Genomic DNA, 137,860 nt, shown 5'->3' on the forward strand with positions numbered 1-137,860 from the left:
ACAGACTTTCTCGGTTGCGACTCTCTCTCTCAGTACAGACTATGGGAAACTGGAGACTAAAAACCTAGAGACTAAAAACGAAACACACTAGAAGAGATTGGCTGGTTGGGGCAGACACATATCTTATTTATAGGCTCTATTACATATTTCCAACAAGCTCTCAGATATTTTGGCTCAACCACTTAACCCAGGGGCAAAATAGTCCATCTTATGATCAGTGATATTGGATCGATACTTGAACCTTCGTTTGGAGCGGCTTGTGCTATCCAACTGCTAGCCTCTTTGTGCATGGAAATGCCTAACAGTACAGAGGCTCACCGAGCTCACATTGGATGAAGGTCCACATATGGGAATGATTAGTGATATTCTTAGAAACTGTATATAGCTAAGGGATTTCAGAATCACATCTTCTCGTGCTTGCCAAGTTGCTCTACATTTCTTCGTGACGACGTCGAAGATGAAGAGTCTACAAGTGGATAGGTGCTACTCCGGAAAAATATATCTGATGTCTCTGCCTTGTCTTGAAACTTTCATTTGACATGGTCACCCAACCAAGTTAACCTATGTTGAGGTGCCTCGCCTTAGGCATGTGAGCTTGGACTACTTACAAACCGAAGATAACGACATAGGCGATGAATCTAGTACCAGCATGACATATCCACCAAGCAAATTCTTCAAAAGGATCACACCACTAGATCCCCTTGTTCTGCAGTTCAAAGGGCCCTAGGTGAGTAATCATCTCTTGTCTCTTATACATATACTTAACTAATTGTGTATTGACATTGTCATGTCATGTAAAAACTGTTGTGTATTTATGTATACATATGTGGGTCAAATCTTTTGTTGTTCCTGGTGGTCAGCTCAAAAGGTTGTTCATCGCAAATGTACCAGTGAACTGGGACGTACTATGGATTCTCCTACTGCCTGGTGTAGCACCAGCCTTGGAATCGTTCTATGTCCATGTGCGTTTTTTCTTGACCAAACTTACTGAAATTGTGTGCGCATGGATGTTGGAAATACTAACTGTAAACCCAATTGTTCTGAAATCTAAACGTAGGTTGACAACAACTCTGAGCAATTAAGCTCAGGTGATCTCTGTGACAGTCTGGACAACGATGCTGAGCTGTAAATACTCCTTTCTGAACAACCAGAACCAAACACATGTCCAAAAATGTTTGGGAGTAAATGTTTAGGACTTTAGGCACTTAGCGTGGAGAAATTGTCATGACTTTCTAAGCATCGTCGTTTGTCACAAATTTTCTTGCATTGGTACGTGTATGAAGTTTAGTTTTTAGGTGTTGCTACGCGTATAAAGTTTGAACTTTTCTTTTTACTTATGATTTATGAAGTTTGAACAGAGTGTATTATGAAGCATCAAAAACTCCTGCCGGACATTTATAGAAAAAAAAAGAAGCATTGAAAACTTGTCTCTCATGCAAGCAAGCACAAGGATTTCCACGGGTTTAAACACTTTCCAACTGTAGAGAAAAATCCGGATCCGGAATTCCAAATGCAGCTTGAGCTGTCAATTTCGGCTGCATCCGGCACCACATGGTAGCTAAACTGTAACGACGTATCCTTTTATTTATCTTCTTGAAAAATCAAAGCAAGCAACCGCTATTTTTTTCCTCGATCCGTTCTAATTATAAGACATTTTCGTCATGTTCGCTTGGCTTATAAGCGGTACTTTTTCAGCCAACGAACAATATTTTTCTCTCACAATAAATTAGCCAATAATACATTCAGCCATGGCTTATCAGGCAAACGAATAGGACTTTTGACTTTTTAGGCACACTAAGTTTATATATATCTAGATATAGTCTATATTTAAGTATTTGTTTGTTTTGAATTATAAGGCGTTTTAGTTTTTCTAGATAAAATGGTTTTACTATGTATCTAGACATAAGTATATATTTAAGTATATAACAAATATTATGAATCTAAAAAGTCAAAATATCTTATATAATTTGAAATAGGAAGAGTTTATCGTAAAAAAAATATACCTAAAATAAGATAAAACACATTTTATCTTATAATTTAGAATAGTGAAAGTACTTAGATGTAACACACCAGCTCATTAGTAGCTTGTAGTAGTTGTGAAGTTAGCCCATGTGACCCAAGTGGCTCATGTGTGATTGTGGTTGGTGGGTTTAGTATCATTTTGTTAGTTTAGGAGGGTGAAGACTAGCTTATAAGCCCTGTGTTCCAAACATAGCACATCCGGATTGAACCTTTTATATGAAGTGAGGATGAAAATATAAACGAGGTGCTACACTTATGCAGGCCCTAGAGTGGGGTGTTACATTAGAGCATCTCCCAAGATGTCCTAAAAATCTTTCCGTAAAATCCGATTAAAATCCGATTTAGATTTAGCTATTTACCGGTCAAAAACCTCCGTTGGCGGAAGAGATGGTGCCCCGTAGTGACTTGCTTCACGTGTGCATGGCCAGCGTCGTGCTCAAACCATTGGCTGCTGATCGAACAATCGAACAAACAAGAATGAGCTTGAACCGGAAAGCATGAAAATATTCGGTTATTTGGTGCTGAAGTGGAGACTTTTAAAATAGAAAGCCAAATTTAAAGACTCTGCCTTGAAAGGTATCTATTCTGAGTGCCTATAAATAGATTTAGAGAGCCATTTCAGAGATCCAAATTTACACAGGAGATTCTCCATATCCTTACTAAATGCTAAGAGTAGAGATTTTGGTGAAAAAATATCCTCTAACAGCTTCTCTATATGACCTTCTAAATATAGCCACATTCTATTTTGGATTTTTCGCTAGGAAAAATTAGAAAATGAGAATGACTCTCTAGAGTGCGCATGAGATATAGAAAAGCTGTTGGAGAGTAAAAAGATATAAAAAGCAAATTATATACAAATGGCTCTCCAAATGATAATTTATAGAGTGAGATTTGGAAAAGTTCTTGGAGATGGCTCTTGGAGTTGCTCTTAGTTGAGAAGTCAAAACTACGTAAAGACGTGCGTGGTGTGCCAAACAAGGTCGGAGTAAAAAATCAACTTGCCCAGGGCTCGTGGATACCATTCACACCTCAAACCCACGTATTAAGGGCATATTTGATACCACTAATCGTTAGATAGCTAATTTTAGCTTAAATTTGCTCTAGTGTACCAAATAAGAGAGTTAATAGTTAGGCTAATTTCTTTAACGAAGTCTCCAACTAGTTGTGAGGCAACTAGCCAGCCAACCATATCTGCTTTAGGCTGTTTTTTAAAAACTAATTTGGGCTAATTTTTAGTCTAATTAGCAACTAACCATGTGTATTTAAATATGCCCCAAACTTTCTCGATATATGTGATATGTTGTTTACACCGGTCCAAGAAGATATGGACAGTGGAAAAACAGACATAGAATGTATTTCTAAATACTCTGCCTATTTTAAATTATAAATTGTTTGGATTTTTCTAAACACGTAATTTTTATGGCATGTCAGAAAGTCAAGACGATTTATAATAGGAAAGAATAGGGTATGTTTTAGAACAGGAAACCATAAATTTTAGATTGTGTGTCGCACCATTTGCAATGATTTTTTTATACTCATTTGCACTGACTTGAAGTAATGAGAAGTGAAAAAATGGTCCATGTCAACACTTCCCGGAACATTAATTTTGTATTTCTCAAAAAAAAATCATCAACCGTAGATCTTGAGTCGTCAAGCCGACGCAACGGTCGGACACCTGCGCGCCGTATCTCACCGGTCCACCGTTCCCTTCGCCGGACAAGTTGAGCCCAACCCTAAGCAGCACCCCCGCGCTAAACCCATCACCTCCACCATGCGAAGAAGCATCGGCGCCGCCGCCGCCAGACGGCACACTCTACTCCCGTACTCCTGCTCCCCCGCCTTCTCCTCCTCCTCTGGAAGCGGCGGCGGTGATGGCGGTTTCGGGCACGGGCGCGGACGCGGCCTGCCGACCTCCGGGCAGCCGCGCGCTCCCGGGAGGCCCATTTCCGACGACGATGGCGCGGATCCCTTCTCCGCCACAGCATCGGTCGGCCGCGGCCGCGGGGAGCCTGCGGTTCCCTCATCCCCCAGCATCCCATCCTTCGCCGTGTTCTCTGACGTCGGTCGCGGCCGCGGATCCCCACTGCCCCCGCCGCCACCACCCGAGGACGCCTCCAAGCAGCCGACCTTCACCAAGCGCTTCGACAACGCTCCTCAGCGCCCCGATCCGGAGCCGCCGAGTCTCGATGCCTCCTCCTCCGCGCCGCCGCTGCCCCGCACGCTCCCGTTCTCTGGCGCCGGCCGCGGGGTCCCCCGGACGCAGCAACGTGCGCCGGATAAGCCTCCGGAAGAGAACCGGTTCATCCGGCGCCGCGAGGCGGCGAAACAGGCTGCCGCCGAGCCGGCGAAACAGGCTCCCGCCGCGCAGCAACCGAAGTTGTCGCAACAGGAAGCTGTGGATCGGGCGGTTGAACTCCTGGGCGGCGGGGACCGCAGCGGCGAAGATGGCGGAGGGCGTGGTGGCAGGGGTCGCGGCTCCCGTGGCCGTGGCACTGGCCGCGGCCGATTCAGGGGGCGCGGGCGCGATTATGGCAGGTCCGTTGACGTGGAAGACGACCGGCAAGCGATCTACTTGGGAGACAACGCTGATGGCGATAGGCTAGAGAAGCGGCTCGGCGAGGACAAGATGAAGATTCTGGAGCAGGCGTTCATGGAGGCAGCAGATAATGTGCTGCCAGATCCAATCGAGGATGGTTACCTCGAGGCTTTTCACACAAATAGCATGGTGCGTACGGAGCCAGTGGATTTTGTAGTATTTTCCAATCTGGATGTGCCTGTGACTTTCCTGAAAGTTTTTGTTGCTGTGGGTTTGTGCATGCAGATCGAGTTTGAGCCAGAGTACCATGTGAATTTTGGTAATCCTGATATTGATGAGAAACCACCAATGTCCTTGGAGGAGATGCTTCAGAAGGTGAAGCCCTTCATAGTTGCATTTGAGGGCATCCAGAACCAGGAAGAATGGGAGGTAATTTCTTCAATTGGTTGCACAGTTTTATGTTTACCCTCGAAAACGTTTCTGCTCGTATCATATGTATACTGTTTCGTCTGTTCGGCTGGGCTTATACGATCGTGGATTATAAGCTGGAACAGTATTTTTCTCTCACACCAAACCAGCCAGCAGTAAATAATCCACGATCGTTTACGACGAAACGAACAGGCTGCTGTTGTCACTTGAATTAGGTATGTATGAGAAAATCCCAAGCCTTCATACCAGTGGCAAAAATCCATTTATGTACAGCTACAATTACAATACAAAATGGGTCGATGGTTGGGTAATATTAGATGATCATTACCTGCTCTAGACAGGCTTGAGAACAGATAAAACATGTGAACAACATAAGCTGCAATCATGATATTACTCTTGTCTACAAATGTCTACATTCTACAATTTTGGTGCCCATCTAGTCCTGCTGTCATAACTCTGCTGACTACTATACATAAATTTATCCAGATTGGCCTCTTATCTTTAGGTATATTAGTAGTTTTCTATTCAGATATACTGACATAACTTTTCACAGCATAAGCTGTGGATCAATTTTGTTAGATGCCTTGTTCTATATTTCAGCTTTTACTCCACTTATGGAAGTCCTTACAACATCACATTACATTTTGTGTCAGATCATTAAATTAATATAGTAACTAGTGCATGCGTACATTAATGGTCGTATTCTAATACGATATATTTTGTGGCGGAGTATTTTAACTGACTCAATGTATTCTACTGTGTCACTACCAGGAATCTGTGAAAGATGTAATGGCTAGAGCCCCCCATATGAAAGAGCTCATAGATATGTACAGTGGACCTGATGTTGTGACTGCAAAACAACAAGAGGAGGAGCTGCAAAGAGTTGCAAACACTCTTCCAGAAAGCATCCCTTCTTCAGTAAAGCGGTTTACTGACAAAACTCTACTCTCTCTTAAGGTTTGCCTTCTTGTGACAACTTGTGTTCTGAACATTCCTTAGTTCCATTGGATCTATTTGATATGCTTGCATTTTCAATCATTCAACTTCTGAATCTCCCTTTGGTGATGAGTAACATGATTTGTGGTTAACTTGACATTATGATACGGCAACCAGTACCAAGGTTTATTTAAAAAAAAAAATCGAGACGCCTTCTGTTGGCATATTTATTGAACTTATTAAAGTTCAACTGCAATAAAAAATTAATCCCTCCGGGGCTCCGTTCCAAATTGTAAGTCGTTTTGACTTTTCTAGGAACATAGCTTTTGCTACATAGTAAAAATTTTGAATCTAAAAATGCCAAAACGACTTACAATTTGGAACGGAGGGAGTATTTACTTGATGTTTTGTGTTTCATATAACATCTCAAATGTTTTGCCTGTAATGAGTATCATTAATGTTCATTAGTCTGGTGTGGCGGTCTTGTATACCCTTTTCTGGGGCATATCTTGTGTGGATAGATATATTCAATTGATAACACAAGAGATGTTCTGTTGTATCTCCAAGTGCTGCCTTTTAGTTTCTTCCTACCTTTTCTTCCTTTGACAATAGGGTTGCTGATGTCATAACATTATGATTGTTTTTAAAAATTCTTTCTCTATTTCTGTTCATTGCAGAACAATCCTGGGTGGGGTTTTGACAAGAAATGCCAGTTCATGGACAAGTTTACTCGCATAGTTTCAGAGCAATACAAGTAGAAAGGCCTCTTATACTCTGTTGTAGTAACCATCTTATTTATCCTCCAAGGAGATTTGAGGGGTGTTCTTTGTTTTGAGAGAAGATGTGATGCCCATATCTAATCCATGCAATGTTTTTTTTTTTCTCATTCACTGGGATGCTAGTTTGATAAATAAAATTGCTGATAAACATGTTTTTTTTTGGCGAGATTTCACTCCTTGACAATTTGGTTCTGTGAAGCGGGAACGTTGCCGCTATTCTGTTCCATCATATGAAACTCCCGTTCCTTACTCGGGCTTACTGAAGTGCTTATCGAAATATGTTGTTTTGGGAACAAAACATTGTTAAGAGCTAATCAAGTTATGTTTTCTTGTCCTATGGGCTTATGGTTTGGATCGATCATGTTTAATGTGTTTTCTTGTGCTACTATGGGCCACATTCCCATTTCTGGACCAGTTATTTTCTGCAGTCACTTTGCAAGTCTGAGTGGACCCTGGAGTGCTCTGTTATGGCCTTCTGGGAGTGCAAGTAAGAATACCGGAATCATAAGTTGCACTCACGTACCGGTATGGCGGTATGGCACTATCGAATTCCCGTGCGGTTTCTCCACTGTACAATGTACATGTATAGCAGCCTGTGTATGCCTTCTCTAAGCTCTGTGTGTACTTTACACGGCTCTTGATCCAAAAGAGAGCCGAAATGCCTACCTATCTAAACTCTAGAGCTCAACTCTCTGCTCCTGCTCGGTATAAACCGTCATCTTTTTTCTACGCTATACAAAAGCGGAGTGAATATCGCCCTGTTCGTTTGGGCTAGTTTGGCTTATAAACTATGGCTGAAAATATTGTTGACTGGTTTGGTGTGAGAGAAAAATATTGTTCGTTGACTGATAAGCCAGATACGAGCAAGCTGTATATCGTTAAAATCGCAGATTATCGCTGACAGGCATCGAGCTGCACACGTGATTACAGCCATACAAAGCCAAGAGCCCTTCTAGTGCCTAAAATGCATCTCGGTTATTAGAATTCAGGCTCAGGCGGTCAGGCCTCCCGCCTCCGTATCGGAATTCAGGCTCAGGCGAGAGCCCTTTTAGTGCCTGAAATGCATCTCCGTGTCAGAATCCAGGGCCATTCGTTCGTCCTGAACTTGGCTGCTGCCGGGTGAAGTTACCTCTCAGCTTCCGAGTCGTGCTGCCTGCCGCAGAGGCTGCTTCTCGTTGTTCTGGCTGCCCAGCGGCATGTATGATCTCCGAATCCGTGTACGACTACAAACAACGGCTAAGAGTTTTCAGTTGAGCTGCCACCGGCACAAACCTTTCTGCATCCAAAGAGCTCACCCTGTTCGCTTGATCGCTGTGGCTTATAAGCCGGTTGATGATGTTTTGTTGTGAGAAAAAAATACTATATCATAGCTGAGCGAACAGGGTTCAGTCCGTTCACTGCTGAACCATGTATCCTTTTCAGATGGACATGGACATACTACTATGAGCCTGCACTGGTGTCATCGTGATGAACCAGCCGAGCCTCGACATGCATGTTGTTATCTTATCTGCGTGACAGGTCCAGAAAATGGTCGTCATCGTCACCGTCACCGTCAGATGTGCATTGGCAGTCGGGCATGTGCACGCGGCAGGCCAGCTTCTCCCTGCACTGCACTCGTCCAGCGGCCTGTTCACTGGTTGGTTTCTGGGCTGATTTAGGCTGGCTGATGCTGATTTGTTGTGAGAGAAAAATACTGTTGGTTGACTGGTTTGGGCTGGTTGAAACCAACAAGCGAACAGACTGCAGGTCTTGAGTCTGGACTCTCTGGAGGACATCATGGACCGGAGCATTTGTTTTGTCATCAGAACACAATAAAAAAGGATAAAAAGACGCCCAGCCGCGCGCCCCCCGTAAATTTTTGAAACAAAAACCAGAATTCCGCAACCGGCAGTTGTAGGCCCCACGGGCCGGTGGCACAAGGACACCCAGCCCCGCGCCCACCCAGGTTCGTGTGCAAGTGGAACCACCTCCGCTTGCATGGGTTGAGTTGCTGCGGCTTGCGACGCGCACACACACAAGCGCTGCTCTGCTCCCACCACGCCACGCGACACAGAGCGAGCGGGCGCTCCGCTCCGCAGTTTCTGCCCCCGGTCGTGACGCCCCGCTGCACGGCTCCCGAGGCTCCGCACCCGCACCACCGTCGCCGTCGCCATCGCCGCGCTGCTAAGACGCTGCCGGCTGATGTACTAATGTAAGTCTCTCTTCGGTGCTGCTGCTGCTGCTCCAACGCCGCGCGCTTTCCATTCCGCGCCACCACTGTTTCTCCGGCTGTTTTCTTTTTTCTTTTTTATCCGCGCGCGTGGCGGCGGCGGTGGCGGTGGCTCCCGGGTTCCGTACGATCGGATCGTTCGTCGTGCGTCCGCTGGTACGTCGGCGCGATCTGATGGGGTTTTGCCGGCTGGCCTGATTCGGCCTCACGCGGCGGATTCGGGCCCGGATATGCTTCGGCGCTGATGATAAGATGCCTGTCGCGCGGTGCGTCAGTACGGATTTCGGAGAAGTGCGCGGTTTGGGTGGGGTTGGCGCCTTGAGACGGCTTCCTTTGACTATCTGGAGGTGATCTAGCTCGCGATTGGTGGTAATCTATCTGGCTGTAAAAGGTGGGATTTTCGTCAGTGGACACCCCCCCGGGAGGCATCGGGTGATGGAGATGTCATCGCCTCATCGCTGGCTTTAGTGACGACGGTGGCATTCGATTCCGCTTTAAAGGACCTTGGTGATTGGGAAGCAGGGCGTGTCTTTAAGGGGGTTCGCGATGGCGATGAAGGCCCCAGTTTTATTCCTCCGTCCTCCCCACTTTTGTACACCTGAACTGGTCGTTCTTTTCTTGTCTCAACGGATGAAGGGAGGGACACTTCTTGAGCAGTTGAGCTGAAATTCCGATGCTTGCTCATTTGGTTTCTCTCATGGTTTTCCTTTGATCGGTGAATTTATTCTTCTCTGCTGGGTATTCTTGCATGTGGAGATTAATTGGAAGGAGTGCCCAAGGATGTAACGCCAGCCTGAGTTGCATGGAGAGATAATGCCAGAGTTCCGAAGTGGTGCTCGGAGAGCTTGTCTGAGGTCTAAGAAGGTCGACAAGGCTGCAGACCCAGTTGGGAGCCCAGCAGTGCCGCCTCCTCAGGGCAGGGCTAGAAGGCGTGGAGGTGCTGTGGCTGGTAGTGGTAGAGGTAACAAAGCAGCTGCTAAGGGTAGAGGGAGGTCAGCTTCTAAACACAGAGGAAAGGGGCTGGAGACTATTGATTTGCAGACTGATCTGCCTTGCAACAACCTCCCTGAACCTGTTGTTGCTGGCGAGGCAGTTATTGGCACAGCCCACAAGGACCTTTGTTTGAGCAAGGCAGCTGACCGTGCTGCCAGCTTAAGAATGGTGGGTGATACGGACAAATTTGCAGTGCCAGAGGATGATGCCACAACCTCCCCAGTGCCTGAGAGGGTATGGCTTCTCTTTTCCTGATGTGTTCCTTTACATGGTGTGCAATTTTGTAGAGCGATCGATCAAGTGTTGTCCTTTGACCTGTTACAAAGCCTTTCTTGTGCTGTTTTCTCTTGTTTTGCTTTGTTTGGTAGTTCCATCATGTAGCTTGTGTTATTCAGTGAATTTCATATGTGCCATATTATGCTTGTGTTAGATACAAATTTTTTCCACTGGGAACATGCTTCTCCTGTGCTGTATCTATTTACTTTTCCGTAGAATATAGCATGCAGTCTTAGGTATCCATGCTATATTTTTTTTTTCTCGAACGTACCTCAGGCACGGATTTCATTAAGCAGAAGCAGAGTTTTTTGGTTACAAAGGACTGGCCGGTAATCCTAGAATTACCAGCACAATCCCACAAGCACAAACGATACAGCAAGAAAGACCAAACCAAATTTAGAACCTACCAGGCTACCACGGCGATGATCAATCTGAATGGTGAAGAGGAACAAAATTGTTGGCTTTGGTGTGCTTGATAGATTGCATCTTTATTTGCATGAGAGAAATCAAGTTCTGAATTATTGGATTGTACGGTGTACCATCACAAGACTTTGGTTTTTAGAAAGAAGTAATGATAGTAAAGAACTAGCACAATGAACTCAAAGAAATGTAAATAATAAACAACATCTTCCTGGATTAGTTTTTTTTTTGCCTATTTTATTTCAGTGATTATTAAAACAATTCCTTACACCCCCCTTCAACCATTCTTGCCTTTGCAGTCTCTTAGGGAATACAGTAGGTGTTAATTTTTTTTATCAAACACGCAGGAGAGCGCCGTATCTTTATATTAAGAACGAGAAAGGGCAAAAGAACCCATGCAAGAAACCACACACTCACACGAACTCGCGGACTCAAGTTTAAGATCTTTAGAGAACAGAGATAGCAGAGAGATTGTATTCCCCATTTGGGACAGACATTGTGAAGAATTTGCTGGCACATTCAGTGCACTGCAGTTACATTTTTAGGAATGGGCACTAAAGACACATTCACTTGGCAAGATAAAGTCTTTATTGTTTAATAGGTTTCTATTTTTTATTATAATCTTAGTTCGCCATTTCTTGCTGATTAACTTGCCTATATGTATAGTTCTGTAGCCATGAATTATAAGCACCTATACGTTATCCAATTGTTGCAGGTTCAAGTAGGTAATTCCCCAGAATATTTAACTGGTAGAAAGTTAGGCAAAGGTGGCTTTGGCCAGGTTTATGTTGGAAGAAGAGTATCTGGTGGATCTTCTCGTATGGGTCCTGATGCATATGAGGTTTCTTCTTTTATCTCTTTCAATCGAATGCTAAAGTTCTATTTGGTACACCATTCAAATATCTGGGTGAATGTCCTGTAGGTTGCACTAAAATTTGAGCACCGAAGCAGTAAGGGATGCAACTATGCCCCCCCATGCGAGTGGCACGTTTATCAGTACGAACCTTCATAATCCTCCTCCTGTATTTCAGTTATTCTCTGTGGATAATGATCCATTATCTTGTCTGACCAGGACTCTCAATGGTTGTTATGGCATTCCATCAGTCCACTACAAGGGTCGCCAGGGAGAGTACTACATTCTTGTGAGTTTAAAGTTAGTTATTAACTGCCAAAAAAATGTATCCGCACTTAACTCGATATTTTATTAAACCTGGATTCCAAATTTCAGGTAATGGATATGCTTGGTTCCAGCCTCTGGGATGTTTGGAATTCTGTAGGACAGGCGTAAGTATCTTGCCAAACTGTTTACCTTATCCATATGTTTTCTTACTCCCTACTGATATCAATGCCTCCAATAGGATGGCTCCTCATATGGCTGCTTGCATTGCTGTTGAGGCCATATCAATTCTTGAGAAACTTCACTCAAAAGGGTAAACCGAAAAGTACCCGATTATAGTAAGATGCATGAATTTTAGTATACTTTTGATGCTAACAGTCACATGGTTTCCTATCATTGCCAGCTTTGTACATGGCGATGTGAAACCAGAGAACTTTTTGCTTGGTCAGCCTGGTTCACCTGATGAGAAGAAGCTTTTCCTGATTGATCTTGGTTTAGGTACCTTGTTCAAAATAACTTAATCTATGTGTGAAGATATCTTGATCAAAATAACTTAATCTATATGTGAAGATAGTAAGATACTATGTCTCACATTGTTGAGACACTATGGCCTTCCCTAGTTGGCGTTGGTTTCTTAGGATATGTTTTATGCCCCCACTGACCTTTTCTACACTGTTCTGTGAATTTTAAAATTATGCAGCATCCAGGTGGAAAGAAGCAGCATCTGATAAGCATGTTGAATATGATCAGAGGCCAGATATCTTTAGGTTAGTTAGATCTTGTGGTGCATGTTACTGTACTAGCTTCTTTCTGTATAAAATTGTGTCACCTCCTAACATTAACTATCTCCTCTTTACATTTTGCAGGGGAACAATTAGATATGCTAGTGTCCATGCTCATTTAGGTCGTACTGGTAGTAGGAGGGATGATCTGGAGTCACTGGCATACACCCTTATTTTTTTAATAAGAGGAAGATTGCCTTGGCAAGGCTATCAGGTAGCCTTAGACATGCTCAGCTGTGTCTGTGTTAACATGTTCTGTTTTGTCTTGGACCTGTTTTTGCTTATAATGATTTAATAATGCAGGGAGATAACAAGAGTTTTCTTGTTTGTAAGAAGAAAATGGCCACTTCTCCAGAGATGCTTTGTTGCTTCTGTCCAGCTCCATTCAAATATTTTCTTGAGATGGTCACCAATTTGAAATTTGATGAAGAGCCAAATTACCCTAAACTTATTTCTGTTTTTGATGGTTTGATTGAAGAGCCTGCTCCAAGACCCATCAGAATTGATGGAGCTCTAAAGGTCTGATCTGCCATGCGCACAACATATTACCATTTCCAATGTTCCAACTATTTTATTCATTTGGAAAAATCCAATCGTTAGTTTATTCTGCTTCTTTTAGCTTAGGTCATGAATCTGTTGCACATACTATAGGTTGGACAGAAACGTGGAAGAGCACACGTAAACCTTGAGGTCGAAGAACAACCGAAGAAGAAAGTTAGATTGGGGAGCCCAGCAACTCAATGGATTTCAGTGTATAATGCTAGGTGGCCCATGAAGCAGAGGTAATTGCATTCAAATATGCCAGTCGTATAAATTGCTCTTTTATATTTGTGTATGTAAATACAGTATCTTCTATTGGCTATGATGTCGTATTTCCCTTGCTCTTTAAAATGGTATGTTCTAGAGTCTAGACTAAGTGCTTCCTTTGCTCACAGCACACAGTATCACTAGGATTCTGAATGATGATTTGTTTGTTTGTTTATCTTTATGTGATTTCTTTGAATAGACACTTGGCATCTCATGGGGCTCCTTATCGTTTCACCAGTATTGAAATTTAGCCACTAAAAAATCTTGTTACGACCATGGTTCTTTTTCTCTGAGAAAGCCTTTTTTGTGTCCCTGTGCCCTTTTCACTTTGTAAAATTGTAATCAACATGCTTTCTAGACATAACATAATCACGTGATAAAACAAGAGCTGGCATTTTAATTCCTGATACGAAGAACTTCTTTAGATGGTATCAAGGATATGATGGGATTCATGGAACAACATTCTTAAGCACTGGATAAATGTAGCTGAATTAAGAAGGATATTTTTTTGGTCATGTTTGGGATAGCGCTAGTGTGAACTCCCCCTCTAACAGCCATACATCTTGCATGACCCTAGTTTTGCATAATGCCTTGGCAAAAGTAGCAGTCAACATTGTTGTACTAGTCAAAAATAAAGTGTTACATGCTATTTCTAGTACTGTGCAATTTAAGCTTGTGTAGCTCCTATTTCTCTGCATGTGCATGCGTGCTTTCTTTTTAGTTTGAAATATATGAAGTCCCACTGGTTACTCAGCTATTTATTCATATTTTTGCTGCCTCCCCCTATTTATTTTAAGTATGATTTAAAAATTTTCACTGTAAAAGACACTGCTTCTTTTGTCTTTAGATATCATTATAATGTAGCTGATTCAAGGCTGCACCAGCATATAGAAAAAGGTAATCGAGATGGTTTGTATGTAAGTTCTGTGGCTTCTTCAGCAAATTTTTGGGCTCTCATCATGGATGCTGGGACTGGGTTTTGTTCTCAAGTTTATGAGCTCTCACAAGTGTTTCTGCACAAGGTACACTATGATCTCTTTCTTTCCCTCTGTCACTCCCTCCATCACTCCATCTCCTGATTCTAGGTTGTGTATATTTGTAGGAGTGGATTACAGAGCAGTGGGAGAAGAATTATTACATAACAGCAATTGCTGGAGCAACCAATGGAAATTCCTTGATTGTAATGTCTAAAGGTCTGTAGATTGTTTTTCTCTACTAAACAGTTTTCAAATTAGGCCCAGTATGCAGATTGGAATGCAAATAATCAGATATTTGTTCATGTTTTTCCATGATGTTTAGGCCTAGACTTCCAAGTATGCAGGTTCGGGTACACTAAAATCGCTGCATGGATCCATATTTCCATATGCCATATATGGTATCATCAGCCAATTATTGTGTCAGCCAAAGCATGACAGGAAACATATTATGCCCCCATATTATCTACCTATTCTTGCTAATATCATTAGTGTGCCATTGGCCATAGTTCTGATAAATGACTTGCTAATGTTAGTTTTACTATTGGTTATAGTTCTGATATACTAGTGATAAGTTGATGGTGTGAGCAGTTTTGTGTTGCTGAGCATTGACAGGACGTCTATGTAATGTGTGCTCCTTGTGAACTGTTAACGTCTTTTCTTCCATATGAGTATTGTTCTGACTTGGTATGCCTCATCACTACAGGAACTCCGTACACACAGCAGTCATACAAAGTCAGTGAATCATTTCCTTATAAATGGATTAATAAAAAATGGAAAGAAGGTTTTCATGTGACATCTATGGCTACAGCAGGGAATCGTTGGGGAGTGATCATGTCAAGGAATGCAGGCTATTCTACTCAGGTTACATATCTACTTGTATCTATCAGTTTTTATTTAGAATACAAGCTGTATTTACCGTTTCTTTCTTCCTTTTTTTTGCAATACATCATATGGAACGGTGATCGTGTTTTCCATGAATTATGTGGTTTCTCATGTGTCAGGTAGATTAATTTGTGCTGTATTTTCCATCTTTATTTATATTTGGAGTTGACTGAGCATCAATTCCTCTTGTCTGATCTTTTTTTTCCTCTGGAAATTATTAATTTGATGAGTCTTTTTGTATTCTTGTTATTTCTTTTGGTCCCAATGTCAACCTTGTCTGTGAGTCCTTTGAGGCACCTCATGAAACTACATAATCTGAAGTACTTACCTCTGGGTTGTAAGAATAACTTGAACTAAAACCCTGACATTTGTAGGACTAATTCTTCTTTAAAATTTCTTTCTTGTTTCGATTATTATTTTTTAAGCTGCCTGCAATTCATCAGTTGTGGCCCTACACGCCCAAGGCTCCCAAAGTCAGTCTCTGAATTTTGATAGAAATGTATCCTGCATGGAGAGCTCCCCTTGCTCATCACTCTAAGAGTTACTTATCCATCAGAAAGAGTTATTTGTAAAAAAAAAAAAAAAAGATATATATCTATGCTACATTACGCATATGTATATGCATTTTAACTCTATAATTCGGTTGACAGCAAGCTTCTCTTCCAGTCTCATCGCTGCATGCAGAACACCCAATCTATAAACATATGGTCGCAACGGAGCTGATTCTGCCTTGAAACATACAGGTTGTGGAGCTGGACTTCCTGTATCCTAGTGAAGGTATCCATCTGCGATGGGAGACTGGTTATAGGATAACTTCGATTGCAGCTACACCTGACCAAGCTGCTTTTATCTTGAGCATCCCAAAGAGGAAGCCCATGGACGAGACGCAAGAAACTCTTCGTACTTCCGCCTTCCCCAGCACCCATGTAAAGGTGGGAATATGATATTGCATCCATTATTCATGCAGTTTATTTAGCAACAGATTTTCTAGTGCCTTGTTTCTGTCTATCTACCAATCTGAAAATCTGACACGGGACAAAAAAATTCAGGAAAAATGGGTGAAGAACCTGTATATTTCATCGGTCTGCTACGGGCGAACTGTGTGCTGACGTGTATGTTGAAGCTCCAAGGTGCACAGATAGGCTTTAGCAACGTGCCAATATCCTACTCTGATTGTAAAGGATGACCTTGTCCATAAGTTGGGGTCATATTTGTTAGTATATATGTGTTTTATAGAAGTGCTAAACGCTCATTTGATGAGCTCGGCGGACGCCTCCACCGCTGGCGCCACACGGCGATGCTGCAGATTCACCTTTGTGCCCCCGTACGTAGCTTTTGACGACGTTGCTGTAACGGGCTATGCTATGCTCTTGCCATTGCTACCTCAAAAGCAAACACATTCGTTCATATATGCCGAAGATTTTACACAAAGCACGACACAAGTTCAGGGCTTCATGCATCTGCATCCCATGGAGACGAGCATTAGGCAGACGCGCATCAATACGCCCAACAAGGCGAATCGCACACGGGGCTGTGGTAGCGCACGGACGCCCGGCTGACCATTTGCAGCTCCCCGGTGGCCGAGGCGGCGGCGCGCGTGGCCTCCACCGCCGTCTCATGATGAAGCGCCCGTCGTTGCCCGTCTCCCTGAAGAACCTGCCGCTGCCCAGGTACGAGAGGTAGGAGAGCTGCGTGGGCGTCGACGTTGGCCCAGACGTGCCGGCACGCCGGTCTGCCGGCGGCGTTCAGGTCGGCCGCTCCGTCGTCGGTGAAGCCGAACCACAGGCCGTAGTCGGCGACGTACTGCGCGCGTCCACGGAAGGGCAGCGCCCAGTCGCCTTCCTCGCGCCACGGCGCGCGCGCCGCGTCGAACGCGTACGTGCCGTAATTCCTCGTCGAGATCCTGATCGTCGAGGCGGCGCCGGCATCGGCATCGGCGAACGAGTCTATGTGCACATGCCTGTACGACTCGATCGGCGGCGAGGGGAGGAGGTTCCAGAACCAATCCTCACGGTGGCGGTCGTAGATCAGGGCCTCGAAGTCGAGGCATTCCTGCTCCTCGTACCCGGGGCCGCGGCCGAGGTGGTAGAGCCTGCTGCCGGCCTCGGCCCACGTGCACCCGTGGTAGTGCCACTTGACGTGGCGCGCGTCGGGCCCGGCGCGCACGGCCTCCGTGCGCGTGTCGAAGATGACGGTGTGCCGGTGCCTGTCCACGCTGACGATCTTCTCCACGCCGCGGCCCAACGGGAGGAACTGCCGGCCGGTGGCGCAATCGAAGCGCGCCAACGGGCGCGGTAGGGTAGCGGCGGGCTGTGTCGCCTCCGGCGCCCCGTCTTGTGGCTGCAGCGAACAGAGGGCTCGTGTCGATGCGGTGCAGCGTGTGGACGTCATTGTCGCCGTCCATGATGAGGTAGATGGACCTTCGGATCGGCGCAGTACGCGTCGACGGCAGCGCTGCCATGGGTCGATCTCTGAATCTGATCTTGCCTCGCGCAAATGAGCGGTGGATTGGCCGGGGTTGCATAATGAGCGATAGACGACAGATGGACTCTTCTCGTACGGCGGTGCACCTGGGCGGGCTCCCTACCTGCCACGTGGATGACCTGCTCTACGCCACGTCAGAAGAAACCCGATCCATCGGAACAGCCAACGCACGTCGAACCACATCATGAACCCTAATCTCTAGCCCCAAGCTGGTGGATGGTCCTCGAACAACTGCTGTCCTGTCCCGCGATCCTTCACTTCGAGGGATCGGGATGTCTCCTCTGCTCCGTCCGTTAGCGCGCCGGCTGGTCGCGACCTGGGTGATGATCCTGGTATCGGATCGGAGCACCGCAGTCTGCAGGGCGAGAAAATCAAGGCCGCGACGTCCGTGTTCCCATCGACGACGAGGTGCCACTCCGGCAGTCCGCCAAAGTGTTCCTGCATGCGTCCACCTCTCCATCGATGACGAGATGTTTGTGAATCCCTGCCCTCGCTAAATTAAGGGAGTTAAGTGTCTAGATTTTCATGCAGCAATCTTAAACAACCAAAAAGTATAATTAAAATGACAACTCACACGAGATCATTTACAAACTTTCTATAGTCAAACAATAAATAAAATACACCTGAACCATAAGAGAAGTGTTTGCCAAAAAATGGGCTTTAAACTTCACGCAATTTACTTGAGACATGATGAGTCTTTGCCAAAAATGTGAAAATGACCAAGACTTTACCTTGGAATTTGTGATTTTGGATTAAAAAACTAACTATATAAAAGGCAATCTTCCAAGATCTATGAAAGTGAAACTCGTGATGCTCGTGTAGAGCATGGATCAAGACATCCTTTGCACCCACAATTCACCATTAAAATCACTCCAATCCGGGATCAAGCAAGCAATTTATGATCTACTGCCTTCTGTTCGAAATTGTAAGTCATTTTGTCTTCTCTAGCTATGTACCTTTTGCTATGCTTTTAGACATATATGTCTAGATACATAGTAAAGTAATAGATCTAGAAAAACCAAAGCGTCCTATAATTTAAAACGGAGAGAATACATAATAAAAGCTGTGTACCTGAAAAAGACAGAACTAACTTACAATTTGAAACTGATGGAGTAGATGAGCTCTCGCATGTCCTAAGACCAAAGAAATTTGGTCCAATGTATGCAAGCTCAGCTGGTTGGGTTCCTTGTGGTGGAATCTACCCACCCGGTTTCAAGTCCCCGATTTAACATGGGTGCTCGTATTTTTCTAGATTTATTCCAGGATTTAACGACGTTATTCTTTCAGTGGTAGGCGACGTGCCCGTCGACAACGAGGCGTCTGTGGTGACTTCGTCAATCTCGAGATTTGCCGGTGCAACTCAGTTGTTCGGAGGTGCTCATAGGGGTAGGGTGTGTGTTAATAGGGGTGAGTGTGCACTCAGGTATGTTAGCGTCTGCGTCTGTAACTGGATCTAAAAAAACTAGGACAAACGAAAATTCTTAAGAAGAAAGGTTAAAAATTATAAAAATGCAAAAGCATATCACTACAAGGAAGGGATCCAAATCACGCAAGGTTCATCCAAAATAAGTCATGGGCTAAGTCTCAAATCATAGCTACAAGGTTTTGACTAGATTATTACCCACCCTCGTTCCCTCTAATAAGAAGTGCTCGGCAAAAATTAATGGACTGAGACCAAGATCGTCATATACCTTTGAGTTAGCAAAAAAAAAAGGGTCAGGCCACATTAAGAGGTTGTGTGGTTGATCGTCTCCATAAGCCACGCCACACATATGACCGCCACAATAATTTTTGTCTCCTGCTTAGCTGGTGAATAAGATGAGGTGACCACAGGTATGCAAGAGTTAAAAGCTTCAGGAATCTCGCCACAGTCTGTGGCGTCGAATTTGGCCGCCACAATCTGTGGCCGCCACACTTGCACTATGGCAAATGAAGGTTGGCATCTAAACAGCCCCTAGGACCCATCGCTTATAAATTACGTAGAAAGACTCATCATCTATGAGCTTAATACAAGTGATGGTTACTTATGAGCCTGATATAAACGAGAATTTCTTTATGAACCGTTTTTGCAATGACGGGTTATCATGTTACAATCTATCACTAGAATTGTTGTTAGGTGGCGGGCCATTGTTAGGTCCCACCCAAAAGACGGGATTCTTTATGAACAATAGTTATATATGAATTAGTCATCTTTGTGTGTTTCCATGTAGTGAGAGAAGGAGAACGATACATTTGATCTCACTAAGGCTTCGTTCGGTTCACCTGAATTAAGGCTATAGGAACAATTCCGGTTGAGTGAAGCTTATTCAAATTACATAACGAATCTAGCCTGGAATATTTCCTAGGAGTCGTTTCCCTTCAACCGAACGTGACCTCACATATTTCATTCAAGTGGTGGATCCAACATGGGGGTTAGAGGCCCCTACTCAGCGCGAAAAATGGAGCCCCTCCCCACCACACATGCACATATACCACCACCGCGTTTTCTATGCATGCATGGATGAAGAAGGAGAAACAAAACAGGGGAGGACGAAGAGAAGGAGAAAGAGAAGTAACTGGCCACTCTAATCGGACATTATCTCTGCCACTGAAATCTATGATCATGATCAAATGACTTCTCATATGCTGGGGCATTCCGGACGTGCTCAAGCACTTTCGCATGTCTGAACAAATTTTTTATGATCTGCTATGTATATTCATCTCTTTCTGCATAACAATTTTTTTTATTTCGAGATGCATGATAAGACGAAGAACAAATTAACCATTCTAGTGGTTAGTTCTGATTATTATCTGCCACCTAACACAGATCCAGTATTCAGGCTTTCAGTAACATGCTATATATACGACACTTGGCAGTCAGAGAAGAGTGACTTGCCGACTTGCCGGGGGATGTCTGTCACGAGAAATAATCCAGGCCAGGTGGGTGAACCTTCCTGTGCCTTTCTCCTCAGATCAGTGATCAGACGTGCCTGAGCATGCATGGGGTAGGGGTGGGGCGGTCGTGCTCGATCGGGCCGGGCCGGTGCACGGTCCGCGAGGCTGGCTGGCCGGCCACCGGCCAGTGGGCACTGGCGCTGTCAAGAGAAAGCTAGCGAATCAAGGACCCCCGGCCTGTGCTGCCTTTCCCAAAAGCCGTGATGATGATTGGGACGTGCCACTGCTCACTGCTTCGTTAGCAGGCTAATCACCCAGCATCAGCTTCCAGCTCCAGCTTTTTTTCTGAGCAGATCATGTGGAAGTGCTCTGCCTGCTAAAGTGCTAAGAGACTATTAGAACATTATTAATTCCCCTTCAGCAACATTTTGGCAAGAGAATACTAGAACTATATATATACACTGCAAGTATACAGTACGTAGATACTAGTAGTACAAATCACATCTCGATTCATGGTGTTCTATGTTGGTATTATTATAAATCTTATCACTGGGAAAGAAAACAGAAGTGTAGCACACTATTCTTCAGAGTTCAGAGAGAGCTAGCTTGGTCTTCTAAGTTCTAACTGGCCGGCTCTCTTGCACGCCTGCCGATGCCACATGGACCAATGGGCGTCGTCGCTAGCTAGCTCCCCCCATGAAGAAAAAAAAAACAGAAGCAAGCTTGAGTTTTGGGTCAGTTGAGTAGTTGACGAGAACCATCGGTCGCCTCGCCTCGCCCCATGGCATGGCACATTATCTTACTGCTCCGATGCTAGCTCCAAAGCGCCTCAAAGCAAGATCCCAGAGAGCTGCTATACGACTGCTAGTGGATGATCATCGTTAGGCTAGCTTAGCTTAGCTAGGCGAGTGTGCAGTGCAAAGCATGGGTTAGAGTAGCTAAACAACTACCGCTAGTCGCTTTGAGAAGCAAGCAGATGGGGTTAACAAAGAAGAGAACTAACCCCGGCCCACACAAGATTATATTAATATCCGCCGGCCGGCCGGCCGGCCGGAGCCCACGGGGGGAGCGAGGCAGCGGCCAGGGCGTGCGTGGCCGAGGCAGTAGGGTCTCGACGACCGTGGCTGTGTCGCGGGGACATCCCTCCGGCCACCGTCTAGTAGGATGCCTCCGAGCACCCATGTGTCCGTGCATGCACGCGCCGCAGCGCGTGTTATTCATCTAGTCATATCTATTTATTTTACGGGTAATTCCTCCTAATATATACGGAGTAGGAGTATATATACAGTCATTGGATTACACGTACTCTATGTATATAATACATTTTAGTTTGCAGATATATTAGCCGGCTTATACTATTACCTCTCTATATGTATAGCTAGTTGTTGCGGGTAATTATTAACAAACACAGTGTCCCCGATCTCGATGAGTACGTGCCCTTCTCCTTCTTTGAAGGAATGTGTGTCCAAGTTGTTGCACGCGAAATGAAATATGAAAATGAAAAAAAAAATCCTAGATCGGAGAAGAAGAGACATCGATCTATAGCACTGCACTTGCGCGCAGATGAGCTTGTAGCTCAGCAGAGGAGCCACCCACCCACCCAGGGATCAAATCCTGGGTGTTGCACAATAAAAATCCCCTCACTGGCGACCGCGGCAGGAAGTTGTGGCTTTCCTCTTAATAAAAAACGGATGGGGTTGCCCCCCACCCCCACCCCCCACCCTGCCCCAGTCGTGTTTTTTTTTTAGCACTGCACGCGCGCGGCTAGCCGGAGCACGAATCTCCGAGCATATTTTTTATTGAAATGAGAGGAATAAGTTGAGATGTCTACTTTCTCTGTCAATATGGTGGAATTCCCATAGTGTTTTTAACTAGTAATAAAACGCTACCACTAGTCATAGCACATGTGAATCTCATTAGGAGACATTTAGGAGGGAAAATTTGTACTGAATTTTGAATGCCAAAACACTAGGAGAACTTTAATATTCTGGTTGTGTTTATGGATGGATCGATATACTATAGCTTGTTGTTAGAATTCTCAAACAAATATATAGTTTGTTAGTGCAGATCCGTTGAAGTCCAAATTTACATAGATTGTTAATTGTACTATAGTTACTACAAATAATTAACTCTTTGTTTGGGTAGAAAGCCTTTTTTGAAGTATGAGACAAATACCATTGTTTTATAAAATACTTTATTTTGATCAAAATTGTTCGGTGTTAATTAGATGCAAATGTTTTTTTTTAAAAAACATGATATTGTCAAAACCTAGTATTTTCAGAGTTTCAGAAAGCTCCATCATTCAAGATATATTTTTCTCTAAACCATGTTTTGCACAACTTTGGTTTATAAATTAAACCACATGTTTTTTTTGTGAAGCATTGGACACATACCATTCATGGCATTACAAAATACTTTATTTTTCAAAAGGTGCATGGTGTTTGATAAAACTTTATTTCAGTTTGTCTCAAAAACCATGGTGCTGTCAAAACCTTATTCCTGGGTTCCTAGTTCAATCCTTTGAAACCATCTTCTCACGTAGATTTGGCTCTCGTAAAACCACTTTTTTCCAGAAAAAAGTTAATAGTTTCTTAATGACATATTTTTGAAATAAAACTGCGACATCTAAAGTACATATCCTAAATGGTAAGCACCCTAATAAAGAGCACAATTTTAAAATTATTAAGATCAAAGTATGGACGGCTGTGATCGCGAAGTAGACGGTGCCACAGCCGTGCGCGGAAGCTACAGTGCCACTGCAAGCGCCAGCGCGGAGAAGACAAAGCTGACACTAGCTCCGATCCAACCCGTCCCCGAAAAAAAAAAAAGTCCACTAGAAAACAAAAAACAATATTGTGATTAATCCACGCCATGGCTGATCTTTCTCCCATGCATGCCTAGCAGGCTAGCAGCACTAGCTACCTAGCTAGTAGGCAGCACCGGATGCATGTGGACCCCATGGCCAGGAGAGGGAGAGGTTGTGTACATTGTGCAACTGCTTAGTTGCACACACATCAACATGTAGGGGGGTAGGAGTACACGCACGCACGCACACGCATCGTCGCACGGGCGCATGCATGCGTGGCTGCTGGCTCGCCCCGTACGTGCGTGAAGACAAGCGTAAAAAAGACGTAGCGGCCCTCTCTCGATCCACGGGAGAAGATAAAGCAAAGGACGGACGGAGCCGTGCATCGGGTGCATGCATGCATGGCATCGATCTCACGCACACCCACAGCCCTGGCCCCTGGCGAGCTGTCGCATTCGCGTCGCATGCATGCGTGCAAAGCAGCGACGAGCCAACGACGACGACGCCCGTTGCCCGACGGAGAATCGGATGAGGCGCCGTCGTGTGGCCGCCGGTCCGTCCCTTGCCTCGTTCGTCTCGGACGAACCTCTCGGTCTCGGCCGGGCGAGTGTTTGCACGGGAATGGGACTCTGTGCTGAGCACAGAAAGTGCGTGCTGGTCGCGCGCGCTGCTGCATCTTTCTAAGTTTTCGTGTAACCGTGCAGCAATGTCGTCACGTCGACCGGTCGACGAGACGACGACGATGCGTCGGACTCGAATCTATCTCCCAGGACCAGGATCGCCGAGCATCCAAGGCGATCGATTTCATTCTCGTCACGTTTGGCCTGGGACTCTTAAAACCAGTTATTGCCTCCCTAGCGAGTAGCGAACTATGGGTAGGTAAATCAGATCCAGCGTGTACGTACATGGCTATACTGTGGCAAAAAGAAAAGAGCATTACGTACTGTACAAAACCATGTAGAGAGGCATCTCTATGGCCCCGTTCGGCTTACCAGAAGCCGTATTGTTCGGCTTGTTTTTTCAGCGGGAACAGTGTTTTTCTCTCACAACAATTCAGCCAGAACAATATTTTTCAGTCAGTTTCAGCAAAAATTCAGCAAGCCAAACGAGGCTTATGGATCTACGCCGCTACTCATATGTTTAGGTCCTCTTTTTCCAGGGTTTAAACCAGTTGAGTTTCGCCTACACTTATACAATTTTTGGTACTGTTCACATGATTTTCTCTCTCTCTTTTTTCCACCTCAAACGAACTAGAAGTTAGCCTTTTTAGCTTCACTGGCTTCGACTTTTTTTTTTACTCTTTAGCAATAAAGAGAGTGCTCGCCTGCACTTCTTGCAAAGCTTCAACTGCAACTTTGCTACAGCTGTAGCTGCGCTGCAAGTAGTGCAACCGAAAATGCTGAAACTAAAGCCGTTCAAAGCTTCGTCAAAGATGACCTTAGCTAGTTTGTTTCTGATTTTTAACTTGTTACCGATTCAATACACTTATTCCTACGTAAGGTAAAAAATTCGGAAAAGAACAAAACTCATGACCTCGTCCTTCAATTGCTTCAGCTACCGCACACCCTACGACAAGAGTGAAGACTGAAGAGTGACGTCCGGCGTAAAGCTGACCGATGACACGTAGGTCCATCCAACCTCGGGCCCCACTGGCAGTGGCGTGACACTGCGAGGGCTGCCCTGGCTCTGCAAGTAGGGCCGGGGTTAAAACGGATCGAAGAAGCGCAGGCTCGACTCGAGCCCACCGCAAGCAGGAGAGGAAACGCGGCAAACTGACAGTTGGCTGGAAGCGGGCCCAGGGAGGAAAGGCCCAACAACCTGTCTCACCTGCACGTGGGGCCCGCTCCCCAGGGAGCTTGTTCCTTCCGCTGGAGCCATCCTCCCAGTCCCAGCCATGGACGGCCAGTTTCTACAGTTACTGTTCTCCGGTTCCGTTTCGCTTCCATAGCCAACTGTTTCTTACTAGGCTCCATTTATTATTGTTTCCATCAGTTTAGCTTTCCAGATTTCTGGACTGCGTATATGCAAGGTATTTCTGATGCCCGCTATGGTATTTGGAGGTGGCACTATATTTGATACTCCGTATTCCGTAATAGGATCAAGGGAGACAGAGAATTTAAAAGGATATGATCATACTCATACCATATACAAAAGCTGCAATTCGAGTTCGAAAAGGAATCCATCCCCTACAAATGTGGCATGTAATTGACACTTGCCTTTTTCATTCTCGGCGTTGCCATTTTCGCTCGCTGCTGCTTCACGATTCACGCACCTTTCCTTCCTCCCAAGACCCTCCCCACAGCTCGTGCCAGCTTACATTACTGCCCATGTACTCATTATCATTATTAAGCTAAGCAGCGGCTTGGATTTGAGCGAGCAGGCCGAGAGCGGGGGGTGATTAGATTAGAAAACCCAAAGCACGGAGACAGAGAGATGGGCACGCAGGGTGGGGGATAAAAGAGGCAGGGGAACGGGGAGCCAGAGAGAGAGAGAGACAGGGCAGGGCAGCAGATCATGGGTGGGCGCATTGCATCTCGCTTTCGCATTGCACTTGCACGCACCACCATACGCCGCACTGCTGAGCTCTACTACGCCTACTCCTAGTCCTGTACAAACCTATTCCGGCGTCTGGCTGTACTACCGCTAGCCTTAACCCCTAGAGCGAGAGGGAGCCTACGGAGGAGGAAGGAGAACGAGAGGGCGTTCAGGATTTCAGGAGCAAAGTGCAGACTGCACAGCGGTGCTGCCTTGCCATACTGCTACGGTGCTAGGCTGTGCTGCTGCAGAGGCGCCGAGGCGGGGCATTCGTTCCTCCCCGTTACGAGGAGAGGCCGAGAGGAGGAAGATTTGGTGGGGGGTTTTTTTTCACCGCAAGGAAAGAGGGATTCTTGATCCCCGGCGCGGCTGGTTTGTTGCGGCAAGCTGAAGCATTTTGCTCGGCAGTCGATTCGGTCCAGGATTCGCGGCTCCCGGGTCAGAATCTTGCTCTGAGAGGCGAAATTTCTGCGGGATTTGAGGTTTCCTTCCTCCAGCGATGCGTCCTGCCTTGTTAGGCCGAGGACGGAGGGAGGAGCGTCAGTTCTTCCATTGCTTGGTGCGTGGTTTCGGGGAGTTATGAGACAATGAGGGAAGAGAGCAACAAGAAGAGCAAGGTATTTGCTTGGTTTCAGTTCAGTCTGCGATGCGTCTTGTTGTTCCGTTTGCTGTGTTTTTTATTGATCGAGCTGTGTGGGATTTTTGCTTGTTCATTCATGCGCAGCTCTCCTGGTCGAAATCCCTTGTGAGGAAGTGGTTCAACATCAAGACTAAGGCGCAGGATTTCCATGCGGATTGCGACGCCACCCAAGGTAAACGCTACTTTAGGAATGTTTGCTGAATGGAATTTTCGTCATCCTGCGCTTGACGTTTCTCGCGTTACCAGATTTTCCGGTCTAGTTCCTAGGTTTCATTCAGAGATAGATACATTACCAGCAAACATATCTCGATCCTACACGTTCCTAGTATTGGTCCTTAGAATGTCCCAACCAGACACCTTTTCCCCAAGTGATGCAGATGTTTGTCCGTTGCTGCTTGGAGTTTTTGTATCTTTCTCGTCTCATGGCGTGTTTACCTGTCTTAAGTTTTCACTTTCATTTCCGAGGCAGCAGCTCTGCTCAAACGGACTCAAACAAATGGCTTTTCCTTTGCATCTGCTGCATTTTGTTTGTTTGGGCTAAATTTGCTTAGTGATTCAGGGAGGGACGGGCATGGCGGTGAATGGAGGACCAGCTGCTCAGAGAGGGAGGCAGGCGCAGCCAAGAAAAGCAGAACTGGTCAGTTAAAGCATTTGGACCACGCTTCTCTCCCTTTCTCTGTCTTCAGGCATCAAAGATTGTAGCTACCTCCCTTTTATTTTGCCAGGGCTCCTCTTTTTGCTAAACTGATTTCATTGGTCGTTCAAATAGTCTTTGTCTATGTGTTTTTTACCGGTTCATCTGATTATTCTCTGTTTCTGTTGTTCCTTAATGACTTGTAGACCGGTCGTCGAAGCGGAGTAGTATGGACCGAATCCGAGGAGGAAAAAACGAAGTTGTCGATGCGGCACGCCTCACCGAAGTTCAGAATTACAGGTAGAGTTTCTTTTCTGTCCACTCGATGTGCTTCTTTGCCTTGTGAGATTAGAAACCAAATGGAAAGCGCGGACCAACTGATCTGTTGTGTGCTAGTAGTAGTATAGTAGTGTGCATCTCAGATTTTCAGTGTTAAAAATCAGTCAGTTGTCTGTTTGTGCTTGTAGTTGTAGGTAGTTCTTGTAGTTTGACTTTACTGCTTAATCTGATGAAGATCTCTTTTGTTTCCCTGCTTTTGTAGAATCTTTGCCTCCACGTGGAATGTCGGAGGTAAATCCCCACCAAGGGGATTGAATCTTGATGACTGGCTCCATTCTTCACCTCCAGCTGATATCTATGTGTTAGGGTGTGTAGCGCCATGGGCTTCCTAAATTTTAAACAAAATTTGACTTCATGTTATGCTCTTGAGTGCTGGAAATTGTTAACTTCTTTTTCTTGTTGTCAGATTTCAAGAAATTGTTCCTTTGAATGCTGGAAATGTTCTTGGCACTGAAGATAATCTCCCAGCCAAAAAATGGGTATCCCTTGTGAGGAGGACATTGAATAAAAATCCTGGTTCATGCTGCTATGGTGGCTATTGCACACCATCTCCTGTCCCTGATCCGGTTGTTGAACAAGATGCTGATTTTGAAGGATCATCGAGAAGGCAGGATAGTTTATCCTATTTGCACCGTCGGTCATTCAACCTTAGCCGGAGTTTAAGAGTTGAAGGGAACCATATGCTGCCACACCCAAGGTTGGATCGTAGGTTCAGTGTCTGTGACCCAGTTAGCTTGGGAGGCAGGCCAAGTGATTTTGATGGGAACTTCCCATTCATGGGATCACCAGATGATCATTGTATCGAGGAGGATACAAGCAATGGAGCATATTTTTCACCCTTGCCATATGGCTATGGTGCCTCCGCACCTATGGAAGAAAATTATTATCAGTCAAATACATCTAGGTATTTTTTTTTCTCAAAATGTTCCATAAAAGTTTGCACATACGTGTTTGGTATATATTTTTATTTTTTTTATCATTTTAGCTTAGTAACGTCTATGGTACTTTGTTTCTATGTTCCTGAAAATAACTCCAGAAATGTTGTATTTATACCAGGTACTGTTTGGTTGCCAGCAAGCAGATGGTCGGTATATTTCTCACCATTTGGGTACGCAGCGAAATAAGAAATGATGTGAGAAACCTGAAAGTTTCTTGCGTGGGTAGAGGACTAATGGGTTATCTTGGAAATAAGGTAAATAATGTACATTCTGCATGGTTTTCATTTTTGTCCTGCTACGTATTTTATTTAGGATTTTTTTAACTAGATTACTAAAAAACGGTCCATTGTTCTTCGATTTTATCACCTTGGATGTGGATGGTTATCTGTTGTTACCACAATATAGACTACTGAGCATGCTTTCATTTTGCTGCAGGGGTCTATATCCATAAGCATGTCTTTGCACCACACAACCTTTTGTTTTGTCTGTTGTCATTTGACCTCCGGTGAAAAGGAAGGAGATGAACTTCGGAGGAATTCTGATGTTATGGAAATTCTAAGGAAGACTAGATTTCCACAGGTCCGTGGTGCTTCTGATGTCAAGTCACCAGAAACAATTCTTGAGCATGAGTACGTATTGATGCTCTTTTATCACCTTGGATGTATAATGATGTAGTAGCATCAGAGTACTGGCACTAATTGGATATTCCTTACTTTTCTAATTACAGTCGTATCATTTGGCTTGGGGATTTGAATTATCGGATTGCTCTTTCATACTGCTCAGCTAAAGCTCTTGTTGAAATGCATAATTGGAAACAACTATTGGAGAAAGATCAGGTAATTTGCTACTGCCCTGTTACACTGCATCTTTTTCTAGTCAGTGTGACTGAGGATCATGTTTGACATTACTTGTTTGAAAACAGCTACGGATAGAACGAAGATGTGGGCGTGTTTTCCAGGGATGGAAAGAAGGCAGGATTTATTTTCCTCCAACATATAAATACTCATTCAACTCAGATCGTTATTCTGGAGTGCGTCCCAAAGAAAAACGGAGGACGCCTGCTTGGTAATTTCTTCTGCCCTGTTATCCACAAGAATTGCATCCTCCGTTGAGTTACTCCGAAGGAATTCCCTGATGTATCTTTTATTTTAATCTTATTGAAGGTGTGATCGTATTTTGTGGTATGGTAATGGCCTCATGCAATTGTCCTATGTTCGTGGAGAGTCTCGCTTCTCTGACCACAGGCCAGTGTACAGTATTTTCATGGCTGAGGTTGAAAGCATCCTCCACAGAAGAAGAAACATGGGCTATTTCAGCTCTAGAATTGAGGTGGAAGAGCTTTTGCCATATCCATACAGCTCTGGAGAAATGAAGTTCTACTAATTTGGCTGAAACTTGTTTTCTACTTCAACAACTTAGGTAGGCTTGGTCGATTCTCGATAAAACTGCTTGCTTTTTACATTTATGCCTTGTATTTACACAGCTGTGTTGATGACACAGGTTGCCGGGTTCTTGATGAACAATAACTGGGGATGTAGATTGGCTTGATGATCAGGTGTAAACCTGGCTAATTTTTTTTTCGTCTGGCTTTCATAGCGCTTCCAGTCAGATGGTTGAGAAGAACATTACACAAAAACTAACATAAAGGTAACCACTTTGTTGACTGGTGATTTGTTGCAAAAATCTAGAACTCAATGGTCCTAATAAGTAATAACGTGTTCTCTGCTGGTTGACCTGTTTTTGCAGGATAGTTGGGCAATTTTGCAACTAACCGTTTGCCTGTGGACAGCCATGTTGAAACAAGGATCGGCTTGCATCTGTACATCATTAACCACACAGCTCAGAAAAACCCTTGCCCCCCATTTGGTTCTCTTTTTTTAGGGATGTTAATAAACATACATTTTTTTTCTTCTCCCTTTGCCTTTGGGAAATCTGTTAGAATGAGGTTTTGGGGTGTATCAGGATGAGCATGAGGTGTAAAATCATTGCAAATCGGCAAAAGGTGAAATGATGCTTGAATTGAACTGATCCTTGATCATGATCTCCAGTGCTGAGGGAACAGTGATAGATTGATGTGACTTCAGAGGTTTGCAAAGGTGTAATCATGTGCATAACCTTTTTTTTTTTATCTTTGTCCCTGTGGTGTAGTACCTAAGAAGCAAAATGATGCCTGCGTTTGCTGTGCTCATTGCTGTGGCAGGGCAAAAATATATATATACTAGTTCTGTTAAACCTTTTCTAATTCTACAGGTCAGAGCCTTGTTTCCTGGCTGGAATGCATGATGTAGTTTATCAGATTGCTTGTCCTCTACATCAGACAAGCTGTCTGCTTCGAGAGCATTCATTCATGTAGCCAAGTGTTTGGTTAGTCTTGTGATCTTCCTTGCTGGTGAATGAATTCTTGGAGACAAGTTGGTTACTTCTTGATGAGATAGCAAGGTTTGACTGGGCTTTTGGGCCCAGGGAGATGGGGAGGGAACGGGGGAGTCACGTGCTGTGATCTCACCACTCACCTACACCATCTTGGCGACCTGTACTTGAATGGTCATGGCTCGTGAGATGTGATTGAGAATTTAAAGATTGGTGGCTTTGACTTCTGACCGGTTGTTGCCTGCTGATGTTACTGGAATCCTAGGTGAAGACTGAACAACAAACCTATCTACTACTAGTAGTATCCTAAGCTGTCAAAAATGTCAGAGTGAAAGGTGAAGTCCAACAAGGATTCAGTTGAATCTGGTCAGTTATGAATTCTGATTCAGATTAGGCAATGTGCAGCTGATAATTTGGCTGGTAAACGTTCCCGGGAGTTCCGAGATAGAATAGCGATAGATAGGAGTATATAGAAAAGCAAAGACAGAATTCCTTATTTGACACCAGACAAATAACCTGTTCCTTTCTTGGCCCTCAAAAAAATTTCGTTCCCATGCCGAGTTCAACTTTCATTCCTTATACGACACTCCGTTAGATTTTTCATCCATGAACCGTTAACTGCCATGTGAAAAGATGATTTTGCCCCTGTGGGCCCCACCACCCTTCTCCCTCCTCTCGTCCCCTTCTCCCTCCTAACCGCGCCCGTATAAGCAGCACACACAGCGCAATGGGCCCCACCACCCTTCTCCCTCCTCTCCTCCCCTTCTCCCTCCTGGCCGCCAAGTCGCAGGCGTGGTGCGGCCTGGCGCGCAGCAACGAGGCCGTCGCGTCGGGCCTGCGCCCCACACTCGACGCCCTGCTCCTCCGCGCCGGCGTCAATGGTGGTTGCGGTACGGCGCATCCCGCCGCCGAGGAGGGATTCAGCGAGTCCGACGTCATGGACGACGCGGAGTCGTGCTGCTTCGTGGACGTGACCGAGGACGCGATGTCGGACCCGGCGACGAAGTGGGCGTGCAGGGCGTGCAGCGGAGGCGAGGCGTCGGTGCTGCTGCTGCCGTGCCGGCACCTGTGCCTGTGCAAGGCGTGCGAGCCCTGGGCGGATTCCTGCCCCGTCTGCTCCGGCACCAAGAACGCGGCCATCCACATCGCGCCCAACTGATGGCGTCGGCTCGGCTCGGCTCCGGCGATCTCGCCGCCAACGCCAGCGCAATGAGAGAGGGAGAAGGGTGGTGGGCCCACTGCGCTTATACGGGCAAGGGAGAAGGGGAGGAGAGGAGGGAGAAGGGTGGTGGGGCCCACAGGGGCAAAATTGTCTTTTCACATGGCAGTTAACGGTTCACAGATGGAAAATCCAACGGAGTGTCGTATAAGGAATAAAAGTTGAACTCGGTGTCAAATAGAAAATGAAAATTTTTGAGGACCAAGAAAGAAACGGATCATTTGTCTGGTTTCAGATAAGGAATTCTCTCCGAAGCAAAAGGACGAGACGGGGAATCGATAGATGCTTGCTGCTGCTGCTGCGCAAGAAGCAGAGACAGTGAAAGATAAAGCGGCAGTAAAAGGGAAAGGAAACTGATGTAAACCCGACCCGGTGCATGTGAAGGATATCGGCCTGCCTGTTCATGCTTTTGACCGTTAGTGGTGAACAATGTCTCTCCTGCAGCATGGACTGCATGGTGCATGGATAGTACGGTCTCTTCTTGGTCTTGGCATCGAGTTGACAGACGCTGGCAGACGACATCTTTATGGGGCTCTTGTACGAGCGGAGCAGGGTCGTCGTCGTTCTCGTTAATTCGGCCGACCTGATCTTCTCAAATACTGTATCCTCCATCTAATTAACCACTTTTTTCTATAGTATAAGTGTACTGTGATAGTAGTATATGCCACCGACTTTAAACATTTTCCCTTGGCGCCGACTTGTGGCTTGTGTGTATACAAATATATACACAAACATCGATGACGACGGCAGCACGCGAGCGAGCGAGGTGGCCCTCTGGTATTGGCTCTGTTCATGCTGCAGCTTTTAGTTACCAACACATTACCCACACTTTGTTGCCTCGTGCTCTGTGCATACTACGAGTACTCTGCGGTGTTCTGCAAATCTGCAGTGCTGGTTGGTTGGTCCTGGTGACCTGTGTGTCTGTGTGTGATTCGATAAAAGAAATACGGTCGTCACAGTACGTGCTGCGTATATTACGCAGTAAGGAGCCTGTTTGGGTAGGAGCATAAAAGCTTAGCCCAATATTTTCGGCCTAAAACCATAGAGTTTTACAACTCCTTAAAAAAGTATTGGAAGGAATAAAAAGGTCATCTTCAAAAGTTTCTAATAATCCACTCTTAAAATATAGAAGACAATTTTATACCAGGAATTATTTACTATTTCTAAATTATCCTAACCACTTTTATATATTATTTCTCTCACTTTTATATATTATTTCTCTCTTGTACATTTGCATCAGGAACTATTTTCTATTCTTTATTCTTTCCACGTCCTTTTACCTTTAGATTGCCCGACAAACACGCGCGGGAGAGAGAAGATACGCGCGACTCGGAAGCGCGTAACTTTACGCGGAACATGGTGACTTTTCCCAAGTTATAAAAGATTAGGAGGATGAATTAGGAGTTGTTGGAGAGGGATTTTTTTTCTCATCTCGCTAAAAACCAAGGATTAGGAAGGGATTTAGGGAACTCTCGGAGATGCTCAACAACTAGTAGTAGTTCACTAAGAAACAAAGTAAAGTAAACTAGTACTAATAGCTACAGTACTAGTCTATATATCCAAACATCATACACTAAACTTTAGTCACCTAGATTTTAGTTCTAGTAACTAACTAGTAGTAGACTAACAATTAGTCATAGGTGATCCAAACGGATCATAGGTCAGGCAACACACCCACTAAGTACATGTCGTTGTTGAACAAAACATTTTAGGTATTGTTTATGAGAATACCTTTTTTGTGTAAAACCAACTAAACTTTTTAAGTACGCACTCATGCACACGCAACATCTACAAACAACTGAATTAGACTGACAAATTTGAAGATTGACAAAGTCATCAAAGACGTCTTGTTGTTTGTCAACGGGCACATCACCTACCATGGAGAAAATAAACTCCGTTAAATTGTGGAATAAATTCAGAAAATGTGATCATCAACCAAGGTGGATAGGTTTACCACTAGGAAGTAGAGTATATCTATAAGGGCATGTTTGGCATGACTTCTCCTCAACTACAGCCCCTTCTCCTCCAGACCCAAAAACAGCTCTCGCTCATTTACTATTCACCAAAAAACATCCCTCCTCCTATAGTGTTTTGTACCGCTCCTTCGACTCCTCTGCAGAAGCTGATGTTGGAGCGAATTATTTCTGAAAGAGAAACATGAGAACTCATGGCGAACAATTTGAAATCCAAACTAGAAACGTTGTTCGGATTCTACCGGAATCTACTCCAGAACCATTTCAACTTTGACTTCTATTATTCACATTTTTTAGTAAGAATCTTTTTTTAAGAGTTATTAGTTAAGTAAAATAAGAAGTGTATCGTTGGATTGGTTGTAAAAAAATACTTTAGGCGTATCATATAGTTCTGGCTATATCTATCTACATTGTACAAATTGCCTAATACCGTAAAACCAAGGTTTCTGTGATCAGTCAGAGCTTACCCCATAATTGGTTTGTTCAACTTTTTTTTTTTCAATCGGAACAATATTTTTCTCTCACAATAATTCAGCCAAAACAATATTTTTCAGCCAACCAGCAAACGGGCAGTACGAGCAGCACGAAGATGCGAGGAAATTGACGTGCTAGGTCCCTAGGTCACCACTAAATATGGAGCGAGAATGTGCAAACGTGACAGAGGATGACGACACACGGGTGCGGTCCTTCCGGCGCGGCACATGCCACGGTGCGCGCGGCATCCTCATGTCACGTAGGAGTACTACTACACCCGTCGAGGAGTACTGGAAAACATAAAAACTCTGCACTCTGATCTCTACTCCCTGCAGCCCTGCTGCGTACGCCCTCATGCCATTGGCCATTGCCATGCCACGGTACGCATCTCTGCCACTGAAACCGATGGGTGGGTGGGTGGATGGATCTTGGCCTTGTTTAGATTGAGGTTACGAATCAGTATTTGGTACTGTAGTATTTTTGTTTGTATTTGATAATTATTGTCCAATCATGGTCTAACTAGGCTCAAAAGATTCATCTCGTAATTTACAATTAAACTGTGTAATTAGTTATTTTTTATCTACATTTAATACTCCATGCATGTGTCCAAAGATTTGATGTGATGGAGAGAGGGTGAAAAAACTTGCAATCTAAACAAAAAATCTTTGGACACGGAGTATTAAATGTAGATAAAAAAATAACTAATTACACAGTTTGATTGTAAATTACGAAACGAATCTTTTGAGCCTAGTTAGACCATAATTGGATAATAATTATCAAATACAAACAAAAATATTACAGTGCCAAGTACTGATTACTAACCCCAGTCTAAACAACAAGGCCGAAAAAAAACTCGAGTACGAGTACAGTGTACAGAAATGAATGCATGGTTGGATGTGAGCTCCAGATAGATGGATGGATGGATGGACGGACGGACGAGTAGACGGCCAGCAGGGGCGCGCGCGCGCAGGGCCGATTCGTAGTGGTAGTGGGCTAGTGGCTGCACCGGCCTGCACTGCATGTGCTGCGTTTCAGGCTGCTTTTGAGCTGCATCGATCTGCTTGCATGCAGGCTACTCTAGCCATTTGCATTGCCTTGTTTAAGACCTCGGACGCGACTGTGGCCGCAGCTGTTTTTGATGCATGCCGCTCGCTCTCGGCTCTCTCGCTGCTCCCGCCTTGGCCGTACCATACGATTTATTTTGCAGCTAGCGGAGTGTAGTACGTGCATGGACGTTATTAGGTGAGGAAATGAATCGCGTTCTCTGGTCGAGTCAAAGTTAGTAGTTTACAATTAGTACTGCGAAACTAAATGCATGCACGACAGAGATCATCAGGTGGTGATGACTGAATTTTACTGCCACTTGAAGGCGCCGTGCCGGGAATTCGTCCTTCACATCACTCCTTACGTACTCCCCGGCCCCGCAATGCGGAGTAGTACCAGTTGAGAGGGAGAGCAAAGCGTATACGTATGTGTATACGGTATGGATGTGCTAGCAACGACTATACCGGCAAGCTAGCTTGATGGCTGCAGCACATACGAAAGGGCCCCAGCGCGCCCCCAATGCGGCAATGCCCCATGGCTCATGGACGGCGCTCTTGGTATGGCATTGCAATCCGTGCCAGTGCCACCAGAGCACGGCTCGCTAGTCCCACATTTTCGGTGCAAGACGTCCAGAAACTGCAGATGCCCCGCAGTAGCAGTACCCGCCTGCCTGCCTCCTGCCACCTGCCACTGCACTAACTTCACAGCTACGAGCTAGTAGTAGTAGTAGCTAGCTGCTCTCGGTTAGGAGTACCGTGGCGTCGTAGTAGTACTGAGCCCAGACGACGGGACAGCATTCCCATCCCATGCACATGCGAGCATGTCGGTGACGGCACGTATACGTACAGGCGTACGTGCCGCCTGCATTTACGTGCTGCATGGAACTGTGCCTGTGCGCGTGCGTACTATGTGCACGCATACGACGCAAAGTTACTATGGTCAAGGTCAACACATGGCAGCACCCCAATATAATGGTTTGCCTCAAGCATGTACGTAGACAGGGTACACGTCGTCGTTCACGTACCCGAATTGGGCCGCCGTGCATGCACGCGCGTGCGCTGTGCGCTGTGCGCAACAGCTCGCACTGGCGGAACTGCTACAGCGCAAGGCCGTTGTTTGCTACTGCACACACCGCGATCCATTAGGACATGCATGGGATGGGAGCATACATGCTCTCGCGCCCGCCGGGGCGAGCCACTATTCACGGAACGCACGCGTCTGCCCCATGCCCCCATGGCATGGACCGTCAGCCCGGCGCGCGCGTGCGTATCGCTCGTATGCTCACGTACAGTGAACTTCGTCTTCCTTATGTCCTCGCTGCCTTTTTTTTCGTGGATTCGAAAGTACAGTACATTATTATTGGAGAGATGAGATATACGTACACATTTTGTTAGGATTTGCTCGCCCTGTTTGTACTCTGTTTTCTCCCCGCCGTTCTTTTTTAGTCTGTTTATATACTGAGCAATAGACACATGATTTTCTTAGCCGTAAGATGTAAAAAGAATGGCTCATATCAAATTTCTCCTTTTCTCCATTCAACACACGCCATAGTAACAATCATGCATGGCGAAATACTACATACACGGGCAAGAGTATACATATCAACCAAATACGCGCTTGTACTAAGGTATAAAAGAAAGCTGAAAAAAGGAGCACCAAATGTTATAGATAAGAAGGGAATAAAATTAATTAGTCTTGGATCTCTAACCTTCACCCAATCATTTTAAGTATTAGGTTAGAAAAATAATCATGGTAATAACAGGAACAGAGAAGATACTCCCTCGGTCCCGAAAAGGATACACAAAAATAACAACATTAACTAGCTAATTGGACTATTAAGTAGCTGATAGAGGAGGTACATTGTGGGGGCATATAAATGTTGAGGGTGCCAGGCCCCTCTCAACCCCTCCCCTTCCCTCCTCTCCTAATTGTCCGCTAGAGCCACTGCCTAACACTAATCTCCTGATGTCTTCTCCTTCAAGTCCGTGGAGCTCTCCACTCTCCTACAATCGCTACCTCGTCGTTCGATTCTAGTGGCTCAACACCGCCACACGATCGTTTTCACGCTAACTGAGCTATGATCCTGATGCCCTTTCTCCTTACCCTATCTACCCCCCTCCCCCCGTGTCTCAAGGTTTCGTGTATACCTACAGGGCGGCCTCCTCCCTCCCTGCTCTACATCTCCAGTGTTCAACAGTTGATGGAAAACAATAGTTAGGCTGTTCCTAGCTAGAGACAAACACTCGCGGTGAAGTAATAGCTCATTTGCTACGTACTTAGATATACACTAGATATATAGTAAAAATAATGTATCTAGAAAATGTCAAAACATCTTATAATTAATTTGGAATGAAGGGAGTAGTAGCAAAATTAAAAACTCTCCCTTTGGTTCAATTTATGCTGATCTAGGCAAGCATATATGTGTGGCTGTTAGATCCGCTAACTACGTTTTTTTAGCAAAAGATCCGCTAACCACTGACATGCCTTTTCTTCTACACCTAAAAAGCATCGATGGGTTTCGTCCAACCCGACTTCGTGTTGGGATAAGAAAAGTTGTAAATCCTCGACGTTTGTAACCTCACCCGATATAGTGAAGATTTACTGGCTGGTGCTCGTGGTTTTTTCCGTTTCTTGGAAGGGTTTTCCACGTTAAAATCTCGTGTTCCCTGTGTTTGATCTACTATTCTTCATAGTTATATTGCCTACTGTTTCTAACAGTGCCTGTGACACAGCTCGTCCGACGCTCCCTCTGATTTTTTTTTTCCAAAAAAAAACCTTACTAACGTGCACTCTGAGCCGCGTTCCAAACAGCAAAAAGCCTGGTGTCGTTTAGATTTCGCAGGATATTGTTACCTACACAAACGACGCCTCCGACACGTCCTACCAGCTGTTGTTTGTACTGCCTGCAGCCGGCATCCTTTTGGATCTGGGGCCCAGCCAACCGGGTCGCATGCAGACCCAATGCTTAACAGACTGGCCGGGAGGGCGTGCGTCAGAGCATAGTCATTAGCGGTAACTAATTAATTAAGATACTAGGCCCATAATGCATGTAGTTGGGGTAAAAGATGAGGTTCACTAATTAATTCCAATATGTATGCGAACAATTTAGAGGTGAAAGTGGTGCGGAAATTTTCCATTCCCCTCCTATCCGAATCCTAAATTTGAAGATACGCAAAACAATTTTAATATCCACATGGATACGAATAATCCAAAACCGATTAAGTGCGGACACCAAGTACGTACGAATAATCCGAATCCGATTGTGTGCGGACACCAAGTACATATGGATTATCCAAAGTTTAGAATATGGTATCCGAAAATTTCTCTTCCTAAACTAAAACTTAGAGGAATTCAGGATTTTTTTAAAAAAATTGGCATCCAAGTGTTTGACTCCATCATCCCATCGGTGATTTTTGAAAAAAAAAACACTATTAAGTGCTAATTGTGCCATTGGCCGTAGGCATAGACAAAAAAAAAAATCGTGATTCCTGCACTTGTCATGAAAAAAAGACTACTGACATGCCTGCATCTTGTACTAGAATAGAGGCCCAAAATCGATGCCTAAGCTACAACCCGCCTCCGTACAGCCCAAAACTAAAGCCCAGCCGAATACCGTGCATGATTTAGCCGAGCAGCAGCCGACGCACAGGCCGGGCAGCCACTGGTGGGCAGTGGCACAGGCCGGGAGAGACAGCAGCTACGTGGGCTAACAAATGTGGGCCAGAAGCCCAGCGAAATATTTTTCTTCGGTCAATCGTCACGTCCAATTGCATATTTGCATACCACAAGAGCGCATCTGAAATAGTGCACATCGATGATGCAGACTCCTCGCATGGCGTCACCTTGAGACGAGCACACAACTTATAGTCATCACTTTTCTCAACAAGTTTCAAAGCGACTAATAGTTACTTCAATATAAACTTAGTTTCATATGTTTATTTCTATATAACTAGATATGTGTAATAGTATTCTTTTATGATAATTTAAAATTTATATACGTCTATTTATTGGAATTATACAAAAAATTAATTGTATCTATCTTTATGCTACAAACAAATATATATGGGGTACAGTCTTGGCATTCCAAAATAGTATAGGATTTTTAAGGAAAAAACCAAATGTTTTTGTATAGTTTATTTATAATATAGATTTTCTAGTAACTTAGTCTTTAATTTTCAGTAATACGTGAATCTTCATAGAAAGTTCTAAAATTTAGTGGAGGACCAAGCTACATCCTTATATCATCTTAAAAAACGTGTTGGGGGGCTCTGCGCGTAAAACCCCACGAATCGAACTGCAAGAATACATAGGTGGGATGTGGAGCTAAAAATTATGTGGCTTCCACTGCTTCATCCTCACATCCGTGGGCCTAGGGCGAAATTGCCCCGACAACATTGGCGGAGGGAGAGGCGTATGGCAGAACTGCCTAATCTAATACCCTGCAAAGGGTACTTGTCTTCCATTAGACACTAAGTACCCAAGAGAGAGCACCAAACTATGCAATTCTGTTGAGCACACCCTATGGGAGAACCCGAAAATCCACATTTTTCAACATAGTCATAAATGGGAGGATAAAGCTTACAACATTTTAGTCATTTCTTACATCACTTTTCATGCAACATCAGAGTATTACACCAAATGGTTATAACAACGGATTATACAATGTTATCAGAGTTCCAGCGGAAATAAAATCATTTAATGACAAGTTAAACATTAACATGATGATCAGTTGTATACATAATAATAGGTTATAAGTTTTTCCATTGTAAAACATTTTGGGTGAAAGTTTCAAATACTCTATGTCCGCAACGTAAAGAAAATCCTCGCTGAGCCCACCAGGAGGTTCTCGCACACAAGTGTCAGATCTAGCATCCACCTGTCACCTGCAACAGAGTAGAACAAACCCTGAGTACTCAATTGTACTCCACAAGACTTATCCGTCAGAAGGAAAGAAAAGACTCCAAGGATATGTAAGGCTATCTGGCTTGTAGGTTTATTGCATCTGCAGGAGTATTACTAAATGTGCATCCTTATATTCAATTTTATTAGCAGTCAACATTAGTTCATTATCTAACCATTCTAGGTAAGCACCTTTGCTACTTTCAAGCAAGGGTTGAGCAATCAGAACTATTTTATCATCTTTCATATTCCAGTTCTTACTATGGTGCTAGACCATAGCCAAGTCATACCGCATCACACAGCGGTTCACGAACCAATGTATCCCAGCGGGTACCCCGAAACACACGGCTCGCTTATACCCTAGGCATAAACAAGACCAACCCGCTCCACTCCTGTCAAGGGGTCCAAACTTGGACTTCAAGCTCCATCACCTGAGACCCGGTCTCAGTATGGTGCTTAGACCTCCACCTAAAAACCACCCCTAAAAGTTGGTTCAGAAAGAGCTAGAACGCATGACAAGTCTTTTCGCTTCCATAAGCAAGTATGTGCTCAGGATAATAAGTCTATGATCTGGCTACCATCCATAGCAACAGACGGTCCTCGATCGACACAGGCGGGACAAATGCAACCGTAGCCCCGCTCGGTTGCCTATCCGAGTCCAAATCTACATCCAAAGTATAGTCCCGCCCGGTCTCCATTTATTACCCTGATATATTTCATGTGATAGTAACATGATAATAGTAACAATAATATATTTCCTATCTCTCACGAGTGATAGGCAATCACTCGACTTCTACCGGAGTCATGTAGCATAGCAATCTACACGATCCTGTCATACTAGTAATACTCATAGGATATATATATATATATGTGTGTGTGTGTGTGTGTGTGTGTGTGTGTGTGTGTGTGTGTGTGTAAGTGGGTTTCATTCAACTCCTTAAACTTAATGCACAAGCATAAAATAAAGTACAGAATAATAGGAGTTATGCACTGGGGCTTGCCTGGGTAAAATATAACCAAGTTAGCTTTTCATCATGGTGGCATGATCATCAAGTCACCATCTGCTTCCGCTACTCCAGTCGACTCTGTGATCCAACATCGCTCCTATCATGAAATACGTGGATGCAACGCAGGGATGTAAATAATCAACGACAACCACAACTCAAAAATACGATTACGTCTCGCAAGCTAATGAACTAGCTCTAATAACTAACATACTAAGCCATGTATCCACGTGGTCAAGTGAGGCTCATTTCTGGAAAAATGTTTTCATTCTACAAACACCCAATTATTTTGACATTTGATTGATTAAATATATATTTTTATACTAGAGCTCATTTAGTTACCTTAACAAACTAATTCCTATGGAGCTACAAAAATTACAGTGAGCACCTAATAATGCTAGAAATCTACTATAAAAATTTTAGGACCAGTACTACTGCCAATTCATCACAACAATTCCTACAAGTTTATGTTTTACCCATTTTAAGTGCTTCAAATTAATTAGTCTACTCTTAAAAATTCTATGAAACTAAGTAAACAAAATGCATTAGCAGATAGGTTATGATTTTAGGAAACTAACAAAATTGGTTTCATAATTTTTGGACATCTACACAAATTTATCTTAAATTTACAAATTTATCTTAGAAACTAATTTGGAAAACACTTTAGAAAAAGAAAAGGGTCGGTGGCCAATGATTCAGCCCAGCAGCCTAAGCGGCCCGCCCGGGAAAGGCCACGCGCGCTGTAGACCGTCCCAACAAGCGGCCCGCGACGGGGAGCCCACGCGCGCCCCCGCACCTTTTGCAGAAAAGCCCTCAGCTTCGTAGATTATCGTGCGGCGTTACCAAGCACTATTATACCAGAGACAAGGTTTGCACTAAGGACCCTAGATGTTTCTGCCTTCACCACGGGGAGGTCCTTGCTCTTCTCCGCATTCGCCGGCATGGTGACTAGCGGCATGGGCGGCTGCGCTGGGCACCCAAAGCTCGCTACCACGGGGGTAAAGGGCTGGCCTTTGCCTACTGCTAAGTGCGCAATCCTAGGTAGTGGTGGGGAGCTTAATGGTGCACTGACAAGGGCTATCCCCGACGACGGGCGGAGCCGTGCCACGACTTGCTCGTCCTAGTGGCCTAAGGCTCTACCGAGGTAGTGGCGGTGACAGATGAGCACTAGTAGCTCACTAGGGTTCACGCTGCGATGGTGGTTGAGGCGGAGGAGCGATGAGGTGACGTGGCCACGTGCGACCGCACCTCACTGCGACGTGCCAAGCGTGACACTGGTGTGTCACTGCTCCGATGGTGGACTCCCTAGACAAAACAACACGAGCATAATGCGAAGGAGGTCAAAGCGAGCTTCCGGTTACAAACAATCGAACTATCGCCGCCTTACCCCCAAGTTTGAGGTTGTGGCGGTGCCCCGACCGACCCCGAGCAAAGTACCAAATTGGAAGTCGGTAGTGCTCGGACGGAGATGGGAAAGATAGAGTGTCTAGTTGGCTCCCTAAGCCGCTTACTGGCATGAGTAATCGGACCATGGAGCCATGAGCTAGCTAAACCGATGGGTGGCGGCATGGAGCTCCGGCCGTGGCCGTTTCATGGAGGAATATGTGAACGAGCTCACGCGGATTAAGACGGCGGCTCCAGCCATTAGCTGCTACTCGAACCCATGCACACAAGTGATGAGATGGAGCAAGCATTGGCGCGGCGTGCATGAATTGAGTCGGCCGAACCCTAGCAGAGCTCTCCATGGCGGCTAGCGGGACAAGGCAGGCAGAGGAGCGTCCCATCGCTTCTGCGGTCGGGCCGCTATTTCGACACGGCAGCAGGGCTCCAATGCATAGACTGGCGCGGTAGGTAGAATGAGGGGCAGGGTGAGCGCCACATCTGCCGAGTCCAACCCACTGCGACCATAGCATGCTCTGCGCGTGGCACCGCGGCCAGTCGCCTAAGCACGGTGTGCACGTAACAGCGAGCCAAAATCGCAAACGATGCGCGGCATCAACCTTATGCGTGAGCTGGGCAACAGCAGCGGCCTGGCCGCGGCCTGAGCCCCAGCACCAGCAGCGCCCCGCGCGCGGTGACCATGAGCCCGAACCGAGCGGCTGCTACCGATGTCATGCACGAGTTTTAAAGCGGATGAAAACTATGCCTAACTGGACCCAAGTCCAACCAGCTACCCCAACCCGCAACTGGTACTACCAACTAGCCAGCGAAGTAATTCCTACGTCCCAAGAACGACTAGAGGGGAAGATAGAAGCCTGCCAACCCGAGCTCATCGCGTCGGTCATGGGTTCACGAACAGAACGTCAACGACGTAGTTCAGAGCGCGTTCTTACGAAATTCGGGCAATTTTTGCGTGAGCATCGTAACCCTAATGTAACCATGACCTGCACCACGTTCTAGTATACACCTAGATGCAACCAATCATGCAAAAACATGGATATATTGCTTAATTATTTTTTGTTGGAATTTAGATGCCAATATGGCGTTGTCCATCATCGTCTCCGACTTAGGAAGTTCCAAGATTCGGTTCGAACTAACCTTCTCTAACCCCTTTTGCCTTAGTTTTTAAAAGGTCTAAACCTTGCCGGATTCAACTAACAATTGTACCATGACCTAGCACATACTACATACTAACTCTTAGAAACAAAATATCTAAGCACTTTCTAATTAGTTTGTCCAATATAGTTCGCCAAAGAATGATACTTTTAAACACAAGTTCAAGTGTTTGCCGGCAGCGAAATGACCCTTCTTAAATCCCAAGTTTGATTTTTGAACTTCCCAAAATACTAACTAATAGTATTTATTCTCCAAAAATAAATGTTGCATTTCCATCTACTACACTTACACTCTAAACTTTATTCAAGTGCTACATACAAATTATATTTAATTTTTGTTTATAAAAATTGCTTCCATTCCAATGTTTAGAACTACTTATTCTATTCTTCGCGTTAAGATCTTTTTAACACATATTTGCATTTAAGTAAACTAACTCACTATATTTATTTGACTCTCTCTCTCACACACAGAGAAGTGAGCCACATAAGATTTGTGTATCATTTCAAGTGTGTTTTTTAAATAAAAAATCTGAGAAACTCGTTTCGGTGATTTTCTTAGGCCTAAATCTTGGCGCTAAACAAGCTCGTAACACTAGGGGTGTTACGAGGCGAAGGCGGCACCATCATCGCCCGACGTGGAGCCGCCGCTGGCTAGGTCGACGCGGAGGCGGCATGGTCCCTCAATGCAGAGGCGAGGTGCGGTGTCAGGGCATAGGAGGAAGCGGGAAAAAATTCTGTGCATGCTGTATCCATAGCTGCACCATGCATACAGGGGGTGGATGTTGACACGTGTCAGACTTCAACGATTCAACACAAGCCAAGGAGTGATCCTATGCTAAAAAAAGACTCGGCTCCAGTCAGGGTCGTTCACGCGGCCACGCCCATCCACGCCATGCCCGCATGCACCATATAGACCAACACGTGTCAGACATCCATGCATGTATGCATGACGCAAGTGTGGATACAGTTCCGTAGAATTTTTTTCCCGGAAGCGGGCCTAAGATGGCGCCATCCCCGACGCGGATGCAGGTGTGAGGTAGACGAGGGAGGTGAGGTGGAGGGTTGCATCTAGATAGGAGATGAGGCCGTGGAGGCTTGTGGTTGATGAGGTGTCGAGAGAAGAAGAATAAGTAAAATACGTGAGAAAAATCAAGGAAGAAAAAAAAAACAGAAGGATATTATCGATATTTTACTGTTTTCAACCACTAAGAAAAGTAGCTTGCTCGCCCGTGCTGCCTGCAGCTTATCTGCTACAACAAGTTGTAGAATCTTCTTCTCAAAAGTGAACAGTTACGGCAGTAGCTGCAGCGAACACAGTATTGCTTTTACCAAACTTTTTCTAACTAGAGAAACTGGAGTTAAAAAAGCTATTTCATAAAAAACAGAGTTAAAATTATTTTAGCCGGAGCTAGAGCTCTATCTAATGAGCCCGTAGATCCTCACTCAAGTGTTGTAGAGTAAGTTTGAAGGGCCGTATAACGTTTCAGTAATCCAGTGTTCCGTAATCCGTAGGGAGAAAAGAAAAAACACGAGGAACAATGTAACAGGATAGAATGGATGAGTGTTCAAAAAAAAGGATGGAATGGATGCGGAAATAATGGTACACGTTGGTACGTGGTGACAATCCCAATTCCCCAGCACGCAGCTCCATCTGCTCTGTGTTGTCCCCACCCCAATCACCGCTGTCGCTTCGCCGCAAGCAGCCCAGCGGCAAGCTACTAGCATGCATGCACGCACTCAAGCACACGGCGGCACGGATGCGGCCGAGTGCGGCAGCACAGCAGCGCGCGCGCTCCACGTCACCTTCCCCTCGCCACGTACGCGGCCCGGCCTCCACCTGGCGGCGCGCATGGCTGCGGCCCTCGCTGCGGCACCTCTTCATATACGCCGCAGCTCGCCTCGAACCCTCTCATCACCGAACGGACAGCCGCACTCGCACACCATACTAGCTAGCCACAGACGGGCGCCATGAAGATGAAGGTCCTGGTGCTCCTGCTCCTGCTCTCCGTGTGCTCCTCGCTGGCGCTCGCGTGGCAAACCGACACGGGCTCCGGCTCTAGCTCCGGCCGGCCGTACCACTACGGCGAGGAGAGCTTCCGGCACTGGACGCGGTCACGGCAGGGCCGGTTCAGGGTGCTGGAGCGGTTCACCCACGAGCTGCTGGAGGACGCCGTGGGCAACTACCGCGTCGCCGAGCTGGAGGCCGCGCCGCGCGCGTTCCTGCAGCCCAGCCACTACGACGCCGACGACGTGATGTTCGTCAAGGAAGGCGAGGGCGTCGTCGTGCTCCTCCGCGGCGGGAGGAGGGAGTCGCTCTGCGTCAGGGAGGGCGACGTCATGGTCATCCCCGCGGGCGCCGTCGTGTACTCCGCCAACACGCACCACTCGGAGTGGTTCCGCGTCGTCATGCTCCTCAGACCCGTCTCCACCTTTGGACGCTTCGAGGTATGCCTCGCTTGCATCCCTTCTTGTGCTTTAATCTGGCATGAAAAGAGAGCTGACAAAACTTCTCTTCATCTTCGTGCTCTGATCGGCAGGAGTTCTGCCCCATCGGAGGCGAGAGCCCGGAGTCGTTCCTCGGCGTCTTCAGCGACGACGTTATCCAGGCGTCGTTCAACGTATGCATGCGCTTCATCGTCCTCACGGCCGGTTTTCTTCTCTTCTGCATCGATTTTTCTCTAGCTAGCAAACTAACCAGATCTGAACACTGACCATGCATGTGTCTAGACTCGCCGGGAAGAGTGGGAGAAAGTGTTTGAGAAGCAGAGCAAGGGCGAGATCACGACGGCGTCCGAGGAACACATCCGGGAGCTGAGCAGGTCCTGCTCACGAGGAGGCCGCAGCAGCCGCGAGGGTGGTGAGTCTGGTTCTTCTTCTTCTTCCAAGTGGGAGATCAAGCCGTCCAGCCTCATGGGCAAGCGGCCGACCCACTCCAACAGTCACGGCAGGCACTACGAGATCACCGGCGACGAGTGCCCACACCTCCGTGTGCTCGACATGAAAGTCAGCCTGGCAAACATCTCCCGCGTAAGCTAGCACGCATTTTGTTTTTCCTTTTAGAATTTCAGCCGAAACGAAACGAAATGGCTACTGATGCTTTCTGATACTGGCGTGCGTGCAGGGTTCTATGATGACGCTGAGCTACAACACTCGTGCCCACAAGATAGCCGTCGTCGTGGACGGCGGCGAAGGCTACTTCGAGATGGCGTGCCCGCACGTCTCCGGCGGCCGGTCGTCGCAGCGCCGGGAGCGCGAGCACGGCAGGAGGGAGTGGGGCAGAGAGGAAGAGGAGGAGCAAGGTGGCCGCGGGCAGAAGTCAAGAAGCTACACGCAGGTGAAGTCCCGCATCAGAGAGGGCTCCGTCATCGTGATCCCGGCGGGGCACCCGACCGCGCTGGTCGCCGGCGAGGACAAGAACCTCGCCGTCCTCTGCTTCGAAGTGAACGCCAACTTCGACGAGAAGGTGTTCCTGGCGGGCAGGAACAGCGCGCTGCAGCAGATGGATGGGCCGGCGAAGCTGCTGGCGTTCGGGGCGGACGACGAGAAGGAGGTGGACCGTGTCATCGGAGCGCAGAAGGGCGCCGTCTTCCTGCGCGGGCCGCAGAGCCGCAGGGTCTCGTCGGTGTAAGCGCATTCATGCGATGTCGTAGCGGCCTCTCATCGGCCTCGACGGTCGTGGCCACCCCGGTGGTGAGGTTAGGAGTGGAATAAAGTAGCTGGCTCGCCGGCGTCGCGTCATGTACGTACGTCCAGTGGAGGGTGACGCCGGCCCGGCCTGTGCGCGCGCAGGCATGTCTGTACGGGAATATGTAATCGTATCTACATCTACCTACCTATGCAGGTGAAATAACGTTGCTGAGACATGCTATGCTATCTGCTCTTGAAAAATGCAAACTTGCAAGGCACTCTGTTTCTGAAACCTTGCTAATTTTGCTATAGAATTTGGAATTTCGACGTCGCGCCTTTTATTCTCACGGCTGATAAAACAAATAATAGAAATTCTTACGATATAACTGAAAACATTTAACCTTTAATTTAGCATATCCTAATCATCGCCGCCAATGATATCAAAACTTTGTACGTACTATCGTGGTTCCTGCTATTCTGAAAAAAGTCATTGGATTATTCTGTTTATGTTTTATAAAAAAACTATCAAAGATACATATGCGCTGTAACGAGATATTTAACTTCCAAAAGTTTGTTGGGTTTACGAAAAGGTTGTTTGAATTTTCGAAAAGATTGCTTAGACCTATGAAAAGTTTGTTTGGATATGAAAGGGTTGCTTAGATTTACGAAAATGTTGTTTAGATATATACATAATTTTTTCTTTATTTAAAAAAATTAAAAATAAATTTGTTTATTTTATTAGTTTTTGATCCAGAACTAGAAGTTATGTGGTTATGTGGATGACTTTTGGTTTAGAGATTTATCATGGGATGTTTAGATTGTTGCGTGGTGGTTTAGACAGCTTCTGGCTTGGAGATCTATTTTTAGCAGTTATGTGGGAATTAACCTTCATACTATGTGTTGCGTGGTGGTTTAGACAGCTTCTGGTTTAGACATGCGTTTCAAATTATCTGGGAATTAACCTTCATACTATGTGTGGATGCGAGTCATTCTAATTTACATGGATCAGAATGTTTACGGATTTCAGAAGGTTTAAAGATTTATCGCTGGTCGTGTTATGTCTTTTATTTGTTTTATTAGGATCATATTTTGCACCATACCTGAAAACTTAATTTGGGCGGATATGGAAGTACAAGAGAGTGTGGCGGACCATAAAAATACTTCATGTTTCAATTTATTTTGGAACCGGACTCTTCATTATGTTTTTCGGGCACGCTCCTCAAACTTATACAAGCACGAAAACAATCAAGTCCGTTGAATACCACCAGCGATTGTGAGCGATGAAGGATGTAAAATCACTACAAGAGATACGACCTTCTACGATGATTTTCTCACGACGACAGCTAAATTTGTCGCTAAGTCATTCTACTTTATGACGTTTTTTAGTGGGTTCATGACTTTACGACAAAAATTATATGTGCATCGCTAAGATCTTGTAGAAGTCGTCGTAAACAGAAGGATTTCCATGTTATGAGGAACTATAGTTCTTCATGACATGCCAACAAACAATCGTCTTGTCATTTAAATTTTAACTTGCTAAGCTCAACTCCACGTATCATATGTTGAATTCAAAATTTTAAACTGTCCAAACTACCTCGGATGAAAAAAAAAGAAAACCAATGTTCTCGATCTCGATGTGACCAACAATGTTGTAGTTGATGATTTTTTAATTTCAAATTATTTTTGGTCCTAAAATTATATATGAAGTTCTTATATTTTGAAATTTAAATTTTTTAAATTACCTCAAATGGAAAAACAAATAGAAACAAGGTTATAGATCTTAATTAGATCTATAACTTTGTAATCCATGACTTTTTTGTTATAAAATATTTATAGTTCTAAAAGTCTATTGAAAGTTGTCACTCAGATTTTTTTTATAATACCCATCTCCAGGTATTTCAACCGGCGCCAATTTTTTTCCTCCCTTTTCCCGCTGATATTTTCCCCTCCCATGGCGCCAAAATTTCCTCTACGCGCTCTCGCCACACCAAATCCGCCAACCCTAACAATAACAAAAAATAAAATAAAAACCACATACTTTGGCCACCGTCAGTTCTCTCAGTTCTCACTCTGCTGTCGTCCTCCCATCGACGCCTCCCCAAATTCCACCGAAGCCCCCATCGCCGAGCTCCTCTAGTCCCAAGTCGAGCTTCGCCAGTGCCATGGCCGATCTCCTCCCGATGGGGCGACCGCCGCGGGGAAACACCACACGCCCTTATTCTTACCGAAGTCGGTCGGAGCCATGGCAGCATACATCGATGGCTGAGGCAGCCACCCAGCCCCCTGCTCTTCCTCGAGTTCGCGTCTCGGTGGATCCACCTATGGCAACGGCAGGTCAGCAGTCATCTCGGCCCCTTCCCTCTCCTCCCCTCCCCTTTGCCTCGAATCTAACAAGTGAGGGTCGAATCCATATAGGGTCAGCCAGATCCATGGTCGCCCTTAGAGAAGGATGTCGAATCTCTATCTCTAGTGGGAGCCTTTCTTCTTCCTCTGCAGGATCCGATAGACTGTTGATCCGGTGTGGTGGAGCACTGGTGCTTGTGACCATGTGATTTGTTAGGTTTTGTTTAGTTCCCATTACTTCCTTGCACATGTAATCACTCACATGTACTGATTTTCACTCAATAATAATCGTCTTTCAACTTCCAGGGATTTTTGATAGGGTGGCTTTAGGTTGGATCTTTCGGTGTTACACAAAACGGCGGGCTGGATGGAGTTTCTTCTATGGATTTGATCTATGGTGCTTTATTCACTTCCGAGTTAGTTCTTCCTCATCTTTCTGATACACGTGTTGCCTATTTTTTGTCTGTGTGTATACATAGTCCAGATTTAATAGAAATGTGGTATTTGGTTCATAGCTGTAACGGACCTTTTATGCATCAAAGATCTCTTGTGTGACTGTTGTTAAAAAGTAAAAATGACTGCTAATATTATCAAGAAAAAATCTCTTGTGCTTCGATCTTTTATGCAGGAAAAAAGAGAGTAGATTCCTGTGCAGTTTTTACTCTGAACATTAGTTTAGTTGCTCCATGTCTATTAGTGAGGTGTGGCTTAGTTTTTAGGTCACTTGTAGATTTACTTTCCTGGGCCATAGGAGAAATCACTTAGTGAGAAAAAAAATGAAGCATGACTTGTCCATTAGTTGCATTGACATGCTGTGTATGGAATTTTTTTTTAGAAAAAAGAGTCTGATTGCTTCTGTTTTACATTTGTCGTGGACCATATCTATTATTGTTTCTATTACTGCTACTGTCTATTGGTTACTTATGTCCATTAGTTCCATTCATGTTTATTTGCACAAGAGAAAATGATCTTTCTACAATTTGGAAAATACGAGTGCATCAATATAGAAAATTTTAGTAATTTGGTATTTCCTTTCAATATAGAAAATTTTAGATACTGAGATGAATCATTTGGGTTAGAAGTCTATGTGAGAAATAATATTGTGACAACTGGCATACTGTCTATAGACGACAGTCCATCCATTGTAAGTGACAAACTTATTCTTTGCTTTTCCAGTCTATATCTTCATGCATGCACATGGCAAATGACTGCTAACTTTAACTTGTCTATATTTGGTCTCACTATTTGCAAACATGTTCAAGCAAGTATCTGATCTAATTTAATTCAATTTCGGGGCAGAAAATTGGTAGTTGTGGGCACCTTGCAGCAAGTGTTTATGTTGGGGCAGTTACAACCTAACACGGGTCATTATAGGATCAATTTTGCACAAGTATTTCTACATTGCGTCTTTGAAATTTTCTCTACAGAGCTTCAAGGGCTACTAAATAAAACAGCTATACATTGCTGCACCTCTATCCCACATAGTTGTAATTCACCCGGCAGTATTTCATTCTTGTGTTACTTAGGATTTTAATCTTCGGTGATGGGCTGACGATGAACTGTTATGTGAGAATAAAGTAGGATCTCTGCATCTTCAAGAAAGGAGTGAAAAGTGTGAAAATGTACATGTCAGATCAGCTACTCCGCCAAGCTATCTTTAATGTGCAGTTCCCAACCAATTTAGATGATACAAGCTGTGATAATGTACCCTTGTAACATTATCAATCTGTTCCTTTTAATGCCTCTGATTTAGGTTTGTGTTATATGCAAAATATATTAATGTAGAGGCCTTAAATGCAGAGTGCAAAAGTTAGTCTGTGTAGTTGTTTCACAGATATGCCTTATGCTTCCATGCCTTTAGTTTTACTTAGTTGATAATACCTTAAGTAGGTCTTGGATTTGTATGTGAATGATCCAATCAACTCTAAAGCAATTGGTTGTTTAGAAAGTACTGCTGCTGTTGGGATTATGGGATACATTTTTTTGTTAGGATTCTAGATTTTGTGCATTTATATTCGGAAAATTTGTCTAATAGACACCACTGAACTATTGCTTTTTGGAATCTGAATATTTTTACACCATGGATGACACTTCTAGCTAGCTATTCGTTAAAAAAGAATCTGAATATTATTGCAGACTGAATTTTTATGATAATGCAAACTCAAGATGTTGTCCTAACCTGAGATGAATATGCTCTTTACTATTACTACTACTTAGCTACCCTTGTGCAACCTATTTTAGCTACTCACCCAAACTATTTTTTTGTCATGTTAGGCTCAAATGAAAGCTATCATGGCTTAGTTTGACTAGATGGGGAATAACCAAAGACTCTTGTAGAAGTCGTTGCTCATGTTTTGCCATCAAATAAATTTCTTCGAAATGTTGGCCTCAAGTCAATGGCCTCCAAGAGAACACTACTGCTACAGCAACATGTGTACAAGAGTTGGTGCAGCACTTAGATAAATTTCATGGCGATTATTTTGCTACTTGTTGGACCTAGTACTTAGTTATTGACTGATATGTGAGGTTCATGTATTTTTTGTTGAGTTTGACAGAGAGTTACTTGGACATGCAACTATTAATGGCTCTGATTTGACAAGTGGTGTAATGAATATGGCCATTTTCAATTTGCTTGTTGGCTATAAACTTATTTTGTTTGCTGCAATATATATAGTCGGCTACAATATATTGAATTACCATGTTATATGACTAATATTTTATGACATTTTATTATCATACGTGGCACCTGCATAGACATCCATGGTCAATGGTTCATGACGTTTTCTTTGCTTAGTAACGACGATAATTGAGCGCCGTAAATCAACGACGCAAGTATGATCGTTGCAAAAGTTACGATGATAATGTCAGTTTTGTCACAGAACACCTTTAGCTACGGGGAATAGGTGATGGATGTATTTTTGTCGCACGTGCATCATAAACTGTGAAACATGACAAAATTTATAGTTTCTACGACGTTAATGTAACGTCGTAGAAGGTCCTATCTCTTGTAGTGAATATTTCACTCTTAAATATTAGAAATATGCTAATGATTTGAAGTGGGCATCTGTCCCCCGCCTCTCATACTCCGCCTCCACTGCGCCGCCCGCCTTCCCCACTCCGCGCTACCGTGGCTGCTCCACGCATGCGCCACCGAGCCAGCGAGCCTCGAAGATGGATGCTCCAGCAAGCAGATGAGGGGAGGAGTGTCGGTGTTTCGTACAAGCACCGGCAAGTAGATTTATAGTAATGTGCGTTAGGCCCGGATGGTGCGCTAAAGGACACAAGATTTATACTGGTTCGAGCTGAATGTCCCTACGTCCAGTTTGTTGCTGCTCGTGTTATTAGCACAAAAATGGTTCATAGTAGGGGTACAAATGACCGAGAGATGGATTGGTCACGAGTCTCTGATGGAAGGGTCGAAAGGGGGGCCAAGAGCTTGGTAGCAGCTTGACTGTGTGTGTTGTGTGTTGTGCCGTCAAAAGTCGGTCCCTCTGTTGGAGGAAGCGCATCCCCTTTTATAGATGAAGGGGCTGGCTTTACAAGGGTGAGAGCTTAGGATGCGTACTCTACCTAGTCTTGTGGCTCACATCTACCCAGCCTGGTTTCTTATTTTGATGGGTGCGAAAGGATGATAAGCGCCTATAATACTGTCGATGCCCCTGTAGAATGTCACGATGGTTACAGAATACTACCCTACGCAGGGTATGGGCTGCAGTACAGTGGGTTTGACTTATGAACCTCGCCCAGCCTTGCTCCGCACGCCTTCTGGTTCCTATGAGTCTCTGTCGGAGGGACACGGGGTTGGGGTCCAGAGTAGCGCTGTGGGCAAGGTCCTTTGATTTGGTGGACCCGAGGGGTCGGGAAGCGGGCGCCGCTCCCTTGGGTCCATAACGTGGTGACGGCATGTCCGTCATTTGTGGAGACCGTAAATCCTTTTCTAGAGTGTAGTGGTTGTCGTATATCTTCGTCGGGTTCCGTGTCCTGGAGCTGAAGGCGGTGCCTACAACTCTACAGGGTGAGGAGCACGCACCTGCAATACCTTTCGGGCTCTGCGGCGCCCGAAAGGGTCTAAAGCACCCGTCTCGTCGTTCCCTGGCAATACCTTTCCTGCCGGGGCGCAGGGTATGGTCCCTGAAGCCGTGGTTGACCCGAACGTCTTGTCTTGCTCTGTACCCATCATCATGAGGGAACGGGGGAGAAGTTATCAGGTAAGATGAAACCAGTCTTTGGACATCGAACGGGGCGAGGTTCGTCCTTGGTCATCGGGCGAGGCAGAGTCCAATCCTTATCCCTTGGGCGTGACCGAGCCCACCCCTCGGGGGTCGGGCGAGGCGGAGTCTATCCCTCAACCCTCAGGCGAGGCGGAGCTGTCCCAAAGGCGTCGGGTGAGGTGGAGACTAGCCTTCAGCCCTCGGGCGAGGCAGAGCTGTCCCGAAGGCGTTGGGTGCGGTGGAGACTAGCCTTCAGCCCTCGGGCGAGGCGGAGCTGTCCCGAAGGCGTCGGGCGAGACGAAACCAAACTTCCGTCATTCGGGCAAGGAACGTAGCGGCGCCCTTGTCCGTCTAGAAGTTTTTAACGTTCGATGGTTATTGGTTCCACCTCCTGGGGTACCTCGGTATTAGGTCCCTGACAAGGAGGTTCGTGTGACGCCGCCCCGTCGACAAGTTGCCCGCGTTGCTGCCGCACTAGCGAGCTCCGTGCCGCCACGAGCTCCATGCACCGGTGTCGAGCTCCGCAGCGATAACCCTTCATTCGTCCAAGCAGCAAGGTGGCATTGCGCTGAAAGCGCATGTTACAAGAGTATGTTTCAAGTGTTTCATAGACATGTTGCAAATGCTTTACATCGATGTTGCAAAAGGAGATCGGGATGTTGCATGTCTTGCAATGGCTATACACGTATGTTTCAAGTGTATGTTTCATCTGTTTCGGACGCCTATTGCAAGTGTTTCATCTGGGTGTTGCAAAAGTAGAACGGGATGTTGCATATATATGCAAGTGTTTTAGGTGTTTTCATACGTATGTTGCAAGTGTTTCATCTGGATGTTATATATGTTTTCAATGGCTACACACATGTTTTCAAATTTTTTGGTGTTTTTTGCAAGTGTTTCAGACGTATGTTGCAAGTGTTTAAGTTGTTTCGGACGTATGTTGCAAAAGTTAAATAGGTATTGCACATGTTGCAACGGGACCCACCTGCTGCAGCTACTAGGCGTCGTGCATGTGCCTGGGAAGTAGAGGGGGATGGAGGCAGGGGCGCGAGCGGTCCGTGCGCGTGAAACGGGAGCTGCTGGGGCGCCATGCATGCACCGAGCGCAGGAAGCGGAGGGAGTGGAGGCAGGGGCACGTGGCCTCACGTGCATGTGGGCGCGAGAAGCAGAGGGAGCGCAGGTGTCTAGACGTGGAGGCGTGGCGGTTCCCGCATGCGTGCGGACACGCGTGAAATGGAGCAGCAGGCGCCAGTGTCCCGTCCGAACGTCTGAGCGTTAGCCACGCCCTTAGGAATACGAATAGATTTACTTAAAAAAGGAATATGAATATATTACACATCTCTATCGTTATAAAAATATTTTGAAAACCCCAAATTTCACTAAATAAGTCATAAGAGCTAAACACCTGCAAAACAAAAGATTATACACAATAATATACATTTCAGTTTCTAGGGTAGTCAAATCTGACTAGTCAGATATGCACACTAGACTAGTCCAGTCTGCATGGCAATGCAAATTTCAAAAGTTGTGCTATGAAGTTTTTCTACATACCAAAGATCACGACCCGAGTAGATCGATACAAACATAAATATTGCAATTCAAATCACAGAGACAACGGATTTGTTCACCGAATTTTGGGTTCTCACTTCAACCCTGCGTATCCATTGAGTAAGCATGAGAAACCATTCACGCTCAGGATCTAGCGGATTTTCCATAATGTAGATGCTTGTCAAGTTGCTCGGTTGAATGATATTCCATAATGTGGATTCAAGACAACATAATGAAATCAGATACATGCTTAAGTCCTTTGGCTTGTCATGTTCTCAATGAGTCACGTATAAAATACCGTGCATGTTTCCATTCAGTTTGAGTTTTCATTCATAATGATTTACACAATATCGCTAATGTCAAGTGTATATAAGAAATATCATTCACCTGCTCAACCCTTTTAACAAACATGTTAGACCTTTAATCGTGTTGTCATTTAATTTACCAAAACCCACTAGGCTAGATGCACTTTCATCAAGTCCTACTACCTCTGCACCACTACTTCCACCTGCTAGAGATGAGAGTAAGCCTGTCGACATAAACTCTATCGGTCGCTATAAGACCACTACTTACCGCAACCGCTACATCAGTCGGTATATGTTTATAGGGATCGATCATCAGTCGCTATAACCACTTATAGCGAACGATTTGGAGTCGCAACAGATTGACTGCTATAGTGATGTGCACAACAAAGACATGCAAGGAAGAAGAAATTACGCCACCAATCCATCATAGAAGCAATGGGCAACTATCTTATGGCAAAGGAGGCTGATACACACAACGAGTTGAAGAAAGAGGAGAGGTGCAAAAATGTCTTTGCATTGGGAGGACGAAAGGAGCAGAGAAAAACTGAGTTTAAGAGAGATACGCATGAAGATAGAATTATGAGTGTTGATATTAGTAGTCTGCCAAACATCAAGAATGCTACATTAGCCGACATGAGAAAATTCTTGCAAGACGTCTGAACAGCTAGCATTAGCATTTTGCTTTATGATTTTGCTACTGTCGGATTTATAGACTAGTTGAATATTTATTGTGATTTTGTATACCTGTTATTCTATTTGTAGGATTCTTAGATGTTTGCTTGTGCCTTTCATGTACCTCTGTTCAGTCCCTTTTTTATGCTTTCGAGAAGAATATTAGGTATAGTGATGCAGCTCCTTCATGGAATTTTAAGCCAGACCTTCAATTTTTTTCGAGCCTTTTTTTTATCACTGCTGGTTTAATTGCTCATCTTTTTTTGTTGATTGACGTGGACATGCTAAAGTATCTAGGAGAGTTAGAGCTCTCTTGAAGAGAAAAGTTCTAGATGAACACATGGCTGGTCCATTTTCTTGGTCCATCTTCTTTAATGTCTGCTCATGAGAAAGATTTCTCAGTTAGTGGACAAATTTACGAATGGTTTGTAGAAACAAAAAACATGATTCTGACAACCAAATACAAGCAATAATACAAATGCGACGCCCAAATTCTCAATTCTCAACCAATACGGTACAGTGACACAACAAATCCTGAATGTCTGAATCCCCAAACGCCGTGGGCAACAGAGCTAGATGAGCCAAGATGCTCACACGGCCGAGATGGCATAGACGGCGACAGCCGCGACTGCTAGCACCAGGCTCACCGCCCCGCGGATGGACGCACCGCCTGACGTAAGGTACGGCGCCGTCGGCGTGGTCTTCGATCCAGTGCCGGTTCCTGCATCAGTCCCTGCCATGTAAGAAAGAAGCCGTGGACAGCTGAACCGACGAGCAACGGTTGTTTGTCGCCTTACCTGCGGTCACTGGTACGCCAGACGATGGCGTGGCCGGCGTCGCTGCGCCCGGAGCGCTGCCGCCGCCAGCAGCTGCCAAAGCAACAAATGCGGTCAATTAGCACGCTTCAACAATAGGAGTATGCAAGAGTCATGTCGCTCGGCAGCCGGCACCGCCAGCAGCTCTGCTCTGCAGCGGCGGGATTCGGTCGGCTCAAGCACTTACAGTTGCACTTGCTCGCCGGCGGGGTCTTGACATTGCACGCCTGGGGGAGCTCGAGCGCGCGCGTCTTGTCGACGGTGACGCCGCCGAGTGACGAGGAGTCGCCGCTGAGCGCGGCGCAGAGGCACTGCGGGTTGGTTTGCACGACGCTGGCGAGCTGCGAGCAGCACGACGACGGCGGCGCCGACACGTTGCCGCTGATGTAGTTGAGGCACGGGTACAGGCTGATGAGCGTGGTCGTGCACCCGGACTGCGCCGACGCCGAGGCCACCAGCGCCGCCGCCACGGCGGCTGCCAGGAGCCACGCCAAGGCCGACACGCCTGCTCTTGCTGCTCCTGCCGCCATTTCTCTCCTAGCTTCGGTAACGCGAGAGGCCTCTGTGAGGTCTTGGATTGGATGTTGAATTGCCGGTTTGTGCTGTTTGGATTTGTGTGCTTGAGTTGTGTTCTTTGGATTTGTGTTGATGAGGTTTTTATAGGAGTGGTTCGTTTGGGAAGTTGGATGGGTTGGTTAACTTTGGTGATCTGCCGCTTCCTAATCTGTCAGGAAATCATCTTTTTCGCGTCGATTCGTGCAGGAGTGGTTACGGAATTGGAGTACTTAATTCGGGAATCTGCTGAAAAATTGGTGCTCTAAATATCAACCTGGCGGTGGACCTTGCCGTGTTAGGTGTTGCAAACAACGGTGGAAGCAACAATTTTGGAAAAAGTCTACTTAACCCCCACCTATCATACTTATCTACTTCACCCCCAACTATGAAACCGTCTGTTTTACCCCCTGAACTATCTAAAACCGTCTGTTTTACCCACTGGACGGTTTTCCAGCGGCGGTTTGCTACAATAACAGTGGGTTTGCTACAGTAACTGTGGGTTGCTATAGTACCCGTGGCTTTGAATTTTTTTTTATTTATTTTCGGTGAATTTTTGAAAAATCATAGAAAAATCATAAAATAAAAATTCTAATTTTATTGGACTCCACATGAGTAGATCTACATAGTAAATATATAATACGGTATACTTTAGTACAAATTTTTTACTGTAGCCTTAGATTAATTGAAAAATCTAATTTTGTCTGTAATTAATTGGAATAATTCATAGCTGCAGCTTCTATGGTCCAATTGTGGTGAAATTTTTATGGTACGCTAATTATTGTATGCTTGAACTATAGTAAAAATTTTATACTCATTGGACTATGTATAACTTAGTTATAGATAAATTCTAATTAATTACAGACAAAATTGAATTTTCCAATTAATTTAAAGCTATAAAAAAATTATACTAAAGTATACCGTATTATATATTCACTGTGTAGATTTACTCATGTGGAGTCCAATAAAATTAGATTTTTCATTTTATGATTTTCTATGATTTATTATGATTTTTAAAAAATTCACCAAAAATAAATAAAAAAAGAAATTCAAAACCACGGGCACTGTAGCAACCCGTCGTTATTGTAGCAGAACCGCCGCTGAAAAACCGCCCCGGGGGTAAAACAGACATTTTAGATAGTTCAGGGGGTAAAACAGACGGTTTCATAGTTGGGGGGTGAAGTAGACCAAGTATGATAGGTGGGGGGTTAAGTAGATTTTTTCCCAACAATTTTGGTCATTGTGAGCCCGACGGGTGACCAGCATTTTGTAAGGAACCGTTTCAAATTTTCAGACCGGCCGGTTATTACTACTTCCGCTGAAGATAGAAATAAATCATGAGATTTCTTTCTACTTGATTACTTTTATAAGGCGGGTGTACATTACAAAGATTCAAACTATTTAGGGCCCCTTTGGTTCACGGGTGAAGTATAGGAATTTCATAGGATTGAGGATTCCTTTGGAATGGCCACTGTTGATATCTTTGGTTTACGGGAACGAAGCAGATGAAATTCATAGGAATACTGTGCCAACCCCATGAAAACGGAGGAAACTTAACATCCAATCGGACCTCTTTTTTGTGTGAAGACCGAGGCAACTCTCCTTGTTACTCGTACCAAAGACGAGCGATAGCCGGTAGCAAGAATAAAAAAAAGGTATAATGCTAGTGACTAGATGACTAAGAAATTGAATTACTGTTACAAGCATATGTTCTTCCTTTCCTATATTCCAAACAATCATTTCTATTCCTATCCTCTGTTTTCTAATCCTCTTTTTTCCACCTGCAATCCTATCGTATCCCTGTGTTTCTCCTAATCTCGTGTTTCTCCAATGCTGTGTTCCAAAGGAGCCCTTAACCTTTAAATCCCGAGTTGTGTTCAAGTTGAGCTTAAAATAGTTGCAAGTGTAGCAGTACTTATAACTGTCTGTAAATATTGGAACGTCCAAATGTGCACTATTAGTCCTCCCTCCAAGATTCGGCTCCTCTCTATTATAGTTGGTAAGCGAGAGGTGACGTCCTACTGGATTATGTGTTCGTTTGTTCTCGGGGGATGCTAACACTGACGTCTACCATCATTTGTTGTTGTTCAACTACCCTGATGGCTTGACCAAATCGTTACCACTTCATTGTCTTGTCGTTGTTTCCTCTCAGCTAACTGCATGCGTATCGTAGTACTACACTGCCATCTTTGGTGATGAATCTAATAACACATGTTTGATATCATAGATATTAATAAAAAAATTTTTGGTAAACTTAATTAAATTAAAAATAATTTCAACTCGGTACTATGCTAGAATTGTTTTTTTAGACGAAGAGAGTATCTGATAATATTAAGCTTGAAGCGTCTGCCTCGGATGTTGTTAAAGCATCTTATCGTAAAACTTTGGCAAAATTTGTTAGCGGACACCGTTCTTTGATCGAATTGGATGTTCAACACCGCTATTTTTTGTGTTTGCCGAATACCATTATAAAAACGGGTAAATTTGCTCCTGGGCACCGCACTTATTATTTTATTCATTAATGGGAAGAAACAAAGACGGCCCTATTTGGATGTTGTACTTTTGAAAAGCCATGGTATTAAGAAACTTCAGTTTTAGAATAAGGGAGGTGCAAAAGTCAAAGTTTAGAAAAATGAGACTTAGAGTGGAGATTCTGAACTAAAAAATATAGTTTTAGCAATATATGTTTTCTTTTCTAAACTTGAAAGATCGTTACATACAAACAACTTATAATTTTCACAACAAAGTATTCACCAAAACCATGATAGTTCTCTAACTAAATATTTTGCATCCAAAAAGACCTTAGAGATAGCGAAATCAAAAGTTCATAATTGTCCTTGCAGGAGACGAATACATGCGAGAAGGCAAGGCCCGTTTGGTAGGGGATCATGGGACAGCTTATGAAGTTCTTTTTCATCAACTACCTAACGAGTGTGGGATAAACAACCTCATACATGAATCTCCCCAAAACGCGCTCTCCCAGGCCAAACGACCGCTAGTGAAGCTGAAAGTACAAGCTTCACCGAGCATTCAATGGCACTGGTGGGCCCAACATGACCGTGGGCACTTAAAAAAATTCTATTACTAAACAGTTTGTTCTATGGAAAAAGTCTACATCACACCCCACCTTTCATACTTGGTCTACTTCACCCCCTCAACTATGAAACCGTCTATTTTACCCCCTGAACTTTCCAAAACCGTCTATTGTACCCCCTAGACGGTTTTCTGAGTTTTGCTACAGTAACAACGGATTTGCTACAGCAGCGGTGTTTTGCTGCATTTCCCGGTGGTTTTGAATTTCTTTTTTTTTTATTTATTTTCGGTGAATCTTTGAAAAATCACAGTAAATCATAGAAAAATCATAAAATAAAAAATCTAATTTTATTGGACTCTACATGAGTAGATCTACACAGTGAATATATAATACGGTATGCTTTAGTACAATTTTTTTTTTAGCTTTAGATTAATTGGAAAATCCAATTTTGTCTGTAATTAATTAGAATTTATCTATAACTAAGTTATACATAGTCCAATGAGTACGAAATTTTTACTATAGTTCAAGCATACAATAATTAGCGTGCCATAAAAATTTTACCACAATTGGATCATAGAAGCTACAGCTATGAATTATTCCAATTAATTAAAGACAAAATTAGATTTTCCAATTAATCTAAGGCTACAGTAAAAAATTTATACTAAAGCATACCGTATTATATATTCACTATGTAGATCTACTCATGTGGAGTCCAACAAAATTAGATTTTTTATTTTATGATTTTTTTATGATTTACTGTGATTTTTCAAAGATTCACCGGAAATAAATAAATAAAAAGGAATTCAAACCATCGGATACTGTAGCAAACCACAGTTACTGTAGCAATCCGTTGTACTGTAGCAACCCGCTGTCAGAAAACCGTCCAGGGGTTAAAATAGACGGTTTTGGAAAGTTCAGGGGATAAAACAGACGGTTTCATAGTTGAGGATGAAGTAGACCAAGTATGAAAGGTGGGAAGGTGATGTAGACTTTTTCCATTGATCTGTCGATTGAGCTACTTTGTGTGTGGGGTGGGGGGAGGGGGGGCATATCAAATGGGTTCTAAATCTATATCTATATGTCTATATATATATACCTAATAATAAAGAGGTAAAATTTCAATCCATTTTTTGGTCATCTATTTTTTGGTCCGTCTCCCTTTAACTACTGGATAATGGAGATCTTCTTCTATCCGGACTTATATATAACTCGCTTATACGAGTTAGAATAGCTCTTGTCTAACGTGATACGGAGCTTCGTTCCAAAACGTATTGGGTCATGTATAGGACTCGGACTCATAAGCCGTGCTCATATGCTCGTCCATCACCTCGTTCTACTATTTTTGTTTTATCCAGATACATGGTTAATTACAATCAGTGAGTTCAAATGGGAGTGCCCTGCGGTGCTATTTATTTTCCTATTCCTTCTTTCCCTGCGAGATCCGAGGAATTCCGTTTTCTTTCCCAATTTCGTTTCCTGCTCATCCGGTACCGTGTCCATCCTGGTTTCCCGTTTTCCTCTATTTTTTCTGCGTCCTAATCTGTACCGTATCTATCCTGGTTTTTCTCTCTTTTTTCCTTTATTTTTTCAGGATCTGTTTCCGTTTCCTATTTTTTTGGGTTTCCTTTTGCCTCTGTTTTTCTTCATGTTGTGTTTCCGTTTTTTTTGCGTCTTTTCTTCTGCTTCCGTTTCCTTTTGTGCGTCTTTTTTTTCTTTTTCTCCACGTTAGTTTTTTTTCCTTTGGTTTTGTCCAAATTTCCACAGTTCTAACTTCTTCTATTCTTTTACTTTTTTCATAAATATTAAAAATAAATCAGAAAAATAATATTATGGATCTTTGAACCCTTGACTTCTTTCTTAAGAAAAACAAATATTTTTGTTAATGCGATTTTGTTGATTAGGAACAAAATTTATTTTATTATAACCGGCTTAGATTTTTTGTCTAACTAATTAAACTGTGAGCTAAAATCTTGGCCAAATTGTTATCCGTCCGTTCTAAATAAATTTGTCTCTAAACTATACATATGTACCAGTGTAATCCTCGATGAGAGTTACCATACGGAAAATCAAGAGATGTCTCCTGTTATAATCGTCAGCTCAGTACTTTGATTATGGGTCCACAAAGAAAGTCATGCAACTCAATATTTAATTATATCAACGTATAACTAAATAGTATAAAAATATCTTTATGCTTTGTAACATAAATTCATATATCAAGATTGTATTTTAAATTTGATGCAGACTTAATAGGGCATTGTCATACAATTGCCAATCTTATACTGTAGATGTTACTTTCATTATAATAAATTATAATTTTTAAACTTTATAAAATGATAAAACATAAATAAATATGTACCATTTCAATCATTGTTTTTCATGAATATTTGATAGTTTTTTCTCTCATTACAACGCACGGGCATATTTGCTAGTAAAAATGAGAAATTAGGTAGAAAGTGGAAGAAGATGCCTCGATATATCCGGTCTACGGCATGACTTTGGGGAAAAAAACTAAGTAAGTATTTCGTTTTGATTTCTCATTGTGCTATTTATAATATACTGTACAAAATTATGATCACAAGCCAGATCAAATCCCTGAAATACTAATATCCTCCCAAAAAAAACCAAGTAAGTATTTCGTTTTGATTTCTCATTGTGCTATTTATAATATACTGTACAAAATTATGATCTCAGGCCAGCTCAAATCCCTGAAATACTAATATCCATGTAATAGTCCCTTCTCAAACCACACAAACGCAACGCATGCTGCATGCATCCTAATTCCTACAACACCACCATCCTGATCAAATGAAAATGGATACAGCTATCGACAGTACAATGGTGACAGCCGCCACGGACACGTGAGAACACCTAATCGCCGAGCTGGGCACCACCACTGGCCTCTGGGGGAAGGGCGGCGAGTCCACTGCCGGAGACGTCGCCGTGGGATCCACCGGAGAGTCTGACGATTCCGGTGGAATCGGTGCTGCAAATGTGTCGATCACATCTGTCAGTAAAGTTCAGAGAAGAAACCTGGCACGACATGAGCAGAGAAGGCAAGGTCCTTACGCAGTGGAGGCAGCGCGGGAGCGAACGCGACAGGTCCTGGAGCTGGGATTTGCGTCGCCGTGTCTGCAAAAATTACCAAGACGGAAAGACAGTTTTCAGCGGTTAATCTTCGTCATTAAAGTTTGCGGCGGCGAGCCGGCGACCAACCAACCTCGGCACTGGAGCGGGACGGAGGTGGAGCTGCAGAGCTTGGGGAGGGAGATGGCGAGCGTGCGGTTGATGGGGAGGCTGAAGGGCACGTTGCCCGTGAGGATGAGGCAGGCGCAGTCGGCGCCCGTGCGCACCATCTCCGCCAGCGAGCCGCAGCACTGCTGCGTCGGCGAGCCGCCGCCGTTGGTGCTCCCCGTCACGAAGTTGATGCACGGCGTGAACGTCGTTATCAGCGACGCCGTGCACGACGTCGCAATCTGCCCCGACGCCGGCGCGGCGGCCAGAAGCAGCAGCAGCAGCACCGCGGCCACTGCCGCCGCCGGCTCCATCCTGTCACGCCGGCTCATCATCCGGCACGCACGCCCTCTGGAGTCTGGAGCGTGAGTGACGCGAGGTTTTGGAGGGAAACTTTTTTCGAGACAGCAAAGCGAACTGCAAGCACTGTGCTCTCGTGGTGTGTATATATATCAGACAGTGCTTGAAGTGGTAGATGAATATTGGGTCAAGTTGGTTGCGCGAAACAGAGCTAAAATGTTGACCCATGCCAGTTTGCTCGTGATCAAAATGATTCTGTTCTATTAGGTGTGGTAGGAATGGTTCGTGACCTGACCAACAAACGAATCACTGAAAGAGCAGTACGCAACTACGCAGTGCTACCTGCGGAGTTTCTACAAACCAAGTTATATAAAAACATGAAAAGGTTTTGGCGAGAAGTTGAGCAAACACAAGACACAATACGGCACAAAGCCGAGAAAGCTAACCGGCTTACGTGCCCTGGCAACTACAAGGGAAGCTAATAAAATTTCAACCAATTATCAATGCAAATCAAACCAATCAAGATGCAATAAGAGAAACACACATAAGCGGTGATGCAAATCAAAACAATCATGTACAAATCTAATTGTAGTGAGTGAATTTTTTTTAGAGAAAAGAGAAGAAAACAAAGCTTGTTAGCCTCGAAAACTACTTTCATGTCAGCCCATGTTTAACAGATCCATTGCAGCCCGTGTCTCAATGTTTCCAGTCGGCCCAATACTAGAGGCCCATGTACGTCTCCATGTCTCGGTAGCCCAGGAGAACTCAGCGGCAGAGCGCAGAACGCGTTCGTTCGGTCCGAGCGTTTAGTGCCACCTCGCCAGCCGAAAGCCGACGCGCCGCGAGCTCGCGCTATAAGAAGAGCGCCCCCTGCCCCGTTGCTCCATACTTACCTGGACGGGGTCGACGGGCGATCACGAAGGCCCGTGGCCTAGGTCAGTGGCCCTCATTGCACTTGGAGGGCGCGCTGGCCTACCATCTCCCCAAGTGGGAGAGTGGACGTCATAATTTGTGGTAGAGGGGGTACGCGTTCGCGCGGCCCCTGCCAATTCTCAAGAATTAAATTTTGGTCAGTACACAATTATGCTTTGGTCCCTGGGCGCGAGCGCGGTTTTCCTTTTTTGGCTACTCTGAGCGCTTTTTCATTGTGATCAGATTCGGGGCCAGCTATCGCAAGTGACCTCTTGCTCATCAGTAGACGTGCTAGGCTTGTGCTACTCTTCATATTTTTTGGTTTGCTCATCAGATATTGAGTCCGCAAGTGTCGACAAAAAGAAAAATTAGGATACCAATGTCAGATTAAAAAAAATGTTGATCTTGGCTTAAAAACAACTATAAATCATCTTTAGTATTTTTCTTTTATCTTGGATAAGTGCTAATTGTCTAAACTGAAGATAAAAGATGACATTGCTCATAAAATCAACGGTTCATATCATATTTGTTGTATCGACGCACTTAGAATTATATAATCATGAGATATAACTTGAGAAAAACACAACAGAGAGATTATTTTATTTAATTTGACCTTTATTACCTTAGTTGAAGAGATTTTTTATCTATAATCTGTAGAATTAGGACAATAATGCCAGGTAGGAATGGATGGTGAGCGATATGAAACAACACTACGAATTGCTCCTTTTGATTGCAGAGTTTCTACTTCTAGACGTGCGCTAAGATTTGGCGAGAAGTTGACCAAACACAACAACAAAAAGTCAAAAACGTCCAAGATTCCTAACCTGCTCACCTGCCCTCGCACGACAACAGGGCACACCCAACTCAACAAGTTTCGACCTGCCAAGAACAGGATCGTCACTACAAGTCTACAAATCATAGCAGTATAGCACAACAACTTTCGTTGTGAAGACACAATCCCACCGGTCAACCGGAGCCAGCCAATGGCGGCAGCTCATCATCACGCCGCCGCGCGCGGCCTTGCCCTGGCCCTCGTAGCGACCGGGGTCCTGGCGTGGCACTGCGCGGCGCAGGCGGCGCCGTCCGGCTCCGGCTGCATGCCGGAGCTCGTCAGCCTGAACCCGTGCATGGACTACATGTCCGGCAACGCGACGACGCCCGACGGGCCGTGCTGCTCGGCCGTGTCGAGCATGCTGCGGTCCAGCCCGACCTGCCTCTGCATGGTGGTCGGCGGCACGGCCGCGTCGCTCGGCGTCGCCGTCGACGGCGACCGCGCGCTGCGGCTGCCCGCGGCGTGCAAGGTCCAGGCCCCGCCTGCCAGCCAGTGTAATGGTAAGCGGGCCTGAACAATTGAGGGAACCCGATCTTGGTTGTTTGTCACGGGCCCGGGCACGGCGGAGAATTGAGAATGGCGAGCTAAAATTGCTGCGCGCTTTTGCAGCCGTGGGAGTTCCACTGCCGTCTCCGGCGGCGGGGGCGGCCACACCCGGGGCTCCGCCCGTGGCGGCGCCGTCGGACGCCAGCGTCACCCCTGCAGGTACAGCACTAGCCGTACATAGTTCAGGCTTAATACTAACTAGCCTTTGAATAGATTGGGTGAGCCACTGAGCCCAAACAGACGTTGTCTTAACAGTTAACAGTGAAGACTTGAACTCTGAATTTTTTACACTGCAGGGTCTGGGTCGAAGGCTACACCGGCCTCCACCGTTCCATACTCTGACGGAAAAGATAGTAAACCCGGAACGTTCTTCGTCTTGGCCGCCGTTGCACTGGCGCTGCTCCATCGTTTCTGAGATGCGAGAGCTTCTTGTGTTCGTCATGGACGGTCAATTTGTACGGTTGGAGGTGTTTGTCTTGCCGCTCCACGGCTCCTGGATTCAGAGGGACAGAACACACTTGCGCTGATGTGCACCTGGGCACTTTCAGTTAGCGATCACGCTAGCTGTTTGTTCACGCGTTGAAGCTCCATGGAGGATGTGATTTGTAGTCTCTCAGGATCGATGTCATGAAGATGATGTGTTTGGCTGTTAATCGAACAGGTCAATCGGATTTACGTATTTCCGAGACTCTTCTTATATGTATAGAGAAGTAAAGAAGTCACAGTCAAGTTGACCATTTGACTTACCTGTATCTGTATGCAACCACGAGCCACCTCACACGTCACACCTTCCTTCTCCCGGCTTCCTCGTTCCTTCCCGCAAGAAGGCGATAGGCTCATACCACATGTGCGACACCAATTTGCATAAGCTAATCTACACCAAGCTTGCCGGTCAAGATTCTCCTTCTCTCTGGTCAAAGTCAGACGAAGTTAGCTAAGCTGCGTCATCCACTGGAACTGGAAGTATAAGAACAGAGGCGAGCAGCTGCACTGCCGCATCGAGACATCATGCATCACAGCCCCCAAGAAAACAGCTTAGCAATGGAGGCCACGGCGACGCCAAGCACCCAAGAAGAAGTCAAGCCCGGCACGGCGAAGGTAACCGTGACCGAGGTGACGCTCCGGAAGTTCGAGGTGTCCGACGTGGACGCCATGATGGCGTGGGCGTCGGACCCGCAGGTGGCCGCCCCGTGCCGGTGGGACGCCTACGAGTCGACGGAGCCACTGCTGGCCTTCATCCGCGACGTGGTGCTCCCGCACCCGTGGTTCCGCGCCATCTGCCTCGAGTCCGGCCGCCCCGTCGGCGCGGTGTCCGTGTCCCCGACGGGGGACCCGTGCCGCGCCGAGCTGGGCTACGTGCTGGCGCGCCCGCACTGGGGCCGGGGCGTGGCCACGGCCGCCGTGAAGCGCACGGTGGCCACGGTATTCGCCGAGGTGCAGGGGCTGGAGTGCGTGGAGGCGCTCGTGGACGTGGCCAACCCGGCGTCGCAGCGCGTGCTGGAGAAGGCCGGGTTCACGAGGGAGGCCGTGCTCCGCAAGTACTCCGCCGTCAAGGGCATCGTCAGGGACATGGTCATGTTCAGCTTCATCGACACCGACCCGGTGCCCGAGTGACTTTGTACAACGACCCTTTTGCCATTCTTGTTGTCGGATGCATCCAATCTATGTTGCACCGATACGGGATACCGATACGCCGATACCGATACGGCGATACTGTGATACGGCATTTTCGAAAAACAAGGATACGCCGATACGGCATGTATATAAATATACCAAAAAATCAGAATACACCTACTCAGAACAATTTTCACTCTAGCAGAACAATCAACAAATAATATTAGGATACAAGAGTCACAGGCCATATGTGCTCCTGTTCCTTTCACATGAAGAAGAAGATGCCAGCAACCTGCAACCTGAGGGGGCAACCTGCGGCCTGCCGGCGTCAGCGGCTGCAACTAGGGCGGGCGTCGGTGGCGGCCGCAGGAGCGGGCGGTATCGGCGGCGGTAGGAGCAGGCGATACCGCGATGGTGGCCGCCTGCCCGTCTCTCCTCGCTCGATGGTTGACTTGCTGAATGTGTGACTATAGGGTTTGAGGGTTGGGCCACCGAACTGGGCTGCTGACATGATGGACTTCAATTTGAGGGATTATGGGCTGCGAAGTATCGGTCGGACAAGTATCGGTCAAGTATCGACTAAGTATCGGAATTTAATTAATTTATTTTTATTGCTGTATTTTCTCGATACTTCACCGATATCGTATCGTCGGCGTATCCGATAGGTATCGCGATACCGGTACGGCAGTTCAGAGAAGTATCGTTGTAACGTAGCATCCAATTCCGAATTTCATGCAAGCAATTTCAATGTTTTTCTGTAAAATTTACTCGGGAGTTGGGACAAACACAAACGTATGTGCAACATAGCGACACGTGTTTTCTAGCCGTTTTTATAAGCGGCGCACCGTGCGCCCCTAGCTCCGATCCCAGCCTCAGAGCAGCGACCACGACCATTGAAACCTCCCGCCGATGGCGGAGGAGGTGACCCTCCGGCGCTTCGAGCTCTCGGACGTGGACGCCATGATGGCGTGGGCGTCGGACCCTCAGGCGGCGGCGTTCTGCCGGTGGGAGCCGTACGCGTCGACGGAGCCGCTGCTGGCGTTCCTTCGCGACACCGAGCTCCCGCAACCGTGGTTCCGCGCCATCTGCGTCTCCGGCGCGGTGGTGGGCGCGGTGTCCGTGTCCCCCACGCCGGAGCGCTGCCGCGGGGAGCTCGGCTACGTGCTGGCCCGCGCGCACTGGGGCAAGGGCGTGGCGACGGCAGCCGTGCGGCGCGCGCTGCGGGACGTGTTCGCGGAGCTGGAGCCGGAGGGCCTGCGGCGCGTGGAGGCGCTGGTGGACGTGGGCAACCCGGCGTCGCAGCGCGTGGCGGAGAAGGCCGGGTTCCGCCGCGACGGCGAGCTGCGGCGGCACTACTGGCACAAGGGACGCGCCAGGGACATGGTCATGTACAGCTTCCTCTCCTCCGACCCCCTCCCCGAAAGATCCCCGTGGCGGCCGGATCGTCCTTCCATGCATCATCTCGATCAGCTCAGATGCAATCACTTCTCAAACCTTGTTACGTACTTCATACGGAACAATATGTGTGATGCTATCATGTACAAGTGGACCGTGCCATCATGTTTTTTTGCTGGTGTCTATGTTTTGGACCAAAGATTCTAAGAGTTGGCTGTTTGGTACTGCACGTGGTGCTCTGCATCTGCTCCACTCCGAGAACACCTGCTTCGCCGCTTGGCGCCGCGAGGAACGCCTCTCGACGCCGCGTACGTGTCTATGAGCGTGATGCCATAGAAAATCCTAGAAAATGCGATAGGCGGAAGCGATTGCCCAGACAACAAACTCTGATTAATCCAACACGTCACTCTGTCCCTAATCCAGATAAATTAAGTGATGGCGTGGGCCTACGCACTTGTGTGATTGTGTGCCCCACGCCCACTTTTGATTAGTATGGCTGAAAGCCGGAAAGCAGAGACAGGACAGCACGCAAAGCATCCACTAGTGACTGACCATCACAACCAAGACAAAAGCAACGCGCCGGACCGGAGGCTCAGAGATGGAGCAAGACGCGGCTGCCCAACAGGGGTCCGTGCCCGCGGTGACGCTCCGGCGGTTCGAGCTCGCCGACGTCGACGCGATGATGGAGTGGGCGTCGGACCCCGAGGTGGCGGCGTTCATGACGTGGGACGCCTACACGTCCCGGGAGGCTCTCCTCGCGTTCCTGAGCGACACCGTGCTGCCGCACCCGTGGTTCCGCGCCGTCTGCCTCGGCGCCGTCGGCGGCGACGGACCCCGCCGCCCCGTGGGCGCGGTGTCCGTGACGCCCACCGACGACGCGTGCCGCGCGGAGCTCTGCGTCTTGCTGGCGCGCGCGCACTGGGGCAAGGGCGTGGCCACGGCGGCGGTGAAGCGCGCGGTCGCCGCGTCGTTCGGCGAGCTCCCGGGAGTGGAGCGCGTCGAGGCGCTCGTGGACGTCGACCACGCGGCGTCGCAGCGGGTGCTCGAGAAGGCCGGGTTCCAGCGAGAGGCCGTGCTGCGGAGCTACTGCGTGGTCAAGGGAAGGCTCCGGGACATGGTCGTCTACAGCTTCATCTCTACCGACCCTCTCGTTGAGTGACCAAAGACTCGAGGGGTGTGACAACGCGTGGACTGTGCACGTTCTAGGGATGGCATCGGCGTTTCTGTCGACTCTTTCGCAAGGTTTTTGATTGAAATACGTGTCCATGCGCGTTCTAGAGATGGCATCGGCAGAGGTCCTACTCAGACAGTCATACCACTTCTCCATGCCCGATGGACTGTGCTTTTTGTGATGCAGCCAGTGCTTTTGTCTGGCAAGTTCGTCAACATCTGACGACGCATTGCTCCAGCCAGCGTACGTGACTACGTGTCAGTGTGTCCCTGCAGATTTGTTCGGTGATCTTTGTTGTTTTGCTCCATGCGTGATGCAGTAAACTCTTGGCATCGAAAACTCGCAATGGGGCAATGAACGTCCGTATCTGGGCGCAGAACATCAGACCAAGAATCTCAGCTTACTTTAGTGGTCTAGTGGGCTGTGCTCCACGCCGCGGGCGTGGGCGTCGGACCAAAAGGTCGCGTGGTTTCTGGAGACGGGCGATTTCTGGACCCAACACGCATCAATCAATGAATCAGGTAGATCGACTGTGCCTTCCCTCAAAAAAAAAAAAAATGGAATGTGCCTGTGCCAGAATGTCGTTTTGGCTGGTTTGCATATTGTGCTCAGTGTCACTCAATCAGGACATCAGGTAGGTCCCCTATCATCCACCGGTTGTACTAAAAAGATAACAGTGTGATGAGACAGTTGTAGGCTAATATATCTGCAACAAATGCTTCCATAACGTGGCTGGATGACCCAAAGTCGTGCAAGGAAACCAAATGGCATTGGCATTGCTGCTTGCAGACCACCAACAAGCATCTCAGCTACGAATTACAGACTTATTACTCTTCTTCCGGTACTGATCTCCAAGAAGACCCACTTCTTGGAATTATTAACCGAACTTGTTTTTCCAGGACCTCCATTGATCGATCGACATATAATAACCAAAGAAAAACAAGGCTCAAGAGGACACGATGCCAAGCACAATGCAGAGGTATCATCATGCTTCCCATCCCCTGAGGACGGTGGCGCGCGCGACGCGGTTGACGCCCAGCGTGAAGGCGCCCATGCGGAGGTCGCAGTTGTGGCTCCGGCACATCTCCTTCACGTTCCCGAAGGCGCGCGTCATGTACGTCCGGAGCTCTGCGTTCACCTTCTCCTCGTCCCACATGAACCCCTGGATGTTCTGAACAATCCAAAGCACGTGCCCACAGCCACGGTTCAATTTACATTACAAGTGTTCTGTAGTCTGTGTGGAAGCACAGGAACACTGTGCGGTGACAGATGGGCAGCTCAAAGGAGAAGAACTACGGACCTGAACCCACTCGAAGTAGCTCACTGTGACGCCACCAGAGTTGGCAAGGATGTCGGGGAGGATGAGGACACCTTTCTTTGAGAGGATCTGGGGATGGAATGGAATTACAGGGGGGGAATCAGAAAACAGTCAGTTTCTTCACCGTCAGTCTCTCTGAAACTGTTAAGGTTTCAACTTGCCTCGTCTGCCTCTGGGTCTGAGGGGTGATTGGCAGCCTCGATAATGTACTTCGCTTTTATGTCGTTAGCATTATCCCTGTCAAAAAAAAAATGCAAACGAACAATTTATTCATCCTGAAGTCACAGGAACAACTAGGATGTAATAACTGAAAATAATCTGCTTTTCAGTACGGTGAAAATGACTGCAATGAGAAGAATCTTACTTATTTATGACTCCCCCAAGCGCTGCTGGGATGAGGACGTCGCACTCTTCAGTGAGCAATGAGTTTGGATCGATGGCATCTCCCCCGTTGAAGCCCTTGATCCCTCTGTTCTCGGCCGAGTGCTTCACTAGCTGAGCGATGTCAAGGCCATTGACATTTTTTACAGCGCCTGTGACATCACTGATAGCAATCACCTTGCCACCGGCTTCATTGATCAGCTGAGCTGCCCAGGAACCTACATTTCCGAATCCCTGAAAAGGGTTCAAGCAAAGGCACCTGTTACTGAAGAGATAACCTTTGCAGATTAAATGTTCAGCTATGAATGATTTTCAATGATAAACTGACAAGGTAACCTTAATCATGAATTGTTCTCGTAATCGGAGCCGAAAGGTGTATATTATGCAATTGACAGTCTGAAAATTAACCTAGACATCATTTACCTGTATGACGAAACGCTGGCCTGCAATGCTTTTGCCATGCTCTGCAAGCAAAGCTTCAGTAGCAAACAGAACTCCCCTTCCAGTAGCTGCATCTCTTCCCAACGATCCTCCAAGGTCCTGTGTGTTGAGCAGGAAATTCACAATACATGCAAGATAATGAGAAGGTAAGCCAGCATCCTCTGAAGAGTCAAATACTTTGCTTCTACCAAATAATCATTATGCCTGCTAAACACGTAATCTTGTTGCATCCTAGATAAATTCCAATGGATTGTGCTTGATAAAATTCCTAATTTGACCACCCTTTTAGAAATCTTCAGTATTTTACAATTTTGATCTGGAAACATATTTTTCAGTACATATATGTTTTTGAGGGAATCAGTACATATATGTGTTGAAACCACAATATAGATAGTTACTTACAACAGGCTTTCCTGTCACAACAGCAGGTGAGTAACCATGGAACTTTGAGTATTCATCAAGTATCCATGCCATTGTCTACATCCATAAAACAAACAAAATAGGCCATATTAAAATAAACATATACAGATAACCAATTCTCATCAAAGTCCTTTATGAAATAATATATAAAGGAAAATAACCTGTGAGTTGGTGCCCATATCTGGAGCTGGAACATCAGTATGGATGCCAATTAAGTCATGGATTTTCTGAGTAAAAACTCGGGTAAGCCTCTCAAGCTCGGAGATGCTCAGGTCTCCAGGGCTACATCCTATTCCACCTTTAGCTCCTCCATATGGTATGTTAGCCACTGCTGTTTTCCATGTCATCAGTTGTGCCAAGGCATTGACTTCATCAGGATCAACCTGAGTTGTTAAAGGAATTTAAATGTCAGGACCAGGTTTCACCAACGGATTTCAAAGAGTCTTAAATAAAGAGCAAAATTAATTTGAAGCAAATGGATAGAATCATATAGTGTGACCCATATACTCGGATATTGTGAGTTGTCCCTAAGTAGATAGTGGAAATCCAATATTTCAGCAATACATGGGATTCCTAAAAACTATGAATTTATGCTTAAGGACCATTTCATCTCTTTATGCTTAAGGAAATAGAGCCAGAATGCAACCCCATACTTTCTGTTGTTCCCAGTTTTCAATATACTTATACTTGGTCTCAAGAAACAATCCAATACATTTTTGTTTTTCATTTCTTCAAGGAGATATCTCAAAACTAACATGGTCCACTGAGATATGTTGTGTATGACAGATTTATGCTTAAGGAAATAGAGCCAGAATGACTTTCAAAAAAGAAATAGAGCCAGAATGCAACCCCATATAGCTCAGATATTGTTTTGTTGTTCCCAGTTTTCAATATACTTGGTCTCAAGAAACAATTCGATATACTTTTGTTTTTCATTTCTTCAGGTAGATATCTCAAAATTAACATGATCCATTGAGATATGCTGCCTATGGCAGATTCCTGAAAAATCTAGAATTTATACTTAAGGATTGTTTGAAGCCTTTATGCTTAAGGACCATTTCAGGTCGGCAAAGGTGTGGAAAGAATCAAATGCTGACTAGTGTTACAGATAACAAAAGAATGGAGCAACATATTTGCTTACCTCATGGTGGTATCTGATTCCACCCTTCATAGGTCCCCTAGCGTTGTCATGTTGAACCCTAAATCCAACATAGGATGCCAAAGTCCCATCATCTTTTGGGATTGTGCATTCAACCTGCAACCACAAATTGCTTGTTACTTAAAAGTTGAACATACTGTTTCAGATGGGGGAAAAGCCCAGAACCTTATCATCAGGAATACAGGAACCACACTGAGCAAGTGAAACAGCGGGAAACAGTGGAACCACCCTGAGCAAGTGAAACAGCGGGAAACAGTTTACCAGATCTAAAAGAACTGTGGTGGTTTTATCACCTTGATCTCCCTGAATGGAATGAGCAAGCTCTTCTCCAGCTTGGAGTCGAGGCCCAGCAGCTTAGCTGCCTGCTTGAAGTTCCTGCTTGTTGCTGCCAATGCATTCATCCTGTTCGACGAAATCTCCCTTCAGAAGCAGACCTGAAATGGAATCTGGAAGCCCAATGGGATGAGCAAGAACCCAGAAAGCCTAACTACAAGAGCTAGAAGCATAAAAAAAATCAAACCTGTTCAAGAAAATCAAGGATATATTTTTCTATCTTCCCAAGGAACAACAAAATGTAGTTACTGAGGAGAGGATGTCCAAGCTCTGGAGGAGTTTCAAGGTTAGCAGGACTATATATAGCCACTTGGTGAGGTTTGGTTCGGTCAAGAAAGGACAGGCAGGTTGCTAGATGATAATAGCGACAAATCGCGGTTACTTCCCTATAACACAACTTTTCTGGTAGAATAATCTGCTGTCAAGCTATGTGAAGGTACCAATCCTTTACCATTGCTGTGTTGGAGGCTGATCTCTTTCAGGGATCTGGTCATGAATTCGTGATTCAGACAGTCCCAAAGAGGTCAGGCACTCACTGCTTCTTTAGTTCTTTTCGTATAGAAGCATCCAGCATTTCAGCCGTAAAACCAGTAAAAATGGTGGTCAAGAAAGTCTCTCTCCACTTCAGCAATAGAAATATGCCTACTCGGTTAGATCTACAAATTGTACTTGGCCTGGTGACATAGGTCTGTACTGATTGTACAGCCAGTGTCACATGCTGAGTATTCAATTGCTGATTTTCAGCCCGTGAAGAGAACATAAGGAGATTTTCTTTTAAGTAATAAAGAAAATAACTAAGGCTGCCCTTTTATTCTAATGAACTGGAACCAGATGTGCCAAACTGTACAGGCAAAGCAAAGAGAAACCACAAGGCAAAGAACTACAGAGTACTACGGTTGCCATAGTACAAATATGGCAAACATAATTCAAAAGGTATACGTATGCAGCTCTTCTACATGTTTGCTAGTGTACAGTTTCACATGGTTGCCATTTAGTTAGACGCAATTATGACTAATGCAGCGAAAAAGTTTCATTATAAATGTTACTGACAACATTATCTGTGCAGATTCAGAAATACCACGGAGGATATTCAGTTTTGAAAAGCACATGGCTGACTCAGCAATGACAGGCCGTGGAATTATTGAGGCCTTCGGTGTTTCATCTCTTAGTATATTATACCAACTAAATCACAAATTTGTCATGGACTGGAAGCTTGCTTTTGCCCTCAAATCAAGGCTTATTCAGAGTTCAGACAATGCATTAAACATGACATAGCCATATCTATGCTGTGCAGCATGTGTAGCATATGCCAATATAGGCCAAATGATGTGCTGGCAAGTCACATCACATGCCCTGAGTTAAGCAGGGCAGACTCATTTTAATAAACAGGCCTATATTTGCCTAAAGAATAACATATACCTGTTAGAGTTTGCCCCCCATAGTAATAGGATAAGATCATAAGATAGCATTCGTGATTAGGTTCGCCAACCCGATAGACGAGAGCATATTCTGAAAGAACAAATCAAGAAAAAGAAGATATGCTCTGTCCTAAACCTTTGCTCTCAAGAGTAAGACAAAATGCACTGGGCTGGCAGCCAAAGTTCAAGCTTCTAACTTTAGGATGCCTGTATTATAATACCATTTTATTTTTGTTCTTGTAGAGTTCTAAAAGAATATTGATAAGCTCTCATAACTCATAAGGCGAATTTGAGAGAGATTCTTCTGAATCCTCTGGTTCTCTGCTCACTATAAGCTAGGAGGGCATTGTCTTATATATGATGAAGGAAATCATTCAAACGCAAGCATGATCCTGCAGGTGCAGACATCTGAAGAAAGGCAAGGTGATGTCCTATATATTTATTACACAAGTTTATTCAAAATGATATGACAAAGTACTAAACTCTAAAATGGTAACATGTGAAGCCAATGAAACAGGATATATAATATATAATTTGAAGAAAAGGAGCAACACACGTTGATCACATGATGTACCAATCATGTAAACAGAAACAAACAGTGATCAATCAATAAGACCAAATCCTCATCCTCTTCAGCGAGCTTCTCAATCACTTTCCGGGGGGGGGGGGGGGGGGGGGGGACTAAAGTCCCCTTTGCTAAAATAGAACCGGAAGCTTTGTTTCAACCTCTCGAATTAATCTCAATAGCAAATTTTGGTTGACCTAAATAGTTCAGCCAACCACTGTGTTTTGTTTGAGGGAGTTGATCATTGCAATTATAATAAATTAAGACAGGAAGCTTTCAGACTGCATCAAAGACGACGACGACGACGCAGCCGCGAAACAAGCAGAGGAGAAAGGTCTTACGCTCAGCTAGCACCTAGCAGCGGAGGCCGGCGGAAGAAGCGACGACGTGGGGGAGGAATTCCACGACCGAGTGCGCGGTGCGTCCGTGCCATCCGAGCGGGGTTTTATAGGGGAAACCCACTCCTGCCGTCCTGCGACGCATCATGCATGGAAAATACTTGCGCCCGGGGGCAGCCAAGATACGGGGGAATTTGGAACTGGTGCCGAATCGCAAAAGGCTCCTCCTCCGCCGGCGTGGGGAGGAGAAGTAATTGGGCGATGACGCCAGGAACTCGCAATTGGCAGAATTGGATCCACCTGGGATTTCAATTCCCAACTGCTTTGGGGTTGGGTTGGGTTCGGTGCGTGCGTGTCTCTCATCCCATTTCCATCTTGTGTTTTTCTCTTTGATCTGATGATGATGATGATGAAGGGAGGGCACACGCTTTGTTTCCTCCCCCGTTCGTCGATGATCCGACGGCTGCGTTTGACCTATTTTTCCGGCTTTTTCGGCTGGAAAGGCACGCCGCAAGAGGAATCCAGTTTCGTGATGACGCGGCATTCCATTCCAACTCTTTAATCCGTCGCCACAACTCCTTCTGTGAACCGATCCGATCTCTGTATAAACCATCAGTACGTAGTATGTACTACTCTACTATCTACTGGCGTGTTAGCCCCATTTAATTCACTCAACTAACAATTAATTGTATAAACCTGATCTAACAAGGAGTTGACGCAGGATGAAGCTGAAAATACCAGCTATAACAAACAATTGTCTATTGCCATGTTAACCTCTGTTTGGATCCACACAACTAACATTATTTGTGTTAGTTGGAAAAAAAAAACTACAATAACTAATTGTTAGCTGAGTGGTAGGCATAGGCGGAGCCACGTTGGGGCCAAAGTGGGCCACGGTCCCCCCCCCTTGCCACTGAGAATTTTGTGAAGACTAGTGAATCAGAATGGACGTGACTTTGCCGTTGTTGGCTTGAGGAGGATAAAAGAACAAAGAGAAGATGGATTGAGTAGCAACGCCTTGGTTGGCCATACAAGAGAAGAGGAAAGGGTGGTGCCTGTGATGATACTCAACTGAGGAAAGAGAAAGCAGGTATTGAGCTGCTACTTGTGGAGCACTATGCTAATTGAACGAAGAAAACAAGACAATTAGAAGATGCTTGTGTATATTTTTGTTCAAATTTAGCAAATTGGCCTCTCCTACAATTTGTTTCAGGCTCCGCCACTGGTAGGTAAGAATATTAGCTGACGAGGGCCTCAATTAATTCTTAGCAGCTAATTATTGATCACGTGGGATCAGCTAAGAGAAACCAACTAGTTGTTAGTTTGGTGGTAGATAAGATATTAGCTGGTTTTTTATGAACTAAGGATCTAAATAAGACCTTAACTTGTAAGCGTATGTCACTTAGATCCACCAGCTTTAAATATATATTTATGAGTTCCTAAATTTGTTGGCCATGTTCGCTTGTCTTATAATCCGTACTTTTCAGCTTGTTTTTTCAGCCAGAACAGCGTTTTTCTCTCACAACAAATCAGCCGAAACAGTGTTTCGACTTATTTTTTTCAGCAAAGCGAACGGAGCCGTTAAGTGGTGCACAACCAGCCCATGTCAGCTATGTGGATGTTTCTTGCTGATATAGTACACTGGTGTGGCATATTTTTCTATTTTAAGCGCTCCTTTATCCCCTTTCCTCATGAATAGATTCTTTCTTCTCTTTGCTTCCCTCTTCTCTCATGGCTACTGCAGCCCGCGGACAATTGTGGTGCCAAACGGGCTAGTGTAGCACGAGAGAAGAGGGAAATAAGGATCCATTCGTGTGAGAAGAGGGAACAAGAGGGGTTAAATATAAAACATCATGTAATGTTGACATGCCACATCAAGAAATACCCATGTCGTTGTTATGGACCTACAGTGTCATCACTTACGAAGTTTAAATGGATTTTTCAAAGTTCGTAGGCCTAAATAACGCAACCTTACTAGTTTAAGGGTCGTCGGTGTATTTAACTTAAAAACAAAACATCTTAGAATTTATATATGGAAGGAGTATTTTCGTTTATCAACTAATCGTTTGCATGGGATTCAAACAAAGCCCTTAGTCTAATCGTGTTCATCGAGGAATTGAAATGCCTCCCGGCGGGTGTGATCAACGTGCACAATCATGATGAAGATGAAGCCATGTGTCTTGGAAAAGTCTCCATCACCAACGCAAAACGGAAAACACACAGCGAACCGCAAGATGCGGCCTGCTATGCTAGTTGGCGCAGTCGGACTCCAACATCCTCACCGACTACACAACTGTTGATTTAGAATCTACACACAAGATTATTCTTCTTTTTTTTTGTTTTAGTAAGTAGATAGAGATTACTACACCTACATCTTTTTTTGTCATGGACGAAGCATCATGCTGCGTCACATCCCCCCTCCTTTCTTGTGTCATGGATGAAGCATCATGCTGCATCACATCCCCTCAAACAACAGAAAAAAGAGTAGTTCTTTGGGCATAAAGCTCAGTATTCGTTTGTACGAAACTGGCTGGTTGTGTGAGAGATAAATACTGTTCAGCTGTGTTGATGAACAGTAAAATGTGAGGGAGAGCCGCCGGCTGGTCTGGAACTTCCAGACCAGCGAACGGCCCCGCGGCGGTAAAAGTTCCGAACCTTGCTGCATCAACCTGCACTTGAGTCGCGTATGCCACACACTGTTTCACCGGATAGCAAATGTGCTAGTGCGTTGCCCCCATTGTTTACCAAGACCGCTTCGATTCGGTAAGCGCAAATTATTCGGCGGACTGGATGTCCATTAGGACTACACTTGCGTGCAAAAAGAAAGCGCTCCCGGCGTTCCTTTCGGTTATGATCGAACAATATTTTACAGGGCAGTGGGCTAACGCGAAAGCAGCAGCCCGTCTCGAGCTGCAATGCAATGCCAATCATCGTGCGCAGGCCACGGGCAGACGAAAAGGGGGGCCCTAGACGCGGCGAAAGTGAACTGGGAGGTCTGAGGCTATGAGCCTCTGAGGGAGGGACGAACTGGAACTGCCCTGCAAGAATGGCCCTTGCAGAGTCCACATAGCCTAGATATAGAGAAGATGAAGTGTGAATGGAAGTTCGTAAAAGAGCACATATTGTATACCTGCAACCAACCAATCCATCCATCCATCAACATTCAACACAGCCAAACAATCCTTTGTCAGAGAAAAGTGGAAATCAGAGGCATGCGTGCGTTGAGAAATGGTAGCCAAATGCTGTGCTCCTACTTTGCAACGCCGCACCTAAAGTTTGGGATGACGAAGGATTGGTATCGGTTAAAGACTTAAAGATAGAGATATGGGTGAAAATCAAAATCTTGTCGGTGTGAAATGAATGAAATGCATACATGTATTTGTTTTAGTATAATTACTACCTCACTTGTTTCTGCTTGCTTCTGGGCAGTATCAAGAGCTCCTGGCGTGCAGAGTTTTGTGGTCGCAGGTTTTATGATCAAAATCCACATGCACAACCAGCTTGAGGATGTTTCATATTACCTTAACGTAGTCGAAATCAAATTATCAAAATCAAGGTCATGGTGTGTAGGATGACGTGAGGTTATGGCGTTGCAAAGTGTCAACATGCGTGTATGAACAATGCGGAAATCTGATTTGGCATAACTTTCATCAATTATGTCTACCACCAGGCAAAGCAATAAATCAGCAGCTTTCGCTAAACCAAACTTGTAGAATGCAGCAGGCGTAACACATACCACGGCTATGATTTGCATAGTGGAAAACGATGATTAAGGCTATGTCGGGATCCTTGAGCTAAAGTTTAGTCATTGTCACGATGAATGTTAGGATACTAACTAGAAGGACTAGACATGGGTTAATTATAAAAATAATTGCAGAAGCCCTAGATTAATTTCTATTAAGTCTAATTAATCCATTATTAGCAAATGTTTGCTGTTGCCCGCACCGCATCCTCAAATTATGAACTAATTAGACTTAATAGATTTGTCTCTCAAATTAGCCTTCATCTGTATAATTAGTTTCATAACTAGTCTATGAGTAATGCTCCTAATTTATATCTAAAATTCGTTGTGACAAGTCTAAACTTTAGCCGCAGAAACAAACATGGCCTAAAAAACCTATCTGCCACAGGCATGTGCATACCTGCTCTGGGAAGGCACTTCTCGAGACAACAATGAACAAGGTACGGAGTCAATCAACAAAAGTCTCATCAAAATAAAATTACTCTTAGAAGTTGGGAAAAAAAGAACACATTGCAGGATACAATATATTAAGGTTCCATAACTGCAAGATTATCCTAGGGCAAAACATGATTTCAGGAAACTGTCTAGACAGAAACCCTTCATCAAGACTGTTTGGACATGAACCAACACGGTAGTACTTAAGATTTGTTGGAAGGTAAGCACGTTCGCTGCAGCTAAAAAGCTGCTGCCGTTGCCATAAGCCGCCGCTAGCTTATCGCTTCTTGGAGACACCAACAGTCTTTCCACGCCTGCCAGTAGTCTTGGTGTGCTGGCCACGGACACGGAGGCCCCAGTAGTGACGCAGACCACGGTGGTTCCTGCAAAACAAGTAGATGTAAGTGATGATTTAGGAAACACACACATATAATGATAAATTGATTTATGAATTTGAAGGCCTGAGCTACTATAATGATCCAACTACGTAGTATATTAACAAAGCAAGAATGGTCATCAACACTGACATTACTAGAGAATGCAGAAGAATGCACAATGGACAGTTGGGCACAACATGTATGCTGAAACTGAAGATTGTATGCCTTGAGATAACAATGCTAAAACTGTTTTGGAAGTGACCAACAAAACCCAAGACTCAGGAGTCAGGACTAAGCAGATAATCTGCAATTGCGAGCTGGATATACAGTGGCTACTTGGGGAATCAAACACATATACCCAAAGCTACTTCAGTCAGGTATCAACTAGTTCGATCCGACAGTTCTAAAATCACTGTGAGCCTAACCAAACTTCTGCAACAACGACCATAAGGCCAACCAACAGTATCCTATGTCCATAAGGTTTCCATCTCATTTCATTGACATATACCAGGGCAACCGACCATCAGATGGAGAAAGCAGTGCACAATGTATGGTAGGCCTCAATCATCAATGGTAGTTCAAACAACCCAGCATACTTGCTTGTGTGTGTAGATGGATGCATGATAGCACATCATTGTAGGTAACTAAAGGCCCAAACATGCTCAGGGGATCATAGTGATACCCTAAATGCTACTAGATAGACACTTCCCAACTTCATAAGGTAATACAACTGGCTGTCAGCAACACAAACGAAATCAACAATTCAGACTAGTATAAACATGAGCTAATATTAGTGTATTAGACCAGTATGACATGCTGCTATAGTTAGGAAAGCCTACAGATAAATGACAAGTATACGAATGCCATCTAATACTAACAACATCATTTCTCAACGAACAATGTATGTATTACTGTTAGCCATTGCATCTAGCAACCAGGGACGGGAAATCATAGATAATACACCTGATCTTCTTGAGCCTCTCGAGGTCGTCCCTGAGCTTCATGTCGAGGGCGTTGGAGACAACCTGCGAGAACCTGCCGTCCTTGTAGTCCTTCTTCCTGTTGAGGAACCAGTCCGGTACCTTGAACTGCCTAGGGTTGGCCACGACCGTCATCAGCCGCTCCAGCTCTTCAGACGTCAGCTCGCCGGCCCTGCACGCCCACCGACACGTCACAACGTATCAGCCCCATCGTCACAAGCGAGATCTGATAAAGATCCTCGGAGAGAAAGCAAGGTGCTTGCCTCTTGTTCATGTCAATGTCGGCCTTCTTGCAGACGATGTTGGAGAAGCGGCGCCCGATACCCTTGATGGAGGTCATGGCGAACATGATCTTCTGCTTCCCATCCACGTTGGTGTTCAGCAGACGCAGGATATGCTGGAAGTCCTCACCGGCGATCAGCGACTGCGGCCACAGCATCGTCACGGAATCAGGACACGATACAAAACCATCTGCACAGCGAGAAGCAGCGGGGAGGAGTGGGAGGGGAGGTTACCATGGTGGCCGCGGCGGTAGATCGGTCGCGCGGGGCGAGGCGGCGACGGCGAGGGGGTTCAGGTGCTGGTGGGCGTCCGCGCGGCTAAAGTTTTCGAGGCGGGGTTGTGGGCAGGCTTATATACGGGAGAGTGAAACCCTAAAGTTTCATCGGACGGCTGCCATTTGACGGGCCAGCGGAATATGCAGGCTTCGTTGGTGGCTTCGTGGGCCTTGATTCGGCTCACGGGCATTCTGCGTTTCTTTGGGCCCACGTCGACTGTCAACGACTCCCCAACCCATCACCGAAACGCACGGAGCTAGGGATGAAAACCGACAAAAACGACGAGAAAATCCCCTTCCCGTATTTCATTTCTATATTTTTTTTTGCAGAAACATGATTTGAGTTTATAAAAACCGAGATAAAAAGCAATAGCGTGATATGCTGATATACGGAAATAGACAAATAATATAGATGGAGAGCTAAAAAATTAAATTAAGATATCTGATATTTACTTTGTACACCATGTGTGTTAACAAGCGTAACTACTAATTAGTGATTATTAGTAGATATATTAATGCATATTAATATATAAATATAGTACAAAGATATGTAATTATTAGACATCCTATAAAACAAAATGGAAACGAGCACAGAAACAAACAAACAAACAAATAAATAAATAAAGGGGCTATTACGTTCTTGCCTCTACTTGGACGTCCAGTTGTGATTTTACCCTTGCTTTTGTCATCGTTGTGATTTTACTCCTGTTTTTTGAAAACGAAGCTTAAGTTTACCCTTATTCCGTGAACAGCAAGTAACGGTGTCAAATGGACTCAGTAAAGACAAGTTTACCCCTGCGAAATTGCCCCTACTTATCTGAATACGTTGTGATTTTACCCCTGTTTGGCAAATAAATCACATCACCGAATACACAGTTAGCTAAATCGATGGAGCAACAAAAACTCGTTCTTCCTAAATATTGATCCTAATTTTCCTATGGACCAAATCACAGGAGCTGGACGCGATGCCGCACGTGAAGTTGCCGCCGGCGACGAGGAATTGGAAGGAGATCCTGAGCGCCGGCTCGTACAGGGTGGTGGTGGGCCCCCTGAGGCTCCAGCACACCACGGTGTGGTTGGGCCGCCGGAGCGCGCACGCGTGGGAGTCACCGACGGCCAGGCCGTACCCGAAGAGGTCCCTTGGCAGCGCGCCGGCGGTAGAGGCGTTCGTCGCCGCGTCAACGTTGTCTGCGCCCGAGCAGAGCGCGGCGCCGGAGGCGAGGACGATGCATGCTCGGAAGCCCCCCGCGGCGAGGTACGTCGCGGCGGTCGCGTTGGCGAGCCCCGCCTGCACCGCGCTACCCTGCGGGCCCCAACATCGGATGGTCGCGGACGCGTTGGTCTCGACGAAGGACGAGACCTCCCTGGATCCGCTGTCGGGAAGCGCGCCGGCCATGGATCCACCACGGGAGGGGGCGCCCGCCAGCCGCCCTCCACCGGATCCAGCCGTCGGGGGGCGCGGCCGCCATGGATCCGGCCGCCCTCCACCGGATCCAGTCGCCAGGGGCGCGCCCACCATGGATCCGGCCGTCCTCCATCGGATCCAGCCGTCGGGTGGCACGCCCGCCATGGATCCAGCCGGATCCGAGGTGAGGGAGAGGGGTTGCGCCGCACGCTGATGGTGGAGAGCCGCGCTCCTTCCCGTCGGTGGAGCCATGGAGGTAGGGGAGGAGGGCGGATCCGTGACGCCACCCGCTGCTGCTGCTCCGTGCCACCGGGAGGGGCCGAGCCGCCCTGCGCCCTACTCGACGCTGGATCCGGGAGGAGCCACCGCCGGGAGCTGGGCCCGCGCTCGCGGCAACCGCGCACCACCGCGCGGGAGCCATCGTGGGGGAGAGTGGAGGAGAGAGAGGGAGAGTTGGGGAGGGGGCGCGTCGGGAGGGGAGGGGAGGGAGGGGGCGTGTCGGGCGCCGAGAGGGGAGGGGAGGAGACCGGAGGGAGAGAGGATGATAGAGGACGGGGGATTGGAAGGGTAGGAGCGAATAAGGGTATTGTCGTCCTTTGGTCTTACTGTGAAGGGATATAACTGACAGAGTTGAAAGTAAGGGTAAACTGAGGCTTAGTTGTTACAAAACAGGGGTAAAATCACAACGACGACAAAAACGAGGGTAAAATCATAATTGGACATCAAAATAAGGGCAAAAACACAATATTCCCATAAATAAAATCCTCTATTATTTTCTGCCTCGTTCCTATATTTTTCCATACGAAATGGGACAAAAGTACAAAACCAACCGGACGAGACGGAGTTTATTCCGTCCGTTATCATCACTGCAAGAGCGTACTACTCGGAGCATGATTGCATGAACACCAAACACGCCCTCCTGAAACACTTCTTCGCGGCTACCGACTTAGTTTTCTTATTTTCCTTTTTTTTCCGGAAGGAACCGGCCCTGTTTGGCAGGGCTTCATTTTACTAGTGAAGCCATTTTTTTTTTGCTTCAGCTCCACGAACAGTTCCACCGGTGGAGCTGAAGCGGTTTTGGTAAACCGTTTGACAAAATGGCTTCTCTGTGAGAGCATGTTTTTAGAGGCCTGGAGGAGGAGCCGGGAGAAGCCACTTTTTTTTTAGCTCCATCCCACCCCAAATCACTGTGAGAGCATGTTTTTAGGGGCTTCACAAGTGGAACTATTTTACTTTACCATAGAAAACGGCTCCAAACGACTCCTGTCCTTAGCTTTGAAATTGTACGAACGACTACGCGTCAGGCTAGGCATCTTCCGACGATATGGGAAGGCGAGATCAGGGCCAAGACACAACAGGAACGTATCGCCATGTCGCCATCGACTGGGATGTTTGAACCGCATGGAAATGCAGTCTTCTTTTAAACGAGAAGGCATCGTTACAACAAAGAAAAAACAACTTTGTATTGAGGAAAATACCAGAGTTCAAAATGATCATGCAAGTTCGCACTTGGGAAAGCATCTCTAACAGTCTAACGTGCGACAAGTGCAAACGCAACGCAATAATCCAATTCCTCTTGCATGTTCCACCTTGAGATCCATTTGCCGGTATCTATTTGGATATGGTCCAGGTATGTGACGCACAAGTCACAAGTGCCTTGAACAATTACAACTGAAATATGCCGCCCAGCCATATTCATCCATGTTTTTCTTCACGTCATGTTACTTCTGGAATTGAATGCTGTAAGAACCAGTGTTTGGATCTTTGACGGCTTTGAAATTGTCAACACTCATTCCGAAGCGGCCCAGCACAGAGTTCCCCAGATCTTTCAGCTTTGCTGCAAGAGATAACATGGGTCCCTTAGTAGCAAAAAGAAAAACATGTCCATTACTTGATCACCAGCACAACGGCACATGAAATTATCTGTAAAAAACAAACAAATCCTGATAACAGGAGGGCATTGAAATTAATGTTGTTCAGTGGTACGCTTTGTGAGCAATGTAAAACTTTGGCATTTTCCTTGCACAATATATCTAACTCCTAAGCACTTCACATTTCATCACCGAGTGTTCCTTGAAAGAATATATCATGACAGCAGAGATCTGCATCTGCATGTACTCCTAAAACAAACAAGTGCAGCAAGAGAAGCCACTTTACAGAAGAGATGTCTATAGCTTTCCACAATGATGTCACAAAGCGCCAATAACGCTGTTTGAGATACTTGAAAAAAGGCAGCACATTACCAATCATTTCTTCCTTCATCTTTTCCCTCTTCTCAGCTGCCAGGGGCTCAAGTCGGAAAAGCAACCTCGTGGCTTGTTGATTTGAAGGATCCACTTCAATAACCTTTTTCATATCTATGAACAGTGATAGTTTGACATCAATCAGAACTTGTGAACTTGAAAAATGATGCATGCTTATGTGGCAATAATGTGAAATTGACACATAAAAAAGCACATAGGAGAAAAAACATCTAACCGGCAATAGCTTCATCATAGTGTTCAAGCTTTTCATGTGCTTCTGCCCTCCGGAGCAGGGCTTTCAGGTATGTTGGATTGAGTTCAAGTGCTTTTGTACATTCTTTAATCGTCTCATCATGTTTTCCCTATAATAACATAAAAGTCGCATTGGGGTCTGCTTGTAACGAGACAAAACAGCTTTATTCGATGCCCTCCAAAGCAGGGCTTTTAGGTATGTTGGATTGAGCTCAAGTGCTTTTGTGCATTCTTTAATCGTCTCATCATGTTTTCCCTAGTAACACAAAAGTCAGCATTGGGGTCTGCTTGTAACGAGACAAAAAACAGTTTTATTCGACAGATATGGTGGTCCAAGTAAATAACTAAGAGACTAAGGTGAATAGTACACATATTTGAAACTAGACTAAACAAGTGCAAATATTTAGCAAAACTAGAGCAAATCAAAGGATTTTGACTACCAAAACAGCTTGAGACTAGCAAGTTCAGGCAGTATATTCAAAACAGTGTTTGCTAGCAAACTTACACAGGAGTGCAAGGACAAGCCCTCTGTAGGTGAAAATAGTAAGAAGGAATCATATAGATCAGGGGATAACAGTAGTGGCCGTGGGCCAGTGGGCACAATCTTTATGAAAAAATACATAACCACACTGTACTACTGAATTTTCACGACATTAAGGAGTAATCATGGCACACAAATCTGTATATTTTTCTCTGCCCACCAAAGTTATGTTCCAATCAGGAAAATGGCTTACCAATTTCAGGAAGCATACAGCACGATTAGAATGGCATGCAGCACGTATATCCTCAGCAGATTCCAGCTCAGCAGCAATTTGCAATGCCATTTCATACTGTGATAATGCTTCCTCATATTGTCCAGCGCCAAAAAGCTTGTTTCCTTCTGCTTTTGCATCATTTGCTTGGCTTCTAGCTTTCTACAACAAGTAGAACGAATACTCATTTACCAGAGTGCAATAAATCTCCCCAGAAAGGATGATATAGAGAATTCAGACCCAAAGTAGCAAATAATTTAACAATATAATGTGCTTCAAGCAATAGCCTCCAATAGGTTGTGAGATGATAATGAATTGAATTGCTGTCTATATCATGTAGTGGCAGTTACTGCCAGCAAAATTTTATACCAAACACTACATCAAATTGTATCCTAACTAGTTTTTCCGCAAAACTTAGCAAATTTTACAGATAAAATCAATTCTGGATTATCATTATCTTGCAAAAGAAACAGTTACATAAAATGTGTAGCACTAGCATGACAGTGAAAATTCGAGAACAAGTCTTTTCATCGTAGCGTTGGGCACATCAGCTCTGTATATTTCATATGCATATGCATAATTTTCTAGAAGATAGTTTGCCTACTGCATTCATTCATTTTGTACCTATTTATAACCAAACAGACAACTGATCAGCATCTCCTATAAAGCATGGTATAAACCACAAAACTAACTTTCATTCCAATTGAGCATGATACGAAGCTCAGATATTGTATTTTCATATCTATGAACAAAGGGAGCACTGTTTCTTCGTCAGGTAATCTGAAGGACTTGGCAAATTAGAGAATATATGAAGTCTGATCAATGGAACATAGCTAGTCAGCCAATAAGTACTAAAAATATCACCATCTTACAGCTGTTCATAACAAACAGAGGCGGTTCTGGGGGGTCACCACTACCTAATCAAATCTAGCGACAAAACTACTTGTGGAATACTCCGCTGCTCCAGCTCTAAGCACGAATCAAGCAATCAATCCAACCTAGTTCAAGCACCAAGCAATTGAACCCCAGATTCGAGAATCGCAGTCGACAACCGTGAGGGGAAATGCAATAAGGATGCGGGGCGGTCATGGCACTACCTCTCGCAGCTGCTCGTCGGTGAGCGCGTCCTCGAAGGCCTCCTCCTCCTCCTCCTCTTCCGCCGCCCTCGACGCCTCCCCGCCGGCCGCGGCGGCCGCCTGCTCCTCCGCCGCAGGCGACGAGGGGCGCGTCGCCTCCTCGGGCTCCAGCTCGATCACTACCATGTCTTGCCCCCGACGGGAGGGTTCGCGACTTCGGGGTTGTTTGCTTCGGCCCAGGAACGCTACGCTGCCTGGGCAGACACATTTTTATGTCCACGAAGCAAACAAAGGCCTGCTGCCGCTCTGCTCCCTCTCTCCTCAACCTGGGCAAGTCGAAGAGAGGGAGGAGAGCCCTGCACACGCTCGACGGACTCTTCCGGTCTATCTATCTATTGAGCCGTCCATCCACAAACCCTAAACCCTAACGCGCGGGCTCTGAGGCCGCCGCAATGTCGTTGAGCGCGACAGGATCCGACGCCGGCCTCCTTTCCTCCACTTCAGCCCTCTCCGGCGCCGGCGGGGCCACCACAAAATCCAGCAGCGGGATAGAGGTCGAGACCCCAGGCCTGCAGGGGGTTGTCTCCAGGTGCAGTTTCGGCTCAACCATCTCCCGTGGCACGGATTCCAAGGGGGGCGTTTTACGGAGGTTCGAGATCTGGACCATGAATGAGGACTTCGACAGATTATACCTCACTGAATTTGTTGAGCTATTGGAGGAGGTGAAGGAAGATTTCGGCGTCTGCTTTAAGATGCCGCCGCCGAGAATGATCCAATACCGAGGTGCACCCGCACTGGCCTCTCGCATGCACCTACTTCTTCGTCGATTTTGTTTTTGATCTTTCGGAAAATTGAATTGAATCCCCGTAATATTCGACAAATTCAGATCTGTTTGAGAGAGCATGGGGATGGGAACGTTTCTTTCCTGTCTACAACCCGAGGTACCTTGAGGAATTCTACTGGCGAAATGTCAAAGCGAGTGGGGCTCAATCTGAGACCACCCTCGGTAGACAGCCAACCATTTGTGCTACCGCTGGTGTTAATCTAGTATATCTGGTAATCCATTTCTTCCTAGTTACTAGCTGAATTTCCAGGCTTCCAGGCTAGGTTAGGGTTGTATTTCCTCATTGCTTCGCTAAGAATTATTATCAGCGATTGTAAAATGTTCCGTTTTTTTTTGCTTGCTTTCCAAGGGTTGCGAGAAGGTTATTGGTTCTACACAGTCTGATGCTACCACTGGGCAACAGCACGCCAATTCTGCTTGTGCCAATCACAACTTGGCTTGTGCTGATCACAACTTGTCTGATGCTACCACCGGACAACACCATGCCAATTCTGCTTGTGCCAATCACGACTTGGCTTGTGCTGATCACAACTTGGCTATTGCCGATCACAACCTGGCTATTATTCTCGTCTATCTGGTAACTTCACTGCCTGCCAATTACTAGCTTAATGTGCAACCTTTGAGGCTAGGCTAGATTTGCATTCATTGGTCACTTACAGTGAATTGATCTATTTTTTGCTTACTTTCCAAGTGTTGCAAAAAGGAGGCCGAACTGGTTTCTGAATGGAAGAAGCAGCGATTACAATACTCGCAAAAGAAGCAGAAGAAGAAGAACTCACAAAAGAAGCAGAAGCAGAAGACGAAGGGATTACGTCTTCTCTCTCCTGAGATCAGGCTGAGCACCAGCATTCAGAAGGAAATCATAAGTCTTGTGCTGCCCACAGAGAAAACGCCTATCCCTATCATACCTCCTGTTATTGTATGTATAGAAACAGCTTTGCATCAGTTTACATTATATGCACTTTATTTATCTGTTCACTCTACTTGCAGTATGATTGCATCAATTGTATCATGAAGGGAGCTGAGTTGATCCTTGAGTGGCTGAGGTTGGGGTTCGGTCCCTATGGCTTACATCATGACTTGAGCCATGGCATTCGTAACCGGGTGTTTTGTCTCATTAAGAAGTATTCGCGTGCAGATCCGTGTTCTGCTTCTGTTGCTACCTGTGCTGTGCTGTTGGTAAGTGTTGGTGCTAGACCAGAAATGACAAGCTTTATTTGTTGTGAACTGGTATTTACTCTTTGATGGGTAACTTGCTTGCAAAAATTGCAAACAAAATTTTCTAGGGAATCACGAAAGAGTCTGGGCTTGTCTGTAAGAAGCTGAGGCAAGACAATGATATCTTAGGTGGAGAGAATACCTTGAGTTTAGATATTCGCAGGTCGGCCTTGGATATGTTGGCTTTTGGTATGGATGAATATGTGCTTAAGAGGGCTAGAATTGATGGCTTTTGCTATAGGATTCACTTTGACCCAGCTTCAGCAGACATACTTACCTGGTGTGATATATATATACTGATTGGTATATTTCATTATGTGTGTGAGAAATGTTTATAATGTTGTGAGGGGTGAGAAGCAAGTTAATATCATTTTTGTATATCTACTCTTTCCAGGCATGAAAAGGAATGGCAACATAGCAAGGCTCAAGATACCGAACTGGGTAAAGTGCACGTTGATGAGCTAATAAAGGAAAATCTTGCAACCAAAAACAAGGTATAGCAATGTACCAGCTCAAATTAACATTTTGTTTTCACAAAATTCTCAATCCTTTTTTGCTGACTTGAACTCTTCTCTAGCTGGAAGAGGATGTGACAGTCAACGGCATAACCAGAGGCTCTCATGAGTTAAGGAAAATCATTCGACAAGAAACAAGGTATAGCGATGAACCATCTCAAACTAACAGTTTGTTCTTACAACATTCTGAATCCTTTTATGCTGACTTCAACTGTTCGCTAGCTGGAAAAGGATGTGACAGTCAACGGCATAACCAGAGGCTCTCATGAGTTAATTAAGGAAAATCATTCAACCAAAAACAAGGTATAACAATGAACCAGCTCAAATTAACAGTTTGTTCTTACAACATTCTGAATCGTTTTTTGCTGACTTGACCTGTTCGCTAGCTGGAAGAGGATGTGACAGTCTGGCATAACCGGTGGCTCTCATGAGTTAAGGAAGGAAAAGCATTCAACCAAAAAGAAGTTATAGCGATTACTCCGCACAAATTAACAGTTTTTTGTGGCCTACCTTCTGAATTTTCTCTGACTTGAGCTGTTTGCCTAGGCTGAGGATGTGATACTCTACAACGAAACCAGAGGTGCGTGGAGCGAGGGCTTGTATCCTGAGCGGACCGATTAAAAAGGTTAGTGGAAATTATATGGCTATAGGGGAAGTTAGGAAGGCTTTCATGCATGTATACTTGTATATAGTTCTGAAACTTGGGGGAAGATTATCTTGTTGGTCCTGTGCGTTACATGCAAGGGTAGCGGGTGGTTATGGGTTAAAATTAGTGAGCTCATGGAGATGCTAATGAACTGAATATGGACACTAACAGGCGCCAACAAATCCAAGAGAAATTTAAACATTAAGCTATGATCTGCCCATCTTTGCAGTTTTTTCGTTCACGATGCAATTACCTTGTTCTTTCTCTCTGTTCGGTTCTGTACAACCAAAGCTCCAGGGGGTCTATACAATACTCTCTTAACTTATCCACCGATAATAATAGATCATCAAACACTTTCATGTTTGCGATCTCAGGTTGACTATTGATGCTTAGTTATGGCATGGTTTTATCTTAACAGATTTGAGTAGCTCCCTGCTCTTGCAATAAATTTGTGTTTTTTTAATGTCCATCCGAGGTACTAAAAAACATTTCCTGTTCCGTATATGCACTCTGTTTTTTTTGTCCGTGCGAGGTACTAAAAACATTTCCTGTTCCGTAGTATGCACTCTGAGTTTGATAGATGCTCTTTGTTATGGTATGATTTTTTCCTTGCAGATTTGAGCAGCACCTTGCTCTTGCACTTATTTTGCTTTTTGTCTGGGGTACTAAAGACTGTGTTTAATTAAGTGATTAAGTAATTTTACCTCCCAGCTGTACCGATCTTTTTGTACCAATGTCCCATATCGGTGGCATATATCTTAATGATACCTTCCCATGGACCACAAAATCTTATTTTCACGCCCGGGGGTGGGGGTGTTAATTTTGTGTTTTGTTGCACATGTTGTAATGGACCTTTCCTTTCCTAATTCAATGATTAGAAAAAAGGAACCAATCATTTCATAACTTACATATACTATGCTACTTTTCTTTGTAATCTTTTAGGTGGGTTTATTACCATTACAATCTCATTATTGACCTGCTATTTTTCCTGTGTTTTTTCAGCGGGATGAGGGAATGCAAGAAGATGGTAGCGGTAGCTTTTGTTACCCACACTACAAAAAAAACCTAGCTGGCCTTCATTCCCTTCCTGATGCTTCTGTAAACCTGAGATGAAAGGCTACAGTTATGTTCTGTCCATGTGTTCGAATCATTAATCTGTGGTTCATATGTCTGCAGATGCTCTACTACTCTGGAATTTATAAGTCCGTGGTTGGTGCCTACAGATGCTGCCCTATTCTGGAAGTCATAATTAGTCCGTGGTTAATGTCTGCATATGCTCTACTTTTCCTTTCCTGTGTAGGGTAATCATGTTAAAAGATGGAACTGTTGTAATCAAATTTACGAAGAAAGAAACTCGCTGTTGCTGCCAAATAGATTTTGCCTTTTCATGACCGATCGCCAATGCTGCGTCAGTATGCTCGCAGGCGGTAGATTCCTGCTACTTTGCCTAACTGACAGCCAGAGGCAGCCATTAGAGCATCTCCAAGAGATTAGTCAAAATGACTACTAAATTTATTGATTTAGCTACTCTCTAAAATTGATTTGACAAAAAAAATACTGGAGTATTTCAAATGGCCAGTAAGGTAGGCTTTCTTAAAGTAGAGAGCGAATGAGTTGGGATGTATAGTTACTAAATTTAGAGTCACTTAGAGTCTGTTTTTGCTTTAATAATAGCTAAATTTATCTTTAGAAAACGGTTTGGCTAATTTCTTAGAGGCGCTCTTAGCCAAGAAGTTTATACAGATATCAAAGGTTAACAAATTTAACTGAGTTTTTTAAATATCCAATTGCCTGATGTTTGCCACTTTAAACAGGAGGATTATGGCGAGAACTATCTGCAATGCGGGCAACATTAAAGGCTCAGTTCGTTACTTTTTCTGCCAGTCAATTTGTTTTTCTTTTATAACAAATCAGCCAATAGTATTTTCATCCATAATTTTTCAGCCACGCAAACAGAGCCTAATTTCTTGGAAACAAACAGGGCCGAGGTAGTTGTTGAGCACGTGTGCGCTAGTTCATGTGCAGATGCCCTAATTTTTTACAATCTGGTCTCATTTTTTGAAGAAAAATTACGTTTGGCCCCTTAGGAGACGTAAACTGATCTTTAGACCTTAGGGGTCGATGCCAGAGCTCATAGCTCCGAGGTAACACGTCTCGGCACCATAGATCTTGGCTCCGAGGTGTCTGACCGCGCACAACAAGGCATCCTAGGTGGCGATCCTAGGTGGCGTTGACGTGACCGGTACCTCAAAACCATAGATCTTGGCTCTGAGATCGGAGCCAGGATCTTGATGCCGACCTCGAAGCCGAGATTTGTGGCTTCGACCTTGGCCACGTATCCTGACTCCGAGGTATCTCTTATTATCAAATTGGGGGACTTTGGCTGCCAACCAGGGTGGCCACGTCGCCCGAAATTCCCCTGGCCGTCCGATTCTCCGATCGACGACCCCTATTGGCTCCGCCTCTCGCTACAGTACGCGCCTGCCCGCTATGAAGCCCTCGGCGGCTCTCCCCGACCCCGACGCCCTCCTCCTCTCCGTTCTCTCTCTTTCCCTCCCTCCCTCGCTCCTGACTCGCGACGCAGCTTAGGCGACGGCGCGGGACGGCCTCGACGGTAGCCCGCCCTCCACGCGGTGGTGGCCTCCCTCCTCCTTCTCCTCCTCCTCCACCACCACCACCACCACGCCACTTCCTCCTTGCGACGCAACGCGGCGGGTCGCGCGGCCTAGGGTTTTGCCCCTCCATCGCTAGTCATCCCCACGGCCGCGCGCCCAGCCATCGGACACCCTGACGCGTCGGAGGCCTCTAGCGGTGGAGGAACCTCCGTGGTGGCCGTGCATGACGATGGGGAGGTCACGTCAGCAACCTCGGCGGTGGATCTAGAGCGGCCGCTCGCGGGGCCCCTCGCGCAGCCAACGGAGGCGGTGGATCTGCGCCGAGCAACCAGATCCAGCGCGAGCCCTCCCCGTCTCCACAAGATCCGCCTGCTGGGTGCCCGGATCTGTCGCCTGGTTGGCCGGATCCGTCGCCTTCTGCGCCCCTCCCTCCGCCTCGGTCGTCGACAGCGACGCGCGCGGGAGCGCTAGGGTTACCGCTTACACGCCATCTCCGGTACCCAACGCTGCTGCTCTCCCTGCTCGTCCTCTTTCGCTTATCTGTACCTTTTGCTAATTGCCACATTGTGTGTCTTTTTCCTTGTGGTGACCTAATTTTCTGATTCTAATATGGCAAACGCTAGAATGTTACTCAAGTACTGATAGTACCTGATTTGAACAACTTGCTTATAACGTTAGAGCATTATAGTAACTGATTTCAACAACTTACTTAGCATGAGAGTAACAACTTACTTAGCATGAGAATAGCTGAACCACCGTCCTTGCCAGGCATGTTATAAAATACACAACTTTCTCCTGAGTTGCTACAATAGTTTTTGGTTTATTTTCCACTTTTGTATTTTTTTCTCGAACACCTAGGAGAGCTGCTTATCATTTCATTAAAAGACAGCGTATGAACACCACACCCACCACTCCTCCCTATGCCTAACAGTTCAGCCAATTAAGACCAGGCAGTTCTTGTCGAGTTGTCGTGAACCGACGCTACTGTCTAATGATTACATTGATCTGTTATTTTCTTAGTTACAGTTATGTGACCCTTACAACTTATCTTGTATGTGTAGTTCTGGAAATCATAAATCAAAAGGCCTATGGTGTTAGTCGGGCCAGCCTTGGTGCTGCTGTTGCCATTGATTCTTCAGTCAACTATCCGGAAGCAGTACATGCTCAAAATAGTTTTGTTGTCTATATTTCTTTAGTACTGCAGACTACAGAGTAATACAACAAATTAAATTGAGGTATTTGTAGTGCTTCCTTTTATGTGAATTTTGACTACTATGCCACAAGCCTTCATACAAGACAGATCTTACAAGTTTGAGAGTTTTATATTCCAATTAGCTAATTTAAGCTTGGTTTCATAGGTCTCGAAATTGATCTTCATTGGTGCAGGTGTATACTATGAGGGCCCGAAAGATGTGACTAAAATCCCTAAGTTTGTTTCATATGCCGGGGTGAGTCATTCTGACTTCCATGCTAGGCTTATTTAGTTTTCCATTTCATTTTACATATTTTATTTTTTATGTCGTTAGGTCTGTATTTTTCATTCGGTGCTTAGCTTATTGGTTATGGCTGTGCTTTTTTTTGATAATGATGGTTGTGCTGCTTAAGTGGAATGTCTCTAATTGGATCAAAGAAATCTTGTGGTGTGTGTCTACATTGGCTGGGCGACTGGACTACTGCAGTAAACTGATCGTTTTCTTTGCTTCCCCAGGTGTTCATATTGAAGAGTCTTCCACTGCGATTTTTAGCAACAAGTTTCGCATTTAAAAAAACTCCAAATAAATTCTTTGATTGGGTGCAAGTAAGCCTCTATGGATCACTTTGAACTTTAAAAGGAACATGAAAAGAAGAGCTCTAGTAGTTTTCTCTACCTTTTGAAACGAGGGACAAGTCCATTTTCTCTTCCAATAAAGTTGCTTTCCAGTAAATGCATCTGTACATGCAGAAGTTATGAAGGCTATCTCAAATTGGAAGAATGCCCTGCCAAAATTCACAGCTTATTTATCGAGTTCTTTAACACTATTTTTTTACAAGGCCAATTCTTTATCACTAAAGGAAAAGTTGTTCCTGCTATAAAGCACTGCATTGCAACCTGGGCTGCTTGTGATGTGGTCAGCATCGTGTTAATTATTTCGCTTTAGCTTAACTGATATTTGAGTTACAAACATGTAGATATTTTGTCCTTTCTACAGAAATTACGTTTGTCATGTATCTACTATCTATGTATCTAAAAAGCCAAAACGTCTTATAGTTTGCAATTGAGAGAGTAGCTTACAAGGTGGATACGTTGATTTTCGCCTGATCACTTAGAACAGGACACGGCTATTATCCTATTGATGATTTCCTATTTATGATACGTACAGTTCTGCTTGCAGGTGTATGATGAGGCTAAAGGTATGCTAATTATTGTGCTCCAATCTTTTGCTTTCTGTGCCTGACATATCTACATTAGACTCCTAATATTGTTTTCAGGTAAAAATTAAACACATTTTTTTTCTGCGCCTTAACCAGGTGTGGGTCGGTGCGCTGTCTCGTGGCGGTGGCGGCGGCAGGGTCAAGCGGTGCAAGCACCGGGTGGCAGTGAAGAGGGTGCCCCTGGCCATAGGGACGGGCTACAGGTTGTTCAGGAGGAGGTGAGGTGGCTGAGGCGCACCTCCCCATGGTGTCGGAACGTGTGCACATTCCATGGTGCTATGAGGGTCGGCGGCCACGTTTGTTTCGTCATGGATCGCCATGTTGGGTCTGTGTAGGCAGAGATGCGGCAGAATGGTGGACGCCTCACGCTGGAGCAGATTCTCAGGTCTAGCATTGCATCTAAACGTCAGTACTTAGTAATATTGAGTAGCTATTCTTTCTGCTTTTGTTGTGCCGATTATCACTGTAAACATATCACATTGCAACATAGCGCTCACTTTTATTGTTACTCAGTACTCAGTAAGAACTAAGAAGCATGCCTAGCTAGAACCTTCACTAAAGGTGGCAAACTGTGTAATATGACAGCTTGCTTTGAGAGGTGTCAAGTGATTGCCTTGTTAATGGTGTTATGTGTTTGGATTTTGTTGGTGCTGGTGGCTGTTTTGTTTGCTTAGCTTCTATTGTTGTAAGGTAAAATTGGTCACAATTAATGCTTATCATGTCGTTTGCTATTTCGGTGCAACGCTGTCATATATTTTGTGAATATCATCACTTTGGCTTGCAATTTGCTTGCTGAGTCAATTACCATTAGGTTATCAAGCTGTGGAGCTTCAATTTTTTTTATCTATTATTAGCTCACAAGGTGGCTAACACTAATATATATATGCTGAAATCATTAAAGTTTCTATGACATGCATATGTGTGAGTACAATTTCTACGAGAATTAATATCGCTGTAGAAAATTTATGAAGTGCTGTGGTTTTCACAACAGAATTAGGCACTAGCACGTTTAACATTTCTCTGCAAGACCTACTTGGTTTTTAGAACGTAGGTATCTCCTTTTCTACGTTGTCGGTGCGCGCGATGGCGCGTGTGATGAACTACTTAAATGTAAATCGAGCCGGCCGCGCGAACATCTCCCTCTCTCTCGCACTCTGATCTCTCTCCCTGTCTCCCCGTCGCCAGCTACCTTCGTCGCCGGGTTCAACCCTTGAAGGCGAGGGAACACTACGGCTTCGAGTATGCTGGCACCGAGGATCCCTCCTGGATGGTCCCTACCTAGGAGCTGACGGAGGAGGAAGTCTTGGAGCGCCTCCGGAAGGTCCTGAAGGGAGTAAGCGTCGTCCCGCTCAGGGTCGATGAATTCACTGCTGAGAAACCACCCCGACTATAAGTTTGTTCTTGTGTTCTTCAAAAATGTACTCTCCTTCTCTGTTTTCTTTGCTTGAGTTTATTTTTTGCCTGGTTGTTTGCAGGATTTGTTAGATATTATGGGCTTGGCCCATTTATTTAATATCTCTATTAAACTCTATGGTCCGTACATGTACATTAATGGTTTTTATACCATATGGGAATTTAATCGAGAGGCGACTCTACTTAAATACCTGATCATTGATCGATCTATTTGAGAAGTAAAAGTGAATCACCTGGATGCCACACGCGCGCGCGCGCCGCCGCCGCCGCCGCCCGGCCTGGCCCGAGCCCGTGGGCGTGGGCGTGGCGTGGCATGGCGAGGCGAGGCGAGGCAGGCAGGCAGGCGGGCGGTGGGCCTTTATTTTTGAAACTCTGTTTCCTGTGGAGGAGTTTCTGTTAACTCCCGTGACTTCTGGCTCTCCGTCTCTCCCACCGTAGAAGGGAGGTGTGACCCCTCGGTGCCGTCGGCTTCTCGTCTTCTGGCCTCTGCCTATAAAACAAATCCTTCCCTCTCGGTTAAGCTCTCTTGGCGAAGTACACCACTTTCCAGCAGCGCAAGTTCTTCCCGTTCCACCTCCGACGAGCACCAGAGATGGAAGAGTAGGCCTCCGGAACGCGTCTCTGTCGTGGGCTTCACCTGCTCGGGTGAAGACGGGCGATTACGTTTTTGGGGAGTGTCGGTGGTGGCACGACTACTCGCTGGTGAACCTGTAGCGGTGCCTCTTCACGACGTCCTTTTCTGCACTGCATCGAGCGGGACGACTAAAACAACAAAGCACCATCATGGCTTTTCCTGGTGTGAGCGGCTCCGCCGCAGGGTATAATCTCCTTCACCCTCTTCTGAGTTTCATCATCAATATCATGATGTTCCTAGGTAATACTGCTTTCATATTCAGCATGCTCTGTTTGGTTGATTTGGATGATTATACTAGTACTGGTTTTCTGGTTCCTTTTAATTTTGTGATCATCATGATCTTGATATTTGAGAACACATCTTTTATATTTATGATCATGTCTGTGATGCTTCAGCTATGTAAAACAATGTTTCACATATGTTTCGGCTCCATAATTTGTCTTATCAGCATGTTAACATTTGTCATGAATTGTTTCTGTCTTTTTATTCATGACTTCACTCTCATTTTTATTGCGTTATTTTTATGGATTAAAATAAATATGAAAATGCCTTATTCTTCAACATTCCAAAAACGTAATTTCAAGCCATTTTCATCTGTTGGCTTTGCGGGCATGCTAAAGCCTACGCCGTTTGAGGGCACTCACTACAAGAGGTGGCGTGAGAAAGCCCTTCTGTGGTTGTCGGCCATGCGCTGTGGTCATGTGCTCAATGAGCAGCCTGCTACTGTGAGATCCGATGAGGATGAGCAGGCTTGGGGACATGCTGAGACCATGTGCAAGGCTGCACTGTTGAGCATCATCAATGATTCTCTAGTTGATGCCTACATACCACTCCCGACTGGCAGAGCTGTGTGGGAAGCCCTTGAGGCCTGGTATGGTCTTTCCGACACCGGTTCTGAGCTGTACATCATGGAGCAGTTCCATGACTACAAGATGGTTGATAACCGTCCTATAGTCGAACAGGCTCATGAGATACAGGGACTGGTGAAGGAATTGGAGCTGTACGGCTGTCCTCTCCCTGACAGGTTCGTGGCAGGGTGCATTATTGCTAAGCTGCCACCTTCCTGGACTGATTTTGCTACTATCTTGAAACACAAGAGGCAGCAGTTTAGCATTGCTGAACTTGTTGGCACTCTTGATGTTGAGGACAAGGCAAGAGCAAAGGATGTTAAAGGAAAGAGCAAGGGCGGGAATGGTGATGCGACTACTAGTGCACATGTGGTGCAAAAGTTTCGTCCTAAGCCACAAAAGAAGAAGCCCCAGCAGGAGCTTAAGCAGAAATCCACTACCTTCTTCAAGAAAGGTAATAATAAGAAGATGGGATTAGACAAGGCAAAGATGAACTGCTTCACTTGTGGGAACACTGGGCACTTCTCTAGAGAGTGTCCTGAGGCTAAGTGGAAGCCCCCACCAAAGGCGAAGACAGTCAACACCATTGAGACTAATGCAGACGCTTCTGGGTACGGTAATTTATCTGCATTTACAGTTTGTTCCTCACCTGATTGGTGGGTTGATACAGGTGCAAATATACATGTGTGTGCTGATAAGTCCTTGTTTTCTTTTTACCAGGTCGGGAGGAGTGGAGCCTTGCTGATGGGGAATGGCGCACGTGCTGGTGTTCATGGTGTTGGTACAGTGGATCTGAAGCTTACTTTGGGGAAGACCGTGCAACTCAAGAACGTGCATCATGTCCCCTCAATAAGGAAAAATCTTATTAGTGGCTCTCTGCTATGTCGAGATGGTTTTAAACTTGTGTTTGAGTCGAATAAATGTGTTATGTCAAAGTATGGAACCTTTGTTGGAAAAGGCTATGAGAGCGGAGGCTTGTTCCGCTTGTCTTTGGTTGATACTTTACCTCTTGCAGTGAATAATGTCGTTAATAACGTTAATGTTGAGATGAATGTTTGGCATTCTCGATTATGTCATGTTAATCTTGGTTGCATGTCCCGCTTAGCTGGTTTGAATTTAATTCCTAAATTTGACGTTGCCAAAAGCTCCAAATGTCATACATGCGTTGAGGCAAAACAACCTCGCAAGCCTCACAAGGCAGTTGCGGCGAGAGAGTTGGCACCACTTGAACTCATCCATTCCGATATTTGTGAAATGAACGGAATTTTGACAAAAGGTGGTAAGAGATACTTCATAACGTTCATAGATGATTGCACTCGATATTGCTATGTGTACCTAATTAAAACAAAAGATGAGGCATTACATTATTTTAAAACATTTAAAGCTGAGGCTGAGAATCAACTTGAAAAGCATATCAAACGGTTGCGGTCCGATCGCAGGGGAGAATATTTCTCTAATGAATTTTCTGAGTTTTGCACGGTGCACGGTATAATTCATGAGAGGACACCTCCATACTCACCACAATCCAATGGGATTGCTGAGAGAAAGAACCGCACTCTAACTGACTTGGTGAATGCCATGTTGGAGACAGCTGGTTTATCTAAGGAATGGTGGGGTGAGGCAATTTTAACTACGAATCATGTCCTAAATAGAGTGCCCACAAAGAACAAAGAAATCACTCCATTTGAGGAATGGGAGAAAAAGAGATTAAATATTTCTTATCTTCGCGTTTGGGGTTGTTTGGCCAAAGTGAACGTGCCAATAAACAAAAAGCGAAAGCTTGGACCAAAAACTGTAGATTGTGTTTTCCTAGGCTATGCCATTCATAGTGTGGGCTATCGTTTTTTAATAATAAATTCTAGTGCTCCTGATATGGCTATTGGAACGGTCATGGAGTCTAGAGATGCCACGTTCTTTGAGAATGAATTTCCAATGAAAATAGGTGCATCTAGCGTGTCTAGTCATGATCCTGTTCCTGAACTTCATGAATCGAATATACACGCTGATGATAACACCCATGAGCTTGAGCAAAATCCTGAGGAGGATGATAATGCTGTCACTCGAAGGAGTAAGAGGCAAAGAGTTGCAAAATCCTTTGGAGAAGACTTTATTATATATCTCGTGGATGACACTCCCACAACCGTTTCTGAGGCATACTCCTCTCCTGATTCTGACATGTGGAAGGAGGCAGTGCAAAGTGAGATGGACTCCATTATGTCCAATGGGACGTGGGAAGTGGTTGACCGTCCATTTGGTTGCAAACCTGTGGGCTGTAAATGGGTGTTTAAAAAGAAGCTGAGGCCTGATGGTACAATTGAGAAGTACAAAGCTAGGCTTGTTGCTAAGGGTTATACATAGAAGGAAGGTGAAGATTACTTTGATACTTACTCACCTGTTGCTCGATTGACGACCATTCGTGTGTTGCTATCCCTGGCTGCCTCACATGGTCTTTTCATTCATCAGATGGATGTTAAGACAGCCTTCCTAAATGGAGAGCTTGAGGAAGAGATCTACATAGATCAGCCTGATGGGTTTATTGCAAATGGTCAAGAGGGTAAAGTTTGTAAGTTATTGAAGTCCCTGTATGGCCTAAAGCAAGCCCCCAAGCAGTGGCATGAGAAGTTTGATAAAACTTTAACATCAGCCGGCTTTGTTGTGAATGAAGCTGATAAATGTGTATATTATCGGTTTGGTGGTGGTGATGGTGTGATACTATGCCTATATGTGGATGATATATTAATATTTGGCAACAATCTAAATGTGATTAAAGAAGTAAAAGATTTTTTGTCGAGTAACTTTGAGATGAAAGACTTGGGAGAGGCTGATGTTATTCTCAACATTAAGCTTTCAAGGGAGGAAGGAAATGGTGGGGTAACTCTTATGCAGTCTCACTATGTGGAAAAGGTCTTGAACCGATTTGGGTACAGTGAGTGTACGCCTGCTCCTACTCCGTACGATCCAAGTGTTCGTTTGAGGAAGAATCACAGAATTGCAAGAGACCAATTGAGATATTCACAGATAATTGGTTCTCTTATGTACCTAGCTAGCGCAACCAGGCCTGATATCTCATTCGCTGTAAGCAAACTGAGCCGGTTTGTGTCAAATCCGGGAGATACTCACTGGAATGCTCTTGAGAGAGTGCTGCGCTATTTGAAAGGGACAATGAGTTACAGCATTCACTTTTCCAGGTATCCAAGGGTACTAGAGGGTTATTGTGATGCTAATTGGATTTCTGATGCGGATCAGCTGTATGCCATGAGTGGATACGTGTTTCTACTTGGAGGTGGTGCTGTTTCTTGGAAGTCTTACAAGCAGACTATCTTAACGAAGTCTACAATGGAAGCAGAACTGACCGCATTGGATACCGCTAGTGCTGAGGCAGAGTGGCTCTGTGATCTCCTAATGGATTTGCCGATTGTTGAGAAGCCAATTGTCGATGTTTCACCACCGATAGCCTGCCACGGGGGTACCCGGGGCAGTATGTTCGGGTTTCGGCGTATGCTGAACTCGATGGTTAACGCAAGAGACAGTCGATTTATCCTGGTTCAGGCTCTCGATCGTAGATCGAGTAATAACCTTACGTCTAGTCGACGTTAGCCTTTGCGTTGGATTGATTGTAATGTGTTGTGTTGTGTTGTACAATTGTTCTCTCCCTCTCAGGAGCCCTGCCCTCCTTTATATAGTCAGGAGGCCAGAGTCCTAGTCGATTTATAATGAGATTTCCTAGTAGGATTACCTAATAGTCCTACTACTACGATTATATGGGAAGAATTCTAGTTGGACTAGATCTTTTTTCTACCCTGTGGGGTATCCTGTGGGTCCCGCATCGACAAGCCCCCGAGCACTTCATGGTTGAGCTCTGAAAATCTCGCTCTGCTCCTTCTGGTCTTGTTGAGTAGGAACAAAATATCATCCGAGCGTTTTCTGGAGTGAAACCTTGTAGCGCTTCTTGGGATCTTTGGGTGGTGAGTGCTTTTGAAGAAAAAGTGCATCCCTCTGGTTGTAGCCCCCGAGCCTCTTGCTATTTGGAACAAGGAGCTGGAGGATCTTGTCTTGAAGTTGCCCTAATTGTTCGTTGAAATTTTATCAAAAAGAACTCGCCCGAACATGGCTTGTTCCGGGTTCTTTTTGCCGTAATGTCTTGAAGTGGTCTGCGTTGAGGAAGCCTATTGGTGACGTGCGCTTTTTCGAAGAAAAAGTGCACTCACTGAGTGTAGCCCCCGAGCCTCTTGCTATTTGGAACAAAAAGTTGGAGGGTCTTGATCATTTATGTTGTTTGAAAATTTTGTATTCTGAAGTAGTCCCCGAGACTTGGATTACGTCATCATCTGAGTAGTTTTGCGGTAAGCAGCCTCCGAGCTTATGTCAAAAAATTGCACTCACTGAGTGTAGGCCCCGTGCTTTCTCTGAGTTCTTCTTTTTAGAAAAGAAGTCGGATGAAGAGTCTTGATGTGTCGTCGTTGTAGTCTTGAGTTTCTTGTATTCTTGGTCTTTTGTCTTTGGTTCCGAGCCTCCGGGAATAGGTGAAAATTAAGGCCGAGCTCCCTAGCTCAGTGTTGTTTAAGCTATGATGCCGTCCAAGCCCCCGAGCGTATATCCGTGTTGTTTTGTTCAGGAAGAACTCGGATGCGTGGTTTTGGCGTATTCTTTGATAGTTTTGCTGTTGTCAGATGTAGTTGTATGGTGGTGGTTGAGTGTAAATGCCTTTTGTTCACGGGTTGTACTGTGCTGGTATATTCTTCTGAATATGCCCGTCTTCGAGTACCGCTTCCTCTCGCCTGAGTCGTCCATTATTGTGTCCTGTCTTTTCACCGTGTCCTTTGTTAGGCCTATTTCGTTGGTGCTCCTAGTCCATGTGCGCCGATCCTTTGGTCTATAAATACTGTCCCTGAGTGCTTGTTTTTATTCATTGGATATTCTGTTGAAACCTTGGTGGTCATGAACATGGTAGTTTGTGAAGTAGAGCAGCCCCCGGGCATGTTTTGTACTTTCTGTGTGTCTTGTCGTAGATGGAGGAAGTCTTATGATAGGGATTAGAGGTAGGCTGATCCCGCGACAGCATTGTGCCAGGATGTACGTGGTGGTAGTTGGAGGAAGTCTTGTGATGTGGGCTTCGTTCCTTCATCCGGCAGTTCTGGGTTGATCCTCGTCGCCTGTCTTGAGACCGTCCGGTGCAGATCAACACCATATCTAGCATCACATCGGTCTTGGGTAGACAGATGCCTGCTGGTCTTCTATGCTCCATGTTGCCCTGCCGTGCTGTCGATTTCCGCCTTGGATGCACTGCGTTCGTCCTTTGAAGAAAACAGTGTAACTGATGGTGGTTTGTCCTTCCGAGTAGCAATTTGGGACACGTAGTCGTTCCAGAGCCTAGTCATGTCCGTGTTCCTCTTTGCTACTTTACTTTTCATGGTGCTAAGTTCGTTGGGTCTTGTAAGATTTGTAATATTCTATTTTTGAAATCGCTTGTAATGTAACGAATCTTGTCTTCTGAGTTGTCTTTGACTTTTCTGTTGTGATCCCTGTCGTTCATGAGACTACCGAGTTCTTTTTTACATAACCGGGTTCTTTTGTTCCTCGTGAGGTAGCCCTTTCTTTCTTCTTTCTTTCTTCTTGGTTTGACGGGTCGTTCTTGTATCGATCTGATAATCCTGCCGTGGCGTTGGACGGATAAGTCTGAAATCTGCTCGTTGGTTTTTACCGTTGTGAGGATTCGTGCCCTCCGTCGTTTTAGCTGCGTCGGTAAATGGACCGTTGCGTTCCCACACTGTGCTTTAACGGGCCTTGTGGGCCATTTGTATTACTGAGAAATCTATTTAAAGACCTTTTATCTTCCTTTCCTTTGTCGCCCAGCTCTTGCCTTTAAACCCTAGTTCTCAAAAATCCGCCGCCGTCATTGTCGCCATCACCCGAGCACCATCATTCTAGCTTCATCTCCTTTAGCGCCTTTTTTGCTTCCGCCAGTTCATGGGAAAGAAGAAAACCGCAAGCAAGTCTCAGGCGACCTTCGTGGATGAGGAGTCATCCCTGTCTTTGATTGAAAACCAGGAGTTCATGGCCATGAGGGCAGCTCAGAAAGTTTGGCCGGCTCCAACAACAAGTGAAGACCAGCTACGCGAGCTTGTTAGTGATGGCTTGATCCAAAGCAAAGTCATCGCTGAATGGAGAGTTCCGGGCGAGCATCGGGTTCCGGCTCCGGGTCCTGGTGAGATTGTCCTTTTTGTTTCCTTTGTCCGCGCTGGACTCTGTCTTCCTGCTTCCGCCTTCCTTCATCAATTTCTTGGTTATTTCGGGGTTAGTCTGAACCATCTAACCCCCAATGCCGTTCTCCATCTTTCTGTTTTTGTTCACCTTTGTGAAGCCTTCCTTGGGATCCCTCCTTCTCTATATCTTTTTTGCTTTTTCTTTTGCCTGAAACCCCAACCCCGCCGTGAAGAAACCAGTGCCCTCGGCGGTTGCGGGATTCAGTTTCGCCAGGGTCTCAAAATTAAGTTTTTTGACTATGACCTGGTTGATTCTGTCAAAGATTGGCGTGCCGAGTGGTTTTACGCTGCTAATTTGATCCCTTCTCTTGTTGTTCACTCTGGATCCGGTCCTGTGGCGAATGACCGGTGGGACAAGAAGCTTGAGTCCCCTGCTGAGATTCAAGCGATCCAGCCACTCCTTGATAGGATTAGCATGTTGAAACAGCAGGGATTGACCGGCTTTGGCATTGTCTCAAGCTTTCTTCGTCACTGGGTTCAGCCCTTGAAAGAGCGGGAACATCTGTCGATGTTTCACCACCGATAGCCTGCCACGGGGGTACCCGGGGCAGTATGTTCGGGTTTCGGCGTATGCTGAACTCGATGGTTAACGCAAGAGACAGTCGATTTATCCTGGTTCAGGCCCTCGATCGTAGATCGAGTAATAACCTTATGTCCAATCGGCGTTAGCCTTTGCGTTGGATTGATTGTAATGTGTTGTGTTGTGTTGTACAATTGTTCTCTCCCTCTCAGGAGCCCTGCCCTCCTTTATATAGTTAGGAGGCCAGAGTTCTAGTCGGTTTATAATGAGATTTCCTAGTAGGATTACCTAATAGTCCTACTACTACGATTATATAGGAAGAATCCTAGTTAGACTAGATCTTTTTTCTACCCTGCGGGGTATCCTGTGGGTCCCGCATCGACACCAATCCCGGCAATTTCTATGAACTGTGATAATCAAACTGTGATCACTAAGGTAAACAGTTCTAAGGATAACATGAAGTCCACAAAGCATGTGAAGAGACGTTTGAAGACTGTTAAAAAACTGAGAAACTCCGGAGTAATTGCATTGGACTATGTCCATACATCAAATAATCTGGCAGATCAATTCACTAAGGGTCTGTCACGCAATGTGATAGAAAGTGCGTCGAGGGAACTGGGTTTGAGACCCACATAGAGCCATCAACAGTGGTAACCTATCCTATGTGATCGGAGATCCCGTGAATTAGGATGACGAAACAAGCTGTTGATTGACTGAGGGAGAGACCCCTTAGATTATAGCTCAGTTCGTTGGAGATGCACCGTCTCTCCAATACTGTTAGGCAGGAAGATTAAGTTCTTAATGTGATTCGAGCGGCTTGGTATAGCGGGGATGTTGTCCTATAGAACATCCTATAAGGAACACACCTATATGAGCTCGATTGCTAGTCACAATCTATGAGATGTGGGTAATCTCTAGATGCTCATGAAAAGGCCTCGAAGTGTGACTTATATGCTTCAAAACAGAGGGAAGGCACTTGGCAGCCTAGTATCAGTTAAGAGGCTATGTGAAACTCATCTCGCACAAAACTGTCAATTCAAGGTTCTGTCCATTGTTCAGTTGTGGATGAGTATAGCTAGCTTTCTAGATGGATGTTCAACTTAACAGTCTCCATCGAAACACTGGTATATAAAAGGAATGTGGTTCTGAGAACTTCAAACTGCGTACCCTAGAGTTTGGTGGGGATTGTTAGATATTATGGGCTTGGCCCATTTATTTAATATCTCTATTAAACTCTATGGTCCGTACATGTACATTAATGGTTTTATACCATATGGGAATTTAATCGAGAGGCGACTCTACTTAAATACCTGATCATTGATCGATCTATTTGAGAAGTAAAAGTGAATCACCTGGATGCCACACGCGCGCGCGCGCGCCGCCGCCGCCGCCGCCCGGCCCAGCCCGAGCCCGTGCCCGTGCGCGTGGCGAGGCGAGGCAGCGGGTGGGCGACGGCGAGCGGGCGAGGCCTTTATTTTTGAAACTCCGTTTCCTGTGACGAATTGATTGGAGGAGTTTCTGTTAACTCCCGTGACTTCTGGCTCTCCGTCTCTCCCACCGCAGAAGGGAGGTGTGACCCCTCGGTGCCGTTGGCTTCTCGTCTTCTGGCCTCTGCCTATAAAACAAATCCTTCCCTCTCGGTTAAGCTCTCTTGGCGAAGTACACCACTTTCCAGCAGCGCAAGTTCTTCCCGTTCCACCTCCGGCGAGCACCAGAGATGGAAGAGTAGGCCTCTGGAACGTGTCTCCGTCGTGGGCTTCACCTGCTCGGGTGAAGACGGGCGATTATGTTTTTGGGGAGTGTCGGTGGTGGCACGACTACTCGCTGGTGAACCTGTAGCGGTGCCTCTTCACGGCGTCCTTTTCTGCACTGCATCGAGCGGGACGACTACAACAACAAAGCACCATCATGGCTTTTCCTGGTGCGAGCGGCTCCGCCGCAGGGTATAATCTCCTTCACCCTCTTCTGAGTTTCATCATCAATATCATGATGTTCCTAGGCAATACTGCTTTCATATTCAGCATGCTCTATTTGGTTGATTTGGATGATTATACTAGTACTGGTTTTCTGGTTCCTTTTAATTTTGTGATCATCATGATCTTGATATTTGAGAACACATCTTTTATATTTATGATCATGTCTGTGATGCTTCAGCTATGTAAAACAATGTTTCACATATGTTTCGGCTCCATAATTTGTCTTATCAGCATGTTAACATTTGTCATGAATTGTTTCTGTCTTTTTATTCATGACTTCACTCTTATTTTTATTGCGTTATTTTTATGGATTAAAATAAATATGAAAATGCCTTATTCTTCAACAGGATTTGGGGCGGAATTTTGATGACATGCCTCCGCCGCCCTCGGAAAACAACCCTGCTTGTGGTGGGAGGCGGCGGGAGTCAAGTGGGCATCTGTGCAACTAGTAAGTCTCGTACTGCAGTTATTCTTCCTGGGGTTTCTTCTGGTGAACCCGATCTGCAGTATGTTGAATTTGTGCCTCGTCTAGTTCCTCAAGTTGCCCGTTCTACTAGCAAGAGGACGCGGGCGGACGACTCCTCCACCAGTGCGTCCGCTTCCAAGAAGCCTCGTCCGCCAGGTGCCCAAATTACAGGTAGCATGCTCTTAGGTGAGGTGAGCATATCATTGTTCTTCATTTGCCTTTCTTTTCTGGTTTCTTTCCTCACCTGAGTTCTTTCGTTTGTTCAGGTGGAGCTCTTCGAGGATGAGGAGAATGATAGCGCGGCCCTCGTCACCCATCGGTGAGTAGTCAAAGTACCTACCCACATTGTCCTGTAATAATCCGACTTCTTTTTTATGATCCGTCTTCTTTTGTCTTGCTTTTGTCAGTAGGCGGGGTCGAGTCAGAGTTCTGGTGGGTCTATGGTGCCAGTCTTGCCATCCTTAGCGCAAGCTGGTGTTGATATCTTGTCCTCTGCCATGCCTCCGCCCAAGCTCGTCTGGTTGGCTTGCAGGCATCGGCCTAAAGAAGAAGGCTGCCAAGTAAGACATTCCGTCTTGTTCGCCTGTTTTTATACTTTGTGTTCGTTTCCTTATTGAGGAGTTCTTTTGTACTCTTTAGGTCGTCGCCGACGCCTTCCCCTAGCCCCCAGCCGGGTTCCTCTACTGGCCGTGTTGAGTCTACTCTCGCGGCCAGCCCTCCTCTGCCTATTGGGTCTCAAGATTCAGAAAAGACCATCAGTACGGCAGTGGAGGAGCCGAGGAACTTGGCTGAGCAGACTCCTGTCGACCAGGTTGATTCTGTCCGGGTTGAGGAGGTCGTGTCTGGGGCGGCGTTCCCGTCCGTGCCCGTGGCTGGGGTTTCTACAGGCCCCGACATGGCCTTGGTTTTGGCGTCATCGTCCTCACCTCCTCCTGCGGATGAGGTGGTGTTGGAGTTTGACGCTACCCATCGCATGTCCAAGTTGTCCGCGGCATGGGAGAGCTTGGCGGCCGGTACGGCTTCTTTCGGGGAGATGCTTCAGGTAAACGCCTTCTCTTTCTCTTTTTCTTTTTGTCTTGGTATTTAGTGCTCTGGCTTCTTTTTCCCTTCTCTTTCTTATTTTTCTTCTTCTCCGTGTAAAGGCGTTCTCTCGAGACCAATCCAGCTTCTTTGGCTCAGGTGAAGTCGAGAAGAAACTGGTCTTCGAAGTGAATCGCCTGAAGGCGGAACTGGCCAGCAAACAAGTTGAGCTGGAAACAGAGCGCTAAGGACACCAGACTTCTGAAGAGGCCCTCCGTGCTCAAATCGGTGAGTCGGAGCAGAGGAAGGATGATGCCCTAGCTACCTTGAAGGAGGCGTCTGAGAGGTCTGATGGCTTCAAGCGAGAATGTGAAGGTATCCGAGTACTTCCGTGCTTTGTTCTCCTTCTTCGCCTGTAGATTTTCTGACTTGTGTTGTTTGTATGAACAGCTCTCCAGAAGAGCAACAAGAAGCTCTCGGGCAACCCTGAGGCCATGAAGGCGACGATCCAAACCGAGTACAACCGGGCAGAAGAGGTAACTGAGCGTGCCGAGGAAGAGCTTGCCGTTGCCAGGTTGATTAGACGTGGAGCTGACCGGGATCTTGTGCAGGCTAAAAAGACCATAGAAGAATTGACTGGCAAACTGGCGACGACTACCGGGAATTGGAACGCCTTGTGGCAATCCTTCCGCTCGATCGCCGATCTTCTCCGAACTCCGACGGACGACGGGAAGTCTTGGGGTCAGTTTGTCCCGCTGATCCCAACTCGTTTCCAGGAGTTCGTCAAGAGGTGTGCCCAAGTTTGTACCAGGAACGTCACGTCTTGGCCCAGGTCCGGGTTCTTGCTCTGGCAGTACCTTTGGAGAAGATTGTAGAGGATGCCGAGAGCCAAAAGTACTGACGCTGTCGAGTTGGCGGAGCCCGAAGTCGACGAACTGGCCGGGAAGATTGCTGAAAATCTGAATATCAATATTCCTTCTCCTGATAATGACGCCTAATTTTGCTTGTAAACAAACTCTGTATTTGGGCTCTTCGTAGAGACAATATTCTCTGTGCTTGTAGATATGACACTTTGTCTCTTTTAATGCAATTCTCTTTTGGTTTCCTATATGGATGTCTTTCTCTTGTTTATCCTTTTAGACGAGCTATCCGAGTAGTCGATCTTGGGTTTGGCACATATTTTAGCCAAGAGCTGTAGAAGATTTGTGACTTAGAGCGCTTGAGTGTAGGTCTTGTAGCATTCTTTCTCTCATCCGGGTTGAATAACTCGGGATAGGGTGAACGTAGGCTAAGCTAGCCTTCCTGCTCTCATCCATGTTGGATAACCGGGGATAGGTCGAGTTTAGATTAACTCTCATCCGGGTTGAATAACTTAGGATAGGGCGAGTGTATATTACTCTCATCCGGGTTGAATAACTCGGGATAGGACGAGTGTATATTACTCTCACCCAGGTTGAATAACCCAGGGTAGGGCGAGTGTTTGTTACTCTCATCCGGGTTGAATAACTCGGGATAGGGCTAGTGTTTGTTACTCTCATCCGGGTTGAATAACTCGGGATAGGGCGAGTGTTTGTTACTCTCATCCAGATTGAATAACTCGGGATAGGGCGAGTGTAGATTTACTCTCATCCAGGTTGAATAACCTAGGGTAGGGCGAGTGTATTTTACTCTCATCCAGGTTGAATAACTCGGGATAGGGCGAACGTTTTTTGCTCTCATCTGGGTTGAATAACTCGGGATAGGGCGAGTGTAGATTTACTCTCATCCAGGTTGAATAACCTAGGGTAGGGCGAGTGTATTTTTCTCTCATCCGGGTTGAATAACTCGGGATAGGGCGAGTGTTTTTTGCTCTCATCCGTGTTGTGAAGACAGGATATGGCGAGCTTTTTTTTTTTGCTCTCATCCGTGTTGTGAAGACAACTCGGGATAGGGCGAGCGTTTTTTTTTGCTCTCATCCGTGTTGTGAAAACAACTCGGGATTGGGCGAGCGTTTTTTGCTCTCATCCGTGTTGTGAAGACAACTCAGGATTTGGTGATCTTGTAAGACAAGTATTGTCGAAGAACATTATCTTTATTATATCAATCATGAACCTTGATTACATAGTATTTTTTGAGAAATTTTTTTTGTCTTGTGCTTTTAGGCGTAGAATCTTCATAGTTGGCTGATGTGCCATGAATTCCTGACCAGTACACCGTCTTCTGTCATCAACTCGAACGATCCTGGCCAGGTAACTTTAGAAACGATAAAGGGATCTTTCCAAGGGCTGAGTAGTTTGTGGCATCCATCTATTTTCTGAATACGGCGGAGCATCAAATCTCCAATTTGAAAGGCGTGGGGTTGCATATTCTTGTCGTAGTGGCGCCTTAATCCTTGAAGGTAGCGTGCAGATTGTAGAGTAGCATTGACTCTGATTTCTTCCATGTTGTCTATCTCTAGCTTGCGAGTGTGTTCCGCTTCTCCTTCGTCATACTGTTCTATCCTTGGTAACGTCCAGATTAAATCTGTTGGTAATACTGCCTCTGATCCGTACAATAGGAAGAAAGATGAGTACCCGGTAGCTCTACTGACTTGAGTTTGTAGCCCCCATACTACTTTAGGCAACTCTTCGATCCACTTGGAACCGTAGTCTTCTAATTCTTCATACAGCTTGGGCTTCAATCCGGCTATATGAGGCCGCTGGCCCTCTCTACCTGTCCATTGGCCTCAAGGTGAGCAACTGATGCATAGTCAATGCTGATACCACAATCTTGTGTTCAATTTCTGAATTCAATGGCTGTAAACGGAGAGCCCAAATATGTGATGACTCGGTTGGGCATGCCGAAACAATGCATGATGTCTTGGATGAACTCGACTGCTTTGGTTGCGCTGTACTTGACTAGCGGTTTGTACTCGATCCACTTGGTGAATTTGTCAATGGCCACAAAAATGTATTTGAAACCTCCTTTGGCTTTTTTGAGAGGCCCTACCTGATCTAGCCCCCAGCAGGAGAATGGCTAAGCAGGCGGGATGCAGATAAGATTATGTGCTGGGATGTGAGCCTATCTTGCAAACATTTGGCAGCCCTTGCACTTTCTAACGAGTTCTTCTGCATCTCTCAAAGCAGTTGGCCAATAGAGCCCAAAACGAAAAACTTTGCCAACTAGAGTTCTTGAGGCAGCGTGATTACCACAACATCCTGAGTGAATTTCTCCTAAGATCTCTTTGCCTTTTTCAGACGAGACGCATTTGAGTAGTACTCCTGATGAAGCGGCTCGTCTGTAGAGTTTCTCTCCTACCAAGACGTAGTTTTTGCTTCTACAAATAACTCGGGTAGCTTTCTCTTTGTCTACTGGTAACTTGTTCTCTTTGATATAATCGATGAATACTTGAGTCCATGATGTGGTGATTACCAATATCTGGTTGGCGGGAGCTAGAAGTTCTAGAGTTATCTCACCGGGTTGTTTGATAGAGGGAGCTAACAACTCCTCTATGAAAACACTGGGTGAGACCTTCGCCTTGTCTGATCCAAGCTTAGCAAGGATGTCTGCTGCAACGTTTGAATGCGCAAAACATGTAGAATTTCTAGTCCTTGAAAATATTTCTCGAGTTTGCGTACTTCAGCACAATATGCATCCATGTTATCTTTGGTGCAATCCTAGTCTTTGTTGACTTGGTGACGACTACTGTGAATCGCCGTAGATGAGTAATCGCTTGATTCCGAGAGAGATAGCTACCCGGAGTCCATGGATAAGGGCTTCGTATTCTGCTTCATTGTTTGTAGCTTGCTAGAGGATTTGAAGAACATACTTGAGTTGTTTCCCATCTAGAGATATGAAAAGGACACCAGCGCCAGCTCCTCCTAGCTTGAGCGATCCATCAAAATACATTTTCCAATGGTCGAGAATAGCCTCTAGTGTTGGTTGTTGGATCTCTGTCCACTTAGCTATGAAATCTGTGAGTGCTTGAGACTTGATTGCTTTTCGAGGGGTGAAATCAATGTTGAGTGCCCCAAGCTCGACTGCCCATTTGGATATGCGTCCAGTTGCGTCCCAGTTGTGAAGGATGTCTCTGAGTGGAAAATCAGTTACCACTATGATCTTGTGGCCATCGAAGTAGTGTCGAAGCTTGCGGGAGGTGATCAAGAGGGCGTAGAGTAGTTTTTGTACATGCGGGTACCTGACTTTTAAATCTGATAGAACCTCGCTAATGTAGTAGACGGGTTATTGTACCTTGTATACGTGTCCTTCTTCTTCCCTCTCTACGACAATTGTTGTACTGACCACCATGTTGATTGCTGCAATATACAATATCATGGCTTCATGCTTCTTTGGGGGTGTTAGAACGGGTGAGGAGGTGAGCTACGCCTTAAGCTTATCGAAAGCATCCTTGGGTTCTTCTGTCTACTCGAACTTGCCCGTCTTCTTTAGTAATTTGAAAAAAGGTAGTCCTTTTTCGTCGAGTCATGGGATAAAGTGATTGAGAGGTGCCATGCATCCTGTCAGCTTTTGCACATCCTTGACACAGCGCGTGGGACCCATCCTGGTATAAATTGAATACAACTCGGATACGTGTTCTATTAAATAAAGATATTTAAATATTAAATAATTTAAACAACACGATCATACTAGGAAAGGTGTTCTAATACTTCTATATCTAATAATAAAGAGACAAAATTTCTACCTAGATTTTTTTTTTCCGCCAAGATTTTTCCACTCCAGTATGCTTGTATATATTAATTCCTATTCCAGACCGAGTTCTATTCCTGTCCGGGTTGTCCTCCAGTCTACCCTATTCGAATCAGCCTAAGCGTCGTCCTTGAAGCAACATAAAAGGAAAAGAAAAACTAAAATAAGAAAATCCCGGAAGAAAAAAACAGGGGAGGGAAGAAAAACTGAAATAAGACACGGGAGGGAGAAGGAAAATACGAAGAGAACCGAAAAGAAAAAGGGATCAGCACAGAGAAAGAAAAAAATAAAAGTAAAAGTGAAAAATAAAAAACATGGAAGAAAAAGGATCTGAATATAGAAAGAAAAAATAAAAGTAAACATGTTGAAAAATAAAAAAACATGGTAGAATTTTTTTTTTGCCTCTTTTTCCACTCCGATAACGGTGGCAGAACCAAACCTCAAATGATCGGACTGTTAAAAAAACGAAAGAAAAGACGGCCTACCGGTAAAAAAAAAAATCGGGCGAAAAAAAGGAAAACAGTGCGACTGCCAACGGGTAAAAAAAATCGGACTCTCACGCTCCTAAAAAGGATTAGATAAAAACACCTGACTTTGGGAAGTACCCTCTAATAAAGATAGGACTCTTCCTCTGTCTATGATATCGAACATGCAGTTCTATTCCAACAGTACACTTCATACACTTTACAAATTGTTTCTCGTACGATTCCACAAACAACGAATAATAAACATAATACATAATTTGACCGATTAACATGATTGATTCACAAAGTAACAAAAAAAATCCTCCAAAACTTGATCGTTTTTCATGGCCAGCCAGACTTTGCCAGCACGCCTCGGCCGCGACGCCTGCATCCTAGCTGGCATCATCCTCGGCACGGCCGCGTCTACCGAATTTTTTACAATTTAATCTTTTTTTAAAAGTTTCTCATAAATAAATTCCTGGCGGAAAGAATTCAGGAAATAGACCTTTAGTTTAGCGCCATTGATGCTGACGCCGAGCTGGCGCTGAGCTCCTGGACACGGTAGGCTCGGCGCCAGAGAGACTGACGCCGAGCTCGGCGCCGTAGATCTTGGCGCCGAGCTCGGAAATATCTAACGTTCCCGCGTCTTTCCTCTCTTCTACTTCCTCTAGCGCCCTAGCCCCGCCGACGCCGCCGCCCTTGCCCGCGCCACCGCGCCCGCGCCGCCGCGCCTGCTCCCACGCCGCGCCCGAGGCCGCCCCCCCTCCCCCGCCCCGCGCCGCGCCTCTCGCCGTGCTGTGCCTTGGCGTGCTATAGCGCTGCGCCCCCCCTGCGCCACGCTGTCGCCCGTGGTTGGCCACCGCGCCACGCCGCGACGCCTCCGCCGCCCTCCACCGCCGTCCTCGCCTTGCCCTCCACCGTCGGCCCGAGACCGCGCCCGTCGAGCCGGACTCGCCGCGCGTAGCCCCGGGCATCCCGTGCCCGCCGCGCGCCACCACTGTTGTCTGCCGCGCCACCGCCGTCCCGGATCTTCGGCCTGACCCACGCCCATGGTCCGTCGGCCCGGAAAGGTAAAAATTATGAATATGCAATGTACCTACTTAGTTGGTATTTGTTATTTATTAGTTAATGTGATGACTCAGGTAGTTGATTTAGTTAGTGATCTAGTGAGATATATATGTAGATAGATAGAAACATAGACACATAGGCACATAGATATGGTTAGATAGCTACTTAGATATGTAGTTACATTTTTAGTTATCTACATATGATCTAGCTAACTGTAAATATATGCGTTGTTATTATCTTGATTCCTTAGTTTGTAGTTAGAAAGTACTTGTTAGGTACTATCTATCGTCTAATTTGGACTAAAGGACATGTGTTTCGTTACGTGTTTGAATTAGATGGATAGCCTAGTGACCATATATCATGGAGGCACCGTTGAAAGCGATCGCTATGGATATGTTGAGTTTTTTGACATGCAAAGCGTGCCTGTGCTATTCAATGATAGGCCTTCATTTAGTGACATAGTTGCAAGGGCTCGGGAGGAGCTGCATTGCCTTGGAGATGATGGCATTGCAGTTGATGGTGTACTGCACCTAGGTTGTCCTCCGAACATCTTTAGGCGAATGATCTCAATTGGTTGTGCGGATCAGTGGGAGAACTATGTAAGATCGGCTATGAAGAGCCAGCTGCAATATTTGGACGTGGTTGTGCGTCGGGTGTTAGTTGATCCCATCCCTCATGGGTTTACCCCAGCAATGGATCATCAGGCATACATCGACCCTCCCGTTCCGTTACCTTAACTGTATGTGCAGATTGCACCTACGGTTCTCGATGCTCAATCTGCCCCCAATGCGGTATTTGGAGATGGTTGTCAGACTCATTTTTCCGTGGCAGATCCTCCTTATGAGATCCCTTTGACACAGAATCATCCAAGTAAGTGTCTTAACTGCATGGTTTTTGAGAGCTTACCCTGTTTCTTACATCTATTTCTTTTATTCTTTCCTCATTTCTGTAATGATGTTGCAGGAGACATTCCTGAGAATGTGGATGTGCCCCCTGTTGCTGCGCAAGTGCACTTTGGAGATGGATTCCGTGGGTCAAATAGTGTTGAAATTATGCATGATTCGGAGCCATATGAGATGGCTAGGGCTCTTGATTCTAATGATGATCGCCCTATTGGAGAGCTGATGAAGAGTGATGTTGAGATGATGAGGCGTATCTTTCCCGGCCACTGTGATCCTAGAGTTCATGAGTTCAGCAATCTTGCTCATTTCGATCAGGCGTTTGCAGAAAGACGTGATGATGAGCTCCTCAAAGCTTCTGAGGCCGGTCCTAACATGGTAATTGAGAATGGGAGGGTGTTCAATGACCTCCCTACTTTGAAGAGGTGGTTGTAGGCTTTTACAGTGATACGAAAAGAGGCCTTATAGGGTATTGCATTCATATGTGGAGCGCCGTTACACAGTTGTGTGTGACAAGAAATGCTGCCCATGGAGGGTTTGTGCAAGGAAGCAACAGGTAACCAGAAAATGGAAGATCACAAAAGTTGTTGGGCCACACAATTGTGCTGACCATGAGCTGACACTGAGGCATCGACAGTTGACATCTACCCTCATTGCCAAGCGGTTGATGGGAATTTTGCAGGGAGAACCCAACATGAAGGTGAGGACAATTATTAGGACCGTTGAAACGTTGTATGGAGGATATGTGATAACTTATGGTAAAGCATGGAGGGCTAAGCAGCGAGCGTGGAAGATGATATATGGGGACTGGGAGGATGGGTATGAGCAGTTGCCAGTTTTTTTCAATGCAATCAAAGCGGTGAATCCAGGCATGCATTATGAGTACATCCCAAAACCTAATGCATGGAAGGATGGGAGGCAGATATTCTTCCGTGCCTTCTGGTGCTTCCCTTAGTGTGTCGAGGCCTTTAGGCACTGTCGTCCCATCTTCTCCATTGATGGTACGTTCTTGATTGGCAAATATCAGGGCATACTTCTTATAGCCATATCCTGTGACACGAACGACAAGTTGGTTCCTTTAGTATTTGCCTTGGTTGAGAAGGAGAACAATGACAGTTGGAGATGGTTCTTGAGGCTAGTCCGGATACATGTGGTTGGGCCTGGTAGGGAGGTTGGCGTCATATCTAATAGGCGTGGTAAGCCAATTACCTTATTTTTGTACGTTAAGTTGAATAACAATACATTAGGCGTTCTTGGACCGACATTATGAGTTATCTATTGTAGTTAGTGCAACCTTCGAACCATATAACCCTTATAATACGTTAGATTCTTGTACAAAAGAAAACAAAACCTATTGCTTTGTTGAAGAGAACTTTGTTGAAGAGATCTTTGTTGTAGGGCAATACACTAAAATGCTCAGTTGAAGAGATCGAGCGCGTTCGACCGAGAGTCAATGACGACTACATACTTGGCTTCCTGGACGTAAGATTAAAAATATTCTTTCAAATATATCATTAATACGTTATATTCTTTCAGTTAACATAGTTTTGTACAACAGAGGTTGTCACATCCTCTACGTCGTGCAGCTGGTCGTTGTGGTTGTAGGACAGACACGACGCAAGACGTGTACGTTCCTTCCACAGAAAGAGGAGGCTTGGGTTCCTCTAGTCAAGCAGCTACAGGGGATGGGGACGAGGACGAGGAGGATGAAGATGACGATGACGATGACGTGGATAAGAGGCACGATGAGCTTGGCCCCTCTCAGCTCCATGACGCTCTCTCGACTCATCCTACACCACCTCTGGGCACTAGGCGATGCCGTCCGTGTGACCCTTACACTCTAGGCACCAGCGCTCTGGGTCATAAGGGTAAGGGCAAGAGTAGGAGGCAGTGAGGGATGTGGTAGCTATTAGTATGAACTATTATGGATTTTGTATTTACTTTTCTGTAACTATTTGGGACTGTATGGACATTGTGGACTATTTAGACTTTGCATGACATATTATGTTGGTTGTGATGTTCGTTGTGGTTGCATTATGCTCCTTGGATGATTAAATATTTGAAATATATATTGATGTCTCTATTTGTAACTGTGGATGCTCCTAAAATAAGACCGTATCTTGCGAATTTTTCCCGTGAACCTTTAATCATACTACACTTCTACAAAGGCACAAATATAGTACATAGATTAACTATAAATTTATTAGAACATGTATAATCCAAACGTATTGTATATACGCTTTGTAGATGAATCTAGGATTACCAAGCAATAGTGAACGAATCTATGCTTTTCAGACAATAAACATAGACTTTTCAAATACACAGACAACATCGAATTATCATATCACTGATATAGTACTGGCATGTAAGGAAGCACAACTCCACTCTATCTCCACCATCTATCTTTTGACTGTTTGATCTAAGGGCTAAGGTGAAGAGGCACACAGATCGCTGACATGGCACATTGAGAGGCCTCCATTCCTCCTCTCAACCTATAAATAACCACTCACTCCTTCTCATTCACACACACAACAAGGAAGAAGAACACTCCTCAGCATTTGCTTTTGTTGTAGTACCAATGTCTAGAGGGTCGTCCAGAGGGAGAGAAAAGGGGAAGAAAACTACCTAGGGGTGGGAGGGTCCTCTTGGTCCTGATTTCTTTAAGGAAGCTCTTTATGAGAGGTTCCCAGTTGAGAGCAAAAATGATTTCACCAAAGAGACACCATTGAGAGGATACGATGAAAGGAAAGAAGAGTGGCCAAAATGCATGCATGGTGAGGACTGCCTAGTGCAGATGTTCATCGAGGGAATAGATGGAGGTTATCGTTTCTTCAAATGTCCGCGAGCATGGGCAATTGCTATTACTATTTGTTTCTTCAATATGTTTGTCTTGTATATCACTTATACGACATATTTATTGTAGTCTTTCTTGGCCGAAGAAAATTGTGGGTTCAGTAGGTGGGTCGATCCTCGACCTATTTATCCGCATGCGGAGTACATCTACTACCTATAGGACCGTATCTTCGATCTACAAAGGGAAGTTAGCAGCGGTTACAAGGACGACGGACAGGACAACAACAACAATGGTGCCGATTCACAGAAGGCACTCTGCAATGATCCATATTGCACCTGCCCTAAGCACAAGAACAAGGGGCCTCCCTCGTCACCCCTGCTGCCACCACCAACAACAACAGGAGGCTACTATGGAGAAGGTGCAACACAATTTGCTATGTGGCCACACTAATAGGATGACTTTATCTTTTTCACATGTACCCAGGTTTAATTACCTAAGGCATGTTAGGTTTAATTACCTAAGGCACGGTTTAATTACCTAAGGCATGTTAGGTTTAGTCGAACGAAACTCTGTACCTAGGTTCGGTACATGTAGTCACATGCCATTTAATGTGTTTTGTGTGTTGATTTATATAATGGCGTACGTCGTTAGGTTTTTTTGCAGCACGTGTTCACATTTCAATACGTCCGTATCATTAAGCAGAATATTAAGACCATAGATAATGAAAACAACCACATAATGAAAAGTTCAATACTATGCCACATTACACAACATATTAATACTACAACTACGTGCCGACGGTAGACATAGGGGTAAATGCACTTCCAAATCCTCAGTCTGAAACGTACTGAGTAAGCAACTCATCATCCGAGTACCAGTCCTCTACTACAACCCTGTTGCTGTGGCTAGGCTCAACTGCGTTGCTCTGACCTGCCTGTCGCTTGTAGTAAGCGGCCTTTGCTTCATCTACGGCCGCTGCAGCCTGAGTGAAGAACGTGTCGTCATCCTCCTCCGCCTGTAAGCCTACCTCTGCTAGAGCAATGAGCTCGCTAAGTCTACCAGTGTCGTCCTTAGCCTCCTATGCCTACATGTCTGTCTCTGCTAGAGCAATGAGCTCACTCAGTCTAGCAGTGTCATCCTCATCCTTGTCTCTCTCATCAGACAACACAATCAGTGATTAAACAGTGCGACCAGCTCGTGATCTATGGTCATCACTTGTTCTCCTCATACCTTACATGAGCCACCTCTGCGGCATGTTTCCCGCTGCAACCAATCCCTTCATGTATAAAATGCAATCAGTTACCAACGCGATTATATTACATTTAAAACCAGGCAACGAAAAAAAAGGTTTTCAAGCACTCACTGGCACATAATGTAGCAACATGCTCATTCAAAACCTGCATCTGTACTCTTGTCTCCTCCTTTGCCTCATTCCTTGCCCTCTCCTCCTCTAACGTCATCCGTCTCTCCAATCCCCATTTGTTAAGCCCAACATCGATCGGGTTACAAATACCATGCTGCCTAGCAAACTCACACATCTTTTCTTTGTGATGTTTAACGAATAGGTTGACGTAGTCAGGTCCATATTCCCTCTTCCGTGCAATTAGTTGCCTCTTCTTCAGTTCATCCAAGAACTTAGCTTGACCATCATAACATTCCCAACTGCATTTCCTAGTGCTCTGTTCAAAAGAAATATTATATCATATGTCTTAGCAAAACAAACAAAATACGATTTCATGTTTACCAGAAAAATAACGAACCTCATCATACTCAATCATATGGTCTAAATAATGGCCTATTCCAAGCTTTGAAGGGACTAGGCTATAGTTGGATTTTACACCACATTCGCACATGACAGGAGGTGCTTTGTAGATTACCCTTTCTTTCTTCTTTTCCTTAACCCTCCGCGGTTCTTCCGGCCATTGGTTCTTAGGACCATACAACCACTCCTTGAAACGACACTTCGCCATTGAAAACACCTAAATAATGAGACATTAGCATATGAACACATATAGCTCAAGATTTCAACACATACACTTTGCACTTACTTCATGCTTGTTTGGACACACAAACTCCAACGTATTCTCATGGTTTATCACAGCTCGATCTTTGCAATCGCACAGAGGAGGTTCCTCGAGTCGTCTAACTACGGCTAGGTGCTTCTCCTTAGCCATCATTAGTGGAGGGTTAGGGGGTGGGACCCACCACTTGAAGTGCTCACGTGGATGTCTCCCTCTAAACCAATCATCGAAAAGAGGTACCTAGGATCAAACTTGTCTACACCATCGATCAACTGAAAGAAATAGCACCTCTCATGGTCCTACACAACGAGATTCCAACAAAATATTAGTAGCATACTTACACAAACAAAGAAAAAAGATAGTGCAAATAATTTCTTATATTAAACCGACTACATGTGTAGAAGCAACGCGCCGCTATGTCCGGATGTTTTGATTGAAAAACATGGGCCGGGAAACCACGGTCACAGTTAGGGACTGGGAGATCAGGAGGGACGGGGGCATCTTTGCTAGACGCGTCAGGGTATAATTCTCGAGGACGACCCCGTTTTCGCCAAAACTCCTCCTGAAACATTTCTTGCATCTAACAAAATGGATGTAATTTAACAAACATAAATCAAAACATCACAAATAAATATCAATGAGAACCATAACTATAATACAACCAATTTCGTTCTAAGAACCGAAAGCAGTTAACATTAAACCCTAAACCTAGGGTTTCTTATTTGATCCACAATAATGAACCCATAACATAATTACATGCGTCTAGGTTTGCTAGCTTTTTCCACGCCTTGGAATCAACCTACGGTTGTATAATACATATATTGAGGGATACAATGAAACCCTAAGTGATGACGATTCTCAGGTTCAAAAATCCGACTAATATATACTGAATCGATGCGAAAAAAATAAGGAGGGGAGCGAAGATACCTTGCTCTCGAAGATCTACGGATCAAATCAAGGTTTTCAAGGTCCAATATGTCGATTCGTGAGGTAGGGTGAAGTGGGGAGAGAAAAACCCGAGAGGGAGGAGAAAGAAGAGGAAGAACGATCGGGCAAGAAGGTTGGACCGAGGTTAAATGCAGGGAGCTCGGCGCCAGTCACTCTAGCGGCGAGCCCCTGGCAGGTCATAGACCGTGCCCAGGAGCTCGACGCCAGAGACGCTGGCGCCGAGCTAAGGGTCCATTTCCTGAATTCTTTCCGTCAGAGGTCTATTTGTGAGAAACTTTAAAAAAAAAGAGCCAAATTGTAAAAAATTCGGCCGCATCGACGACTAACAAGCGCGTGGAGATGTCATGATGGGACGAAACACACGTCCCTAGGCTCCACCAACCTTTAGCATGGATGCTGGTCTACACACAACGAGATCATGTTGCTGTGCCAAGGGACCATGCTTATTTGAACAAGAGCTGAGAAGCATGGTGGACGACGCGTGTCGTGGACTCTGGCCAGCCATGCTTATCGGCAGCGGTGTATGCTGCATCGTCTAGAGCCGGCCACCCTTATCAGCATGAGATGACAAGACTACGTGACGTTGGACCTGGTGATGTCTATAGGATGACAGATGCCATCAACAACCTACAACAATGACGTCACCCCACTGAGAAGGCGAGCCCCGGCAACATCGACAACGGCTTCACGCCTACACCAACAACATCACTGCATCGGGCAACGTCGGGACAACCATGGACGCCATCAGCAATGGCTCCTACACCAACGATGCCACCACATCGAGGAGGTGAGCCCGGGCACCATCGATAATGGCTCCACATCTACATTGACGAAACTCTCGCACCGAGAATACAAGTCCAGACATCATCGAGGACGGCTCCGCATTTATGCCAACGACATACGCCATTCGGCACTGGCGAGGCGCATGACGCTCGCCACATGGTCATCATAAAATAAATTGTAGCTTTCAAATATTTAGCATGGTGTCCTTGCTTTCTATTAATATTTGATAGCTTTTTTCTCTACCGTTGCAACGCATGGGCATTTTTGCTATCTATACCTAATATATAATAATAAAGAGGTAAAATTTCAGGCTTTTTTTTTTGTCCATCCATTTGTTTGGTCCGACCTCACTAACTCCGTGAATGTGCGCAAATCCCTCACTCTCAACATCTCTTTCTTCTCTCATATAATAAATATATAATATATTTATATTATATAATAATATAATATTATGCCATATATATATTATATAATAATAAAAACGCCAACCATATATATATACGGTTTCTATCTCATCTTATCTAATTTACTATATTTTATTTATTGTACTTGTCGCCAGGGTCATTGTTTATTAGCTACGGAGCTCAGATTTGCAGGCGGGCACTAACAATTAATAAAAAAAACAGGTTATAATTTGCCCTGTAGCCCGTTGCCTACTCTTGGGCCAAACAGATTTTAGGCCGGCCAATCAACGGACTGGACTGCTCTAGGCCCAGCGTCCGCCCATGCGACTCAGTACGCCGCACAACATGGACGTACTATTGTTCTTTTTAACTAAAAAATGATTCTGGATTAATTAACATGCGACTCAGTACGCCAATCAAGAAGAAGAAAAGATCAGCCGGATTGATAGGAGAAGAAGACCCGATCACTTTTTTCCATTCCTTTTTTCTTTTTAACTAAAAAATGATTCTGGATTAATTAACATAATTTGAAAACGGGCATGCATGAAAAACCTTTTAAACTTAAACTATTGTGAAATTACACAATATGAAAAAAAAATCCTACAAGATGGTAAATAAATACACATGCATTTCGAGTTGGACAAGCCCGCTGCTCCTCGCGTACGGATATGGACAGTCGCGCAACCCGCTCCCGTCCGCCTCGCTACCACCTTGCATGTGCAGCCTGCCCCCCCCCCCCCTGCCGCGCCCTGCTCCTTCCCCCTGACCCCCTCATCTCCCTCTCCGCGTGGGCGGACCCTGAAGCTAGCCCCTAGCTCGTTGCACCCTCATCCACCCCCAGCTCTACCGCGCCCCATCCCAGGTGCCTGGGTCGTGCGCCCATCACCCACCGTGCCCCACGAAACACTTGCAACATAAAACACTTGGATGCAACATACATCCGACACAGATGAAACTTTGAAAATACTGTTGAAACATTCAGATAAACACTTGCAACATGTGTGTGAAACATATGCAACATCCACATAAAACACTAGCTGCAATACTTCTAAAACATTTTTTTTCAAAATGCTTGCAACATACCAGTGAAAACACTTGCAAAAATATGCAACATGTGCAACATCCCGATCTACTTTTGCAAGATCCATATGTAACAATTGCATCATGCCTCTGAAACACTTGAAACATACATTTGCAACATAAGGGAAGGGGAAGGCCGGGGCCGGTCGTTGGCCAGGCCTTCCGGTCGGAGGAGCAGGCCGGAGTCAGAAGCGAGCATCCTTGGCCAGGCCTTCCGGCCGAAGAAGCGGGCTAGAGTCGAAAGCGAGGGTCGCCCTTCCCTTGGCTAGGCCTTCCGGTCGAAGAAGCGAGCTGGAGTCAAAAGCGAGCCCTACCCCTCCTTGGCCAGGCCTTCCGGTCGGTGGAGCGGGCTAGAGTTGGAAACGAGCATCGTTGGACAGGCCTTCCGGTCGAAGAAGCGGGCCGGAGTCGAAGGCCTTCCGATTGGAGACTGGATCACTCTTTCGGCCCGCCATTAGGTATCTGGGCTAGCCTAGGAGTTGTGCGTCATTCGCAACATCGTTTACTGGGCTAAGTTTTTGCTAGGAAGCAGGTCCATTAGGGACCCCGGGTTTATGAACCCGACAGGAGCCCTGAGCCCCCGGGCGATTCGGGTAAAATCGTCTGGGGGGTTTCGTTTTGACAGTGGGTGCGCGCGAGCGCACCCACGGGTGTAGCCCCCAAGCATTACCCCATCCGCGGTTTCGACAACCAGAGGGGCTGAGCTAACATCACTTGCCTCGATGGCTCGAGTGACATGCTCGGTGAGCTCGCTAACGGGTACGTTCGAGTGGAATACAGGTCTATCGTTTGTCATGGGGTCGGCATAGCCCTCATGTGGCATTCCACTACTCCTTAACCCATGTCCCGATAGATGCCCGGGTCGTTCTAGAGACCGACTCAGGTGGCCCACTAGCCTCCCCTCGATGGAGATTCTATGGGCATGGCTCGAGGTTAGTATCAAACGAGAAGATTGAGATGACCCTGTCTGCTTCTGAGCAGATTGGGCGAGGGCCGCTGGGGCTCATCTGCGTTTTCTCCCCTCACTCTATTTGACGTGAGGCGGCCTCAAGCCCTTCATCGGCCAGCCTTTGAACCCCGATCAGTCGTTGCTCATGTTGAATGAGGCAACTGCCGCTTCATGACGCAACACGAGGCGTTGTGATGCATTAATTGCATATGCGATGCTTTGGATGTATGAATGAATAATTTGTATGGATGAATGTGTGAATGCATATGCGATGCTCCAGATGAATGAATGAATGATTTGTATGAATGAATGTGCGAATGCCTCAGAAGACAAAGTAAGAAGGTTTGGTAAGGTTACCTTGATGGCACGAGTGACGGGTTTGAGGAGTTTTCATCGGATATGTCTGAATGGGATCCGCATTCGTCGTTCATGACAGAGATGGTATGGCCCACATGGGCCATCCCACTGCTCCTTTCCTATCTCTCGAGAGTTGCCTGAGCCATCCAATCAGTTCAGGAAGCCTGTTGGTCTCTCCTTGATGGTGATCCCATCACCAGGTCCTTCTAAGTTTGGCTCGAGAAGGCGGAAGGCCGTCTGCGTGCGGTTACACCTTATTTACTGCGCTCGGCGTGCAGTAGTGGTGGACCATGCCCAGGCCATGTTCTGTCTAACTAGGCGCTGTTTCATCGGGTAGGGCGTGTCCCATTAGTCAAGATGCATCCCATCGTATCCCATCCACATTGAATGGGGGAAGGGAGAGGGTTTTTTGCCCCAACCCCTCGCCTTTCTTCAACTGCTGCGTCTCCTCCTTAAATAGGGGAAGGGAGAGGATTTTCATCCTATTCCTTTGCCTATTCTGCAACTACTGCCTCTCCTCCTTCTTCCCACTCACCAAGTGTGTTTGTGTGCCATGGTGGTTCCTAAGTAAGAGAGGGTAAAGTGAGGGAGAGGAGAACTCACAGATCCGTTCAAGAGTCCAGAGCACGATGTCGAGCTGGAGGACATCCAATGTGGATGAGTCAGTGCTGGCCGCCTTCACCAAGAAGGGGTTGCTCCCACCAAAGGAGGTTGTTTCCTTCCTCGCCTTCCACGAGCGCAGGCTAGGATACCCCGTGCATTGGTTCCTACGTGAGCTCCTCAATGAGTGGGGCCTGGAGCTACAACACCTCAATCCGACTAGGGTGTTGCATGTCACCGGCTTCATCGCTGTCTGTGAGGCCTTCCTTGGGATGGAGCCACACATCGATCTCTTCTGGTGGATCTTCACCAACGTGCTTTGTCGGAGGGGAAGCCGCCCAGGAAAGCGCTGATGGGGGGTTTTGCCCTGCAAAAGCAATCGAGGCCGTCGGGTTCCAATCCTATGTACTTCCCCTGCGACTCCAATCGGGGTGGCATGGGGAGTGGTTCTACATTAGAAATCCAGCAGAGGCGCCGTTAACGCCGTTCACCAGAAGGAGGCCAGAGAGGCAGGATAGCTAGTTGTGGGGGCTCACCAGTCGGTAAAACAAGCTAGAGGTCATCGAGGTGGAGCTTCAGAAGCTGGTGCAGCAAGGCCTCAACAGGCTATGGGTGTTCTACACCTTCTTCAACCATCGGGTCACCCCACTAGCAGAAAGGACGCGGCCGATGTGGCTATACTTTGGCCCACCGGACGCCCACCATGCATCGCTGGTGGAGTTGGCGAAGGACGAAGTCTAGAGCTGACTCGATCGGGTGCTACAACTGAAGGCCTAGGAGACCCTTGAAGGAAAGTCCAAACCCCTCCACGCCTCGAGGCTATCCACTCTGGTACGCTTCCTTCTCCTTATTCCATATCTTTTTCTCTTTTGTTTTCCCATATTTTGACTTTGAGGCGTCTTGTCTTCGTAGGGACTTGCTGGTTACAAATCTTGGCCGCATCTTCTGAGGGGACCGGAGGGCGTGGCTCGACAAGTCACCCTAAAGGAGGTGGTGGATGGTAGGAAGAAGAAGAGAGTTGAGAAGGAGCAGGAGATCACCCGATGCGTGTGGGCCAAGGAAAATAGGAGCGATGTGGAGGTGAAGCTCGAGTCGGAGGAGCCCACGAAGTTGGGTGACCACGCGAGCCCTTCTAAGGATGGAGACCAGGACATCATCGTGATCTCGTCGGAGCATCACGAGTCTACGGCTGTGTCCACCAGCGGCAAGCGGGATGTAGGGAGGTGTGGCGATGTTCCTACATCGTGGAAGCATGCCGCAAGTTTGGATGCTGCCATCGAGCGGGAGGCGAAGCGGACGCGGTCGTCGTGGCCTTTGGAGACATCGCCGGCGTTGCCCTCCCCTGCTCTAGGCTTGGCGGGGCAGGCCGTCCATTCGAAGGAGTGGGCTCACACCCCCACATCTTTGGGGTTGGCACGGACATGCGACCCATAATGGGGGGACACCCTGCCAGCTACTCCATCGAGCGTGTCATGAGCTAGTGGTTGTGGCAACTCGTGGGTCGATTAGGAACTGACCGGGTCGACTCCCCCTCAGTCGATGTGAGGGGGCATGGGTTGCGACCTGTGAGCGGTCCTCGGTCGGCGGGCCCATTACCAGCGGGTCGGGGCTTTAGGGCCTTGCCCCTTGCATCTAGGTATGTACCTAGGTTTGTTGAGCGTGACTGACCTGCATTTGTTCGACAACGACTAGATAGTGGTGGGGTTGAGCATTGCCCTACCTCCTGTACGGGAGGAGTGGAGGTCCAGCCTACAGCGGGTCATGACAAGCGGTGGGGAAAGTAGGCTGGCGGCGGCGTGGCCTTCCCCTCTAGGGGTTGCGCCCTCCCGGCCAGTCACGGGCTCAACGGTGGCGGCAGTGGAGGTGATGGTGGCAATCCTGGTGGTGACAGTGGTGGCTGCATTGGAGGTGACCATTGTGATCCCTCTAGCCCTAGCTGCGGTAGAAGAGAGGAGGGAGATCGGGCTCCCTACCTCGCCTAGTGGAGGGACGCACGGCTCGCCCTCCTGGTCGAAGTTGGAGGCGTCGGGAGGTGACGCGGCCAGGCCAGAGGTGGAGCATCCGGCGGCAGGTCATGGGGTCGAGGAGGTGGACATCCCCTCCTATAGTGAGGTAGGCACCAGGGTTGAGCCGTTGATCATCCCACCATCGCCGGAGCTGGCGGTGGTCCGGTCGTCGGCTGGGCCTTCTAGTGGGCTGGGGGCAACCTCTGACCTGGTGTGGCCCTACCCTGGTGACCCAAGGAAGGTGTGGTTCATCCTTCAGGATGAGGAGGACGTGTAGCTCTAGGACATACTTGGGGGAGAGGACTCACGATGGAGTCCGATCTCGCCCAAACTAGGGCGAGCTTGGAGGAGGCCTTGGAGCGGATCAAGGTTGTCCATCAGGTGGTTACGGTTGACCTACCCTGCCTCGTAGAGGTAAGTTTTCTAAGTTCGCCCTTGGCTCCTTGGTCTTTCGATGGTTTCCTCAGCATGCCTGCTTCTCATTTTGCAGGGTCTGGAGGAGATATCGAGCCGCAAGTCCCATTTCCTCCGGGTGGAGCAGGCTCGGATGGAACAGGAGGCCGTGGCATTATGGCCGGTCACCAAGCTCGAGCACCAGCTTGAGTCCGCCCGCCATGAGTCTCAAGATTGGGCGGCTAAGGTGACAGAAGCATGGATGGCGGCGCTGCTCGCGGTGTAGTAGGTGACTGCTGCTGAGTGAGGCCCTGACGTAGCGAAGGTCCACCAGGCGAAGTCCAAGGTAGTGCTCCAAAAGTCCCTGGCGGAGGCTGAGGTGGCGCTCTAGAAGTCCTTGGAGGCCCTAGAGTCGGAGAGGAAGACCCAGTCGAAGGTTGACCAGGAAGTGCTCACGCTCCGGGAGCAGGCGCTTGGGCTAGAGGAGTCGCACGCTCGGCTGCATGAGCATGTGACTCGGTAGGAGGAGGGACTTTCCATCCTCAAGAACACCTACCTCGGTAAGTACCTGTTCGGCCTTTGCTTGATGTGTTGATTTTTCCTTTAACTTGCTTTTGAGCTTGTCATCCTTCTTCTAGAACTAGGCGGAAGGGTTGGGTCACTAGAGCGGGAGCTAGAGACAGCCAAGGCGGTGATCAGTCAAAATGCGGAGGCACTAGCCAAGTCCCTTGAAGAGCGACGTGCTCTCAAGGGGGAGCTCGACTAGATCCACAACATCACCCAGGTCATCATCTCGAAGGTGTTCGGTCAGTGCCGAGCACCAGCACGCCCGCCGTCCAGCTACGGAGGTCCCGAACGAGGTTCGGGCACTCATCACCGATGGGATGTTCTACGGGACATCGGGGGTGCTGACTTCAGTGGCGACGCACCACCCGAACCTAGACTTCACCACCATCCGTAGTAGGTACACCGACGGCTGGGACACGGACACCATCCCTACGCTTGGGGAAAGCTTGCTGCCACATGCATAGTTGGTGGCCGAGCAAGTCTCCGCGTAATGGGTGATGGAGGCTCGCCATGCGGGCGCGGTTGAAGGCGGGCGTTAAAAAGACATTACTCAGCCTGCAGATGGAGTGGAGCCTAGATCAGAAGCGAACGTCGTCCCACCTCTGACCGAGCCAAATGTCACCCCGTTGGAGAGCGAGCAGCCCTTATCTTCACCGGTCACGCCGTCAGCCGATGCCGCCGGTTGGACACAATAGTATTTAGAGTAGAAGTAAATTTGCATATGTAAGGGATAAGTTTGTGGGGAGCCCCCGTGTAAGAAGTTTTGTGTATTTTATGAATACAATAATTTTGTTTTGTGATGGAATTACTTCGTAAGGGGAAGCTTGCCCCATTCGCTCCTCACTACTACCCTAGCACAACTTTGTTTTTTATTCTTTCTTTTTTGCACCTGCCAGTTTGAACCATAGGCTGCAACCATAAGAACTCGGGTGTGGCCCATGAGGCTTAGCTGTGCGTAACCGTAGGTCATGGTGGGGTATGATTGGTCAGAAGTTTAAAGCATAAGTTATGTAGGGTAATTAAAGGAACGGACTACCCTTTCAATTGGGTAAAAAGTATTTACAATATGATAGTAAAAAAGAGAGGTGGTACCGCACCCCCGTAGAGCCCCTGAGCGACCCAGGCCGAAAGTGTTCAGGCCAGGGTGCTTTTAGGAGCAAATGTTGAATGAAAGAAAGCGGTAAGACCGAATTTTAGGGGAAGAAACGACATACCTATTTGATGTTCCAAGTGTTGTTGAGAATGTTGCCGTTGTCGTCCTTCAGTCGGTAGGTGCCTGGTCAGATCACTTCAGTCACCGTGTAGGGTCCTTCCTATGGTGGAGATAGCTTGTGTTTTTCCTTGGTTGATTGGGTCCTTTGAAGCACGAGGTCTCTGACTTTGAGGATCCTTCCTCTGATTTTCCTTTCATGGTACCTACGGAGAGTTTACTGGTAGCGAGTGGAGTGGATGACGGCTGTCTCACGAGCCTCCTTGAGTAGGCTGACTGTGTCCTACTGAGCCTCCGTGGCTCGGTTGTGGTCGAAGGCCTTCACTCTTGGGGCGCCGTAGTCGAGGTCGGAGGGCAGCACCGCTTCAGCTCAGTAGGCCAGGAAGAAGGGCGTGAACCCAATGGATCAGTTTGGGGTCATTCTCAGGCTCTAGAGGATCGTACAGTCGCATAGCGCAAAGCTCAATGGCGATGCATAGTCTGTTGATGAGGGCCTCGTATTCTGCGGCATTGTTTGAGGGCAAAAAGTGGAGTCAGATCGCGTAGTGGAGCCTACTCCCGTCCAGGGAGATGACAACCACTCCAGCCCTTGAGCCAGGTGCCATTACGGACCATTCAAAGTACATTGCCCAGTACTCATGGGTGATGTCCGGGGTCGATAGCTGGACCTCTATCCATTCGGCGACAAAATCTACAAGAGCCTAAGACTTGATTGCGGTGCGGGGGATATACCTAATGTCGTGGCCCATTAGTTCGAGTGCCCACTTGGAGATCTATCCCGTAGCATCGCAGTTGCGAACAATGTCTCCCAGCAGGTATGAAGTGACGACCGAGACTTAGTGGTTGGTGAAGTAGTGCAGGAGCTTCCGGGTCGCCATCAGCACGGCGTATAGGAGTTTTTGCACCTGGGGGTACTGAGCCTTGGGCTTAGTGAGTACCTTTCTGATGAAGTATATGGGTCATTGGACCTTAAGGTGGTGTCCCAGCTCCTCCCTTTCAATGATTAGGGCGGCGCTCACCGCGTGGTTGCTTGCCACGATGTAGAGGAGGAGGGGTTCTCCCCATTTGGGAGCGATGAGGATTGGGGCTTTCGTCAGCGATGCTTTGAGGCTTTCCAGAGCCTGCTGTGTCTCCTTGGTCTAGACAAACATGTCTATCTTTTTGAGAAGGTTGTAGAGAGGCATTCCTCGCTCATCCAGCCGGGAGATGAACCAGCTCAGAGCGGCCAAACAGCCGGTGAGCCTTTGTACGCCCTTGATGTTGCGTATAGGGCCCATGTTGGAGATGGCCGTAATTTTTTTGGGGTTGGCCTTGATATCACGTTCGGACACGATGTATCCAAGCAGCTTCTCCTTCGAAACTGCGAGATGTTGAACATTCGGAGGTTTGCGAATGTTGCGGCTAAGTTTGCGATCAGGTCACAAGCTTGAGCTGTTTTGACCATTATGTCATCAACATAGACGGCGATTGTTGGTTTTGGCTGCTCGACTTGGTCAGGCTCATTGAGTGGGTCGATTTGATCGGCGAAGCATCGCTGTATGCACCGTTGATAGGTGGTGCCAGCGTTCTTTAGACCGAAAGGCAAGGTTATGTAACAATATGAACCATACGGAGTGATGAACGAAGTCGCGAGCTGGTCAGACTCTTTCATCGTGATATGGTGATAGCCTGAGTAGGCATCTAGAAAGAAGAGGATTTCGCATCCTGAGGTGGAGTCGACTATCTGGTTTATGTGTGGCAAAAGAAAGTGGTCCTTTGGACATGCTTTGTTGAAGCCAGTATAATCAACACACATTCTCCATTTCCCGGTCTTCTTTTTAACAAGAACAAAATTGGTGAGCCAGTCAGAGTGGTATACCTCTTTGATGAATTCAGCTGCTAGGAGTTTGGCGACCTCCTCGCCTATGGCCATGCGCCTCTCATCGTCGAAGCGACAGAGGCGTTGCTTGGCGGGCTTCAAGCCTGGGACGAGGTGTAGTGCATGCTCGATGACCTCCCATGGTATGCCTAGCATGTCAGAAGGTTTCCATGCGAAGACATCGCGGTTGGCGTACAAAAAGTTGGCGAGCTCGCATTCCTATTTGGCTGGGAGCTGGGTCCCGATCCATGCCATCTTGGTTGGGTCGGTGGGGTCGATCCCCACCACCTTGGTTTCCTCGGTTGGGTGGAAGGCAGTCGAGGAGGTTGGCTTGTTGGAGTTCGGGACCACTAGGGTCGACAACTCCCTGAGCCATGGGAGCTTGGACAAGTTGATGACGGCAGTGGCGAGCTCGTAATGCTCGTGGTCACACATGTAGGCATGTGAAAAGGTGCTACCCACAGTGATGATGACGTTGGGTCCCAGCATCTTTAGCTTGAGGTAGGTGTAGTTGGGGATGGCCATGAACTTGGCGTAACAAGGCCGCCCCAATATGGCGTGGTAGGACCCAAGGAAGTCTACCACCTCGAAGGTAAGCACCTCTGAGTGGAAATTGGCTCGGTCGCCAAACATGATGGGTAGGTCGATCTGCCTGAGCGGGAATGCCTATGTCCCCAAGATCACGCCGTGGAAGGGAGAGCTCACTGGGCGGAGCTCCGACCGGGGATGCACATGGCGTCGAGTGTGTCGATGTAGAGGATGTTGAGGCCACTACCTCCGTCCATCAACACCTTGGTGAGGAGCTTCTTATGGACAATGGGGTCAATGATGAGTAGGTAGCGACCTAGTCTAGCGATGTGGGAAGGATGGTCCCTCTAATCAAAGGTGATCGAAGATTCTGACCAGCTAAGGAAGGAGGGGATGGCCGCCTTGGCGATGCATGCTTCTCTGTAGCGCACTTTGTGCTGGCGCTTGGAGTAGACAGTGTCAGATCCCCCAAAGATCATGAGGCAATCCTCAGAATTGGGGAAGCCGTCCCCGTCATTGCCCGCCATGCCTCCTTTCTTGGCTGCTGCCTCCTTGCCCTTTCCATCGTTTAGGTTGCTGACTTGTCATAGAAAGCGCTTCAAGAGTTCATAGTCCTTGTAGAGGTGCTTGATGGGGTAGGCGTGGTTGGTGCATGGACTCACCATGAGCTTGTCGAAGTGGCCGGGCTGGCCCGGCTAGGGCTGCTTGCCCGCACGATTAGCTACGGCGACCAATGCGGAGTTGGCCAGTCAGCACCGATCCTTCTTGTTCTTTTTGCCCCTCTGCATGGAGGAGCCCTTGTCTTGGTCCTTGCGCTTGGCCTTGCGCTTGTCCCGGCCACCATTGAAGACTGCTCTAACTGCCTCTTCGCTAGAGGCATGGTTCGTGGCGATGTCGAGCAGGTTGCGGGTGGTCCGAGGCTTTAGACAACCAAGCTTGTGGATCAAAGACTCATAGGTTGTCTCAGAGAGGAATGCACTAATGACGTCCGCATCGACGACATTGGGAAGGGAGTTGCATCGTTTTGAGAACCTACAGATGTAATCCCGCAGGGACTCATTGGGCTCCTACTGATAGCTCTTGAGGTCCCAGGAATTCCTAGGATGGACGTAGGTCCCCTAGAAATTCCTAACAAAGATCCTCTTAAGATCCGCCCAGTCGTGGATGCTGTCATGCAGGAGGAATTTGAGCCATACTCGAACGTGTTCCCCTAAGTAGATGGGGAGATACTAAATGACGAAGTGGTCATCATCTACCCCCAGCTCAATAGGCATGCCAAAAGTCTTCGAGCCATATACCAGGTTTGTCTCCTTGGTATATTTGACGATGTTGGTAGGCGGTCAGAAGCGCTGTGGGAACAACACTCTCTGGATGCGTCGGCCAAAAGCCCATGGTACCGGGCCATCCGGGCTAGGACTCCTATCATTGGGTCGGTGACCATGCCTGGGGAGCATTTTGCCTCTCCCCTCAATGGTCTGGCCATGGCTCGCACCGACTGCTCTTACCGCCCTTTGATGGACGTCATCATCATGCTGGACCTGGAGCCAGTTGTTGATGACGCTGCGAGCATCTCAGTTTGGCCTGAGGCATTCACGCATAGGTGGTCGGTGTGGAGTGGGCGCTGGGTTAGGCCGTGGTGTAGCTGTGGCCTCCTGTTCCGCGCCTAGCGATGGTAGAGGTGAGCAGATGGAGCGATGTGACTGGTGCGGTCCCACTCCCCCGGTGGGGAGAGAGGCCACGAGTCGGTGTTGTGACGCGGAGCTCTCCGCCTATTGAACGGTGGTGGTTTCCACCAGCGCCCGGAGGTTCCAGTGGATCACCTGCTCCTGGGGGTCGATAGGCTCAGGAAGGCCACGTAGAAGCATCGCCGCTGCGGCAATGTTCTGGCCGGCCCAAGCGAACTATGGGGGATCGTTTCCCTCGTGCATGATGTCATGCTAGAATTGGCAGGCGTGACCCCGAGCGCCCCTTGCTAGGTCATGCGCATGTGGTGTAGTGTGCTATGCCTAGTGCGCCGGTGCAGGTGGCAGCTGGTTCTGCCGCCTTTGTCATGGCTCCTCGCCCTACCCCTATGCACACACGAGGGCCTCCACATGAGGGTACGAAGGGGCGTGAGTCTGTAGAGACTCTGCAACCATCGGTGGCTCTCCCGGAGTGTATGCCATAGCGCACTCCCAGGATAGAGGGTGGCTAGGTGCCACCACGTCATCGATGCTGGAGCTGTCACTCTCAACCTTGTCATCCACGAGGTTGTGGAAAGAGGTGGGAGCGTAGCCTGCCATCCCCACAAATTTGGATGTGAGAGGGGGCGGCGTCAGCATATTTTAGAGACCCCATGCGTATGCGTCCATGGGGGACATGAGGCCATAGGGAAACCAGTCGCATGGCAGTCGCGGTGGGGACAAAGGGGTCCCCCCACGAAAAATCTGCGGAAGATATAAAAAAGCGAGTAAAGAACAGTATGTACGTTACTCACAGTGGGGTTTGAGCCTAGAGTGGGCATAGCGTAGGCGTCTCGCCGTTGAGGTCACCTGGTGTCCTGGTGTCGACGAAGAGCATGCCTCCTCCGATAGGCGCCGGGACGGGTGCCTCCTCGTGAATGCAAAGCACGCCGAGCTGGTCGGCGATGAAGTCCAGGCTTCCAAAGAGAAAAGTCTCGGCCGGTTCAAAGACAGGAGGAACCCACATCCCAATAGGTGGGAGCATAGGAAAGTCTAGCAAGCCAAAGCGAGTCATATCGCTTGAGCCCACCATGCCAAAAATGGTGGAAAGGTGGGCCATCCGATGACCAAAGGTGTGAATGCACGGCGTCCTCCCCACGGACGACGCCAACTGTCGGTGCGAAAAGTGACCAACTAGTAAATATTTGTCATTTTGCCATACGTTGTGATCGGATGTGACCTAGCACTCAATGGCACAGGGTTTATATTGGTTCAGGCAATGTGCCCTGCGTCCAGTTTGAGTCGGCCGATGACTTTATTCCTGAGCCTAGGTGCTCAAAGTTTGCTGTGGGGTTACAAACGAGAGGGAGTAAAATGGGGGGTATCAGAGGTCCGGTCGGACTCTGGACCGAAGGGTCGAGAGCGACGGGAGCTCCTACGTGTGCTAAGTATTAGAGTGTATGCTCTGTGTAGCTTTAGAGTGTCTAAAGCTTGCAGAGAGTGAGTCAGAATGATCCATATGTTGTTTGTTGAGAGCGATCCCCTTTTTGGAGAGAGCGCATTCCCTTTTATAGATAAAGGGGATGGCTTTACGAGAGAGAGAGAGAGTGTGTGTGAGAGGAAGAGAGTGTGTGTGTGCTACCTAGTCTTGTTGTCCACGCCATCGGGTACAAGACGGTCGTCGACGCCTACAATACTGTTCATGTCAAATGCGTGTGGCAGGCATTACTGTGTTTACCCAGTATGTCGAAGGGCGGCGCCCACAACACTGTAGGGCAAAGGACGGCGCCCACAACACTGTTCGGGTTCTGACATGCCTGGAAGGTTTGCAAAGCACCCTTCTAGCATGGCCTAACAGTACTGTCCTGCAGGCACGCAGGGTATGGGCCTCGGTATTGCGGTTGACTTGAGCACCTTCCCTTATATGCTCTGCCTGACTCTTTGGGTCCTTACCGAGTGGGCATCC

At 46.2% G+C, this 137,860-nt stretch overlaps 14 protein-coding genes, 3 long non-coding RNA genes and 1 other non-coding gene across 22 annotated transcripts; 13 read left to right on the plus strand and 5 right to left on the minus strand.

The window, feature by feature from the left end:
• Positions 1-3,709: 3,709 nt before the first annotated feature.
• LOC136478269 (uncharacterized) lies at positions 3,710-6,988 on the plus strand. The gene is made up of 4 exons (XM_066476638.1): positions 3,710-4,747; positions 4,844-4,987; positions 5,759-5,944; positions 6,601-6,988. Exons 1-4 carry the CDS (start codon positions 3,794-3,796, stop codon positions 6,679-6,681), a joined length of 1,365 nt encoding a protein of 454 aa, XP_066332735.1. The 5' UTR covers positions 3,710-3,793; the 3' UTR covers positions 6,682-6,988.
• A 1,998-nt stretch (positions 6,989-8,986) lies between these two features.
• On the plus strand, positions 8,987-16,417 carry LOC136477960 (casein kinase 1-like protein HD16). 2 transcript variants are annotated; one of them, XM_066476370.1, is made up of 16 exons: positions 8,987-10,138; positions 11,316-11,441; positions 11,523-11,596; positions 11,673-11,742; positions 11,829-11,884; positions 11,959-12,030; positions 12,121-12,215; positions 12,418-12,484; positions 12,584-12,713; positions 12,803-13,018; positions 13,151-13,281; positions 14,154-14,328; positions 14,409-14,499; positions 14,987-15,015; positions 15,092-15,144; positions 15,909-16,098. In XM_066476370.1, the coding sequence occupies exons 1-15, from the start codon at positions 9,725-9,727 to the stop codon at positions 15,110-15,112; spliced, it is 1,767 nt and encodes a 588-aa protein (XP_066332467.1). In that variant the 5' UTR covers positions 8,987-9,724; the 3' UTR covers positions 15,113-15,144; positions 15,909-16,098. The 2 variants fall into 2 exon arrangements, with proteins under 2 accessions (XP_066332467.1, XP_066332394.1); XM_066476297.1 differs by adding an exon at positions 16,215-16,417 and having other exon boundaries at positions 8,991-10,138; positions 14,987-15,144; positions 15,909-16,097.
• Positions 16,418-25,854: 9,437 nt separating this feature from the next.
• Positions 25,855-30,046, plus strand: LOC136478279 (type I inositol polyphosphate 5-phosphatase 4-like). The gene is made up of 12 exons (XM_066476649.1): positions 25,855-26,481; positions 26,589-26,676; positions 27,064-27,141; positions 27,345-27,438; positions 27,680-27,784; positions 27,884-28,381; positions 28,534-28,669; positions 28,851-29,044; positions 29,143-29,251; positions 29,338-29,480; positions 29,579-29,834; positions 29,916-30,046. The coding sequence occupies exons 1-11, from the start codon at positions 26,452-26,454 to the stop codon at positions 29,796-29,798; spliced, it is 1,695 nt and encodes a 564-aa protein (XP_066332746.1). The 5' UTR covers positions 25,855-26,451; the 3' UTR covers positions 29,799-29,834; positions 29,916-30,046.
• Positions 30,047-31,512: 1,466 nt separating this feature from the next.
• LOC136454447 (probable BOI-related E3 ubiquitin-protein ligase 2) lies at positions 31,513-31,944 on the plus strand. Its single transcript, XM_066454870.1, has one exon. It carries the CDS (start codon positions 31,513-31,515, stop codon positions 31,942-31,944), a length of 432 nt encoding a protein of 143 aa, XP_066310967.1.
• Positions 31,945-45,886: 13,942 nt separating this feature from the next.
• On the plus strand, positions 45,887-47,711 carry LOC136478286 (cupincin-like). The gene is made up of 4 exons (XM_066476662.1): positions 45,887-46,398; positions 46,491-46,571; positions 46,681-46,980; positions 47,075-47,711. Exons 1-4 carry the CDS (start codon positions 45,922-45,924, stop codon positions 47,579-47,581), a joined length of 1,365 nt encoding a protein of 454 aa, XP_066332759.1. The 5' UTR covers positions 45,887-45,921; the 3' UTR covers positions 47,582-47,711.
• Positions 47,712-57,109: 9,398 nt separating this feature from the next.
• On the minus strand, positions 57,110-58,196 carry LOC136478290 (non-specific lipid transfer protein GPI-anchored 5-like). Its single transcript, XM_066476677.1, has 3 exons — positions 57,659-58,196; positions 57,454-57,525; positions 57,110-57,377 (listed from the first exon to the last, which is right to left on the minus strand). The coding sequence occupies exons 1-3, from the start codon at positions 57,999-58,001 to the stop codon at positions 57,247-57,249; spliced, it is 546 nt and encodes a 181-aa protein (XP_066332774.1). The 5' UTR covers positions 58,002-58,196; the 3' UTR covers positions 57,110-57,246.
• A 5,501-nt stretch (positions 58,197-63,697) lies between these two features.
• Positions 63,698-64,684, minus strand: LOC136478298 (non-specific lipid transfer protein GPI-anchored 16-like). The gene is made up of 3 exons (XM_066476690.1): positions 64,275-64,684; positions 64,124-64,186; positions 63,698-64,040 (listed from the first exon to the last, which is right to left on the minus strand). Exons 1-3 carry the CDS (start codon positions 64,621-64,623, stop codon positions 63,859-63,861), a joined length of 594 nt encoding a protein of 197 aa, XP_066332787.1. The 5' UTR covers positions 64,624-64,684; the 3' UTR covers positions 63,698-63,858.
• A 789-nt stretch (positions 64,685-65,473) lies between these two features.
• On the plus strand, positions 65,474-65,633 carry LOC136512533 (U1 spliceosomal RNA). The gene has a single exon (XR_010773115.1). It is a non-coding gene; the product is annotated as a U1 spliceosomal RNA (small nuclear RNA).
• A 798-nt stretch (positions 65,634-66,431) lies between these two features.
• Positions 66,432-67,302, plus strand: LOC136478364 (non-specific lipid transfer protein GPI-anchored 15-like). The gene is made up of 3 exons (XM_066476832.1): positions 66,432-66,832; positions 66,942-67,037; positions 67,175-67,302. Exons 1-3 carry the CDS (start codon positions 66,484-66,486, stop codon positions 67,291-67,293), a joined length of 564 nt encoding a protein of 187 aa, XP_066332929.1. The 5' UTR covers positions 66,432-66,483; the 3' UTR covers positions 67,294-67,302.
• Positions 67,303-67,886: 584 nt separating this feature from the next.
• On the plus strand, positions 67,887-68,666 carry LOC136478293 (uncharacterized). The gene has a single exon (XM_066476721.1). It carries the CDS (start codon positions 67,887-67,889, stop codon positions 68,490-68,492), a length of 606 nt encoding a protein of 201 aa, XP_066332818.1. The 3' UTR covers positions 68,493-68,666.
• A 545-nt stretch (positions 68,667-69,211) lies between these two features.
• LOC136478444 (uncharacterized) lies at positions 69,212-71,624 on the plus strand. Its single transcript, XM_066476936.1, has 2 exons — positions 69,212-69,898; positions 70,458-71,624. Exons 1-2 carry the CDS (start codon positions 69,402-69,404, stop codon positions 71,044-71,046), a joined length of 1,086 nt encoding a protein of 361 aa, XP_066333033.1. The 5' UTR covers positions 69,212-69,401; the 3' UTR covers positions 71,047-71,624.
• Positions 71,625-71,748: 124 nt separating this feature from the next.
• On the minus strand, positions 71,749-77,815 carry LOC136478106 (glutamate dehydrogenase). 3 transcript variants are annotated; one of them, XM_066476470.1, is made up of 10 exons: positions 77,435-77,815; positions 75,071-75,223; positions 74,760-74,873; positions 73,780-74,001; positions 73,601-73,675; positions 73,181-73,297; positions 72,741-72,991; positions 72,538-72,613; positions 72,359-72,445; positions 71,749-72,229 (listed from the first exon to the last, which is right to left on the minus strand). In XM_066476470.1, the coding sequence occupies exons 2-10, from the start codon at positions 75,176-75,178 to the stop codon at positions 72,044-72,046; spliced, it is 1,236 nt and encodes a 411-aa protein (XP_066332567.1). In that variant the 5' UTR covers positions 75,179-75,223; positions 77,435-77,815; the 3' UTR covers positions 71,749-72,043. The 3 variants fall into 3 exon arrangements, with proteins under 3 accessions (XP_066332567.1, XP_066332636.1, XP_066332698.1); XM_066476539.1 differs by lacking the exon at positions 77,435-77,815 and adding an exon at positions 75,298-75,417; XM_066476601.1 differs by lacking the exon at positions 77,435-77,815 and having other exon boundaries at positions 75,039-75,146.
• On the plus strand, positions 72,415-72,743 carry LOC136478531 (uncharacterized). The gene is made up of 2 exons (XR_010764293.1): positions 72,415-72,525; positions 72,706-72,743. It is a non-coding gene; the product is annotated as an uncharacterized lncRNA (long non-coding RNA).
• A 3,803-nt stretch (positions 77,816-81,618) lies between the features above and the next one.
• Positions 81,619-83,628, minus strand: LOC136478302 (small ribosomal subunit protein uS13z/uS13y/uS13x-like). The gene is made up of 4 exons (XM_066476702.1): positions 83,481-83,628; positions 83,229-83,389; positions 82,949-83,137; positions 81,619-81,991 (listed from the first exon to the last, which is right to left on the minus strand). The coding sequence occupies exons 1-4, from the start codon at positions 83,481-83,483 to the stop codon at positions 81,886-81,888; spliced, it is 459 nt and encodes a 152-aa protein (XP_066332799.1). The 5' UTR covers positions 83,484-83,628; the 3' UTR covers positions 81,619-81,885.
• Positions 83,629-86,364: 2,736 nt separating this feature from the next.
• On the minus strand, positions 86,365-89,575 carry LOC136478888 (uncharacterized). The gene is made up of 5 exons (XM_066477028.1): positions 89,271-89,575; positions 88,156-88,335; positions 87,405-87,531; positions 87,170-87,283; positions 86,365-86,763 (listed from the first exon to the last, which is right to left on the minus strand). Exons 1-5 carry the CDS (start codon positions 89,433-89,435, stop codon positions 86,648-86,650), a joined length of 702 nt encoding a protein of 233 aa, XP_066333125.1. The 5' UTR covers positions 89,436-89,575; the 3' UTR covers positions 86,365-86,647.
• On the plus strand, positions 89,554-94,012 carry LOC136478622 (uncharacterized). 2 transcript variants are annotated; one of them, XM_066477018.1, is made up of 12 exons: positions 89,554-90,032; positions 90,136-90,305; positions 90,443-90,670; positions 90,785-91,012; positions 91,084-91,272; positions 91,380-91,591; positions 91,706-91,805; positions 91,889-91,965; positions 92,049-92,129; positions 92,213-92,290; positions 92,373-92,451; positions 93,475-94,012. In XM_066477018.1, the coding sequence occupies exons 1-9, from the start codon at positions 89,702-89,704 to the stop codon at positions 92,062-92,064; spliced, it is 1,551 nt and encodes a 516-aa protein (XP_066333115.1). In that variant the 5' UTR covers positions 89,554-89,701; the 3' UTR covers positions 92,065-92,129; positions 92,213-92,290; positions 92,373-92,451; positions 93,475-94,012. The 2 variants fall into 2 exon arrangements, with proteins under 2 accessions (XP_066333115.1, XP_066333110.1); XM_066477013.1 differs by having other exon boundaries at positions 92,213-92,451; positions 93,475-94,011.
• A 1,969-nt stretch (positions 94,013-95,981) lies between these two features.
• On the plus strand, positions 95,982-98,879 carry LOC136478310 (uncharacterized). Its single transcript, XR_010764234.1, has 3 exons — positions 95,982-96,535; positions 96,796-97,884; positions 98,685-98,879. It is a non-coding gene; the product is annotated as an uncharacterized lncRNA (long non-coding RNA).
• Positions 98,880-110,034: 11,155 nt separating this feature from the next.
• LOC136478315 (uncharacterized) lies at positions 110,035-111,747 on the plus strand. The gene is made up of 5 exons (XR_010764235.1): positions 110,035-110,179; positions 110,259-110,661; positions 110,762-111,014; positions 111,090-111,175; positions 111,251-111,747. It is a non-coding gene; the product is annotated as an uncharacterized lncRNA (long non-coding RNA).
• Positions 111,748-137,860: the final 26,113 nt, after the last annotated feature.

Source organism: Miscanthus floridulus, chromosome 1, assembly GCF_019320115.1.
Source record: "Miscanthus floridulus cultivar M001 chromosome 1, ASM1932011v1, whole genome shotgun sequence".
Lineage (NCBI taxonomy): Eukaryota > Viridiplantae > Streptophyta > Magnoliopsida > Poales > Poaceae > Miscanthus > Miscanthus floridulus.

Bases quoted from the DNA above. Each gene is read 5' to 3' on its own strand.
- LOC136478298 (XM_066476690.1), bottom strand. From the start codon at position 64,623: ATGATGAGCCGGCGTGACAGGATGGAGCCGGCGGCGGCAGTGGCCGCG. The intron at 64,187-64,274 runs GTTGGTTGGTCG...TAATTTTTGCAG, and splicing joins CGTCCCGCTCCAGTGCCGAG to ACACGGCGACGCAAATCCCA. The intron at 64,041-64,123 runs GTAAGGACCTTG...ACACATTTGCAG, and splicing joins TCCCGCGCTGCCTCCACTGC to CACCGATTCCACCGGAATCG.
- LOC136478444 (XM_066476936.1), top strand. From the start codon at position 69,402: ATGGCGGAGGAGGTGACCCTCCGGCGCTTCGAGCTCTCGGACGTGGAC. The intron at 69,899-70,457 runs CGACCCCCTCCC...AACCAAGACAAA, and splicing joins ATGTACAGCTTCCTCTCCTC to AGCAACGCGCCGGACCGGAG.
- LOC136478622 (XM_066477018.1), top strand. From the start codon at position 89,702: ATGTCGTTGAGCGCGACAGGATCCGACGCCGGCCTCCTTTCCTCCACT. The intron at 91,273-91,379 runs GTAAGTGTTGGT...AAAATTTTCTAG, and splicing joins CTACCTGTGCTGTGCTGTTG to GGAATCACGAAAGAGTCTGG. The intron at 91,806-91,888 runs GTATAGCAATGT...ACTCTTCTCTAG, and splicing joins ATCTTGCAACCAAAAACAAG to CTGGAAGAGGATGTGACAGT.
- LOC136478290 (XM_066476677.1), bottom strand. From the start codon at position 58,001: ATGGCGGCAGGAGCAGCAAGAGCAGGCGTGTCGGCCTTGGCGTGGCTC. The intron at 57,526-57,658 runs GTAAGTGCTTGA...TTGCTTTGGCAG, and splicing joins GCCGGCGAGCAAGTGCAACT to CTGCTGGCGGCGGCAGCGCT. The intron at 57,378-57,453 runs GTAAGGCGACAA...GGACTGATGCAG, and splicing joins TGGCGTACCAGTGACCGCAG to GAACCGGCACTGGATCGAAG.
- LOC136478269 (XM_066476638.1), top strand. From the start codon at position 3,794: ATGCGAAGAAGCATCGGCGCCGCCGCCGCCAGACGGCACACTCTACTC. The intron at 4,748-4,843 runs GTGCGTACGGAG...TTGTGCATGCAG, and splicing joins CTTTTCACACAAATAGCATG to ATCGAGTTTGAGCCAGAGTA. The intron at 4,988-5,758 runs GTAATTTCTTCA...TGTCACTACCAG, and splicing joins AGAACCAGGAAGAATGGGAG to GAATCTGTGAAAGATGTAAT.
- LOC136478888 (XM_066477028.1), bottom strand. From the start codon at position 89,435: ATGGTAGTGATCGAGCTGGAGCCCGAGGAGGCGACGCGCCCCTCGTCG. The intron at 87,532-88,155 runs GTAAGCCATTTT...ATGTTATTATAG, and splicing joins CTGTATGCTTCCTGAAATTG to GGAAAACATGATGAGACGAT. The intron at 87,284-87,404 runs GTTAGATGTTTT...CACTGTTCATAG, and splicing joins CTATGATGAAGCTATTGCCG to ATATGAAAAAGGTTATTGAA.
- LOC136477960 (XM_066476297.1), top strand. From the start codon at position 9,725: ATGCCAGAGTTCCGAAGTGGTGCTCGGAGAGCTTGTCTGAGGTCTAAG. The intron at 11,597-11,672 runs GTACGAACCTTC...TTGTCTGACCAG, and splicing joins TGCGAGTGGCACGTTTATCA to GACTCTCAATGGTTGTTATG. The intron at 13,019-13,150 runs GTCTGATCTGCC...CACATACTATAG, and splicing joins GAATTGATGGAGCTCTAAAG to GTTGGACAGAAACGTGGAAG.
- LOC136478302 (XM_066476702.1), bottom strand. The intron at 83,138-83,228 runs GCAAGCACCTTG...GTGGGCGTGCAG, and splicing joins GACATTGACATGAACAAGAG to GGCCGGCGAGCTGACGTCTG. The intron at 81,992-82,948 runs GTGTATTATCTA...CTTGTTTTGCAG, and splicing joins GAGAGGCTCAAGAAGATCAG to GAACCACCGTGGTCTGCGTC.
- LOC136478279 (XM_066476649.1), top strand. From the start codon at position 26,452: ATGAGGGAAGAGAGCAACAAGAAGAGCAAG. The intron at 27,142-27,344 runs GTCAGTTAAAGC...AATGACTTGTAG, and splicing joins AGCCAAGAAAAGCAGAACTG to ACCGGTCGTCGAAGCGGAGT. The intron at 28,382-28,533 runs GTATTTTTTTTT...TATTTATACCAG, and splicing joins TATCAGTCAAATACATCTAG to GTACTGTTTGGTTGCCAGCA.
- LOC136478364 (XM_066476832.1), top strand. From the start codon at position 66,484: ATGGCGGCAGCTCATCATCACGCCGCCGCGCGCGGCCTTGCCCTGGCC. The intron at 66,833-66,941 runs GTAAGCGGGCCT...GCGCTTTTGCAG, and splicing joins GCCTGCCAGCCAGTGTAATG to CCGTGGGAGTTCCACTGCCG. The intron at 67,038-67,174 runs GTACAGCACTAG...TTTACACTGCAG, and splicing joins CGCCAGCGTCACCCCTGCAG to GGTCTGGGTCGAAGGCTACA.
- LOC136478106 (XM_066476470.1), bottom strand. From the start codon at position 75,178: ATGAATGCATTGGCAGCAACAAGCAGGAACTTCAAGCAGGCAGCTAAG. The intron at 73,676-73,779 runs GTTATTTTCCTT...TTATGGATGTAG, and splicing joins ATATGGGCACCAACTCACAG to ACAATGGCATGGATACTTGA. The intron at 73,298-73,600 runs GTAAGTAACTAT...CTCAACACACAG, and splicing joins TTGTGACAGGAAAGCCTGTT to GACCTTGGAGGATCGTTGGG.
- LOC136478286 (XM_066476662.1), top strand. From the start codon at position 45,922: ATGAAGATGAAGGTCCTGGTGCTCCTGCTCCTGCTCTCCGTGTGCTCC. The intron at 46,572-46,680 runs GTATGCATGCGC...GCATGTGTCTAG, and splicing joins TTATCCAGGCGTCGTTCAAC to ACTCGCCGGGAAGAGTGGGA. The intron at 46,981-47,074 runs GTAAGCTAGCAC...GCGTGCGTGCAG, and splicing joins GCCTGGCAAACATCTCCCGC to GGTTCTATGATGACGCTGAG.
- LOC136454447 (XM_066454870.1), top strand. From the start codon at position 31,513: ATGGGCCCCACCACCCTTCTCCCTCCTCTCCTCCCCTTCTCCCTCCTG.
- LOC136478293 (XM_066476721.1), top strand. From the start codon at position 67,887: ATGCATCACAGCCCCCAAGAAAACAGCTTAGCAATGGAGGCCACGGCG.